Raw genomic sequence first — 144179 nt, 5'->3', positions numbered from 1 at the left:
AAAAACAATAACAGTACAGAGTAAAGTGTCACAGCTACAGAGAAAGTGCAGTGCAATAAGGTGCAAGGTCACAACAAGGTAGATCATGAGGTCATAGTCCATCTCATCGTATAAGGGAACTGTTCAATATTCTTATCACAGTGGGTAGAAGTTGTCCTTAAGTCTGGTGGTACATGCCCTCGGGCTCCTGTATCTTCTACCTGATGGAAGAGGAGAGAAGAGAGAATGACCAGGGTGGGTGGGGGTCTTTGATTATGCTGGCTGCTTCACCAAGACAGTGAGAGGTAAAGACAGAGTCCAAGGAGGGGAGGCTGGTTTCCATGATGCACTGGGCTGTGTCCACAACTCTCTGCAGTTTCTTGCAGTCCTGGGCAGAGCAGTTGCCATACCAAGCTGTAATGCATCCAGATAGGATGCTTTCTATGGTGCATCAATAAAAGCTGGTGAATGCCAAAGGGGACAAACTGAATTTCTTTGGCCTCCTGAGGAAGTAGAGGTGCTGGTGAGCTTTCTTGGCCGTGGCATCTACGTGATTTGACCAGGACAGGCTGCTGGTGATGTGGACAGGCTGAGAGGTTTATCGCATCTTGATCTTGTAAGGGATGCAGTGCTGCATTTGGGAGACCAAAAAGGCTCTCTGTACACAGAGAGCCAGTCTCATCACATCCCATATCCTCAGAAACAAGCAGATAGAGTGACCAGGAGGGAAAGCTTGGATTGCAGGCTCTGCACCATTTGTGGTGTTATGGACTGCACTCACGTCACCTCAGATCTCTATCTACTATCTACATGAAAAATCTCCCTCAATGTCCAGCTAGCATGTGACCAGAGTTTGCTGGTGGTATTGGTAATCCCTTCATTCTGTGGCAGTTCTTTCTGTCATTGTACTTGACACACCACAGCCTGATGACACTGGACACTGCGTTACAGTACTCATTCTATTGTTTACTGGACATGGCTCCTGAATCCAGTAGGGAACCACATCATAGATTCATAGCGATCTACAGTGAGAGCAGTGGAGATGTACAAGGAATGCAATAGAGCACTCTGTTGCTATCCTGAAGCAATGTTGCACCTGCCTAGACAGCTCATGAAGAGCTTTGCGGTATGAAGCAAAGTAGGCACCCTGACCTGTGGTAGTACATAACATGTTCCATCACTTAACCTTTGGCAAGGGAACAGCCTTTGCCCTCAACAAAAGCCACGACTAGGAAAGGCAAGTAGGAGGAGACAAGTGAAATCTGAAATACTAGAACAGGAGAGAGAGAAAATCTTGAGTGCTGCAAATACCTTTCCTTTTTCACTCGGCTGTACGACCCTACCACCACCACTTGCGTCACTCAATCTCTCCTGATTTCCAGCCTATCACAAGCTATCCCTTTGTTCCCCACTCCCCTAAACTTCCTCTACAACTTTAAACTTGTTTGATTTCTAATTTTTCCTGGTTTTAATGAAAGACCATCATCTCAAAACTTTATCTCTCTTTCTCCACAGCAGCTGCCTGACCTACTGAGCATCTGCAGAATGGGTCTGTTTTATATTTCAGTTTTCCAGCAATTTTGCTTTAAGTGAGGGTAAAAATGGCTTCGGGCAAGAATATAGCAGACTGGCCATTTCCATTGCATTGAACAGTCTTTAGCACTCACCATGAGTAACTCCCCTCCTAATAATTGTGATTCTTTTAGAACTAGATGAGAAGAATGAATGAACAAGACACTGCAGATGCTGGAACGTGGAGCAAACAAAAAAACAACTGGTGGAAGTCAAATGGGTCAGGCAGAATCTGTGCAGGCAAAGGGCTGGTCACATTTTGGGTCGAGAGCCTGCATCAGGACTCAGTGTAGCAGAAGAGTAAGCTGGCTGGAGGGACAGCAGAGGAGAAATGGAAGGAATTTCTATAGGAAATAAGGAAATTGCAGGATAGATATATTCCAAGAAAAAAGGTTTTGAATGGAAAAAAGGCACAAATGTGGATAACGAGAGAGGTGAAGGCTAAAATAAAAGCAAAAGGGGCGGCGTACAAAGAAGCAAAAATTAGTGGGGAAACAGAAGACTGGGAAGCTTTTAAAAACCTGCAGTGGAGGCCAGATCAGTGGGGGCGTTCAAGGAGGAGATAGATAGATATCTAAATAGTCAGGATATCAAGGGATATGGGGATAAGGCCGGAAATTGGGATTAGAATAGTTTTTTTTTCTTCCCCCATTCCCCATTTCTCATTTCTATTTCCCTTTCCTTGGAGCAGACTCGATGGGCCGAATGGCCTGCTTCTGCTCCCTTGTCTTGTGATCTTGTGAAGAGAGATGTCCAGTATGAAGAGGTGAAATGGAGGGGCGAAGCAGGGGTTGGTAAGTGAGGTGTGGGGGATGATGGGTAGATGGAGCTGGGTGGGGGAGGTGGAGGGGTAAGTTTTGAGATGGGTGGAAACAGATGAGGATAAAAATGTCGGGCAGCTGGAGCCGGGTGTGGCGAGGGGAGGGGGAAGGTGATAAGTGGGACCAGATAAGGGAAGGATGTCGCAGATTTAACCTGGTTCCATCCGTCCATCACCCTCCTTTATCTGGGTCCACTTATCACCTTCCAGCCTCTATCTCTGCCTTCTCCATCCCCTCCCCACACCTGCTTCCAGCTCCCTTTCTCCTTCCTTATCTGCTTCTACCTAACACCCACCAGCCTCTGTTTCAAAACCCTTCCCCCCCACCCCTCCCCTCCCGTCCCCCACCTGGCTCCATCTGTCCATCATCACCCACCCCACCCAGTTCTACCCATCACCCACCAACCCCTGCCTCACCCCTCCCCCTCACCTCTTTATGTGCTGCGTATCTTCCCCCCCACAGTCCTGATGCAGGGTCTTGACCTGAAACATGGACCGTCCCTTTGACTCCACAGATGCTGCTCGACCCGCTGTGTTCTTCCAGCAGTTTGAGAATGACCAACGTTGTTAACACAAGCCAACGAGGAGAATGAAGGTTACATGACCTGACACACAGATCCACTACTCTTAACTACGGAGAAGAAACTGTTAAATAATATTAAATATATTCTGTTACATAATTACTCTCATCATAGTTTAGAACATAGAATAGAGAACATAGAACACTGCAGCACAGAACAGGCCCTTCGGCCCACAATGTTGTGCCAACATAGCTAATCCCTCCTACCTACAGAATGCCCATATCCCTCTATTTTCCTCTCATTCATGTGCTCATCCAAGCCCCTCTTTAAAGCCCCCAATGAATTTGCCTCCATCACCCTATCAGGCAACGCATTCCAGGCATCCACCACTCTTTGAGTAAAAAACTTACTCCTCACGTCTGTTCTGAACCTACCTCCTCTCGCCTTAAATACATGCCCTCTGGTATTGGATCGCTCAATAATGGGAAAAAGATATTGCTTGTCCACCCTATCTATGCCCCTCATAATTTTATACACTTCCAACAGATCACCCCTCAGCCTCTGCTGCTCCAGAGAAAAGAGCCCAAGTTTGTCCAGCCTCTCCTGATAGCACATGCCCTCTAATCCAGGCAGCATCCTAGTAAACCTCCTCTGCACCCTCTCTAAAGCCTCACCATCCCTCCGATATTGAGGTGACCAGTTTATTGATCATGTATTTTTAAAAAAAAGCATGCTAATTAACCCAATGCTGACAGTCTCCTTATAGACAAAACTCAGGGACAAACTTCTCTGTCCATTGGGTCCCTGCTTTTGCTTATACTCCATGTAGGATTCTTCTTAACCTGCTTTATCTCACCCTATATGTATTTTCTGTTTCTAAAACAGAAACTGTAAATGCTGAAAACACTCAACAGTTCAGGCAGCGTCTGCGGAGTCACAGGGATTTCTGCAGATGCTGGAACCTGGAGCAATATGCAAAAAGTGCTGGAGGGACTCAGCAGGTCAGGCAGCATCTATGGAGGGAAATAAACAGTCGACGTTTCGGGCCGAGACCCTTCATCAGGACTGGAAAGGAAGAGGGCAGAAGCCAGAATAAGAAGGTGGGGGGAGGGGGAGGAGCACACGCAGGCAAGTGATAGATGAGTCCAGGTGAGAAGGGGAAGGTGGGTAGGTGGGGGAAGGGGGGAACGATGTAATAAACTGAGAGGTGCTAGGTAGAAGAGACAAAGGCAGGGCTGAAGATGTTTTGGGTTGAAGAATCATTGTCAGAAATGAAAGAGAATTAGGTTTAAGTAGCAGAGAAGGTGGTGGGGAGTTGGACAGGTACGATAATGCCAAAGTCTCTGATAAGTTGAGGCAGGATTAATTGTGGGGGTGAGTTGTTACTGGGGCTGCTCAAGGGTGATGAAGAAGTGTGGTGTGTTGCAAATAGCATGTCACATTGCATTAATAGAGAGGAAAAAGCTCCAAAGAAAAGAAACTAAGCCAACTTCACAGACAGATGACACACTGGTCTGATATAGACAGAGAAAGCAAGGTAGAAGAAGTAGCAGAGTCTGATATTGAGGCTGCAATGTTCCCACTCGGAAAATGAGGTGATGTTCCTCAAGCTTTTGTTGGACCTCATTGGAAAGTGCAGGAGGCCACAGACAGGTAGACGAGAGGAAGAGAAGAGAGGACAGGAGAATTAAAGTGGCAGACAGCAGGAAGTAGAATTTTCTTTCCTATTTTCCCTGATCTTACCGAATATCTCCACGCCTTACATCCATTTTAATGAATGCTTCAAAAAAAAAGCAGATTGCTTATGACAATCTAAATGAAACCGTGAAATTCAATTTTTAACCAAACTTGTTTATTATTTGCCCTAGAACTGAGATGTTATCCAATCTCTGACAATTTCTGCCGCTTTTGAACTCCTGGCTAGGACAACCGGTTTTGCCACATAGCACAGATACTTGGGATGGAGTTCTCTCCCTCCCTTTATCTTTTGACTATAGGTGTGGTTTCTCATCTACAGAAAGCACTGCCAGTTCCTGGAAGAGGAGCACAAACCCTGGATCTTCTCAGTAGGGATTAAGAACAAAGTTCCAGAGATGTTCCACAGATCAGGCATCTGTGGAGAGAGAAATAGACAATGTTTCTGATCAAAGACCCTTCATCAGAAAGGGAAAAGTGGGAAAACAAACATGTCTGATGTTGTAGAGAGGGGCAGGGGTGGAGAGAACAGAGGGAATCTCAGTGATAGAGAGACCAAGGTTTTCCAGGTGACACAATTGTTTTTGATGCCACGTGGTGAATCACATCTGATCTGCCTGGAGGAGTGTAAACAGAGGGAAATAAATGAGGGCAGTTAAAGAGAGAGGAAAAAATGCAGCTGAGATGCAAATTAAGCAGTTGCTGGAATAGAAGAGAGTGTTGGTAATACCCAGCAGACCAGGTATCATCTGAGGAGAGAGAAAAAACTGAGTTAATATGACAAGTGGATAACCAGAACATGCCAGTTCTGACACAAACAGGAAAGGCTGGTTATCTGAAATTGATAAATTCAATATTACTTCCCGATGGCTGCAGTTTGCCCAGACAGAAGATGAGGTGCTGTTCCTTAAGCTTCTTTGGGACAGTGAAGAAGGCCAAAGACAGAGAAGTCAGGATGGGAGTGGGACGAAGATTCAAAGTGACAGGTGACTGGAAGCTCAGAGTCACTCTCGTGGTCGACACAACAGTGTTCTGCAAACTAGTCACCCACTCTGCTTTTAGTTTCTCAAAAGGAGAGCATATTATGAACACTGGAGCTTTCGAAGAGGTGCAAGTGAATTGCTGCTTCACCTGCAAGGACCTGAATGGAGAGAACAGGTGGATTGGTGTTGTCTTTACTCTGATCAGGGTTATCTTTGAATGGATGAAGAATGGCAGGCATTCCTCACTCAGATCCTGGAAGCTTTCCATAAGTCTTCCCCTTCTCCTACAACATACAGAATAATATAGCTCATAAGTTGGTCATTAAACTTTGCCTGCCTGTCCCTTCTCATTGAAAAAGCTATTCAATAAGTCCTCCCACCCCCTGCTCTTTCACCATAACCCTTCAATTTGGGCTTGCAGTGGATTTATCCAGTCCCTTTTTGCATGTTTCTGCTTTCACCATCCATTCAAACAATGCTTTACAGATAATTGTAACTCATGTAAAAAAAAATTCTTCTGATCTCTCCTCTGTCTCTAATGCCAATTATCTCAGATCTAAGTTCAATGCCATTGATCCTCCTGCTTGTGGAAATAGCTTTTAAAAAGCTGAATATGGTGACACCATAAGATATAGGAGCAGAATGAGGCCATTCAGCCCATCAAGTCAGCTCCACCATTCAATCATGGCTGATTTTTTTCAGCCCCATTGTCCTGTCTTCTCCCTCCTTGATCTTTACCCCCCTCACCAATCAAGAACCTATCAATCCCTGCCTTAAATACACCCAATGACTTGGCCTCCACAGCCGTCTGTGGCAACGAATTCCACAGATTCACCACCTGGTGGCTGAAAAAATTCCTCCTCATCTCAGTTTTAAAGGGACGTCCCTTTATTCTGAGGCTGTGTCTTCGGATCCTAGACTCTCCTACTGATGAAAACATCCTCTCTACGTCCACTCTATCCAGGCCTTTCAGCGTCCGGTAGGTTTCAATGAGATCCCCCTTCAGCCTTCTGAACTTCTTCAAGTACAGGCCCAGAGACATCAAATGCTCCTCGTGTATTAAGCCTTTCATTCCTGGCAACGTTCTTGTGAACCTCCTCTGGGCCCTCTCCTGGGCCAGCACATGCTTCCTCAGATTCAGGGTCCAAAATTGCTCTCAATACTCCAATGCGGTCTGACCAATGCCTCAGCAGTACATCCTTGCTTTTACATTCTAGTCCTCTTGAAATGAATGCTGACATTGCATTTGCGTTCTTTACTATTGACTCAGCCTGTAAGTTAACCTTAAGGGAATCCTGAGTTACAACTCCCAAGTCCATTTGCACTTCTGATTTCTGCGTTTTCCCCTATTTAAAAAATAATCTACACCTTTATTCTTCCTACCGAAGTGCAGAACCCCACACCTCCCCACGATGTATTCTGTCTGCCATTCCTTTGCCCACTCTCCTAACCTGTCTAAGTCCTTCTGCAGATTCCCTGCCTCTGCGACGCTACCTGTTCCTCTACCTATCTTGGTATCATCTGCAAACTTGGCCACAATGCCGTCAGTTCCTTCATCCAGATCATTAATGTATTAAGTGAAAAGTTGCATTCCCAACACTGACCCCCGCAGAACTCCACTAGTCACCAGCAGCCATCCTGGAAAGGACCCCTTACTCCCCACTCTCTGACTTCTTCCAGTCAGCCAATCTTCCATCCATGCTAGTACCTTTCCTCTAACACCATGGGCTCTTATCTTGTTTAGCAGCCTCGCATGCAGCATCTTGCCAAAGGCCTTTTGAAAATCCAAGTAAATAATGTCCATCGACTCTCCTTTGTCTAACCTGCTTGTTACCTCTTCAAAGAATTCTAACAGACTCGTCAGGCAAGATCTCCCCTTAACAAAGCTGTGTTGTTTTTGTCCTATTTTATCATTTACTTCCAAGTACTCAGAAATTTCATCCTTAATAATGGACTCTAAAATCTTACCAACCACCGAGGTCAGGCAAACCGGCCTAGAATTTTCTGACTTCTGTCCCCCTCCCTTCTTATACAGTGGTGTCACATTTGTGATTCTTGAAAGATCACCACTAATGCATCCACAATCTCTTCAGCTGCCTCTTTCAGAACCCTGTGGTGTAGTCCATCTAGTCCAGGTAGTTTATCCACCTTCAGGCCTTTCAGCTTCCCCCAGCACCTTCTCCTTAGTAATGGCCACCACACTTACCTCTGACCCCTGACTCTCTTGAATTTCTGGCATGTTACAGGTGTCTTCCACCGTGAAGACTGCGCAAGATACTTATTTAGCTCCTCTGCCATTTCCCTGTTTCCCATTACTACTTCTCCAGCATCATTTTCAAGTGGCCCAATCTCCACTTTTGCCTCCCTTTTACCCTTTATGTACCTAAAAACAAACTTCCAGAATCTTCTTTTATATTATTGGCTAGTTTACCCTCATATTTCATCTTCTCCTCCCTTATGGCTTTTTTAGTTGCCCTCTGTTGGCTTTTAAAGGCTTCCCAATCCTCTGGCTTCCCACTAATCTTTGCCATATTGTTTACCTTCTCTTTTGCTTTTATGCTGTCCCTGACTTCCCTTGTGGGTGCCTCGTGCTCCCCTTAGTGTGCTGCTTCTTTTTTGGGATGAAATTCTGCTCTCCTGAATTACTCCCAGAAACTCCTGCTCCACCGTCTTCCCTGCGAAGATCCCCTTCCAATCAACTCTGGCCAGCTCCTTCCTCATGCCTCCTGAGTTACCTTTACTCAATGGTAACACAGTTACATTGGATTTCAGCTTCTCTCTCTGTAACTACAGGGTGAATTCTATCATATTATGGTCACTGCTTCCAAAGGGTTCCTTCACCTTAAGCTCCTTCACTTCAGTCTGCCTCATTACTAAACATCAAATCCAGAATTGCCTGTTCTCTGGTAGGGTCTACCACGAGCTGCTCTAAAAAGCCATCTTGTTGACATTCCACAAATTCCTTTTCTTGAGGTCCACTACTAACCTGATTTTTCCAGTCTACCCGCATATTGAAGTTCCCCATCGTCATGGTAACATTGTCTTTCTTAATGCCTTCTGTTTCTCCTTAACACCTTGCCACTCATCTTGATTTGTCAAACGCAACATGATATCTCAGCAACTGATCTACATAAAGCCAAGGGTGCTTTAGTGTGGTATTATTAAACAAAATATGAAAATACTATTGCAATGAGCTTGGCCTCTTTCCCTCACTACAGTAGTGAGGGAGGACTGTACTTCAACCGGTGCTGTATTAGATGTTAACCTGTGCTCTCAAGTGATTCTAAAACACAAGAAATAGAAGCAGGAACAGGCCATCTGTACCCTCACACATGTTCTGGCATTCAATAAGAGGCTGACTGATCTTTTACCCTGGTGTCACATTTCTGCACTAACTGCATCTCCCCTGATTTCCCCAATATACAAAGTATATGGTAGTGCAGCAGTTACTGTACTGCTATTACAGCACCAGCGGCCTGAGTTTAATTCCCACAGTCGTCTGTGAGAGTTTGTACGTTCTCCCCGTGTCTGTGTGGGTTTCCTCCAGGTGCTCCGGTTTCCTCCCACATTCCAAAGATGTACAGGTTAGGAGCTGTGGGCATGCTATGTTGGTGCCGGAAGAGTGGCGACGCTTGTGGGCTGCCCCCAGCATGTTCTCAGTAACACAAAAGGTGCATTCCATTGTGTGTTTCGATGTACATGTGACTAATAAATAAATATCATATATATCTTATCTTAAATCTATCAATCTCTGTCTTGAATTTACTGAGTGACAGAATCTCCACAGACCTCTTGGGAGTTCCAAAGATTGACTGTCCTCTGAGTGACAATGTTTTTTCTCATCTTAGTCCTGTGTGAACAATGCCATTTTATGGAGACTGTGACCTCCAGTTCAAAACATCATCTCTTCATCCTGCCAAGCCTTGTAAGAATTTTGTGTTTCAATAAAATCCCCTCTCATTCTTCTAAACTCTCCTTGTACAACAAATAATCCACTCCAGGAATCAATCTTTGCTGCACTTCCTCTATTGCAAATATGTCCTTCTCTAGGTTGGGAGACCAGACCTGAACACAATATTACAGGTGCAGTTTCACCAGGGATCCATATAATCGTGTTAAGATAAATTTCTTGTACTCAATTCCTCTTGGGATGAAGATTGACATACCATCTGCTTTCCTTAATTGCTTGCTGTACCTAAATGTTAACTTTCAATGACGCATGTACAAGGACCCAATGCCTCTGAACAGTAATACCTTTGAATCTCCCATGAATTAAACTATATACTGTTTTTCTATTTTTTTCTGCCAAAGTGGATGTTTATTATTTTCACATTGTATATCATCTGTTGTGCTGCATCCCATTTACTCAACTAGATCCCTCTGAAGCCTCTCTGCATCCTCCTTATAACCCACACTACCACCGAGCCTTGTATTATCAAGCCTACCTTTCCCAGTGAACATGAATTCTTCAACAAATTCCCTACCACTGATGCTAGGCTCACCAGCCTATGGTTTCCAGGCTTATCCCTACTCCCCTTTTTGTACAAGGGAACAACATTAGCTAACCTCCAGTCTTCTGGTCTCTCAACAGTGGCTAATGAAGATGAAAAAATCTCCGTCAGAACCCCAGCAATCTCCTCTCTTGTTTCCCTTAGCATCCTGGGATAGATCCTGTCAGGCTCTGGGGATTTATCCACCCTAATATTTTCCAATATAGCTACATTTCCTCCTTCCTTCTCCTGGGTAAATACTGATGAGAAGTATTCATTGAGGATCTTGCTCATATCCTCTGGTGCCATGCATAGATTACCCCTCCAGGCTCTGAGGGGACCTATTCCTACCTTCTTGCTTCTAATATGCTTAGAAAATGGTTTTGGATTCTTCTTAATCCTACTTGCCAAGGTAAGTTCATGGCTCCTTTTTTGCCCTTCTAATTTCTTTCTTAAGTTCTCTCCAAGAAGTGAAAGAGGCGTGACAAGCAGGCAGAGTGGTAAAGAAGGCTTTTGGCACACTGGCCTTCATCAGTCAGGGCACTGAGTATAGAAGTTGGGATGTTATGGTGCAGTTGTACAAGATGTTGGTACAGCCGCATTTGGAATATTGTGTTCAGTTTTGGCCATTAAAATGGGAAGAGTGCAGAGGAGATTTACGGGGATGTTGCCGGGACTTAAGGAGCTGAGTTATGGAGAGTGGTTGAGCGGGCTGGGACTTTATTCATTGGAGCGTAGGAGAATGAGGGGCATAGATAGGGTGAATGTGCACAGTCTTTTTCCCAGGGTTAGGGAATCAAGGACACAGGTTTAGGGTGAGAGGGGAGAGATTCAATAGGAATCTGAGGGGCAACTTTTTTCACCCAGAGAGTGGTCAGTATATGGAATGAATGGCCAGAGGATGTGGCTGAGGCAGGTACATTAAAATTATTTAAAAGGCACTTGGGCAGGTACTGTACATGGGTAGGAAAGGTTGACAAGGATATGGGTCAAATGCTGGCAAATGGGACAAGTTTAGATAGGAATCTTGGTCAGCATGGACCAGTTGGGTTGAAGGGCCTTGTTTCCATGCTGTATGAGTCTAGGACTCTGTAAATCTCCTACAGACCTTAAGTGACTGATTGAATACCGATTTCCCATACCTAACATTGCAATAAAGTCATTGAAGTTAAATTCTACCCAGTAGCCTGTGCCCAGTTGAGGGAACATGAAAGTTCTTTGGCATCCCAGGAGGTACATCTTCACAATCAAAATCTAGTCCATCTTTTGTGCTGAGTTAGAAACAATCCTCCTATGTATTTTGCTCATATTACAACTGAGCTTGTAAGTAGACCTTACTAAACTACACAGAGACTCAATCCGAAGAGCATGTGCAATAGTCCATATATCTTGAGTTGCCAACATTGCATTCCAACAATATGGGATGGGATGTGGGTGGGGCTTCTGGACAGGGTTTGTGAGTACAAAGGTCGAGATCCAGGACTGGTTGAGCCCTGAGGATCTGAGCCTGGCATCGGGTGGTCCCTGGGGTCGGCAGATTGGAAGTTCTTCCTTTGAGTATTCAGCCACAGCCACCACAGCTCTCCTCTCCGTCACCAAGTGATGTCGGGCTTTAGTGATGATATCCCTGGTCACTCTTCTAAGGAGTTTTGGCTGTCTGGGGGATTCTGTCCCACCTACACAGTCTCTGCTGCCTTAATAAGAATGCTATATCACTCTCACACCGGACAGGTAAGTATCCATCTGGAATCAGGAAGCTCGACATTATTCTGTGGCTGTTGCTCACCCTAAGTGTAACCCTGTCAGTTCACTGAAGCAGATAGTTGGCTCAAATATCCATATGACATAAGTGTAGCAATCTCTCAGTCAGAGCTTTCAGGAGGAGCCCTGAGATGTATTGAGTAATGCTGCTCCCTCAACCACCTAAGCTGTTTCCATTATTTCAGATTTCCAGTAGTTCCTGTGTTCTGTACCTCACAGTTCCAGTTTTAACTGCTCCCCCCGTCTCTTTACTCACTCCTCCTGATTTACACAGTTCCTCCAATACCCACCACAGCTCCCGTCACCCTTTCTTTCCCCTCGTCCACTAACTCCATCACCCAAACACTCCTTCCACAGGTTCCCCTCCTCCTCTGTCCCCATCTGCCCTCCCCACGTCCCTGATGTGATTCCATACTCCTCCTTCCTCTCGATTAGATTCCATTATCCAGAGCCCTTTGTCGCCTCCACCTATCACCTCCCAGCCTCTCTCCCACTCTCCCATCTTGCCATCTAGCCGTCACCCCTCCTCACCCAGATCCACCTATCACTCGCCAGCTCTTGCTCCACCCCTTCCCCTCACCTCTTTGTACTGGTTACCTCCCCTCGTTCTTTCAGTCAGATGAAGGGTCTCGACCTGAAACATTGACCGTCCATTTCCCTCCATAGATGCTGCTCGACCTGTTGAGTTCCTCCAGCGCCTTGTTTGTTGCTCTGGACTCCAATATCTGCAGTCTCTTGTGCCTCCGGTGTTTTTCTGTTTGTTTTGCTCTCTTTCAATTGACACCAAGCTGAGTCATCCACTTCTTCTCGTCTCCACCCTGCCACAGACATTCCCCTTTGTCCTCTCCACCCTTCTGTTTCTTTCCAACTTAATACACGCTTGTCCTCCCAGTTCTGATGGAAGATCATCGATCTGAAGCACCAACTCTGTTTCTCCCTCCACAAATGCTGCCTGACCTGCTGAGTGTTCCCAGCATTTCTAACGGTTGATATTCATGTGTGTCAGTGTTTGTGTTATTGTATGAACAACACATAACAATTGTTCATGAACAATAACGATTGTTCCTGATTTGCCCCCCCCCCCCTTTGCCCCCAGGATTTTCTGACATCCCTTCTGCCATTCCATGTTTCAATGTCCACGTGCGCAAGTCTTAACTGAGGTGGACATTTCCAACAAAAGGTCAATTTCAAGTCAGCGACAAACTAAACTTGAGAGAGACACAAGAGACTGCAGATGCTGGAATCTGGAGCAAAAAAAAACTGCTGGAGGGACTCAGCGGGTCCCACAGCATCTGTGGAGGGTAATGGACAGTCAGCATTTCGGGTTGAGACCCTTTGAGACAAACTAAACTCATATGCACAATGTCTTGTCACCTTATTTCTTCCATAATATACATTTAACTTCAAGGTTAATTACATCTGTTTGCAGGAGAAATTTTTAAATTCAAAATTAAACTTCATTAAAAAAACAAAAGAATAAACACAGTGCAAGAATTGTTACATGGGTATTTTTGGATAGCACATGATTTATTGCCCCATCTACAGTTGCTAAGACTTTCCCTGAGTTATTTAAGGTCAATCACATTACTGTGGGTTTGGAGTCACATATGGACTGGACAGTGAGGCCTGCTTCTCGGCATCCTCAGGGATGCCTGTAGTCTTCTAGAAGTACATACCTCTGTTGGAGCTTGGATTACACATCTATTCAGGAATCTCCTATCTGATCCTTTGAGCTGTATTTAAATAAAAGTCATTTAGCAAGTTAAATATAGCACGAGCAGATTGGGAGGAGGGAATTATGATTTATCGCCTGTCACACCCTTTTAATTTCTTGGTAGCAATGTTATATACAGACTGTTCAGTAAACAGCCAAGTACATTGGTGTGTTCGATCCTGGCGAGTAGGAAATCGAGCTGCCTCTCCGGACGTTCGGACCACGAGAGAGTGGGGACGAGTTTTGCAGACAGCTCAGGTGAACTGTAAGGAGCCTCGATCTTTCCCTGAACGCGGGGTGTGGTCTGGGAGAAGTGTTTAAAGAGCCAAACGCGAGAGGGCTGCAGCTGTTGGTTTGGACAGTGGAAAGGATGGCCGAGGAGCCCAAAATCGAGCTGTTCATTAAGGTAAGGTTGACAGTGCTTGCAGCTTACTTCAGCGGCGCGATTATTAACCTGCATTAACTCCAGTTCAGACAGGTCTGTGATAACATTGAGAAACATTTGTAAAAAAAAATTATCAAACTCCGAACTACTTCTGGCCCTGGATTTCATTTTAACCCCTCAAAGAGCAATTTACTTCACCTTGAATTTTACATTTCGAGTCGATGAGAAGAGCCGAACATTCACAGACACCTCCCTGTCCCAATCTCTGGCTCTCGGTAACAGGCGTGTTCAGTTTGACTCTTTCTCATTTACGCCTTTATTTTCTGTCCCACCCTGGATTAAAATAATTTATGTTTGTTTAAACTATCCAAGACAGTAGTCAGCTCGACAAATGTATAGCCCTTAACTTTATTCTTCTTAAACGATCCCCGTGGGGTTCTGTCAATTTTTACACAAACCCCTTTTGGATTTGCATTTAGTTTGTTGCTGAGTCTTTTGCCTCGATGGGTGCGTGGTGTAGCAGAAACTGAATGTTGAAATTGATGCATTTGGAACTGTTCCCAAGTCCTCTACTAAATCTGTCCAATCAATTCTCCTTATTTATAGTGCACATTTACTCTTTATAGTATTTATTTATTTATATGACTTAATTGGGCGTATTTCTGCCATTCTAATGCCAGACTTTTCCTCAGCCAGACCCTGTACACCTTTGTTTTAAAGGTTTGCCCAATTTGTCAAACTTCTGTCTCATTTTGACATCCAGAGGGGTACAGGTAAATTATGTATAACTACAGGTTTGTGGACCTCAGGTGATTTTTGTATGTAACTGATAGATACTAGGATTGAGATTCAAAAGGGCAGCATCAGTGGAGAGAAACTGCATAAAAGATTCCTGATCATTCACCTGAAATGTCAAATCTTTTGATCCCATCACAGATGCTGCCAGACCTGCTGAGTTTTTCCAGCATTTTCCCTATCAGCAACTGCAGTATTATTCTTCTCTTTTAGATAGCATCATTCTAGCTCAAGAATGACTAGAATTAAAATGGATGATTTAGATGTGGATAACAGAGGTATGGGTGTGTGTTACTGAAGAATGTTTAACAAAGTGTTTGCACAACTGAAAAGGAAGCTTCTGTGGTTATGGTATTGATCTGCCTTGCATGGATAGTGAATTACATGGGCCATTGACTTTGACTTTATGAATGATATTTAGGAAGAGCATCATCTGTTTGGCCAGTGACTATCAGTATGCTCCCTGCCATCACGCTTGCTGTTATTTGCTCTGAAAAATTAATGTTGTCATTATTATAAGTTTATTAAGAGACATTTAGTGATGCATGAGAAACTCTATGGGCTCTGTGGCTCACAATATGGACATTACACTCCTCAATGTCTCTTGTTGCCAGTGAAAAGCAACAGAGTACAACCTCACTCCTGTGTATCGGTGGTACAATTGCAAAGACAACAGGCAACAGAGGTGAAGGGAAGGCAAATTTACCTTTCACAAATGTGATCAGAAAATATATAATAGAACAAGATAGCATAAATGCAGAATAACAATTTGTAATTTTAAATAGAGTTATCTGAAATAGAATAATAACAGGAGATAATGATGCAGGAAGCATGTGTTCTCCATTGATTCTAAGCGGCTGACTCACTGCGCTATTCCAGCCTTCTGTTTTTGTCCATGAGTGAATGCTACTGACTGGCACAATCCAGGGCGCAGGAGTAGGTGCTGAGGGACACACCGAAGCTCAGTGCACCCACTGCAAGGGCTCTTGGGGGAAGGACCACAGTTTAGGGTCCTGCTGCCACTGGACACTGAGGGGCTGGGTCCCGTGTAACAGCTTCTCAAACACTTCATAGAGGTATTGTTTAAAGAGGAAACGTGAGTGGTGTTGACACATTGTAAGAGAATGTATTGAGTTGCTGGTAAAATGAATATAAAGGAAGATACGTCCTGATTTGTATTTATTGTGTGTGTTTTTTTTAAACAAAAGCTCTGAAGCTGTGATCTGAGTCTACACTTGGAATTGGTCCCAAAGGAAAAGGAGGTGATGCAGGGCCAATCTCTGGGCTGGTTTCATCTTTCACTCATCCTCCAAGGCTGCAACTTGCAGCCTTCATCACTGCCTGGTACAAGAGTAGCGGCCAAGGGAGTGACTTGCTCAGGAGAATGGGCCCAGTGGTCAACGTGGCAGCTGTTGGCAGGAGCAGAGGCCATGTCTGCTTAAGCAACCAGCACCTGCACCTCCGACCTATTTCACCAAAGTTCAGCATGCACGCGCATGCAGAAATACGCATACAGAGAAACACGTGCACTGTAGAAACATCAGCAGACATGCGGACACATAGACAAGACCATAAGACGTAGGAGCAGAATTAGACCATTCGGGCCATCGAGTCTGCTCCACCATTCGATCATGGCTGATTTATTTTTCCCTCTCAACCCCATTCTCCTGCCTTCTCCCCGTAACCTTTGATGCCCTGACTAATCAAGAACCTATCAACCTCCGCTTTAAATATACCCAATGACATGGCCTAGTCCTTGACCACACACATACATACAAACACACACGAGCACACTGAAACGTACAATTGTATATCCACACACACACACACACACACACACACAGAAATGCACACACTTAAATATACACACAAACACTGAAATCTATATAAAAAAATGCACTGAATGGAACATACACACCGATGCATGCAGTGAAAATGTGTATACACACACACACACACACACACACACACACACACACACACACAAAACAAATTTTATCCATGCTTTCATCACTTTAACCAAACACCTCCTGACAATAAATTTGAAGGGTGCCAGATCAAAACCCTTAATATTTAGACAATCCTGATATCATCAGAACATCCGGTTATTCTAGCTTACATCTCTGGTTTTGATTTCAATTCTTTTAGTAACCCATTCCTTCTCTATGAATGCTGTTCTACCTGTCAACTTTGAATCATTCCTTAACTTTTGGTCTATTGACGTTCTCCTGTGATCAATCATCAGCGGATGGTACTTTCTTTCACTAATCATATATCGAGGCCAGGCTGTGAAAATCGGATTCCTAATGACTTCAGATACTGTGATCATGCCACAAATCTTCTTATGTTTCTAATCATACTTAATTTCATCTGGGGCTGTTGCAAAGAGACATCATTTGACCTGTTGCCATACCCAGTTTGCCCTTGAGTGACCTTTTATTTAACTATCTGTTTCTATAGAACCTTGGAACTATTTCAAGATCGTGAGAATTGATAATTACAGCTTCCAAATTCAGGTTTTGTTTGAAACTTCGTTAAGTGTTAATTTTGTAAATGTAACGCAAAGGAAGTTTAATTTTAATGATGTACTTTCTTGCCAAAGTTTCGCACTGACACTAAAACAGAAATATATATATATATCTTTTTAAAAAAGCAAGTGGGTTTCTGGAGGGTTTTTGGAGAGATTCACCATGAAACCAGCAGATAGATTTGGAAGTCCAGTTCCACCATCAACATTTTCTAGGTTTCACTTAAGATAAATGGAAAGATAATACCTGTAGTGACAACAGATGCCATTTATTGCTAGTTTTTTTAGCCCTACACCCTTCAGCAGATCTTTCAGGTCTGCTGAATCTCAATGAATCTGTGACTTTTAGAAGCAAAAGAGTACTTTCGAGACTTCACTATGTAGATGAGCAATAGCAGATAGTACTGAGGGGACATCCCGTCGTGAATTACTGCGGTGAGATTGCTCTAGGATGTTCCATACAATTTTATGAGGTAGGATATTGCAGTGTGATCACCGTCGAGAGTTCTTATTGAGACTTCTCTGTTGAAACCAAAAGGAGTAGAGATGAAGCCTTGTTAGATGTGGGTAGGGGATAAGCCAAACTATCTGGGACAATAATTAATTAACATCATTTCTCAGTATGCCTTTGTATGGTTTGATTTCAGTAATAGTGATACTTAAAGTCATCTGCGGAATAGGAGCTGATGTACCAACAGTCATACAATCCTCTCGGTCAGTGCTGGTGGCATTTTGGGTAGATTGTTGTTTATTTGAGTTTGGGCTATGCTTATGCTTGATAGTAATTTTTTTAAAAACCTGCAAATGATTCCATTTTTAACACTATCCTGAGGGCCGTAACTCGATGCCTCTTTGTGTTGTGAATTCTTGGCATTGAGCTCAACTGATCTATGCCTGTGCTAAAGCTGTTTTCCTACCCATGTAAACCTGCCATTGTATGTCTCTAGTCATGTGTTCTTCATCGTGCTTCTCAAAAGTTCCATTTAAATGCATTGTTGCTCCTTGCCTTCACCATGTCTTGAGATAACTTGCACATGTTCTCGCCAGACAACATTTTTCGGTCAATGACTTATGAAGTTTGAGGTTTCCTGCTCTTTAGGGCCCAGATACATCCATTCATCAACTTCTTAGGAGTGTCCTCCAACTGTATACAATCCTCCAACTGTGCTTCTTCAGAGTAGACAAGGGTAGCTGGTTAACCAGCTCTGTTGCAGTGACATCTACCAACTTTGCAAGGTGCAGCTGACGCCAAAGTAATTCCTCCGCTCTTGTAATTACTGATTTGGATGCTTTCAAATATATGCATTTATATTTGCTCGAAGCTACTCGATATTTTCTATTTATTTGAATGAATTTTTCTGGCATATGTATAAATGAAAGGATGCAAAACATCCTGGAGCACAGGTTGCATGCCTGAAGTGGCCTGTAAATGAGATGTAACTTAAATATTAAAGAAGTGTGCAAGTGTGAACTGGATTCATTAAAGAACTCTTGGTATTGTTTGTTGAATGCATTTTCTGGGCTCTGATATTTGCAGATTTGTGACAATTTTAAGATCAGGTATGTTGTAGTGAGATTGGGGGAGAATAAAAAGGTCGAATCCAACTTGATATCATCAAAGTGTCTGCTATGTGGATGCATTTTTGGTTCTAACTTTAAGCTGTGTCAGTTTAATAACTAAGCAAACAGACCCTTGTGTATTTTAATACAGAAAAAACCTACTTTCCAGAGCTATCACCTAATGATTCATACAAGTACCTTCCCTCCTGCCTAAAATGGATAATGTGCCATTTTACTTTGTTGTGTAAGTTATGTATAATTTATGTTAAGTTTATGTTATCTTATTTTTGCAATGAACTGTGCTGCCACAGTAAAAAGCTAATTTTCATGGCATTTATACCCCGTGTATGTATGCCTAAACTGAACTTGAACTCAACTAGGGCAAACACTAGCAGTTGGGAAACAGTCATTGCTGAGGAATGGTTCATCAGTAGTTCTGATATAGCAGGACCACTGTCCTGAAGAAGGGTCCTGACCCGAAACGTTGACCACCTGCTTTTCTCCACAGATGCTGCCTGGCCCGCTGAGTTCCTCCAGCATCATCGGGTTTTTCATCTAGATTCCAGCATCTGCAGTCCTTTGTTCTCTAGGAGCACATCCCTGCCTTTTTTTTAACCTACATTCAAAACAATCAAGGGTTTTTTGTTGGAAAACAAACATACATAAATGAAAAATAAATACTTATAGGAAAAATCTGCAAACTCATCTAGATTAAGACGTGCATAGAAACTGAAGTCTGTCACTTTTGGTGCAGCGTATCTTTCTAACACTATTCTCATCTGCTGGGGGAAAGTATGTGAAATTGGATTAAAATCCATGCAATCAGTATTGCTGTGGCACTTAGCACACATTCATACTTGGAAATGGGACTTTAGCTGTGTGTTGCTTCAGCTGTCTTAATTTGTTTGCAGCTTAATTTGCAGATAAACAGGGCATAGGTGGGTCTGATTTCTAGTAAATGTTTTCCCAAAACTAGAAATGTTAGTGCTGGGAAACTGATAACCAAAATCGTTATTAGATAGATAGTTTCAGTTCACATATGAGCCTCCATTTAATCTGCCTCACCTGTGCAACTTGGTCGTCCCAAATCCTTGATCTGGAAATCTTGACATTGGTTCACAGCTGTTCATTTTTCTTCAGTGACATCTCATTCCCTGAGGATTGTGACCTTTTCCATTTCTGCAAGGGAACCATAAAGTAAAATACTGAATGTTGATTTCCACTCCAACCCACCCCTCTCCCAACAACTCCAGTCCCAGTCTGGGCAGAGACTCTGTACCTTCCTGGGGTCTCACTCAGTCCGAGGCCCCTCGCCCGACAGCATCCGATGCTGCTGAGATTTTTCAGTGAGTAATCAACTCTGCTGGCCTGGACATCTTCCACCTTGAAGAGATGGGAGTTCCCAACAGTTTATAGTCAATAAAAGCACATACAAAGTCCAACAAGCTGGTACCTATGCCTCACCTAAAATTGATTGACATTCCTCTGTTTGGCTCCAGTTTACTTCCTTCTTATATTAAATATGGGGGTGCAAGGATTATATTTCTCATTGAGAAATACTCTTGGATCACTGGCTGTAGCTGGAATGTTTAAACCTAGTGACCTCGAGCAGTAGAGTCTACCTTTACCAGCCATAGGCTTCTCACTGCCTTGGTAAAGCAACCAACACAATCAAAGAACCGTCCCATCCCAGTTATTCTCTTTTCTCCTCCTCCCATGGGCAGAAAATACAAAATCTTGAAAGCACAGACCACCAGGCTGAAGAACAGCTGCTATCCTGCTGTTATAAGACTATGAATGGTCCCATTGTACAATAAGATGAACTCTTGACTTCACAGTCTACCTCATCGTGGTCTTGCACCTTATTGTCTGCCTGCACTACAGTTTCTCTGTAACTGTAACACTTCATTCTGCATTCTGTTATTGCTTTTCCCTTGTACTACCTCAATGAAGTGATCTGTATGGATGGCATGCAAAACAGTTTTTCAGTGTACCTTGGTACGTGTGACAATAATAAATCAATTACCATATCATACTATATACAGGATGTAAACATTGAAACCATATAGTGAGATTAGTCCAGCAAAAGCTACAAGATGACAAAGATTTGGTTTTAGAGAGGAGCAGCTAAGAAAATGAGTATGGGGCAGGATTTTCCATAGCTTACCTTCAACAGAGGAGAATTTGGACCAGACCCTACTATATCTTTTGGGTATCTTTTCGATGGATTTGAACCCATGTCCCCAGAGACCGATATTTAGGAATCAATCCACTGCAACTTTCTTGGTCTACCTCTTCCATCTTTTCCAATGGCCCTTCTCATTTGTCTGTGGAATCTAAGGTTGTCCAGGAATAGGTAATATGTTAACTTTTATCAAAGTGAGCAGTGTCTGTTTGTGAGCTGAGCTCCCTGTTTATTTTGGAATCAAGGATTTTTTTAAAAACTGAATTAAAGTAAGACCATTTGCAAATTAATTGAAAGGTTTCTGTTATGAATGCAGTTTAAATAAGGTTGTATATTGTGTATTTGTAAAGTGTTAATGATGAAGGTTAACACAGATTAACACATGGCAAAATCATAAAACACCGAGTTTTAATTCATATGTCACTTGTGTTGTATTCCTACATTAAAAATGTGACCACGCTTCTGAAGTAATTCATTGGCTGTAAAGCAATGTGGAATATTTGGAGAATGTGAAAGGTGATGAACAAATACACGTTCTTCTGTTAAAGCAACTTGAAACAAACGTATTTCCGGTTCATTGTGAGATGTTTGTGGATAATGACTGTTGCATTACTTTTATTCTGCTTCATGCATCTATTATCTATCTGTCGTGCTCTCACAGCTCCTGCAACATGAGGAATTTATTTTGTTACACAATTGCCCCTTGCACAGCACATCTGGTATTTATTCAAATGACAAATCATCATGGTATTCTTGGTGATTAAGATCATAGCTTGGTTCAACACCCACTTAAAGGGCTAGTGTATCTGACAGAGGGAGGAATAATCAGTTGATTTTGTTTTTGGAAATGATCAGATTTTGCCAGTAATGGGTATAGTGATGAAGAATCTGCCCCCTGACCAGGCATTCTTTGCCTCCAACTTTTCCCCTCCCATCACCCCCATCCTTGACCCCGCTGGAAAGCCAGACAAGTTGTCTGCTTTGCCTGAAAGGTGCCGAGCTTCTTGAGAGCTGCATTCATCCCGGCAAGTGGAGAGTATTCCAGCACACTCCGGACGTGCTTTGTAGATGATGGAAAGCAGGTGAATCATTTGCCACAGGACACACAGCTTCTGATCTACGAGGCTGGTCCAGCTGAGCCACTGCCAGTCAAGGAGTCTTCAGCCAGCTCTATTCTGTTGTCACCCCATCCAATGACTGCATATCTCCCCACCTTTAAAACCTACCTCTCTATTTTTGTGTGTAGACTGCACTCCTATAATAATGCCAGAAGTTGTAAAACAGAACTATCTGAGAGTTGCATCTTTTGAAGAGATGCAGCATCAAATAGTATCAGTATTTTACAATATCTAAATGAACAACCACACTGGTAAACTTTAAACCTATTTCTTGTGTACAGGCCAGCGATGACGGTGAGAGCATAGGAAACTGCCCCTTCTCCCAGCGTCTGTTCATGATCCTCTGGTTAAAGAGAGTCAACTTCACCATCAACACAGTAGACATGAAGAGGTGAGTGCTGTCTAAGGGAACTCAGCGTTGGCCCAAGAGAGCGGGGCATGTACAGAGCCATGGCCACAAGCCGTTTTGTTGATGATAATCATGTGTCTTTTTTTTTGTCCCATTTCCTGGGTGTCACTAACTAACGCAGCATTTATTGCCTCTCCCTAATTTGCCTTGAGAAGGAGGTGGAGAAGAACTTTCTTGAAGAGCTACAGTCCTTCTGGTGAAGGTGATGTTGGAGAGGGACTTCCAGAATTTAGACCCAGTGATGATAAATGACCCAGTGATAGTGAGGATGATGAGTGATTTGGGGAACCTGCTGATGGTGTTGTGCCTATTGACCTTGTTGCTCCTGGCGGTAGAGGTCACAGATTTGGGAAGTGTTGTTGGTTACCCAGGTGAGTAACTGCAACACTTTTTCGAGATGGTACACACTGCAGCCACTGTGCACTGGTGTGCAGGGAATGAATACTTGGGGTGGTTGATGGGGTGCCAGTCAAGTGGGCTGCTTTCAGCAACAAGCAATCCGCAGGAGGAACTCAGGGGGTTGAGCAGCATCTGTGGGAGGGAAGGAATTGTTGGCAGAAACCGATGCAAGGTTTCGACCCAAAAAGTCGACAATTCCTCACCTCCCACAGATGCTGCTCAACCTGCTGAGTTCCTCCAGCAAATTGTTGCTCCATATTCCGGCATCTGCAGTCTCTTGTGTCTCCCAAGTGGGCTGCTTTGTCCTGAATGGTGCTATGCTCTTGAGAGTTGTTGGTCCTTCACTCATCCAGGCACGTAAGGAGTGCTCCATTCTGCTCCTGGTGTGCCTTGCCGATAATGGAAAGGCATTGAGGTGTCAAGAAGCGCGTCACTTGCTGCAGAACACCCAGCGTCTCTCCTGCTTTTGTAGCCACGGTATCTGTGTACATAGAACATAATGTAGAGCATAGGACATAACATAGAACATAGAACAGTACAGCACAGAACAGGCCCTTCGGCCCACAATGTTGTGCTGACATAGCTATTCCCTCCTACCTACAGAATGCCCATATCCCTCTATTTTCTTCTCATTCATGTGCCCATCCAAGCCCCTCTTAAAAGCCCCAAATGAATTTGCTTCCACCAACCTCTCAGGCAACGCATTCCAGGCATCCACCACTCTCTGAGTAAAAAACTTACCCCTCACCTTTGTTCTGAACCTACCCCCCTGTCACTTAAATGCATGCCCTCTGGTATTGGATCGCTTAATAATGGGAAAAAGATATTGCTTGTCCACCTATGCCCCTGATAATTTTATACATTTCCAACAGATCACCCCTCAGCCTCCACCGCTCCAGAGAAAAGAGTCCAAGTTTGTCCAGCCTCTCCTGTTAGCAGATGCCCTCTAATCCAGGCAGCATCCTAGTAACCCTCCTCTGCACCCTCTCTAAAGCCTCAACATCCTTCCTATAGTGAGGTGACCAGAATTGCACGCAATACTCTAAATGTGGCCTAACCAGAGTTCTACAGAGAAGTATCATAACAACTTGTTGCTGGTCTAGTTGAATGTCTGCTGAATGGTGATTCCCCAGGATGTTGCCAATGAGAGACTTAGCAATGGTAATGCCATTGGGCATCAAGGGTAGGTGGTTAGACTTTCTCTTGTTGGAGATGCTCATTGCCTGGCACTTTTGTGTTGAGAGTTCCACTTGACGCTTAATGTTGTCTAGGTATTGGAGACGCAAGATGCTAGAATCTGGAATGACAAACAATCTGCTGGGAGATCTGCTCAACCGGCTGAGTTCCTCCAGCTGATTTCTTGTTATCTAGTAATTGCTGTATGTAGGCATGGCTGCTTTGCTTGCTGAGGAGTTATGGACTGAATTGAACATTATGCAGTTATCATCAAACTTCAACCTTCTAATAAAAGGATGAAGCAGATAAAGATGGTTGAGTCTAGGACACTGTGGTGTCCTGGACTGGGATAATTGACCTCCAAAAACTACAAATTCCTTTGTTTAAGATCCAATAGTGTTGTTTTCCCTTGATACCCATTGACTTCAGTTTTACCAAGGCTCCTTGATGCTGCAGCAGGTTAAGTCAATGGACTCACATCCTCGCCCTGTCCCTGGAGTTCAACTCTTGGTCCAGAATTGATTCAAGACTGTGATGAACTCTGGAGCCAAGCAGTCCTGGCAAAATCTAAACGGAGCAGGTTACTGGGGAGGAAGTGCCACCTGATAGCACCGTTGATAATGTTCTCCATCCCTTTGCTGCTGATCGAGATTCAACTGATTGGGCAGTAATTAGCTGGACTAGAATTGACCTGCTTTGTGTGAACAGGGCGTAGTTGGGTAATCTTCCACATTGTCGGGATATGCCAGTACAGTATTTGTAGCTAAATAACTCGTCGAGAGGCACAGCCAATTCTGAAGCTCAGGTTTTCAGTATTTCAGCTGGATGTTGTCTGGACCCAGAATTTCTGCATTATCCAGTGCTTTCAGCTGCTTCTTGATATCATATGGAGTGAATCCAATGAGCTGAAGGGCTTGACAGTCTGGTGAAAGCCTATGCTGCATCCATAACTGGTATTTCTAATTCTCTGGGGCAAGTCTCACTTGTTGCTCCCAATACAGGATCTGCTGACACTTCCAATAGTCAAGGATTCTCTGACTCCTCATGCCTAGCCCAAGGAGAGAGCTCTGAGCTAAATATCAATTACAACTTCCATGTCCCTACAACCGTGACCATACAACTTCCAAGATGAGAGGGGAAAGATTTAAAGGGGATCTGAGGGGCAAGTTTTTCCACACAGAGGGTAGTGAATGTATGGAATGAGGTGGTAGAGGCAGGTACCATTACAACATTTAAAAGACATTTGGACAGGTACATGTATAGGAAAGATTTAAAGGAATATGATCCAAATGCAGGAAAATGGGATGAAGTGTCCTGACCAGAAAAGTCGACTGTCCATTTCCCTCCATAGATGTTGCCTGACCCGCTGAGTTCCTCCAGCACTTTGTATGTTGCTTCAGATTTCCAGCATCTGCAGTGTCTTGTATCTACTACTTAGTACAGATCTCAGTCAGTATGGATGAGTTGGACCAAAGGACCTGTATCCATCCTGTATAACTCTATGGATCTATGAAGCATTGCCTCTGTCGCCATCACAATACTTGCACAAGGTCAGGATACCAGATCCCAACTCTCGAAATCCATCATAGCATTCTAGTCCCTAAGTATTTTCCCTACACCTCTTCTTGTGTTACTAGGCAGCACACGTGTCACCCACTCCCTTCCTAGCCTTAACCCTGTCATGGTAGTGTGAAGGGCAGGCACGGTAGCATAGCAGTTAGCGTAGCACTATTACAGCGCCAGTGACCCAGGTTCAATTCCGGCCGCTGTCTGTAAGGAGTTTGTACGTTCTCCCCGTGTCTGCGTGGGTTTCCTCCGGGTGCTCCGGTTTCCTCCCACGTTCCAAAAGATGTACGGGTTAGGAAGATGCGGGCATGCTATGTTGGCGCAGGAAGTGTGGCGACACTTGCGGGCTGCCCCCAGAACACTCTACGCAAATGATGTATTTCACCGTGTGTTTCGATGTATGTGTGACTAAGAAAGGTATCCTATCCTGTCTTGGCTGCACACCACACCTGCTGATCCAAACCACCCTTCTCAATGTCATCACTCCCCATTGCCTTTGCTGCTCTGCATTAAACATGGGGAAGAGAAACAGTGGAAACAGGCCCTTTGACCGACCATGATGCCACATTAAACTAATCCCATCTGCCTTCACATAGTCTGTATCCCTCTTCCCAGCCTGTTTTTAAATCTGTCTAAATGCCTCTCAAGCATGTTAAAAAGCTTAAATATTGTTGTGGTTGAAGGGTTTGGAATGGTACATTATCAAGCCTTTATTCAATCACTCTTGGTGGGGCCAATTATCTTAACTTTAAAATGTCCGATGGTTTTAATGCATGGCCCATTGACCTATTGTTTCCCTCTATCCATGCCTGTTCCCACCCATCTGGTACATTTTACACCTCTCTGCAGTACATTGTGTGTACAACCATGGTGATTGGTTTCCAGACCACTTGTGTGGAGGGGCTGTCTGCTGTGTTGCAGGGCAGCTGCTGATTTAATCCAGACAGTCTTTGTTTACACAACTGTTCCTTGTGACTTCAAGTAAGCATCAATATACTCAGTGGAAATAGTCTGAAGGCTGGCCCTTGCTGATATCGATGGCTTCTATGTTAACTATAAAACCTCTGGGGGAAAAAAATTCGAGATGGGGTCTGGTGCCAATGTTGCAAGTACACCAATCCGCAGACAACAAGGACTGACTGTACAAAGGTAATTGGAAGTAAATACTGGAAGAAAGACAATTTTCAAGTATTCCATCATGATTAACAAAATATATATATGGATGGTTGTGTACATTTCCAATATCTTGTAAATGTTTTTCTTCTGAGATATATCTTTAGAAGATAAATATATTCCTCATTGTTATCCAAATCCTAAAGGGATTATCTCTGAGCTTTGTGTCATTTTGCTGGCTTTAAAACTGAAGTATTTTGACAAAACTCCAGACCAACCAACCACACCCCCTCCACCTGCACAAGGAGTCTGGAAGGGCTTGACAGTCTGGTGAAAGCCTATGCTGTATCCATAACTGGTATTTCTAATTCTCTGGGGCAAGTCTCACTTGTCGCTCCCAATGCATGATCTGCTGACACTTCCAATGGTCAAGGATTCTCTGACTCCTCATGCCTAGCCCAAGGAGAGAGCTCTGAGCTAAATATCAATTACAACTTCCATGTCCCTACAACCATGACCATACAACTTCCAAGATGAGAGGGGAAAGATTTAAAGGGGATCTGAGGGGCAAATTTTTCCACCAGAGTGTATGGAATGAGCTGGCAGAGGAGGTGGTAGAGGCAGGTACCATTACAACGTTTAAAAGAGATTTGGAAAAGGAGTGATGAAGTTGATGATTTGGATCGCCTGTGAAAAGGAACTTTAACAACCTTATTTCCGTTCCTTCTGGCAATGAGGAGCAGTGCAGAACAAACAGCGCAAATGACCACTGGGCTGTAAATCTAAGAAGCTATAACACTTTGTGTGAGAATTCACATGCCACTCAACTGTGGGAAGGGTGCAGCTCTGAAGTTGAGGTTGACACTTGCGCTTAGAACAGGATGGGGCAGTTTATTCTGCATTGGTGATGCTTTTCGTCAGTAGCTGGAAAATACCCCTTTCCCACCGAGTGCATGTGTATTAAACAAGTAAGTGAAAAAGAAAGGTGTACCTTTTTGGAAAAGCTTTCATAAATCAAATTTTCTTTGTCCTCTTCATATTTGCTTTCATTGAAACCTCCCCTTAACTCTCCATAGCTTGGGATTCCGATTGGGAGAGCTCTTTTAGACATTAGAGTCAAATTTGACTTTAATGTCTAAAAGGGCCACAGAGCTTCTGTTTAAAAGAAAAACACAGAGCTTTTGTTTAAAAAAAATTAAATCGTAGCTGACCGTTTTCCTGTGAGTGAACATTATGTAAGGTGGCAGGAGGTGGAGGCCACGTAACTGCCAAATGGCACCCAGCAGACAATGTGGTTCACCTCATGCGCAGGAGGGGTGATAAACAATGATGCTGGTTGGGAGGCAACGGCCAACAAGTAACTTCCAAACATCTTAAATAAAATGTGTCAGTTAATTTGAGACTGTGGTGGCAGTTTATGTGAGAATTCACCTGACACACAAACATTGTAGGAGTGTTTCTCTGAGGTTGAAATGAACACCTCAGGGTGGAGCAGGTTATTCTACATTGGGAGTGCTTGAAGTGGATCGAGTCATACAGCTCAGAAGCAGACTCTTCAGCTCACCATGTCCATGCTAACCATCCATTACCCCTCTACCTTAATCCCATTTACCAGCACCTGGTCCATAACCTTCTGTGCCTTGGTAATTTGAGTGCTAATCTAGACACTTCTTAAATATTGCAAGAATACCTGCCTCTGTCATCCTGTCAGGTACTACGTTCCACATTCCAACCACCCTCTGGATGAGCAGACCCTTCCTCTGAACCCTTGGGTCACTGTGCTGTCCTATTATTCTATGCTGGTACTCTCTGATGAAGGGTCTCCAACCTGAACTATTGACTCTGTTTCTCTTCCCTCAGGGGCAGCCTGACCTACTGAGTACTTCCAGCATTTTCTGTTTTTTTGTTTTTGAGATTGTGAATGAGTTTGAAAGACTAGATATGGACAGAGCAAACCTAGGGGTTGCAAACATAAAATGGTCAGCAATAAATTGAGGAGAGACATTGCCGCCGCAAGAGTGGTTAGGACAAGGAACTTATTGCAAAGAGTGGGTAAGGGGAATAGCGTGGGCGCATTAAAGGGAAAACTAGTTAAGTATGTAAAGGAGAAAGGAATACTGGGCTGTGTTGATGGGGCTGAGAGGAAGGTTTTAAGGTAGGAACTGAAGTCCCATGATGGGTTTCATCACAACCTCTGAATATATAAAATCTCCCAAATTGGGAACAGGAGTGAGTCATGTAACACAGGCCCATATGTGACTCTACACTGACCTGCATAAGTGCAAGACGCCACATACTCAACCATCACCTCTTTTTTTTAGTTTGCTCTTTTGTTTGCTGTCACTGAGTTATCTTACTCAGGCCTTGAGCTGACTTTAATTATAATGTATACCTCTTTTCATTAAGGAACCCAGATGTATTAAGAGAGATTGCCCCAGGGAGTCAGCTGCCCTTTCTTATCTACAATGGTGAACTCAAGACGGATAATAACAAAATTGAGGAATTTCTAGAGGAGGTTCTTGCTCCTCCCAAGTAAGTAAGACCACGTTTGATCTGTTTGTTCTGCAGTCTTCATTACTTGTAGTGTACAATGATATCTGACCAATATTGCTAATAGCTGTCTCATCTTGTGCTGTGTTCTGCTCTTTCTGGGCATCATCCATCTCCTCAATACTCACACCCTTGATCTTTCCATCATTTCAAGTCTCCCATCTCTAACCTTCCCTTCATTTCAAATCCATTAACAGGTTGTACCATTCCTAATTTGAATTTATTGTACTTGGAACTCTTTGTATGGAACTGTCTGCAGGTTACCGAAACAGAGTCTCTCCTGATACCATAAAGTCATACAGCATGGAAACAGGCCCTTTGGCCCACCAGGTCTGTATCGACCATCAAGCACCCATTCACACTAATCCCACATTGATCTGGTTTTATTTTCCTCATTTCCCCATCAACCCCCCAGATTCTACCACACTTAACACTAAACCATTGAGTTGGATTTTGGGTCTTGCATCCTTACTTAATAGAACTATCACAGCCAATGAAGGAAATTGGAACTGAGTGAACAAAGAAAATATTTGAGAGTATGAGAAAATGTATGGCTTTTGGATTAAAAAGGGAGATAATCACTCAAATGTAAACTTATAAACATAAAATGATGCAGCATGAGGCAAGGCAATTTGGCCCATCAACCCTATGCCAGCTCTCTGGAAGAACAATCAATTTGCTCCCCAATTCTTTCCTCTGTAGTCTTGCAAACTCTTCCTTTTCAAATGTGCATTCATTTTACTTTTGGAAATTGTTATTTAATCTGATTCCACTTTTGGGGAGTGTAATCTGCATCTGAGCAACTTGCTGAGTGTAAAGTTTATGTGCCCTGTTGATTCTTAACCATAAATGAGGCCCATTACAGAACATACAGATTGTTGCATGTGAGACATATGGAGCTGAAACAAAGTGAGTGTAACTGTATTCTTCACAGACAGTTTCGAGAACTTCCTATCTACATGATTGCACTCAGGGTAGTTGGTCACGGACGTTGGCCTTAAAGTAACAAATACTGTTCACAACCCATATCACAGCCCACACTGGGTCAAAGAAATCCGTCATTTTCCCTCAGGTTCTTTTTGGCTTTTTGGCATCTCAGCCCTCTGGTTACTGAACCTCCTGTGCACAAACAGTTTCTCTTTATCCACTCACTCTCATCCCCAAACAGTTTTCAACATTTCTATTTAAATTCTCTTCTATTTAATCTACCTTTAAGTTCTTTTTGATTTGATGGCAATTCTAATTCTCCGTGACTTTTTTTTCTTTTTAGTTTACCCTTTTCTGGTATAAAAGGGTTCCATTATGTCTTAACTTGTAGTTCAACAGGTTGCACAGCCTGAGGCAAAATTGTTACATTGCAATAAGTACTTTCATTGTTGAATGATTCTCTACTTTAAAATAGTTCTCTGTACCTTTGACAGTGAGAGCACTTGTTGAAATTTGGGTGTTGACATCAGTGAAACACTATTCAACATTACGCTGGCCAATTTCAAATTCTCATCAGGCAACCGAAACCAAACCACACAGCTGTCTTTTCTGATGCTGAAGTTATGCAGGTGTTCCACTTGCCTCTGACACTGAGGCAAATGTAACCCCACTCTTCTGGAAAAGGAGACAGAAAAAAGGGGACGACAGGCCAGTTAGTTTAACGTCGGTTATCATAAAAATGCTGGAATCCATTGTTAAGGAAATGATGATTTTGAGAAGCATATCATGACTAGGGAGAGTCAATGTGGCTTACTGAAAGGGAATCGTATCTTACAAATTTATTAGAGTTTGTTCAGGATGGTAGCAGAGTGGAGTGGTTAAAGGGGAGAAATAAGATACTGCAGCAAAAAATGAGCTACTGAAGGAACTCAGTAGGTCAGGCAGCGTTGTAGACGGAAATGGACAGGAGCCAGTAGATGTAGTATATTGGGATTTGAAAGGGAGTTTAGTAAGTTGCTTCAAAAAGGTGGCTGCACAAGACCAAGGCTTGTGTTGGGAGCAATGTAATTCACAAGGAAAGAAGATTAGTTAACTTACAGAAGGCAGAGAATGGGAATAAACTGAGCATTTTCACATCCGCATGCATAATGAATAGGGTGCCCTAAGGAATCAGTGCTGGAGCCTTGTTTATTTCCAAACTACATCAATGAATTAGATAAATGGACCATTTAATAATGTCCGAATTTGCTCATGATACAAAGATTGGTGAAAAACTAAGTTGTAAGGACACAAAGAGTGTGCAATGGGATATAGACAACTTAAGTGAGTGGCGAAAAGATAGAAAAATGGAGTATAAAGAGGGGATGTGAGGTTATTTGCTTTTGTAGGAAGAATTGAAGAGCAGAGCAAGTGTATGAGAATATTAAATGTTGTTCTTAAACATCTGGGTAAGCTTCCACAAGGAAAACAAAGAGTTATCATGCTGCTACAACAACTAATTAGGAAGGCAAATGGAAGGTTGGCCTTTACTGCAATGAGAGATGGAATGCAAGGGTAAGAAAGTCTTGCTACAACGGTACCGAGCTTTGCTGAGATCACACCTGGAGAATGCACCTGGACTATTGTTTTGGTCTCCTTATTTTTGCAATAAAGATTCATTAGTTTCTTTCTGGGATGAGTATTACAAGGAAAGATTGAAGAGATTGCGCTGGCACTCTCTGCAGTTTAGTGGAATGATATGTAATCTCATTGAAATCTATAGGATGCTGAGGGGATGTGGTAAGGTAGAGGTGATGGAACGGGAAGTGTAAAATTGAGGGGCACGGTGTCGGGGTAAGAGATTAACCACTTAGGATCCAGATGATGAAGAATTCCTTCTCCGAAGAGTCATGAATCTTTAGAATACTTTACCACAGAAAATTATGTATGGTGAGTCTCAAGGCTGAGATAGACCATTGTAGAGGAGTCAAGAGTTATGAGGAATAGGGAAATAAAAAAGTAGACAAAACCAGACAGCGAATTATCTTATTGAAAAGTGCAATGGGCTTGGACCGCCATGTGACCTCTGCCAGCTCCTAGTCCTTGTGTGGTCCTCCTATTCAATAAGGGAACTCTTGATGTAAAGAACAGGATAAAAGTGTAAGAGGGCTTTTTACGGAGATATTTTTCCTTGCCCTAATCAGTTCATATCATTCGGAAACGCTGAGTCTGGCAGCCACGTTATATATGGATCTTTATTTACCTCAGGTATCCTAAACTGGATGTCAGATACAAGGAGTCCAGGACTGCTGGCGATAACATCTTCCAGAGATTCTCAGCTTACATTAAGAATCCACTTCTTGAAAAGCACGAAAGTGAGTTTAACCACATGATCACTTGAGGAGATGATGTGAGATTGACGGTGTACTAACTAAAGCCCAGTTTTTGAACTGTATCTCCTTATAACAACATAGAAAGAATGCATTTGGTCCATGAGGAGAATGTCAGCTCCCAGTGGAGAATATCTGTATGGATAAAAATCAGCATTTACCCAAATCTGATTTGAGAGCAAGGATTATTGGTGAGAGAATTTTAAAGACTTTAACGGAAGCAGGCAGTAGCAACTCATTTGCAATAATGTATAACTCAAGCACAGATGCAGTATCCCCCCCTTCAGGTCAGACACCTGGGCTGACATTCTTGGTTTTGAACTCTTCCAGTAGCCAGGGGTGGAAGTAACTCTGTTTTCTTACTGGTACGATCATGTACATTTCATGATGGTGCAGTAGCAGCGCAACATAGCTTTGGCCACTTTCTTACTACACAGCCCTGGTCTGCACCAGTTTGCGTTCATCACGAGCTGCAACTAGTATGGGTCCACCCTCTACAATCTCCTACACCCACTAGACTGGGGACAATAGACCAATATTTTTGCACCTTGATGGTAGCACAAACCATGCAGGTGCTGAACCACAGTTCCTGTAGATGGTGAAACGAATCAAAAAGTGGTCTGCTCCTAAACCACCCAATGGATTCCTGATATCTACCCACAGTGTCCCATCAAAATCGTTTGTAGCTGCCAATAGATCTATTGGACCCATGCATCAGATCCTCTGACCCTCCCTTTGTCTCTGCCAACTTGGGCACTCAAATCATTTCTTCTCAGTCTTTGTTGGTTTGTATTGACATTTTATTCTTCTCAAGGTACCAGCCCTTCCCTTTCTTTGTGTAGCTAACAATATATTTTTTCCAATCTGCTGATTGAATATGTGAGCATTTCCAATCAATTTCTTTAAGTTTCTGCTATTGTTTTCTCTTGTTCTACCTCAATGCACTGTTGTAATGAATTGATCTGTACAGACGGCATGCAAAACAAGTTTTTCACTGTATTTTGGTACATGTGACAATAATAAACCATTTTACCAGTTTACCAATCTGCAAGATTTTAGCTAGCATATACATTCTTGCCAAATGTTAGGCTTATTTCCCAGTGGGAAGAATCTACCCCATTGCCTTTGGTTTAACTAAGATTAACTAGTGTTTGGTCAGAGTCCCAGCCAGCTTGACCTGTGGCAATTGGCAAGGGGTTCTAAACATTGCATTGATAGCTTTCTGTGTTTAGCTTTGGAGAAGTTGTTCCTGAAAGCACTTTTGGAGCTGGAACAATATCTGAACACACCTCTGCCAGATGAGGATAGCTCTCGCCCTTCAGAGAGATTATTCCTGGATGGAAATGAGCTGACATTGGCAGACTGCAACCTCCTACCTAAACTCTACATTGTTAAGGTGAGTGAGATTTTAGACTTGGACCTTATTGTTGGGTATCTTTTTCTATGGGATGGATACTTACCATCCAAATATTTCTTGGGTCGGGTTAGAGGTCTTTGTTCTGGACTGAGACTCCTGTGGCAACCATTAACAGCACCGCCTATTTTATTGGCCTGGAATCTGCAGTCATTACTATGTTGCCCATGCTTGCCTCTAATCTTCGCACTTCCCTTGCCTGGATACCTCTGGAAGGAACTTGTACAGCAGAAACCAGCTGCAACAGTTATGGGGAAACACTGCACAGAGATAGGATGACATATGATGTCAGTTTGGTGAAGGGTCGGGAGAAAGGATGACCCCCACCCACAAATCATCGAGTCATAAGTCATACAGCAAAAGAACAATCCCTTCAGTCCATTGTGTCTATACTGGCCATCAACCATCCATTTTCACTAACCCCATTTTATTCTTCCCACATTCCCATCAATTCCCCCACAATTCAGCCGCTCGCCCTACGCTCTGGGGTCAATTTACAGTCGTCAATTAACCCATCAACGTCTTGGGCTGTGGGAGGAAACCGGAGCACCCAAAGGAGATGCAGCCACGAGAGAAACGTGCAAACCCAACACAGGCAGCCCCCCGAGGTCAGGATTGAACCTGGGTCACTGGGGCTGTGAGGCAGCAGCTCTACAGCTGCACCACCGTGCTGCCACTTTATCAGTTATACCAGTTGGTTAAACCACACCGCTCGTTACCAGTTGGTTAAACCACACCACTTGTTCTGCTGGCTGAATTCACTGTCAAAAACTAAATGTTTCTGACATTCAGACACATTCAAACCATTAAAATTATAGTTTTATGTTTTTCATGTAATTAAAATAAATCCAAACAATTAAAATATCATCTATAAGTATCTGTTAGTCCCTTGCAGCCATTGTCCTCAGTTGTACAGCACAGAAACAGGCCCTTCAGCCCATCACGTCCATGCCGACCCTTTTTGCCCATCTGCATTTGCCTGCATTAGGACCGTATCCTTCTATGCCTTGCCTATTTAAGTGCCTAAATACCTTTTTAAAGTAATAACTGCATCTGATTCCACCACCTCCTCTGGCAGCAAGTTCCAGATATCAACCACTCTGTGCAAGAAAACTTACCCAACTGATCCCCTTCAAAACTCTTTCCTTTCATGTGAAACCTATGCCTTCTTATTACCCCTACCAAGGGAAAGAGATTTTGACTATCTATGTCTTTCATAATCTTATAAACTTCTATCTTCACCACTCAACTTCCTCCCCTCCGGGGAAAATAAGCTCAGCCTATCTCATCTCCCCCCATAAATAAAGTCCTCCAGTCTGGCAACAGCCTGGTGAATCTCCGCTGCACTCTCTCCAGCACAATCACTGGAGAAGGACCTGTACTTTATCTGTCTGATGGGATCCCCCTGCTAGGTACCAAGGAATCCTTGCAAACTTATACTCCTATTTGAGACTGAGGAGTCCAACATAAGGGTGCAGCTGAAGGAGTACCATCAGCCAACAAGTTTAGAACTCTGACACTCATGCATGCACATGTAGAAATCCTGAATGTGCTGACATTTCCCTATGAAATCTGAGCCAATATTGTGTGATGGTTTCCATAGACTGGGCTTGTATATTGAGTATTATTAAAGGGTGTTTTACTTCAGGTGTTAAAAGGGTTTGATACTACATTAGCTGGAGATGAACACTGTTAGAGATTTGAAAAGCACAGTCTGGAACTGATGTCACGTGAAGAGAAGCTGATTTAGTCCTGTGAATTTGTAAAACTACTGCTATTTTCATAAATAAACCTCTTTGGGCTTGTGTGTATGGTGTTCTGCTTGTTTATCCATTTAGTTATGAGTTATTTGAGTGTGAAGTTGATCTTGGGCTGTGTGCTAGGAGAGGGTGTGACTACCTGCCTATTGTTCACATGGTATGGATAGTCATACTGATGACGCCACTAATTATCTGATTTCTTAACAGGTTGTATGCAAGCATTATCGGAACTTTACTATCCCGAAGCAACTTGCAGGCCTGTGTAGGTATCTGAAAAATGCAGAAAAACATGAAGAGTTTGTGAATACCTGCCCCAATGAGGAGGAGATTAAACTGGCATACAGAAATGTTGTTAAAACATTAGTATAGATTTGGTTTCTAGAGGTGGATTGGAGATCATGGGTCTGTTTTATGCTGATAATTAGACTACCAAGCTTTAAAGCAATGCAGCATTCTTGCATACAAATCTCACTGTTCATATTGGATGTTGTGTTTCCGAAGCTTCCATTCTTAAAGGGGCACTGGGGCCTATTGAAAATCCAGATCCCCAAAATACAGAGGAGACATTTTGTTAGAATGACTAGTTCCTGTAGGTCTATCATTCGTGAGATTGCTAGAGTATGGGAATTGTAAAATACATAATTCATCCCACTCCACGCAGTAAAGATTTCATGGAATTTTTGGCAAAATTTTCTTTAGATCTTTGGTGTGCTCTTAAAATGAAGCTTCAAATGATCTGAAATTAACTTTATAGACAGGCAAAGCATAAGTGAAATCTCCTTAGCTTAATTGATACTAAGTTGTACCTTCCGACAAAGTAAAGCTATGATTTATTTTTAATAAATCTGTATTTGGTGGGAGAATTACAGGCCTGAAGGATGTGACTAAGGAAAGCGGCAATACTAATTAAGATGATACAATAAGTTTGTGGAAAGCTATCCATTCTTGGAGAACCCTGAAAACAGTTTTAAAGTTCTTGTAGTTCCAATACTACAAAAGATTGATAGAAGTGAAACAAAATTAGATAAATTAGACTCACTAGAGGTTGAGAGATATAAAAGAAGTATACTCTGATATCAAATTTAAATAACATTTACCTTTTGCTTTTGGTGAAATCCTAATTGTACTCACTGGAGAGCAATGATACAGACAAACTAACAGCTGATTACACCAGTACAGACCCATCAAAGAAAATCAAGCATTGCATTTAGAGTGTTGATCAAGCACATATTCTGCAATATGGTTAATCAATAATTAAATTCATAATTAAAATCTGCCTCAGTACTTTATATCAGATTTCATACTCCTTGTGTCTGTGTATGTTTAAACACATTTAAGTACAATTTAAATTAGGTTGTGGTGAAACATAATTATAACTAATTGCTAGCAGACAAAATTCTTAGCATTTCTGTCACAGATTGAGATTTGGGTACTGCTTAATTCTCTTTTCTGTTGAGTTTTATCAATTCCGGGAGAGCAATGTGTTCTCAGTGATTGACTCATATGAAGGATATCACTACTGTTTTATATAATCTGTTTATAAACATCACACGTCAAATATTGGCTATGCAGTTGTCAGTGAAGAAGAAAGCTTTAGACCTCAGGAGGATGTTGATGGCCTTTTCAGAAAAGTGGCAAATGAAGTTTAATGGAGAAATGTAAGGTGATGGATTGTAGAGGTGCAACAAGGCAAGGTAATGTACGGTACATGGATGATATTGAGTAGGAACTGAGGGACTTTGAAATGCATGTGCACAGATCCTTAACAGAAACAAGACATGGTTGATATGGTGGTTAAAATGTGGATGGGATGCTTACCATTATGAGCCGAAGCAAAAAATATAAGCAAAGGGTAGGGATTATGTGAGGGATATATGCAATCCTTGCTAGACCACAGCTTGCAAACTGTGCACAGTTCTGGTCACCTCATTACAGGAAAAATGTGATTCCACTGCAGAGGAAGCAAAGGGGTACCATGAGGACGTTGCCAAGACTGGAAAACTGTAAACACGAGAGAATGCAGGTGCTGGAATATGAAGTAACAAACAATCTGCTGGAGGAATTCAACGGGTTGAGAAGCATCTGTGGGGGTGGGAAGGGGGGAGTGCAGGAGGGAAGAGGAATCGTCAATATTTCGAGTCGAAACCCTGCATCAGGGATCCTGTTCCTCCAGCAGATTGCTTCTTGCTCTGGAAAGTTGTAGCTCTGAGGGAAAAAAAAATGAAAAGACTGGGTTTGCTTTCTTTGGAACGGAGGAGGTTGAGGGAGATTTATTTAACGTGTGTAAAAATAATGGTGGGCTGAGGTAGAATAGAATTTCCCCTTACATAGGGGTCAAAACCAGAGAGCATAGACTTAAAGTAAGTAGTCTAAGGGTTAGAGAGGATACTATTTGAAGGTCAGGAGGGTGATTCGACAGTCCTGCTATGTCAAACGTTGCTTGGTGGAAATATTGGAACATGTAAACTGGTTTTGATATTGTGGGAAATTTGTGATGCACTGAACACCAATGTAAACAGATTAGCAACCAGCACCATTAAACTGAGCATGATCTTATAGTTACGAATAGAGTCATAGACTTGCAGTACAAAAACAGGCTCTTCAGCCCACCCCATCCATGCCAAGCATCAAGTACCCATCCATACTCATCCCATATACCAGCACTTACATGCTGCTAATAGAAATCTGACTGTCTTTTTATATTGGAAATTTACTACCCAGTTAGATTAACCCTCTCTGCTTCGTGTTTGCTATTACTGCTCTCTGAGTTAATGCATCTTATTTATCATAAGTGGTTTTGTCAAAAATAAGCTATTTCCATCATTAAAATGATCCCTATTGTTCAATGTACAAGTAGTGCTTCTATTTGTAATGCTGGTGAATCTTAGACCAGTTTCTTTCACTGCATCTATGGGGGATCTCCATCAATATTGAGAAGTTGCATTGGTTGTCTGATTCCCAGTGTTGAGTTATTTTCCTGGGTCCATGATGACTATGCAGCTATAATCCCTGGCCTATTTTACAGTGGCTGATCTCAACCAAGCCAGTGGTGGAAACCCTTTGTTGTCAATGACCTAGATCCAGGGAAGAGTGTTGCCTTTTGAGAGGTTGTAAGTCCAGGGCAGGATCATCTGTATGACCTTGGTCAGATTGAATGGTACACTTCCTTAAACTCCTTGACTGCACCTCTCAAACCTCCAACCGCCATCTGGATGGACATTTGGCAACAATCACATGGGAACACCACCAGCTCCAAGTTCCACTCCCTGTCATACTTTCTCCCCGTGATATAACTCATTGGGCCAAAGTTTGACAGAGTCAAAATTCTGAAATACCCTACCTAGCAGTGCTGTGGGATTGTCTTCACCACAAATACTGAATCAATAAAAGATTCAGTCACACCAACTCTAGGGCAGTTAGTGTGGGCCAATAATAGGTGTACGAAGAATTCCCTTCTCTTTAATTATAAATTGTGCTCATATTGCTTTGCATCCAATGATATTCTCTTGGTAACTAAATCTGGAATATCTTGTATTTTAGTTGCTTTGCGCTGTATCTAATGGACTAATGATTTGTAAAAGTATTACTGATGTAGTTGAATTGCTTGCTTGTAAATAATGTTATGAATAAAACTCCTGAGTAAATTCCAGGTTTTCCTTTGAATTTGTCACTGCTGTTCATTAATTGCATGTTCAAGACAGTTTGGAGTTGGCTGACGGCCTTTCTTTCAATGTGACACCAACCCTATAGGATATCCTGGTAAGGTTCAGTTTTACCACACTGTATATCAACAATATAAAGCACCGTGTTTTGGATTTCAGCCACCACCCTTCTATGAATGGAATGCTTTGCTAAACATTTAGTGTGCCAAGAATTGTTCGCTGGTGAATGAGGTTTATTTGTTGTTGGATGTGCCCAGCAGTATAGTCATCATAGTCTTCACTGCAACTCTGGTATTTTAAAGAAGGATTTAATAAAAACAGTGAATGAACTGACGACTCTTGGCACATGCACAGAAGTTGGGAAGTACTGCAGTTTCAACAGCTGGATCGAAGCAGACAAGTTTTTTGCCACCTTGTAAAATCTCCCACTTCATCCTCACAAGTGAGCCTTGCCTTTGGCTTGGTAGCATATTGAGTTACTGGAAGAGTATCTGAAGGCTTGGGTGATTGATCTGGCAAAGACGTACAAATCTGGATCTTGGGGATTCAAATTCAGATAATTTAGTTAAACCCAGAATGGAAAGCTGGTGTTTGTAATGGTGCAGCGAGTAGAGTCAGAGACCTTGGATCAATCCTGACCTTGGGTATAATCTGTGCGGAGTTTACAAGTTCTCCCTGTGGCAGTGTGGGTTTCCTCTCACATCCCAAAAATGTGCAGGATGGTCGATTAATTGACCACTGTAAATTGCCCCTAGTGAGTGGTAGAATCTCTGGGTGTCGATTCGAAAGTGGGGAGAATATATACAGTATATAAAAAAAATAGGATTAATGTAGGATTTGTGTAGGGTTCTTGATATCTGGTATGGACTTAGTGGGCTGAAGGGCTGGTTTCCATGCTGTATATCTCTGTGACTGATGGTGAAACTACCTGATGGTTGAAAATCTCCCTTGTGGAAGGAAATTACTCCAGGCCCACAAAGACTTAAATAAAATGGTCCAACGAGCCTCTCATTTTGGTGAGTACAAGGCGAGGACCCGAATTGCTGGCCTTGTGCCCTGAGCAAATATAGAAAACACACTGAACAAGAAATCAAATAACTTGCAGATGATTGAAACCTGAAACAAATGCTGGGAACACCAAACAGGTCAGTAACATCTCTCAAAAGAGAAACATATTTAATGTCTTGAGACGTTGCCACATGGTGCAAAATGAATTGCTTGTCTGGGAATGTTGACCTGGATTTAAAAAGGTACGTGGTTACATTACATTTTTTTAATGTTATTTTTAAGTTTCTAACAGTTTAAGGCATGTTTAAGTTTTTTTTTACTAATTTTTTAACTTTTAGTTTTTGATAATTTACATCTATTCATACTGTTTTTAAATGTCTGTAACTATCAGAGGCATTTGAAAACACTTTATTTTGTCAAGGCATAAGGATGCTGTATATGGTCCATTGGTTATTACTCCCTGATGTCTTATATGGGTGACATTAAATTATGAAGGGCATAGATAGGGTGAATGCACACAGTCATTTTCCCAGGGTAAAGGAATCAAAAACTAGAGGGCATAGCTTTTAAGGTGAGAGGGGAAAGATTTAAAAGGGATCTGAGGAGTAACTTCACACAGAGGGTGGGCAGTATATGGATCAAGCTGCCAGAGGAAGTGGTTGAGGCAGGTATAATAACATTTAAAGGACAGTTGGAAGGTTTTTTTTATAAGATCTTTATTAGTCACATGTACATCGAAACACACAGTGAAATACATCTTCTGCATAGAGCGTTTTGGGGGGCAGCCCGCAAGTGTCGCCATGCTTCCAGCGCCAACATAGCATGCTCACAACTTCCTAACCTGTACGTCTTTGGAATGTGGGAGGAAACCAGAGCACCCGGAGGAAACCCACGCAGACACGGGGAGAATGTTCCGTGAGGGGTATGGGCCAAACGCTGTTAAATGGGACTGGCTTAGATGGGCACCTTGGTCAGCATGGACCAGCTTGGGACAACGGGCATACTTCCATGCTGTAACACTCTCTGACACTGTCAGGTTAGAAATGTTGGATGGTCAACAGAAGGACATGTGGTGAGACAGAAGGAAGAAGAGTGAAAGTAGACCAAAGTGGCTTAGAATTTTGTAAGTATTGTGAAGGACAACAATGAGACGCTGATAAAGAATTGTCTTCTGAATGAATAGATCTGCTCAATGTGGAATGGAAAATTATTTCTACGAACAGTGCACAGTGAAGAGGAGACCAGAAGTCAATGGAATGTCCATGCAGGGGTAGAAGACAAGGTCAGATTCAGAACATAATGAACTTGGCAAAGGAGGTTAATGGTGCAGAAGGAACACCCTATCTTTTTTAACCAAGATGTTGGTGCAGGGACAACACTTGAGATTTGGAGCAGGAGCTTTAAAATTAGGTGAGTCTCTGTGTGTGTGCTTGGGAGTTTCACCTTGCAAGAGTCTAAAAGAGGCACATTTGCAAATCGTTACTAGTCGATTGGTTAGTTAACAGCAGTGAATAAAAGGAAGGTAGGTACAAGCAGAGCGGCCATTTTGGAGGTGGCCATTGTTGGAATGGAGAGGAAGCTAAGGTAAGTCTCTAGTAAGTTTCTTACTGTCTTTCTTTCTCTGATTTTTCCTTTATTGCCAGGCCAGAGTATGGCTCCAGGGTCAGTGGTGTGTTCATCTTGTGAGTGTGGGAGTTCTGGGAGACCTCCAGTCTCCTTGATAGCTACATCTGCATGAGATGCATCCAGCTGCAGCTCCTTACAGACTGTGTTAGGGAACTGGAACTGCAGCGGGATGACCTTCGGCTCCTACGGGAGAATGAGAAGTTCATATATAAGAGCCGCAGGGAGGCAATCACTCCTAAGTAGCTGGGTGACTGTCAGGAGAAGGAAGGAGAATAGGCAGGTAGTGCAGAGTACCCCTGTGGCCGTTCCCCTCAATAACAGATATACTGCTTTGGATACTGTTGGGGGGGATGGCCTACCAGGGGAAAGCCACAGTGACCAGGTCTCTGGCACTGAGCCTGGCTGTGTGGCACAGAAGGGAAGGGGGGAAGAAGAGGAGAGCGGTAGTGATAGGGGATTCGTTAGTAAAGGGGGCAGATAGGAGATTCTGTGGACGTGAAAGAGACTCCCGGATGGTATGTTGCATCCTGAGTAACAGGGTCAGGGACATCTCGGATCGGGTCCACAGCATTCTGAAGGGGGAGGGTGAACAGCCGGAGGCCGTGGTACATATTGGTACCAATGACGTAGGTAGGAAAAGAAATGAGGTCCTGAGGAGGAAATATAGGGAGCTAGGTAGGAAGCTGAAAAGCAGGACCTCAAGGATAGCAATCTCTGGATTGCTGTCTGTGCCACGTACCAGTGAGGGTGAGAATAGGTTGATTTGGCAGACGAATGCGTGGCTGAGGAGTTGGTGCAGGGGGCAGGGTTTCAGATATTTTGATCGTTGGGATCTCTTCTGGGGAAGGTACTACCTGTACAACAGAGACGGGTTACACCTGAATTGGAGGGGGACCAGTATTCTTGCAGGCAGGTTTGCTAGAGCTGTTGGCGAGGGTTTAAACTAGTCTGGCAGGGGGATGGGAACCCGAGTGATAGGTCGGAGGTTGGTGCATTTAGTGTACAAATAGATGCGTGTCGAAAGAAAGTCAGTTGGACGGGCTGAAGTGCGTCTACTTTAATGCGAGAAGTATCAGGAACAAGGGTGATGAACTTAGAGCATGGTTAAGTACTTGGAAATATGACATGGTGGCCATTACAGAGACTTGGCTGTCACAAGGGCTGGAATGGCTGCTGGATATTCTGGGGTTTAGATGTTTTAAAAGGGACAGGGACAGATGTAAAAGAGGTGGGGGAGCGGCTGTAGAAAAGGAGGATGTCCCGGAGGGATCGTCTACTGAGTCAATATGGAAGTCAGAAACAGGAAGGGAGCGATCACTCCATTGGGAGTGTTCTACAGACCCCTCAGTAGCAGCAGAGACACTGAGGAGCAGATCGGGAGGCAGATTTTGGAAAGGTGCAAAAATGAGAGGGTTGTTGTCATGGGTGATTTCAACTTCTCTAATATTGATTGGCACCTCCTTAGTGTAAAGGGGATAGTTGGGGCAGAGTTTGTTCGGTATGTCCAGGAAGGATTCCTGACACAGTATGTGGACAGGCCGACTAAAGGAGAGGCCATACTGGACCTGGTACTAGGCAATGAGCCTGATCAGGTTTCAGATCTCTCAGTGGGAGAGCATTTTGGAGACAGTGACCACAACTCCTTGACCTTTACCATAGCCTTGGAGAGGGATAGGAGCAGACAATATGGGAAAGTATTTAATTGGGGGAGGGGGAATTATGATGTTATTAGGCAGGAATTTAGGAGCGTAAATTGGGAACAGATGTTCTTGGGGAAGTGCACAGCGGAAATGTGGAGGTTGTTTAGGGAGTACTTGCATGGGGTTCTGGATAGGGTTATCCCATTGAGGCAGGGTAAGGATGGTAGAGTGAAAGGACCATGGTTGACAAGAGACATAGATTATCTTGTCAAGAGGAAGAAAGAAGCTTACCCGAGGTTTAGAAGGCAAGGATCAGACAGGGCTCTGGAGAGTTACAAGGTATCCAGGAGGGAGCTTAAAAATGGACTTAGGAGAGTTAGAAGGGGGGCATAAGAAGACCTTGGCGAGTAGCATTAAGGAAAACCCCAAGGTGTTCTACACGTATGTGAAGAATAGGAGGGTGACTAGAGTGAGGGTAGGACCAATCAGGGACAAAAGTGGAAACATGTGCCTGGAGTCGGAAGAGGTAGGGGAGGTCCTTAATGAATACTTTGCTTCAGTATTCACCAGAGAGAAAGACCTTGACATTTGTGAGGATGGTGTACGACAGGCTGATGTGCTAGAGTATGTCAACGTGAGGAAAGAGCATGTGCTGGAACTTCTGAAAAACATTAGATAGATAAGTCACCGGGGCAGGATGGGATATATCTAAGGTTATTACGGGAAGCGAGGGAAGAGATTGCTGCATCTTTGGCGATGATCTTTGCATCCTCACTGGCCACAGTAGTAGTGCCAGATGATTGGAGGGTGGCAAATATTGTTCCTTTGTTTAAGAAAGGGAGTAGGGATAACCCTGGGAATTACAGACCAGTGAGTCTTACTTCAGTGGTGGGCAAATTACTGGAGAAGATTCTTAGAGATAGGATTTATGGGCATTTGGTGAAGCATATGCTGATTAGGGACAGTCAGCATGGCTTTGTGAGGGGCAGGTCGTGCCTCACGAGCCTAATTGAATTCTTTGAGGATGTGACAAAGCACATTGATGAAGGTAGAGCAGTGGATATGGTGTACATGGATTTTAGTAAGGAGTTTGATAAGGTTCCTCATGGAAGGATCATTCAGAAAGTCAGGAGGCATGGGATCCAGGGAAACGTGGCTGTGTGGATTCAGAATTGGCTCACCCATGGAAGACAGAGGGTGGTTGTAGATGGACCATATTCCGACTGGAGGTCGGTGACCAGTGGTGTTCCACAGGGATCTGTTCTGGGACCCTTGCTCTTTGTGATTTTTATAAATGACTTGGATGAGGATGTGGAAGGGTGGGTTAGTAAGTTTGCAGATGACACGAAGGTTGGTGGTGTTTTGGATAGTGTAGAAGGTTGCTGTAGGTTACAAAAGGACATTGATAGGATACAGAGCTGGGCTGAGAAGCGGCAGATGGAGTTCAACCTGGAAAAGTGCGAAGTGATACACTTTGGAAGGTCGAATTTGAAGGCAGAATACAAGGTTAATGGCAGAACTTTTAGCAGTGTGGGGGAACAGAGGGATCTTGGGATCCACGTCCATAGGTCACTCACGGTTGCTGTGCAGGTTGATAGGGTTGTTAAGAAGGCATATGGTGTGTTGGCCTTCATTAGTCGTGGTATTGAGTTCAAGAGCCATGGAGTAATGTTGCAGCTCTATAAAACTCTGGTTAGTCCACACTTGGAGTATTGTGATTAGTTCTGGTCGCCTCATTATAGGAAGGATGTGGAAGCTTTAGAGAGGGTGCAGAGGAGATTTACCAGGATGCAGCCTGGATTGGAGAGCACGTCTTATGAGGACAGGTTGAGTGAGCGAGGGCTTTTCTCTTTGGAGCGAATGAGGATGAGAGGTACCTTGATAAAGGTGTACAAGATGATAAGTGGCATAGATCAAAGTAGACATTCAGAGACTTTTTCCCAGGGTGAAAATAGCTAACATGAGGGGGCGTAATTTTAAGGTGATTGGAAGAAGGTATAGGGGGGATGTCAGAGGTAAGTTTCTTACACAGAGAGTGGTGGGTGCGTGGAACGCACTGCCGGCAGAGGTGGTGGAGGCAGATACATTAGGGACGTTTAGGAGACTCTTAGATAGGCACATGAATGATAGAAAAATGGAGGGGCTATGTGAGAGGGAAGAGTTAAGTAGATCTTAGAGCAGGATAAAACAACGGCACAACGCCGTGGGCTGAAGGGCCTGCACTGTGTTGTCATGTTCTACATTCTAATTGGAAAAAATATCTAATGTCCTCCCAAAGCAAGCTGTGTGGTGATGTACAATACGTCAGCATGAAAGCCTGCCTTCAGAGAGATACTCTTTGAAAGTGGTAGACCAGGAGAATCAAGAGAGGTCATACAGATTTCACCATCGTTGATCTTAAAGAAATCTCAATCAATAACTGGAAGTAGTACAACGGAGGCTTCGAAATCCATCTGCAGTCATTTGTTCTACCTCCCACCCAGCTGCCAAACTGATATAGAGGTTACATCATTTAGTTCGGCACAACATCGTGGGCCGAAGGGCCTGTTCCTGTACTGTCCTGTTCTATGTGGTATAACGCATCCTGCAGCTGTTCAGTAACACCCCAGGAGCTGAGGTACAACTTCATCCATGCCAAACCCACTGAATATTTTGCTTCCTGTTTGAAAAGTGTGAGGTGAGTTCAGATGAACTGGTGTTGGTTTCTGCAGCTGTGTGAAGTAGTTTTGACTGACAACGTACACCATGGCAGGATTGTTTCAATGCAAGCAGTCACTTCAGCTGCACAACTGACAGATGTCACTTACAGAACAAGGAAACCAGAAGTCCAAAAATGTTCAGGAAGATAAATTGGGATGGCCAAAAGAAGCCAGTGATGTGACTGTCACAGAGGTGGTGTGGAGGGTTGCTTTTACGATTGAAAGCCTGTGACCAATGCGGGATACCAGAGGGATCGTTGCTGGGGCATTCATTGTTTGTTACGTATATTAATAATTTAGATATGAATGTAAGAGGTAAGATTGGAAAGTTTGCACGGACTCATGCAAGGAACGGTTGTCATGGACTCAGCAGGTCAAAGGGCCTATATGACTCCGTGACAATTCTAATTTGATGGTCAGGATGGACTTAATGGGCTGAAGGGCCTGGTCCTGTGCTGTATCTCTTGATGACTGTGTGGTGCAAGGTCAAGTATATGATCATTTGAACCCAGACTCCAAATGCACACATGACCAGTGTAGCACGAATCAGAGACTGGGTTGGAGTGGTTTCGGATTCCATCTTTAACTCCACACCCCAAACCAATGTGTCCAACCATTTACCTCAGGTGAGGTGTGAAGAGGTACTCTTATTATCTTGTGTTGTGTCCATGGTAACAGGTTTTGCAATCATCCTTGGAGGGTCAGCACACTGACTGTATCATTCAGAACAGTATCCCACTTTGTTCTCCAACTAACAGAAGACTGTTGCTACAACGGAGGCTTAGAAACCATCTGCAGTCATTTGTTCTACCTCCCACCCAGCTGCCAAACGTGATGTAGGACTTTACAATCATTTAGTTCAGCACAACATCGTGGGCTGAAGGGCCTGTTCCTGTACTGTCCTGTTCTATGTTGTATAACGCATCCTGCAGATGTTCAGCATCATCCCAAGAGCTGAGGTACAACTTCATCCATGCCTCGCCCACCGAATATTATGCTTCCTGTCTGAAAAGTATGAAGTGAGTTCAGATGAACTGGTGTTGGTTTCTGCAGCTGTGTGAAGCTGACTGTTATGTTTTAACTGCTTCATTGTGGCAGGAAGACAGAGAAATGTTCACGTCAACAATTTTCCTCAAATTATAACAAATTGCCATTTTTATTAACAGGCCGTGATGTACAATTCCAACCATTGCTCCTGGATATATTGCAAATATTGTGATTCCCTCAGCCAATTCATAACATTTAATTTAAGAAGTACAAAGAGGTTGAAATTGAGCAGCCAAATTTTAAAAGAATTTGCAAATACAGGGAAACTCTGATAGTCTGCTATTCCTTTGTTCAGAAATCCTAATGGATCAGCTCTGGCTGACTGAGCGCTGGTTCCTTGATAAAGATTTCTTATCAGTCACATGTACATCGAACACACAAGTGAAATGCATCTTCTGTGTAGAGCGTTCTGGGGCAGCCCACAAGTGTCGCCATGCTTCCGGTGCCAACATAGCATGCCCACAACTTCCTAACCCGTACGTCTTTGGAATGTGGGATGGAAACCGGAGCACCCGGAGGAAAGCCACGCAGAAACGGGGAGAACGTACAAACTCCTTACAGAGAGTGGCCGGAATTGAACCTGGGTCACTGGCGCTGTAAATAGCGTTATGCTAACCGCTATGGTACTGTGCCAACACACCGGGCACCTGGTTCTTGCACTCCCATTAAACTCCCAAGCTCCCTCCAACGTACTGGCCCCTGTTCCTGCACTCCCTCCTATCCCTTCCCCCCCCCCCCCCCCCTTTCTGTGCTCTCTCCAAAACACTGGACCCCATTCCTGTGTCCCCTCTACACACCAGGTACTTGGTTCCCGCACTCCCTTTATACTCACCTAGTTCTGTCTCCCATGCTTCCTTCAAATTTAGTGGATTTCGCTGGGAAATATATCATACTACTGTACTGTGTAACATCTTAAAGTACGTGAGTTAAAAGTGTGTTGGAATATTAATTGTTATAACGTCCAATTGTTGCAGCTGGTAGATCGGCTGCCTCACAGCGCCAGAGGCCCAGGTTCAATCCTGACCTCGGGTGCTGTCTGCGCGGAGTTTGCATGTTCTCCCTGTGACCGTGTGGGTTTCTCCAGATGCTCCAGTTTCTTCCCACATCCCAGAGATTGGTGGGTTGGTAGGTTAATTGGCCACTGTAAATTACCAGAAGGGTGTAGATGAGTGGTAGAATCTGGGGGGAGTTGAAGAGAATGTGGGAGAATAAAATGGGATTAACATAGGATTTAGTGAAATGGATGGTTGATGGTAGGTGCGGACTCAATGGGCCAAAGAACCTGCTTCTGTGCTATATCCCCTTACCACTCTATGTCCGATAAAGTCTGCCAGGCAGGCAACAGCAAAGTCCCAAATATGCTGGATTAATGGAGTTTTATGGAGTAAGGCCTGTCTTCAACAACTTGCATTGCTGTATGCCTTGAAATTCCAATGTATTGTAAATGCTGATTGTGAAATTCAGTTGGACGTTTCGTGTCATGGATACCCATTTGGTCTTTGTCCCATTAAAATGGATGTTGCCCACTTTCATACTCTTGGAGCAACTAAGCCATTGCCAGCAGTCCTGGATGCCAAGCAGCATTGTACTTGGGTCGGGAGGAGAGAGATTAGGCAGCTGGACTTCATGTGTGGGAGGATCAAGTGTTTGGGGAAGGGGCGCAGATAGATTGGGAACCAACTGTACAATCGAAGGGGTGTGTCAGGAAACCGCTGCACACTGGAGAGGGTTGGGGCAGGAGAGCTGTTGAACTTTGGATGGGGTGGGTGTCGGGAAACTGCTGTATGTTACACCAGATGGAGCTGTTCTTTGGAAGGGTTGCGACACCAGTTGCACATCAGAGAGGGTGGGGTTGGGAGGCCAGCTGCGTATCAGAAGGGCTGGTGTCAGGACTGTACAATGGAGGGATTGGGGGGAGGCACCAGGTTGGGGTGGGGAGGGTGCGAGTATGGACAGATGAAGTGAAGGGGTGAGGTCCCCAGGGATTTATGTTGACTTTACCTCCCTCCTACTTCCTAGGTGGCAATGAGAGTAGAGAACACGTTATCCAAGAGGTGCCAAAGGCAGGAACCCCTTGGTCATGTGACTCAACTGCAGCGAACACAGGGCTTTCCTTTCAACAATGAGATAAGTACCCAGTTTATGTCTTTTGCTGGGTTAGATAAAGGCTGGATTGATGGTGAGGCCATTGAAAGCATTGTTCTGTTCTTTAACTTGCTCCTTGAGATCTTTTACAGCTCCCTAAGTAGGCAGTTGGGGCCTCAGTCCTGTGGCTCGCTTGAAGTGTCATTTGTGTCATGACTGGGGTTAGATCGACCATCCCGTCTCCCTCCCACCACCCCCCCCCCCCACCTCTTGCTCTCCCACTCCCACTGCTCCACCAGCCCTGTCATCCAGTACCACCTATTTTTCGCTATTGACAAAACTTACCTCAAACCCCTGTGTGAATCTGTCTCCCATGCTTATAGAACAGAGCAACTGCATGCTGTGAAAAAATAATTTAAGCTTTCGACTGTTAATTTAAAATTCCTTATAAAATAGCCCATCATGTATTGTTAAACAAGCACAGGCAGTATTTCTCTTTAAGTCAAGATCATTGTATGAAATAATAAAAATAAGTTATGGTAGAGTACACTTAATAATAAATATCTCCATCCAATTCATTTTGAATCCAATTCATTTTGAACTCAGTGGGAGCTTCATTCATTCTCATCAAGGCTGTTGTCTTCAAAGCTCACTCCAGTGGGAGCTTTAGTCCTGAAGAAAAGAGAAGTGATGGTTTGCATCCATTACACAGAGAGTACAACACTGGATCTGCACAAAGCGTCAATGGACTTGCGTACTCGCAAGTGCACGGCCTGAAAGAAGCTAAAAAATGTCAGGGGGCAGGTAACATACATAAAGGGATGGTCCAGAAAGAGGCATGTATAGAAATCAGATCACAGAGCATCACTTGTTTGTATGTTACACAATCCAGTTTCAGCAAAAAGTAATTCATGAAATGAAGAATTTACATCATGCCTTCTCCCCCACCATACACCACTCACTGGCAGTCGACCCTTGCCTCTAAACCCAAGTAACAATCCACAAGCCAACTCTTCTGGCTCTCTCCCCTGCAACCTGCAACAGACTGAGATGCAGCCCTGGTCTTAACTGATTTCCCTAGTGTGCCGAGTACTGATACAGGGTGCAAAGGAAAGGCATCCTGTGCCAGTACAACAAATATCTACAATTGTACAGCACCTTTAAAAGCTAAATATTTGTAGCAGGACAAAAGAATGCTCGGCTTTCATGTCACCCCCTCCCTGTCTCTGTTATCTCCCACTGCCCTCCTTCAGTTTTAGTTGTGCTTCCCTTCCCTTGCTGCACCATTGGCCAGTGTTCCAGCTGCTGCCCAGACCCTGAGGTCGGGAATTCCCACTGTAAATGCCTCCAGCTCTCCACTGCACTCCCCTCCTTTTCAATGGTCTGGCGCCCAACTGGACAATCTTTCGTTCACCTGTCCTGGCTCCTCTTTAGCCAATTGACGATTGGCCTAAATGCTGGAGAGATCTGAGGAGCATAACTAATGGAGCTGGTCAGTTACCTCTTCCTGCCCGGATTTATCAGGGACTCTCCTACAAGTCTCTTCCTGGCCACTGGTGAAGATCCAGGTTCGTTGTTCTTCATCTTGGAATCAAATTCGGCTAAGGAGCAGAGAAGGAGATTATCAGAGCAGGAAGTGTGTGTGGGCGTGTGTGTGTGTGTGTGTGGGCGTGTGTGTGTGCGCGTGCGCGCATGTGTGTGCGCGTGCGTGTGTGTGAAGATGGTGTGAGTGTAGGGGGGTGGTAAATCTGTGTGTGGGAGGATGCAAGGGATGTGTGGGTGTGTGTGTTTGTGTGGTATCAAATGAGATGAATCTCTGGAATTCACTATCCCGGAGAACTGCAGATCATTGGAAGTATTTAATGAGGAGGTAGAAAATATTTGAAAAATCAGGGAATTAAGGGCGTATGGGGAACTGGCGCATTAAGAGGCGTTGAGGTCTGGGGAAGATCACCCATGATCACATTGAATGGTGGGGCAGGCTTGAGGGAACAGTTGGCCTACTCCTGCTCCTATTGCTTTTTGGTTGTGTGTGTGTGTTTGTGTGCATGGTAGGACTCTTGCAGTACTTCCAGTTGAGCATGTGACTGAGGGAGTGCTGTATTGTCATAGATGCTGCCAGTGGGATGTTAAATTGAGACCTGTAAACCCCATCAGATGAATGTAAAAGGTGCCAGGGCCTTATTCAAAGAGAAGCAGGGATGAGTTCTTGCGGGTATCCCCGTTAATATGGGCATTATTATATTACTGCTTTAATGGGATCTTGCTGTGCATAAATTGGCTACCAAGGTTGTAAAAAGCATAAGTAAAGGCCCCAACATCAGAATGGGCCTTCTGTGTTGGTTACCGCAGGACATTCTATCCGTGTGACTGTTCCTCACTGAACAGGCAATACCTCCACAGAGCAAGTGAGGAAATAATTTTTAAATCAGATGATATCAAATTGCCACAATGGTGGTGGTAAAGAAACCAGGGACCCCCCTCCAATCCTACTATACCATGCAAACCTCCTTCTACCTACTTACATTCAGCTTGTCAATCACTGAGCCTGTGTGGCTGAATTAAACAGGCAATGGTAAATGGGAAAGGTTCCAGGAGGTTCTCAGATGGAGCAGTATGGTGGCTCATCCGGTAATGCTGCCGCCTCATGGCTCCATCAACTGGGCATTTCAATCCTGACCCCTGGTGCTGTCTGTGCAGAGCGTGCATTTTGTTCCTGTGACTGTTTGAGTTCTCTCTCACCTCCCAAGGACGTGCTGGTTGGTAGGTTAATTGGCCGCTGTAAGTTCCCTTAATGTGGGCAGGTGGTAGGAGAAAAAGGGGGAGTGTTAATGAGCATCTGAAAGAGAATGGGCTGCAGGAAAATAAGCAGGAGAATGAGAAGGATGGGATCACTCTGAGAGTTGGGGGCAGACTTGATGGGCCAAGTGGCCTCTTCCCTTGCTGTAAAGAGAATAGGAAAGCAATCTGAAAATGCTCAAAATGCATGGCTTGATCAGGATCAGTGAAGATACTCCCACCATGACATCTCACCTGTTAGGAACATCCTTTGAGTTCTCTGCATCATCTTCCCCAGGTTTAAGGCAGTGCTTTCTTCAAATGCTGAAGGGAAAAAGTATAGTTTTGAAGTATCACCTTCAGTGTTCCTCAGGTCCCTTTCCCACAGTGTGATAGCAAGGAATGGCCTCCATTATTTGCACAGGAAAGAGTCATCACCAGGACCTCCAAGCAATTATGGTCACTCAAATCAGCAGGTAGAATGACTTAGCAACAGGGTTAAAATGACCAGCTCATTAGGAAGGAAAGTTAACCCATATTGTATTCTTGAAGTAGCTCTTAAAAAACTTTTATCAGGTTAGACCTGGTGCAGCTTCAGAGTCCATTCAATTCAATGAAGAGCAACAGTTGTGATGGCCAAGGGAATTTACATATTTTAATTAATTGACTTTGCTTAAACAAATGTTTTAATTGTTTAAAAGTTATTTTAAGTGTTTACTGTGTAACGATTTTTATTCTTTCATTTTTTTAATAATTATTTTTAATAATGTTTCTGACTATCAGGAACAGTCAGAAACATTCAAAGTCCTCATCAGATTTGACAGTGGGCTAAGTTGCAGCAGGATGGCTGAACCAGATCCTAATGTTCTTTGTTGCTGCTTCAAAGATGTGGGTTGTTCTGGCATTGCATTTGCACACATCCCTGTTGCCTTGTAGGGCCACACCATTTATGATTAGGATGGCCTTTGGAGGCACATTCACATTAATAGAACTGGGAAAGCCTGTACTTGCCATGTAAGTCAGCTGTGAGTGATGATGGTTCAATGCTGGCAGTAGATCCAGACCTTTAACTCTTTGCGAATTCGGATATCCCAAGACTATCAAAATACTTAAGAAATATAAGTCCTTCCTTCACGCTTGTTGCCACATGGCACAGCAGATTGGAGCAAGGAAAAAATTAGGGTCGTACTCCTCCAAACCTCCCCCTTGCTGTTAATAAAGATTAGGGACAGGATCTAGGAAACAATCCATCTCCTGACCTCTATGCAAAGTTCAAAGTGCAAGGAACATTAAAAGCCACAGCAAAGGTAACTACAGATAACGTTAGCAATTCAACGGAGAAACTTCATGCACCAGGACCATCACTATCACAATCATGGTTTATTAGGAAAATGTAGTTCAAAATGTAAGTGCATTTTCCATGCTGATATGAGTTTTTTTTTCTGTTCCAAAATACCAAGGGGCTGACCAACTGACCAAAACAATCGCCTCCACCTCCACCCCCCTCCCTCCAAATACAGGAGTGTTTATAGCCTTCTCCTTTTCCATCCCCTTCCCCACAACTACTGACCACCCATTTCCCACCCCACCACACCCCTGTACCTTTTACTTGCTTTTGCAGGTCATGCACTTGATCCACCAAATGGAACATCACAGACTGAAGCTCTGTTTTCGCCTCAGAAATGGGCAACTTGTAGAGGTCAAAGGTGAGGTCCTGGTCATCCTGGTTAAGTTTGAGTATGATTGTGTTGTCCAGGATGGTGAGGCTGACTGCAGCCTTCAGGAAAGCTTCTCTGTGGGAACGACGGGAAGAGTTAGTGTAATGGGATCTGTAACGTCCAACCCTTATCTTTCCAGGTCTGAAGGGTGATTCATTGTGATCACTTGCAACAGCACGCTTGGTTTTTCTCACTGATGTGACACGTATGGACCCAGCCTTTCAGTTCCCCACTGACTTTCTCCATAATTACAAGACCTTTCAAATACACTAAGTCCTGGTTAGTTCTAAGGGATAAGATAAGACAAGATAAGATCTTTATTAGTCACATGTACATTGAAACACACAGTGAAATGCATCTTTTGAGTAGAGTGTTCTGGGGGCAGCCCGCAAGTGTTGCCACGCTTCCGGTGATAGGGACACAGACTTCCCATGGATAACAAAAGAACACAGATACTTCTGGCAATGACACAAAGGCTGGAATGATGCCTTGCGGTCAACACCTCCACAGATATAACAACTTCCATGTAAGTTTCACTTGGAAGTTTCATCGTGTCGAAGCAAGTTGAAACATAGAGGCACCCTGGACCCTGACTCCAAGCACAAATGCACTCACATTCCTGACCCAATCCTGGGTTGTGGGCTGTGAAAATCTGGAACTCTTTCTCCCCCCCACCACCCCAGAAGGCTGTGGATGCTGGGAGAATTGGAGCTTTTGAGTTTGATAGATCTTTGTTTAAGTTTCAAGGAATGTAGAGTCAAGAGGTGCAGATCAAATGATCCAGCTAAATGGAAGGACAGGCACATCGGATGAAGGATCTACACCCTTTCCTAGATTGCCCTTGGATCTATCTGTTTCCTAAGGATCAATGGGTACACACCTGGTTTTTGTATGGTATTCTTCAACGGTTATTATCCCATGTGCAGACATCTGTAATAAAAAAGGAAACAAAAATTTTTTTTTTGGACCTTAATAACAGTACGACAGAGGAGTCAATAATCACACCATAGTGAAGATGAATTGAACATTGATTTGGGAGGCAGGCCACTGTTAGGTTGTCAAGGTAAGATGATAAAGCATGTCATAGGCATCATCCATCAGGTGTACTCTTAAAGCTACAGGATCAGATTAGCCACATTGCCCCCTCAGTCAACACCCATCACAGTTGAAGAGATATGTTGACTGAGAGAAACTCCTGTGGAGGGTAAACACCACTAAGCTAAGATAATAATATACTTATGGATAAAAGTGAGAGCCTCAACTGTCCATTGTATTAACTTGAACACTGGCCCGAGCTCACTTAATTACAGGTTGCCAAACTCTGCCTTATCACTAGAGGGAGAAACTGAGTAGAAGGCAGGCCCTGCTGAAAGGACGGTTGCAAGACATCCTGTATCAGGCCCACATTTGTTCACAGCTGGAGCATCCACCATCCACTCCTGCCCATTTGTTTCTGTTCTCTTCTGGGGCAAGCCCCAGGGCAGATTCTTTATTTGGTCCACAGAGTTTGCCTATGTGGGTAACAGTATAACACTGCAAGTGGGCAGGGGCCAGTTTTCAAACACAGGCACCCTACTGTTCTTTCACTTACTGTGCCATTGCCATCGATTGTGGTGAGTTGCTTTTAATGAAATTAGAATTAGTATCAGCAAAACTTAAATAATGCACGTCAAAAGGAGTGTTATAGGAAATGCGCATCATTTACAGGGTATTCATTCTGCATAAGACCATATAGGAGCAGAATGAGGCCATTCAGTCCATCGAGTCTGGTCTGCCATTCAATTATGGCTGATCTTTCCAACCCCATCTTCCCGCCTTCTCCCCGTAACCTTTAACCCCCTTACCAATCAAGAACCAATCAATCTAACTCCGCCTCCCACACTGTCACTGATATGTCAGTCCTCGGCCTCCTCCACTGCCAGGAGAATTCCAAGTGCAAACTGGAGGAAGAGCACCTCGTTTTCCATCATGGAACCTTGCAGCCTAATGGCATGAACATTGAATTCTCCCACTTTAGGTAATCCCCACCCCCTTCCCCAAAACCACCCCCCCCTCACTATGCTTCTCTTCTTCCCTTTCTTAGCCTCTTTTCCCTCTCTCTTCTTACCTTTTACAGATCCCCCAGTGGATCTGCTCTCCCCTCCTCCCCCGCACCTGCCTATCACTATCTCTTACCTGCATCTACCTATCACCACCTTGTGCCCACCCCACCACCCCTGTTTTGCCCGCCTATCACTGCTCTGCTTTTCCCTCCTCTATATTGGGCTTCCCCTTTTCCTATCTTCAGTCCTGAACAAGGGTCCTGACCCAAAACATTGACCGTCTTCTTTTCTCCACGGATGTTGCCTGGCCTGCTGAGTTCCTCCAGCATCATCATGTTTTTCATCTAGATTCCAGCATCTGCAGTCCTTTGTTTCTCCACCAATCCATCTTCGCCTTAAATATACCCAATGACTTGGCCTCCACAGCCCCCTGCGACAACAAATTCCACAGATTCACCACCCTCTGGCTGAAGAAATTCCTCCTGATCTCAGATTTAAAGGGACATCCCTTTATTCTGAGACTGTGCCCTCAGATCCCAGACTCTCCTATGAATGGAAACATCCCCTCCACGTCCACTCCATCCAGGACTACGTGTAAGATTATTGCTACGTCTAGTCCCATCCTGAAATGCATGGACCAAGTGGCTTGTTGGGAAGTTAGGCATCAGCAACATTACTTTGGGAGTGGAGTCACAGATAGGCTAGATTGTCCATTTTGTTCTTAAAGGACATGAGTGAGGCAAATAGGATTTAGTTTTTTCAACCATTTTATTCTAGATGTTTTGAATTAATTTAATTTAAATTCACCAGTAGTAGTGCAGCAGTGAGTGCTGGGGTGAGCAGTGAGACAGCACTGAAGGTCTGATCCTGACCTTCAGTGCTGTCTCTGTGAAGTTTGCATGTTCCCTCTGTGAGGTCGTGGGTTTCCTCCGGGTGCTCCAGTTCCCTTCTATGGCCCATAGACAAGCTGGTAGGCTGATTAGCCATTGTAAATGATCCCGTAGTAGAAAAATTAAGTGTCAACACAAAATCAAAGCAGTATGGATGGACGATAGTTGTAGGAGTACAGAAAAATATGGAGGAATGGGACTGATGGAGTTGCTTTGCTGGGACTTATGGACTGAATGGCCTCTTTTTGTGTGTAGTAAGACACAGTAGTGTAGTGGTTAGCGTAACGCTATTACAGCACCAGCGATCCGCGTTCAATTCCAGCCGCTGTTTGTAAAGAGTTTGTACGTTCTCCCCGTGACTGCACGGGTTTCCTCCGGGTGCTCCAGTTTCCTCCCACGTTCCAAAGACATACGGGTTAGGAAGCTGTGGGCATGCTATGTTGGCGCGGGAAATGTGGCAACACTTGCGGGCTGCCCCCTGAACACTCCACGCAAAAAGATGTATTTTATTGTGTGTTTCGATGTACATGTGACTAGTGAAAATAAAGATATCTTAAATTATCACTTTGGGAAGTCATCAGGTCTCTGGAACAAGCCTCTGGATTACTAGTCCAGTAACTGTACCTCATGATGCAATGTGAGCATCCCATCCGTAAATCTTTCAACATATCTGGATTCGAGCCAATATTACCTGCAGTCAATTGACCACGTTGTGTTTTTATTGGTGGTGAGACTTCACTGACCTGCTCCTCGGGCCATCTAGTGGACATAGGCTTGAACTACAGGGTGATAATTTACAGAGAACTCGAGGGCAACCTTGAGACAAAAGCAAATCCAAATAGTTTGACAACAGGTTGCTAGCAGGAACAGGGAATGATATTGTTAATGGTACACCATTACCAAATATATGGCTGGCAGTCAGTAGCAGATCAGCATCTACTTAAGCTTTCCTTCATAGCTCTCCAACATTAGAACGATTAGCCATTGCTACTTACATGCTCCTCCAGCTTTTGCTGGCTGAAAGCTGTGCTCCAAACATCCACAACATTGGTAACACTGAGAAGGAAAGGTGCACAGTTGTGTCAGTACTTGATATTACAGAGTCACGTATGTAAAAGTGAAATGAGACAACAGACTTGGAAGAAGTGTGGAGCACAGTAGAGTCCCTTCCACTCAGGGTTCTCATTTCGGGTCCAGATTAGAGTGTCAATCTTCAGTTGTGAAGAATCTCCTTCAAATACCATAAATATATCAACTTATATGAACAAATACATTTCTCAGTGGCTGTATGGAACTGAAGATGGGGAGGAGTCAACAGAGGGGAGGAAAGAGAGGGGGAATGGGAGTTTCAAGGAGCTGGCAGGGACTTGATGGCCTGAATGGCTTTCTTTTCCACCCATATTCAAACCCAATTTTCCTGCACAACCCTACTAAAGAAGGAGGTGGATGAAAGAGAGATTGAGAACCGGCACGGTAGTGTAGCGGTTAGCGTCACGCTATTACAGCGCCAGCGACCCGGGTTCAATTCCCGCCGCTGTCTGTAAAGAGTTTGTACGTTCTCCCCATGTCTGCGTGGGTTTCCTCCGGGTGCTCCGGTTTCCTCCCACATTCCAAAGACGTACGGGTTAGGAAGTTGTGGGCATGCTATGTTGGCGCCGGAAGCGTGGCGACACTTGCAGGCTGCCCCCAGAACACTCTACGCAAAAGATGTATTTCACTGTGTGTTTCGATGTACATGTGTCTCATAAAGATATCTTATAAAAGATGGGAGGGGAGGAAATATTAGAAGCAATCCAGAGCTTAGAAAGGAAAGTGATCCATGGGGATAGATATTGACCTCTCCAGCACGTTAGTAGTTAATATACATAGAAACCTGTTGATAGTTTACGGTTGTGAGAGTGGAATCAGGACCAATGAGGAGGCAGTGAAAGGACGGCCATTTGTCTAACATGGTCTTGTTGGTTTTAATTTTCCCTAATTCAGGGAAGGTTCCACGAGATTGGAAAATAGCGAATGTAACTCCTTTATTCGAAAAGGAAGGGCAACAGAAAACAGGGAACAACAGGCCAGTTAGCCTAACATCCACATAGCTATTATAAAAGACATTATAGTAAAGCAGTTAGAAAAATTCAAGGTAATCAGGCAGTCAGCATGGCTTGGGAAAGGAATAGCAACTCATTTATTGGCATTCATGAGCTGTCTGTGAAGGAGTATCAGTGGATGTACTAACATTTCCAAAAGGCACATGATAGCTAAGGTGCCACATCAAAGATTATTGTGGTCATTACAAGCTCATGGTGTAGAAGGTAACATTGACAGGGATAGAAGATTGGCTGGCGAACAGGAAACAGAGAGTGGGTTTAAATGGGTCCTTTTCAGGCTGGCGGGATGTAATGTGCCACTGGGATCAGCATTGGACCTTTAACTTTATACGTTTTGTTTAATGTGTGAGTGACTTGGATAAGACAGTGAAGGTATGGTCATTGAGTTTGCTGATGACATAAAGATAGGTTGGAAAGTAAGTTGAAAAGAGGGTTTAAGGACTATAGATAGGTTAAGAGACTGGCAGATGGAAATCGTCCAGTTTGGCAGGAGAAAGTGAAAAAGCATATTGACTAAATGTTGAGAGATTGTGGAGCTCTGAGGTACAGAGGGTGCTGGGTATCCTGGTGCATGATTCATAATGGGCTAGTATGTAGGTATTGCAGGTAATTAGGAAATCTACATAATGCTACTGATTATTGGAATAGGACTTGGATGCAAAAGTAGGGAGGTTATATAAGGCATTGGTGAGACCATATCTGGAGTACCAGTCACCTTATTTAATGTGTCAATGTGATGGAAGCAGTTCAGAGAAGGTTTGATTGACTAATGCCCGGAATGGGCAGGATGTTTTATGAGGAAAGGATGGTATCCAAGTCCAGGCTTGTATCTGCTGGAGGTGAGAAGGGTGAGAAGGGACAATTGAAATGTCCAAAATCCTGAGGGGTCTTGATAGGGTGGATGTGAAGATGATATTTCCTCTTGTGGGAGAATCTAGAACCAGGGAGTCAGTGTTTAAAAACCCTTTTAAGCTAGAGATGAGGTTTTTTTTTCCTCTCAGAGGGTGACGGGATTTTGGACTCTGTTCCTCCAAAGGCTGTGGAAGCAGATTCTTTGAATATTGTTAAGGTGGGTTAGAAAGATCATTGATAAGCAAGGGTATGAAAGGTGGCTGTGGGTACACAGGAATGCTTTGATTGGATCAGTCATGGTCTTATTAAGTGGCACAGCAGGCTTGAAGGGGCTGAGTGGCTTACTCCTGCTTCTAATTCATGTATAACTGACCCTTGGAGACCCTGATGTAAGCTTCCCTCTTATGTGGGAAACTGTTCACCACCACTGTCTGCTTTCTGTACCTTGGGCTACTGAGATTATGAGTACTGGATGTACTCAGGTTTATAATCACTGATGCTTCTTGTAAGTTGAGAATTAGTTAAGGTATTAGAGAGTTATTGGACTTTTACTTTTAAAACTGCTAATTATTACTAAGGTAAATATTAGAACCATAGTCTGGTTTTAAAAAAACATTAATCTTTTAACTTTATCAAAGTATCTGAAAATTCAAGAGGCAATCACAAGAACTAAATCTCACTTGAAACTAGAACAGAGTGACACAATGCGTGGGGTCTAACTCTTAAATCCTTAAATCTCACTTGAAACTGGAATAGAGTGACACAATGCATGGGGTCTAACTCACATCATGAGCGATACCGGAGTAGAAGCTGATTCTGAAGTTATACTGTGACTTCACAGTGATGAACTGCATTGTAGAATGTGTGAATGGTGGCTGGGCCCTAGAATCTGCAGCATTGCCAATTATTCCTTTGATTATAATAACCTTGTCTCTCATGGTCTTACCAGAGATTGAAGTTATGTGGGCCAGGGCAGGTATAACAAAGGTATCTCTGCTGACTCTGAGGGAGACTGTGGATGTGGAAGCATCTGACAGTAGGGAGGCACTCCTGATTAGCCATCTTCCAGCAACTGAGTTTACTGAAAAAACCCTGCAAACATGATAAAGCATGGTCAGGACAGTCATACTGAAACACTAACGCACAGTGGACCCTGCAATGCAATACAGATACTACTGTAACAACACTGAGCTCATGGTGGAATAAATAAATCCACAGTACTTGTTTATTTTTATTTCTTCATGTTCTGGGATGTGGGCACCTTTGGAAAGACCACCATTTATTGCCAATCACTAATTACCCCTGAGAAGATGGCAGTGAAGGAATGACAGTATATTTCCAAGTCAGGCTGGTGTAGGGTGTGGTGATACTCCCATGTACCTACTGTCCTTCTCCTTGGTGGTAGATGGTGCATATTTGCAAGAGACTCTCAGAGTCACCTAACGGAGTAACTGCAGTGCATTTTGAAAATGTTACACACTGCAGTCACTGTGTACGCCAGTGGCGGAGGGAATGATTTTTTCGGGTTGTGGGTGGGGTACCAATCAAACGGGGTGCTTTGTCCTGGATGATGTCAAACCTCTTGAGTTGCACTCATCCAGGAAAGTGGGGAGAATTCCATCACAGTCCTGGCTTGTGCCTTGTAGTTAGTGGAAGGGCTCTGGGGTGTCAGGAGATGAGTCAGTCATCATAGGATGCTCAGCCTCTGACCTGCTCTTGTAGCCACGGTGTTTATGAGACTGGTCCCGTGGAGTTTCTGGTTTGTAAAATGTTTTGATAGTGAAGGATCTCAGGAATGATAATGCCATTGGATATCAAGGGTAGGTCGTTAGACTCCCCCTTGTAGGAGATGGTCAGTTTTCTGATGTAAAAGTTAATTACCAATCATCAGCTCATGCCTGAATGTTGTCCAGGTCTTGGGTTGCATCATTTGCTGAGGAGTTCTGCATGGAATTGGACATTGTGCGATCATCAGTGAACGTCCCCACTTTTGACCTTCAGAAGGAAGGTCATTGATGAAGCAGCTGAGGACGGTTGGGTGTAGGACACTACCCTGACGAAATCCTGAAGGGTTCTTAGGCTTGGATGTTTGACCGCAAAGAGCCATAACCTTTGTGCAAGGAATGACTCCAACTATTAGAGTGTTTTCCCCTTATTGCCCATTGACTTCAGTTTTACTGAAGACCCTTGTTGCCATACTGGGTCAAATGCTGCCTTGATGTCAAGAGCAGTCGCTCTCACGTCATCTCTGAAATTGAGTAATATATGGTAAGTACTCACAGATAAAGCACGTTTTAATATTTAGTAAATACTAAAAGCATTGAAGCATTAAATTAAAAAGCATTAAATTATTAGCATAGTACATGCTGTAAAATGCAGTAAGTACTAAAATTTGTCTACTGTATTTGTGTGGTAAATACTAATAGTGGAATTGTTTTAAATATTAACAATGATAAGTGAAGTGTTCAGTAAATACTAATAAATAACACACTGGTATGAAGTGTGCATTGAATACTAACATATTATCTGTGGCAATCTGCATTCATTACTAACATAGCATATATATCAAGGTACGTTTCATTCCAGCACATTGTACACATTCTAATTATATTAATGGTAAAAGGGCAGATAATATTGGCAAGGCCAAAATTAATGCTTACTTGCTAAAGCATGGAACGATGAGGGACTGCCACTGACATTCGCTAGAGACAAATTGCACCTGACTAACTTGGTTAAAGTATTTGAGGATGTCGTGGAATGGGCTGACAGAAGTAGGTCAGTAACAGTGATAACAGGTGTCCGAGGGTGATGGTGGAGGGTTGCTTTAGTGACCTGGACCCTGTGACCAGAGGGATGGGTGTTGGGACCCTTAGTATTTCTTTATGTACATGAATACTTGGATGTGAATGTGGGAGGAATGATTAGTAAGTTTGAAGATGATGTGAAAACTGGCAGTGCTGTTGATAGTGAGGAGGGTAGTCGTAGGTTACAGAACAATTGCTGGTGAGCTGGATGGAGTATTGGCAGGTAGAACTGAGGCCAGACGTAGGTTGGAGAAACAACACCTCATATTCTGCCTTGGGAGTCTCCAACCTGATGGCCTCAACATCGATTTCTCTAACTTCCGGTAACCCCTCCCCTTCTTTTTCTCTCCCCCCCCCCCCCCCACTCCTTCCTCTTCCCTTATTCCTGTGGCTCCCTTTCCCCACCTTGATGACCTGCCCATCTCCTCTCCTCCCCTCCTTCACCCTTTATTCCACAGTCCACTGCCCTCTCCTACCGGATTGCTTCTTCTTCAGCTCTTTGGCTCTTCTACCTATCACCTCTCAGCTTATTACATCCCCCCCCCCCCCACCTACCTTCCCCCTCTCACCTGAACTCACCTATCACTTGATCTCCCCTATCCCCTGCCTGCGTGTGCTCCTCCCCCTCCCCCCCACCTTCTTTTTCTGGCTTCTGCCCTCTTCCTTTCCAGTCCTGATGAAGGATCTCAGCCCGAAACGTCGACTGTTTATTTCCCTCCATAGATGCTGCCTGGCCTGCTGAGTTCCTCCAGCACTTTGTGTGTTGCTCCAGATTCCAACATCTGCAGAATATCTTGTGTCTTAAGTGTGAGGTGGTGCACTTTGCAAGTTAAGATAAGGATAGGACATACATTATGAATGGTAGGGCTCCAGGGCATACTGAGGAGCAGAGGGAACTTGGTGCACAAGCCCAAAGATTCTTAAATGTGCCAGCACAAGTAGGGTTAGCGTAACACTGTCAAACTTTAGTTAGGCCACAGCTGGAGTACTGTGTACAGTTCTGGTCACCACACTATAGGAAGGTAGTGATTGCACCAGAGAGGGTGCAGAAGAGATGCACCTAGATGTTGCCTGTGATGGAACATTTCAATTATGAGGAGATACTAGGCAAGCTGGGTTTGTGTTCCCTGCAGTGCAGGAGGTTGAGGTGGACCCGAGAGAGGTGTACAGAATTATGGGGGTCAGAGATAAGGTAGGGAACTTACCCCATAATGGATGTGTATATAACCGGAGGGTATAGGTTTAAGGTGAAGAGGATTAGAGGGTATCTGAGGAAATTATTTTCACCCAGAGGGCGGCTGCAATCTGAAACGCTCTGCCTGTAAAGGCAGCTCCTCTCACAACATTTATCTGGACGAGCCCATGAATCACCATCGTCTTCTATGGACAAAATGCTGATGAATGAGATTAGTGTCGATGGTCAGCATGGACATGATGGGCTGAAGGGCCTGTTTTGGTGTAATATGGCTCAAGACGTTATGGATATTATTTACAAGTGCTTCCAACAGGTAGATGCTTGGTGCAGGAGAAGGAAGAGAAAATGTTACAACGACGTAATGCATCAATAACAAATGCAGTGGCACTCGGTAATAAACACAATAAGCAAACTCTGTAATAATTGCCTTAAATTTGATGGTGCAGCAAAACAGATTTACTCAACAAATGTAAGCACATTGAAGGGGTAGTGAGGCAGAGAGTGGAGGGGTGTGGGCAAATGGGACTAGCTTAGATGGGAATCTTGGTCAGCATGGACCAGTTGGGCCGAAGGGCCTGATTCCCTGCTGTGTGACTCTATGACTGGAGGTGGGTATGCGGGAGGGAGGTAGCGGGTCCCTCTGAAGTTGGTGTCGGGACCATTGCTTTTCCCGCTGTGTATAACGCTGGAAGTGAACATCTGGAGTATAATGTTCAAGCTTGGAGTTGATGCAAAAATTGGCAACACGGCACATATTGAAGATGTCAACAGGTTGCAGGCAGACTGTTGAAATGGGCGGACAAGGGGTAAATATTGTGAGTAATTACTGTAACCACAGTGTAAATAAATTCTATAGCAACTATTTATACAGCATCTTTAAAATTAGTGCAACCTCCCAAGGCACTTTGTCGGAGCATCATCAAACTAAATGTGCACACAGTGAGGCACATAACGCACAGTATCTAACACGCGGGTCAGAGAGGTAGGTTTAAAAGAGAGACGGGGCCGGGTTATAGATACCTGATGTGGAACTCACTGTCCGCAAAGGTGGCAGAAACGGGGTCAGTTCGGGTTTGCAAAGGCCAGCTGGATGGACGCTTGAAGAAACGCCAGGCTAACCCAAAGGATCATAACGGGGTTGAACGTGCGGATATTTCACAGTTGCCAATAACGGTGTGTTTGTGGTGAGTGGGAGAGGGGGCAGCGGGTTCCTGTGTCAGGATTATTGCCTTTCCCGCTGTATATAAAGTGGAGCATAATGTTCAATGCAAAGGTTGGCAACACGGTGAATCATGTAGAAAGTAACACCAGATGTCAGCAGGTTGCAGGTAGACCGCTGAAATGGGCGGACGCATGGTAAATATTATGGGTCGTTACTGTAAACACTATGATTAAATTCTACAGCTATTTATACAGTGAGTTGTCTCACTGCTCTGCTCCCAGCGGGACCTTGACTACCTCTTTGTTACTCACTGTATCAGCAGCCGGTGGCTCCGGGTCCCTGACGCCGCGGGGTCCTTGCGCCGGTAGTGGCAAATGCTGCTCCGCGTCCCCGTCACCGCGGGGTCCCTACGCCAGGCGCTGTGCCAGCAACCAGTGGGGCCGCTTTCAACGACCTGTCAGACTGCTCCTCATGAGTCAAGGAGGAAGTAAACTGAGGGAGGAGTTCTTCGCAGGAAAGTCCGAGCATTTTACTTTACAGCACCATCTACTGTATTGGGAGTAGTACAAACAGGGACGTTTTGTAATTCCTCTGATATAAACAGGAATGTGTGATGTTGGAACACAGATCTGGGCCTGCCAACAGTCCTGTGAAGTCTGTGTGTCGTTCTAGTCCAGCTAGTCCAATTCCAGAGGCTGCAGATGCTGGAATCTGGAGCAACAAACAATCTGCTGGAGGAACTCAGTGGGTCCAGCTGCCTCTGTGGGGGGGAAAGGAATTACATGGAACACTACAGCACAGTACAGGCCCTTCGGCCCACAATGTCGTGCCGACATTTTATCCTGCTCTAAGATCTATCTAACCCTTCCCTCCCACATAGCCCCCTATTTTTCTATCATTCATATGTCTATCTAAGAGTCTCTTAAATGTCCCTAATGTATCTGCCTCCACCACCTCTGTCGGCAATGCGTTCCACGCACCCACCACTTTCTGTATGAAAAACTTACCCCTGACATCCTCCTCATACCTTCCTCCAATCACCTTAAAATTATGTCCTCTCATGCTAGCCATTGTCGCACTGGGAAAAAGTCTTTGACTGTCCACTCGATCTATGCCTCTTACCACCTCGTACACCTTGTTTTGGGTCACAACCCTGCATTGAGTGGTGAATTTCTACAATTCTCTGCCCCTGAGGGTTGCGGAAGCCAGACCGTTAGAAATATTTAAGATGGAGATGGATAACATTTTAAAAGTTTGGGGAATTGGGACAGAGGAGGAGTTGAGGCCAGCAAGGATCAGCCATTATCATATTGAATGGCAGGCAGGTTTGAAAGGGCCTGGGTGGCCTACTCCTGCTCCTATTTTCTTTTGTTCTTGTGTGGCTGCACCTTCATTAGTTAGTGTGACTATCGTTTGTTAAAACAGAGGGTTAGAATCATAGCCTGAGCAGAGGTGTTGGATGAGAATGAAATATTTTTTTTAATAATGAGGCACCTCACCAATATAATGTGGGCCCCTGTGAAAGCCAATGTATTGCACTGAGCGCCCCTATCACATAGAACATGATAGCACAGTACAGGCCCTTCAGCCCACAATGTTGTGCCGACATTTTATCCTGCTCTAAGATCTAGGATAATATTAAAGCTATCTTTATTAGTCACATGTACATCGAAACACACAGTGAAATGCATCTTTTTTGCTTAGTGTTTTGGGGGCAGCTCGCAAGTGTCGCCACACTTGCGGCGCCAACATAGCATGCCCACAACTTCCTAACCCGTATGTCTTTGGAATGTGGGAGGAAACCAGAGCACCGGGAGGAAACCCACGCAGACACAGGGAGAACGTACAGACTCCTTACAGACAGTAGCCAGAATTGAACCGGGGTCGCTGGCACTGTAAAGCGTTACACTAACCGCTACACTACCCTTCCCTCCCACATAACCCTCCATTTTTCTGTCTTTCATGTGGCTATCTAAAAGTCTCTTAAATGTCCCTAATGTATCTGTAATCATTCAGTATATTTTCTTTGTTCTCTCCTTCCCTTCACTGCAACTTAAAATATGTTTGATTTCTAACTTCTTCCAGTTCTGATTAAAGGCCATTCATCACAATATTGGACCCTATATCTGTCTCTCCTTGCTGCCTGATCTGCTGAGTCTTTCCAGCATTTTTAATTTTAATTTCAGATTTCCAGCCTATGCAGTTTTTTGGTTTTAAATATGTTGCTCTGCATCCTTTTTCAGGAGACACAAGAGAATGCAGATACTGGAATCCGGAGCAACAAAGAAAGTGCGAGAGGAACTCAGCGGGTTGAGCAACTTCTGTGGGGGTGGGTGGGGGGAGGGAGGGAGAGGAACTGATGGAGGGTCTTGACCCGAAATGTCGACACTTCCTTTCCCCCCACAGATGCTGCTCGACCCGCTGGTTTCCTCCAGCCATTTGTTTTGTTGCTCCCTTTTGCGGGTATTGACCCTTTAGAATTTGCAGTTCGGAACCCCAATATCTACTTCAGGGAAGCCTTGGCATTGGATCACAAGACGCTAGGTGAGGTCAAAACAAAATCTGAAAACACGAAAGCACTCAGCAGGTCAGGCAGCACCCAGGGAGAGAGAAACAAAGTTGACACTTTAGGTCAATGATCATCAGAAGTGGGAAAACAAGCATGTTTTAAGTTACAGGAAGGGAGAGGAGTGGATGTAACAGAGGTGGTGGCTGTGACAGTCCGCAGGACAAATTGGTTAAAGTACAAGTCATCCCTGGGTTCCGAACACCTGATTTACGGACACCTGCACATATAAACGAGCTCCCATCGTATCGTTACATTAAAAAGTTCGACATATGTACATACGTTTATTCCTGTGAATGGCATAACTAGTTTCCACTCTATCTCCACTTTTAGTAATTGTTCTTTCTTTCCAGTCTTATGTGCTTTTGATGCCATTCATTACCACACTATGGAAGCAGGGTTACTAGATCGAGAGATTTTTGTGCATTTTCCGACTGAGTCGACAATAATGTATGTCTGTAAAAATGAAACCCATATGTTACCCAGAAACAGCCTGTAGCAATTACTTCTGACAGATGAAGACAGAATAGAAAAGAAACAAAGGAACACATTGAAGTGGAAATATCCAGCAACCAGATGGAGACAGAGAAAAAAATTGCCATTTACCTGAAATTGTTGAATTTAGCATTGAACTCTGAAGGCTGCAAGGTGCCCAGATGGAAGATGAGATGTTGTTCGTTGCGGTTAGCGCGACGCTATTACAGCGCCAGCGATTGGGGTTCGATTCCCGTCGCTGTCTGTAAGGAGTTTGTGCGTTCTCCCGCGTCTGCGTGGGTTTCCTCCGGGTGCTCCGGTTTCCTCCCACATTGCAAAGGCGTACGGGTAGGTTAATTTGGGTTTAAAATGGGCGGCGCGGCCTCGTTGGGCTGGAAGGGCCTGTTACCACGCTGTAAGTAAAATTTAAAAAAAATTTAAATTTTATATTTAAACTATGCTGGGCATGGTTGGAACAATGTAGGAGGCCAAAGAAAGGAGAGGTCAGAGTGAGAATGCGGTGGAGAATGAAAATGACAGGCAACTGGAAGCTTAGGGTCATCCCTGCAGACTGAATGGAGATGTTCCGCAAGGTGGAAAATCATCAACCATTTCAAAGGGCTGTTCCCTCTATGGTCCCCGTCCACTCTTCCATCTCCACCAACATTTCCTTTTGTCACTGCACTTCTCCATGCAACTGTGGAAGATGCAACACCTGCCCGTTTATCCCGTCCCACCATCCTGGGACCCAATCGCTCCTTCCAGGTGAAGCGGTGATTCACTCGCACCTCTTCCAGTCTAGTTTACTTCATCTGGTGCTCACAATGTGGTCTCCTCTGCATTGGGGAAACCATTGGTTAGGCCACAGCTGGAGTACTGTGTGCAGATCCAGTCACTGCACAATAGGAAGAATGCGATTGCACTGGAGAAGGTGCAGAGGAGATTCACCAGGATGTTGGAGACACAAAAGACTGCAGATGCTGGAATCTGGAGCAAAAACACTGAGCTGCTCGAGGAGATTAGGCAATGCTTGTGCAGGGAAATGGATGTTTGATGTTTCAAGTCGAGTTGAGTTTATTGTCATGTGCACAACTACGGTGAGGTACAGGTACAATGAAAAACTTGCTTGCAGCAGCATCACAGACACATAGATTCAGACAACAAAGAACATAAGTTGTACATAAACTATACAACAGTGAAAAAAAGATTGTGCAAAATAAGGCATTAATGCAAAAAAAACCCACAGAACCAAATCCATGGTAGTGCAAGAGGTGGTCTATTGTGTTCTGTTACTAACGCAGGATTAGGGTTGTGCAGGTTGGTTCAAGAGCCTGATCATTGTAGGAAAGTAGCTGTTCCTGAACCTGGTGGTGTGAGACTTCAGGCTGCTGTACCTCCTGTAGCAGTGAGAAGAAGGCATGACCCAGATGGTGGGGATCCTTGATGATAGATGCTGCCTTCTTGAGGTGGTGAGGGCCATGCCTGTGATGGACCAGACTGTGTCCACTACTCTCTGCAGCCTCTTGCATTCCTGTGCATTGGAATTGCTGTACCAGACCATGATGCAACCAGTCAGAATACTTTCAACAGTGCATCTGTAGAAGTTTGTCAGAGTATTTGGTGACATGCCAAATCATATGGATTGATAAAAGGCCTCGACCCGAAATGTCGACTGTCCATTTCCCTCTATGGATGCTGCCTGACCCACTGAGTTCCTTCAGCAGCTCGTTTTTGTTTACAGCAGGTTGTTGCCTGGATTGGAGCATTTCAGTTTGAAGGAAAGATTGGACAGGCTGGGGGTGTTTTCCCTGGAGCAGAGGAGGCTGAGGAATGGCCTGACAGAGATAGACAAAACTGAGGGTGTTGGGTAAGGTGAATAGTAAGAATCTTACTCTCCTGGTGGGGGTGTCTAAAACAAGATGGCATAGGTATAGCTGGAGAGGTAGGAAGTTTAGATGGGATCTGAAGGGGAATGTTTTCACCCAGAGGGTGGTTGGAGTCTGGACCACAATGCTGTGGAGGCAGTGGAGGCAGAGACTCTCGCATTGAGACAAGCACTTGAATAGCCAGGGTATAGGAGACTGGATCAAATGTGGGTAAGTGGGATCATTATAGTTAAATACAATGGTTAGCATGGGCGTAGTGTGCCAAAGTGCCCGGTTCTGTGCTGGTTGACTCTATGACTCTAAACAGGCCGCTTCTGTGGAGTGCGTGCGTTCAACCCACAGAGGGTCTCTGAGCCTATGTTTAAAATGCCGAATCCTGCCTGGAATGGAGGCCAAGGATGACGCATAATTGTGTGCGGTTCTGGTGGCCCCATCACAGCAAGGATGTGGAGCCTTTGGAGAACGTACAAAAGAGGTTTAGAGGGTATGAATTATGAGAGGTTGGACAAACTGGTGTTGTTCTCTCTGGTGCATTGAAGGCTGAGGGAGGTCCTAATATGTTTATAAAATTATGAGAGGCAGTCAGGATCTTTTTCCTCAAGGTCAAAATGTCTAATACTAGAGGGCGTGCCCTTAGGGTGAGAGGGGGAAAGTTGCGGGCAAGTTTTTTTACACAGTGACCCGAGTGCCTGGAATCGGCTGCCGGGGAGAGCGGTAGCAGCAGATGACATGGTGGCATTTGAGAGGTTGTTAGACACAAGAATATGCAAGGAATCAGAGGGATATGCATCATGTGCAGTCAGAAGAGATTTAGTTTAATTCATTCTCGGCGCAGACACTGTGGGCTGAAGTTGGATGTTCATAATTTTTTTAATTTCAGAATAAACTTTATTCATCATAAAAGACAAACCATATAAAACAATAAAACAGTGCAAACCTTTACATTCGTGTACGGATTAACCATTAGTGTTACCTCTTTATATATAAAAAAAAGCATCGATGCCACACCGTGTGGCTCCCTAGGGTGCTACCCCAATCCCATATTGTAAATATTTAAGGAGCTTCCTCGCCTGACCCCGCCCCTCCCTCTCCTGTGGCAGAAGAACCTTACTGCAATTGTACCAACATTTCCTCCTGGCTGAGATTTGGATCTCTCTGTGAACAGCCCAGAACCTGTCCCAAAGCAGCAGTTTCCCAGTTGCACCTGATTTAAGCGGGGGAAGGGGTTCCCCACCTCTTCTCCAGCTGCCCGAGGCTGATTGGACATTCAGGGACATCTTTCACTGTTGTCGGACACAAGGGGGTGGGTTCGACACGCACCGGTCACCGTCTGAGATACGAGCGGTGGTGCCGGCTGTCAGAGCTAGTGCTCGGTGACACGTCCGGATCCTGTCGCTTCAGTCCCGGGAGGTGTGAGCTCCAGGGAGAGAGTGTTCCCGGCATGTGGGAACACAGCGGTGCGGACGGGAGCGCCTGCTTCCCCCAGCTGCTGTCTGCGGACCGCAAGCAGGTGCGGCAGACGGTGCAGACCCTGGTTCTGGGGCTGCACCGGGACAAGGAGAAGCTGGTCCGATCTTTCCTGGGGTATCCGAGCAGCCGGCAGCTCCTGCTGACCCTCTGCGGCTTCCTGGGCTCGGGAGAGACGCGGTGAGTGTGCCTGTCCTCGAAACCTCTTCACCTCTGTCCTGGGGGTGTGGGGGGTGAGTGGGAGGTGGGGTGGGTAGGTGGGGTGGGGTGGGTGGGTGGGAGGGAGGGGGGTGTGGGGGGCTGGGGGATGGGTATGGGGTGGGTGGTAGGGGGTGTGGGGATGGTTATGGGGGTGGGTTGGGGTGGATGGGTATGGGGGGTGGGAGGGGGGTGGGGGGATGGGTATGGGGTGGGTGGGAGGGGGGTGGGGGGATGGGTATGGGGTGGGTGGGAGGGGGGTGTGGGGGGCTGGGGGATGGGTATGGGGTGGGTGGTAGGGGGTGTGGGGATGGTTATGGGGGTGGGTGGGGTGGGAGGGTGTGTGGGGGCATGGGTGTGGGGGTGGGGTGGGGGGATGCTACAGGACAGACTCAAGTGCAGCCGGAATAAGAGCAGTGTCCCAGGGTGAACTGCTTGGGGTAGAGAGACTGAGTTTGGGGGATCTGTAAGAAATTGAAGTAGCTGCAATGTTACAGGCGAACAGGCTTAAGGAGACCATAAAAGAGCAGGGAACTAGGAATCTAGGAACAGGAGTGTTAAAACATGGTTAATAATAAACCACCATTAATATGGTTCTGCAGTACCCTGCCCATTAATAAACCAGCAGCTGGGATCAGACACAATCTGGATTATCGAAGCGTTGGTGCACCTGCTGAGTATTCTTTCTCTCTTCTCCTGATCTACAGTTCTTCCTACACCCACCCCAGCCCCTCGTCACTCAATTCCTCTCCCCTCCTCCACCCAATCCATCTGCCCGTCACCCTCACACTCCTCCCACTGGGTCCCATCCGCCCTCTCCGCCTCCTTTATTTGGTTCCGTGCTCCATCTTCCTCTCCCACCAGATTTCACCATCTGCAGCCCTTTGTCTCCTCCACCCATCGCCTCCCAGCCTCTGTCACTGTCCCCACCCTCCCCTCCTCCATCTGCCTGTCACTCCTCCTCACCTGGATCCACCCATCACTTGACAACTCTTTCTCCACCCCTTCCCCTCACCTCTTTGTACCGGCCACCTCCCCTCTATCGTTCAGTCCGGGTGAAGGATCTCAACCCGAAATGTCGACTGTCCATTTCCCTCCACAGATGCCGCCCGACCCACTGAGTTCCTGCAGCAGTTCGTTTCTGCTCCAGTCTCTTCTGTCTGTAGAATTCACACTAGTGGGGATAACATATTCAAGGGAGGATGGTTGCATTTGTCGGAGACTACGAACAGACTGCAGAATAACGAGTGCTCATCTCTCAATAAGTTAGGAATAAAATCAGTGGATAAAGTGGAAAGACAATAAAAATCACTTGCAAAAATAGTGTAAAGCATCAACCACCAACTGACGGAAGAAAGGCAAAGGAAGAATTTGGGAAAGTGATTTAAAGTAATAATGAGGGGCTTGAATTTGTGTGAACGTGTGCCCAGGGATGAGGTATTGGAGGTGGGAGAATGGAGTTCCTTCAATGGGAACAGGATGCATTTCAAACTTGTATGCAGCAAGACACTCAGTACTCAGGATTCAGTGATGGGGAATGAACCAGAATAAACAGGAGATATAAAAGTTACGGAACACCTATGCATGGAGTTACTGTATACAGCAAGTCACAAAACAAATCTGCCCCAAGCAATCGTGATAATGCAGAGCCCAGTATAAATTCAGAATTTAGAGGCACAACGAACCAAGGGCGGGGTTACTGAGATTGCTCTGAGAGTCGGGATAGACTAAATGGGCCGAACGGCTCCTTATTTTATAACGTGAAGATATAGAAAATATTATATCAGAAGAAAAGGCTTCGAGTTGCTAAAAAGAGCAGTAAGTTGAGGATGACAAAGATTTCAGGTTGGAGCAAAGGAGGACAAAAAGGGGAAAGCAGACCATGAGGGTGAACATAAAAACAGACTGTAAAAGTTTTTAAATCTGTAACAAGGAAAAGATGAGTAATAGTTAATGTGGGCCCCTCACAGAGTGAGGCAGGAGAAATTATATTGGAGAATAAAGAAATAGAATAGAAATATTTTGTGCCTATCCTCACAGAAGATATTCCCAGGAATAGACAGAACAAGAGATCTAGAAAAATGAGGAGCTGCAAGCAATTAGCATTAGTAATGGAATATTTTCAGAGAAATTAATGGAATTAGAAGTTTTGTGTCTTGTGTCTGAAACTTTAGAAACTTTAAAATCTTGTGTTTCCATTGAGTATAGAAGTTGGGATGTAATGTTGATGTTAGTAGGGCTCCACTTGGAGCATTGTGTTCAGTTTTGGTCACCTTGCTATAGGAAAGGTGCCACAAAGCCGGAAAGAGTGCAGAAAGTATCTATGAGGATGTGACTAGGACTTGAGGAATTGGGTTATAGGGAGAGGCTGGACAGGCTAGGACTTCATCCCTTGGAGCATTGACGACTGAGGGGTGATCTTATAAAGGGGTGTATAAAATCCTGAGGGGCATAGATAGGGTGAATGCACGCAGTCTATTTCCCAGGGTTGGGGAATCAAGAAATTGAGGGTATAGGTTTAAGGTGAGAGGGGAAAGATTTAAAAGGAACCTGAGGGGCAACTTTTTCACACAGAGGGTGGTATGTACATGGAATGAGCTGCTAGAGGAAGTTGTTGAGGCAGGTATAATAACAACATTTAAAAGACATTTGGACAGGTACGTGGACAGGGAAGGTTTAGAGAGATATGGGTCAAATACAGGCAAGTGGGACTAGCTTAGATGTACATCTTGGTCAGCATGGACCAGCCTATTTTTGAAATAGTGAGATGTTTGAAAGTGTTGGTATTCAGAGGGATCTGTTTGTCCTTGTACATTAATCACTGAAAGGTAACATACAGGTGCAACAAGAAATTAAAGTGTGATCCTTATGTTGGCTTTTACTGTAAGGGGGGTTTGAGTACAAGACTAAAGATGTTTTATTGCAATTATATGAAGCCGTAGAATATTTTGTGCAGTTTTGGTCTTCTGACCGAAGAGAAAATATACTTATGATAGAGGGAGTGCAACCATAGTTCACTGGTTTGATTTTTGGGATGAGGGAGTGTCCAGTGAGGAGAGATTAAACAGAGTGACCCTATGCTTTTGAGAGTTAACAAGAATGATGGGCAATCTCACTGAAACATGCAAAATCCCCGAAGGGGTTGGCAGGATAGATGCGAGGCTGATGTTTACCTTGACTGACAGATCTAGAACCAGGGTCACAGTCTCAAACTCAGTCATTCAGGAAATTACTTTAGCTGGTGAATCTTTGGAATTCCCTTGCCAAGAGGGCCCGAGGTTCCTGCTCTCCCTTCCACCTGCTGGGGCTCTGGTTCCCACGTTCCCTTGGAACTTGCCTGGTTCTGTTTCCCAGGCTCCCTTGAAATTTAGCAGGTTCACTGGAAAATTTATAATTCTACTGCATAATATGCTTAAAATATTAAAACAGTAACATCTGACAGACTGGAAAATCTGCTTGTCCAGCACCACCACAGTCCTGAACATGCCAGAATAACATGCTGGTAAATTGGTTTATTATTGTCACATGTACCGAGGTACAGTGAAAAAATTGTCTTGCATATCATCCATACATATCATTTCATTACAACAGTGCATTGAGGTAGTACAAGGGAAAACAATAACAGAATGCAGAATAAAGTGTTACAGTTACAGAGAAAATGCAGTGCAGGCAGACATTAATGTGCAAGGTCACAATGAGATAGATTGTGAGGTCAAGAGTCCTTATCATACTAGGGAACTGTTCAATGGTTTTTTAACAGCGGGATAGAAGCTGTCCTTGAGCCTGGTGGTACGTGCTGTCAGGCTTTTGTATCTTCTGCCCGATGGGAGGGGGTTGAAGAGAGAATGTCCCGGGTGGGTGGGGTCTTTGATTATGCTGGCTGCTTTCCCAAGACAGTGAGAGGTATAGACAGAGTCCATGGAGGGGAAGCTGGTTTCTGTGATGTGCTGGGCTGTGTCCACAACTCTCTGCAGTTTCTTGCAGTCCCGGGCAGAGTAGTTGCTGAACCAAGCTGTGTTGCATCTGAATAGGATGCTTTCTGTGGTGCATCTATAAAAATTGGTGAGTGTCAAGGGGGACATGCCAAATTTCTTTAGCCTCCTGAGGAAGTAGAGGCACTGGTGAGCTTTCTTGGCCGTGGCATCTACTTGATTTGACCAGGACAGGCTATTGGTGATGTTCACTCCCAGGAACTTGAAGCTCTCAACCCTCTCGTCCTCGGCACTGTTGTAAACAGGAGTGTGCGCCCCGCCCCCTTTCCTGAAGTCAATGACCAGCTCTTCTGTTTTGCTGACATTGAGGGAAAGGTTGCTGTCATGACACCAGGTAAGGAAGGTGTACGGCATGCTTCAGTGGGTGGGGCATTGAGTATAGAAGTCAAAAAGTCAGAAAGTCATGTATAAAATTTTGGTTAGGTCACATATGGAGTATTGTGAGCAATTCTGGTCACTAAACTATAGGAAGGATGTGGAGGGTCTGGAGAAGGTGCAGAAGAGGTTCACCAGGATGCTGCCTGGATTATTGGTATTGTTGTAATAATAAAGAAATTGAATGTATCAATGGCTCTCAGGTCAAGCATCCCTGTGACTCGTGACCTGGAGCACTACTGCTGACTCTTAGCTTGCGTCAGAAACTGCCAAGGTTCTCCGTCAGTTAGTCCCGGTTGGATATTGATATAATTCTCATCTTGGCTGAGTCCTGGTGTGACAGTTTTTCAAACCAGATTCTGCTTCTGTAAGTTAGCAAGTCCGAGAGGATGCATTATCCTCCCGTGACATTTAATTCATGGTCTGATTAGCTGCTTTCATTCTGCACAAATAACTTCTCTGCATTTACTCCTTTCATCCACTCCGTGATATAAAATACACATAGTTTCCACCATTGCTGTTTTCATTTGAAGAAAAAACCTAGGTCTTTCAGTCTCTCTGCCTAATGAATTTGTTTATGGAACTGTGGGGTGGTGTGTATGAGAAATGAGCTGCCAGAGGAAGTGGTTGAAGCAGATACAATAACAACTTGCAAAAGACAGCGGGAGGTTTTTGTTGTGAATTGCTTTGTCGTTTTATGTTAAACCTTGGAGATGTAACCTTTTAATGATTTCGGGAACTGTGATGCTCTAGGAAGTAACAGGCCTTCGCCTCTTAAATATTGGTCTATGACTCTTGGCTGTGGTAAATATTGTGACGTTTGTTATTAACAGTTAGACACTTAAATTACTTAGTGACTCTCTGGAATAGATGTTGCTGTAGTACCTCATGTAATTGTGTATATTATTTTGCAATTGTACCTTTATTAAAACCAGCACTGGCAAAACTTAAAGCAGGTTTGATTGAAAGGTTTTTGCTAATGGTTAATTAAGGAGCAATGCCAGCACATTTTTTTGTGGTTTCTATGTTCTTCTTGATTGCACATGGCTACATATTTGTTGTATTGATCAGTTAGTGGGTGCCTGTCATTTAGAGCACATTGAAGGAATGTCCTCCTTGACCTGTTTGTGATGTGGATGGGTGATTTACTCAATGAGAAGTCCCAGGTAGTTTATAAGGTTCTGGAGGCACATGCATTGGGTGGCACAGCAGGTAGTGCTGCTACCTCACAGCTCCAATAGCCTGGCCTCGACCCTGACCTTGAGTGCTGTCTGTGTGGAGTTTGCATGTTCTCCCTGTGACTGCGTGGGGTTCCCCCGGGTGCTCTAGTTTCCTTCCATATTCCCAAAGGCATGCTGGTAGTTTGGCTAATTGCCTACTGTAAATTATCCCCAGTGTAGGTGGGTGGTGGGAAAATCAGAAGAGAATTAAGAGAGAGGCAAGTGAGAGGGAATAGGTTACAGGGAAATAATTGGGGATGGTCATCGGTGGGATTGCCTCATTCTATGTCATAATGAAGTATGAGAAAAATGTTACCATTGCCTGTCTTGGGCACATTTTTGGTCAACTCATTCCATCATTCCCAGTTTCACGGAAGCAGTTCTTGCAATGTTACCTTCTGCAAGCTCACATGTTCCTTCTAAATGTTTCTTTCTAAAAAGAGTTATCTGCACTCTAGATTTGGTTCATTTAATTTATTTTGGTGCAATTTTAAGAAAATCCATTTTAAAAATTGGGGCACGATACTTTGTGATTGTCAGGGTAAGTTTGTTGGTACTGGCTAACAAACGTTGAACTTGTCAGGCTTCAAGTGTCAGCAGTAAGCACTTTTAGTTCAGATTTTTTCACCACAGCACGTGTATCTGTGATAATGTTGTTCCAGCATTGCATCCAAGGGGCCAGACTTGGCTCAATGGTTTCAACCATTCCAGAAACTTGATTAGCTGAGGTACCATTTGCCCTTATGTGCAATATCCTATGCCTCAATTTTTAGATAAGCAGAGGAGTTTTCACTAGTATCTTAACCAAACAATGTTGTTAAAATAGATTACCCTGCCAATTTCTCATTACCGACTGAGGGGCCATGCTCTTCACAGTGTGGCTGCCCCCTTTCTTGCATTACTTTTTTTTAAAAGCGCTGTCATTGTTTTATCTCATTGGCTGCAAAGTACTAGGGAATGTTCTGGGCCATCAGTCCATTGTTCATTTCCTCTTTGTTACGCTTCTGGTTTTTCATAGAAAGGAAAATCAGGGAAATCATTGCTAATTTGGACATGGATATAAACTCCAGAACGATATGTAATAGTTAGATTGGGAATCATGTATTTAATTTCCAGTAACAGCTTTGAACTTTAGGAAAACATGTAAGTATTTTCATTCCTTATTCTGCTTTTATACCAAGCTGCAATTTGTGCATTCCATCATTAGTCAGAGGTTTTGCCATTGCTTCTTTAAACATCCTTCTGTCTCCTTAGTCATTTTGTTGGGCCCAGTCCATTTCACTAATTAATAACTTTCTGTAGAAAGTGCGCATGCATAACCTATTTTATCACACATGAATGATGAAATCCCATAGTCAGTTTAGTGAAACATTATTGGGATCAGAGATTTAATATTAAAATAATGAACAAATTATACTCTGAAAATCACCCAGATTTCTGAAGTAGGGTAATCTAAACTCGTACTACAATACTGTATTGCACTTCACTGACTTATGATGTCAAGGTTTAGTGCTGTCACTGGTGGTCTCCCAGTAGAAGTGTAGCCTCTTTATGTTCAACTATTTAATGAACATTGGCACATTTCAGCTTTCTTAAACTCTCTGTTTAGGTGGAGAGCTTCTTGTTGCTAACACTAGTCATTTGTCTGCGAAGCTCTTTAGAATCAAAGTCTTAGGGAAAGATGCAGTATAGAAAGAGGCCACTTAGCTCATTGTATTTGTACTGGATCTTTGAAAAGACATGTCCTTCTACTGCTATCCCCTGCATTTTCCTCTCAGCCCTGCACAATCCCCCTCTTAATGTATTTATCCTGTTCCCCTTTGAAAGTTAATGATAAATCAACTTGCTCCATCCTTTCAACTGGTTTCCAAATTATAAACTCGCAGAGTGAAAAGTTCTCTCCTCATCCCAGTCCCTGGTCCTTTAACTTGAACAAGATTTATAATTGAGCAAGAGCTGAGGAATTTGCAGACATAACTTAAGGAAGAAATACTGGTGAATTTTTAAAAGATGAACATACAAAACTATTTTGTAACCTTCAATTAGACCTCGGCTACTTTCCCATACACGAGTTGCACAGTTTTGTCGCAGCAAGCAGCCAAACTCTGGGTCTGATTTCCACCATTGTGTAGTGATGTGGGGACAGGTCAACGTTTGTGTAGTGACATGTAACCACGCTTATGTCTGCCAATGCACCGTGATAAACTCCACTTTAAAACAATTCTTGCAATTGAATGGCTGGATCCAAGTTCAAAGTCTTCCGGGCTTAGCAATTGCACTTTGCATTTACACAAGCTAATTCATTGTAAACCAGGCCAAGTAAATCCACTTGATATGAAAGAAAAAACAATCCATATTTGACCAAAACGCAGTTGATCCGTTAAATATTCAGGGTTGATTTCATCATTTGTAATTGTTAGCTTTTGCCACTGATTCCTGAATACATCACTCTGTTTGCAGTTTTGTCTGGATATAGATACCTTTGTCCTGTTTGTTATGGCGTACGGTGTTTGTATTGAATCACGCTTTGTGTGGACTTCCCTCTGACCTTTCCTAGATGGTTAAGTTGACATCAATGAAAGAGCGTGCTTTTAGAAGGTGACAGAGATTTCCTTTGTTAAATTTTTCAACAAAACTCTTAAGGCTGGCTCCCACACAATATATCGTTGAACAATTTAAGAAAAGTTTATCTGAAGCTGGGAGTCTTTAACTTTGGTTTGTTAAGATTGAAGGACATGGGTTTGCTTTGATTTGACAAAAAAAACAGTAATTCCAAATAATATAATTAAATATTTAATAATATAAATTGAAAGATCCATTTGAAACAAACAACAAACTCAGCTGAAACACTGAACATGTGGAACTAAAACTGTGCATTTACAGGAGGCCAGCAAGAGTTACATATATGAGAATGAACTTATTCACAGAAGGTTTATATCTTTGTTCGTCTATCAGGGCCAACAGGGGACAATGGTGCATGGTTCTAAACTCTTCCAAATTCTCTGCATTCTCTATCCCAAGAGGACCGTGGATGCTCATTTGCTGAGCGGATTTTTGTATGTTAAGGGACATAAGGGGTATGGAGTTACTGCAGGAAAATGGCACTGAGCTCAAAGGTCAGCATAATCTCTTTGAAGCTGAAGCTGACACAAGAGGCTAAATGGCTTACCCTTGCTTCTATTTCTTATGTCCTTATAAGCACATAGAGAGCAAAGTCATAGACCATGTCCACAATGTTTAGTGTTGAAGAGCATTGAATCAACACTGCAATTTGTATCTGAGGAGGAGTAGGGAGTAGAACACGTTGTTACGTATTAACATCTTTGAGCTGTATCAACTGGAAATTAAATTTTATTTACAGCGTGGTAACAGGCCCTTCCGGCCCAACGAGTCTGCGCCACCCATTTTAATACCAAATTACCCGTATGTCTTTGCAATGTGGGAGGAAACCAGGAAACCCCGATCGCTGGTGCTGTAATAGCGTCTTTTTAAATTGCTTTTTTAATTGACTCTGCCACCTCTACACATTTCCGACTATGCACCTAAGGGATCCTTTGTCCTTGCAGTCCCTTCAAATTAGTGGTACTTTGATTATGCCACTACTCCATATTGTTTTTCCAAAGTGTCTGTTTTCAACTTTCTTCAAGTCCACTTTCCTGACCTATTGAAATAACCCTTGATTCCCTTGCCAATTAAGAATCTATTTCAGTTTTGAATATATTCAAGGATTCAGCCTCCACTGCTTCCTGGGACAAGAAATTACAAAGGCTCACCATTCTTTGAGAGCTGAACTTCTTCCTGATCTCAGTCTTAAATGGGTACCTCCTTATTCTGAAATTATTCCCTCTGGTCCTAGATTCATCCATGAGAGGAAACCTCTTTCCAGCATTTATCCTATTAAGTCCCCTGGAATCTTATATGTTTCGATAAGATCACCTTGCATTTTTCTAAATTCCAGTGAGCAAAGGCCCAAACTGTTCAATCCTACCTCAGAAAGCAATCCTTCCACACCCAGTATCATCCCAGTGAACCTGCTTTGAACTGCCTCTGATGATAATATCTTTCTTCAAATGAAGGAATCAAAGCTGTTCACAATTCTCTAGATGAGGCCTCACTGCTGCCTTGTTCAATTATAACAAAACTTGCTTATTTTTATAATCCAACCCCCTTGGAATAAAAGCCAACATGCTATTGGCCTTCCTGATTACCTCTTGCACCTGCATGGCAGTTTTCTATGCTTCATGTAAGAGGACTCTCAAATCACTTGGTTTCTTACTCCATATAAGTAATAATTTTTATTATTCTTCCACCCAAAGGGAACACATTTTCCCACATTATACTCCAGTTTTCGACTTCTTGCTCACTCATCGAAATCCACCTTTATCTCGGCCATATGTCTTACTCTTTCATAATCTGTCCTTGTCATCTGGAAACTTGCTGTTATTTTGTTTACTTTTTACTACGTTGCCAAGTCTGTGTTATCTGCAGACTTTGGAAATCGTACCCAAACTACACAGGTCCAGATCATTTATGTACAATAAAACTCCAATAATCTTCGGTTGTAGACTCAGCCAGCTCCATTGGGGGCACAACCCTCCCCACCATCAAGGACATCTTCAAGAGGCGGTGCCTCAAGAATCCATCATTAAGGACTCTCACTATCCAGGATATGCCCTCTTCTCATTACTACCATCAGGGAGAAAGGTACAGGAGCCTGAAGACCCACACTCAATGTTTCAGGAACAGCTTCTACCCTTCCGCCATCAGACTTCTGAACAGTACATGAAAACTACCTTGTTATTCCTCTTTTGCAGCATTTACTTATTTATTTTTGGGTAACTTATAGTAAATTTTATGTCTTACACTGTACTACTGCCATAAAACAACAAATTTCGCCACATATGGCAGTGTTAATAAACCTGATTCTGAGTTCTGACTTTGGTGCTAGACTGGCAGATTTTCCAGACCATTGGATATTACTCCTAATAAAAATCCAACATTCTTCTAATTCACCTTTTTTCTAAGATGTTACGCAGTAGCATAATAAATTTTCCAGTGAACCAGGTGAGTTTAAAGGGAACGTGAGAATGGGGTACCAGTGCTTTCGAAGGAAGAGTGGGAATGATGAGCCAGATGGTAAGGCAGCAGGATTTCCGAACAATGGGAAAGCAGATAATTGGAGTTTTACTGAATAAGTCCCAGTGCTGACTCCTGAACTCAAGTGCAAGCCTTTCTCCAGTCAGGAAAGCCAACACTCGTTGTCTCTCAGGTTAAGAACAATCTTAGTCATTGTCTATTGGACTTATTTTTTAATTCATCAAGCTATCCCCAGCAACAGCAAGATATTAGCCCATTGGCCCAGTTTAAAGATACGCAATAAGATATATCACCGCCAGATCTAATTATTGAAACCGGTTGTGGAAACAAGCCTGCATCTGCCCCAATTATAGTATGGGTGCAGATTTGTCTTTGGGCAGCAGTGTGAAAGGTGTGTGAGAGCATTGCTTGTGGGGAGGACTCGTCTCCCAGCACATGGTCAATGGCAGTGAGTTTCAGAGGGAGAGTACAACCAGCCACTCTACTCAGTCCTCCCAACCAAAGACAGATTACCGTTCCCATGTGCTTTTTGAATGATCTCTGCCTGAATATAGTTAGACTTGGGTTGAAGAGGAAGGACAGGGTGGAGGCAACTGGGAGCAATATGCCAACAGAGGCTTAAATGTGAAAATGGAAGCTTGGAGGTGAAAGGGCTATTCCAGAGTCTGGTTCCTTGATAGTCACTGGAACCCCTGTTTCTTTAAGGGAGAGGTTTTAATAATGTTTTCAGCTTGTTCCTTGCTTTTCTTCAAGAATTTATTAGTATTTTCTCTTGCTGAGCTTTAAAATGAATATGAGAAGGAGGTGAGAGGAAATGGGGTGGGGGGGCACATGGGAATGAGTCTGTCTGGAACAAAAGCTGATATATGTGCAAAAGTAATACGGGGGGGGGGGGGGGGGGGGCTTGCTGAGTGTAGCAGCTACCCTACAATCTACAATTGGAGCCAATATCTTGCAGTGCTGCTCTCAGTACTTTGCAGAGCGAAACATTTGGTATTGTTTTATAATTGTCACTTGTACCGAGGTACAGTGAAAAACTTGTCTTGCATACCGATCATACAGGTCAATTCATTACACAGTGCAGTCCTTTCGAAATTAGCATTTCCAATGTAACTGGTAATTAGTGGAGACATGTAGAATTCTCTTAGTGGCTGATTTGTCCATTATGAATACTGTGGATTGTTTCATGCTATTACTATTGAAGGAAAATTTGGCCCAAGAAGCATAATATCTATTTTAGTGATATTGATAGGGGCGTGGATATTGTCTGGGACTCCGGGAGAACTCATCTCTCTTCTGAATAGTGCCCTGGGATCTTTTATTTTCACCTGAGAAGATAGGGTAGATGGAATCGTGGCTTAATGCCTCACTTGGAGTGCTCATGACTAATGACCATCGATCCCTTACTTGTGTTGTTACATATGGAGAACATTGTGTTATCTTCTAATGTGAGGCAAACCAGTGGAGGCAGTGCTTCTATCGTAGAGTCACAGAGTAATTCACCATGGAAATAGGCCCTTCAGCACAACTCATCCATGCTGACCAAGTTCCGCATCTAAGCTGGTCCCATATGCCTGCGTTTGGCCTATATCCCTCTAAACCTTTTCTATCCATGTACCTGTCCATGTCATCATGTCTGCTCTGTAGTTAAATAAAACACCTCAAATGAAAGAAAAAGTGAATTTATTTAATACCAAAAAACTGCAAGATCCAAGTTGATGAAAAGGAAAATTACAGTCAAAGAGCTTGGTGAGATATCCATGTGCCTCCTTGCAGAGGGCATGGTGTCCAGTGTCATAGGCAGTTTTCTCTACTGCTGTGGACTGTGGGAGATGCAGCATGATAAGCTGTTTATTGAATGAATTCAAATCCAAGCTCCCGACAGCCTTCACTGTGCAGATTCCATGCCAGATTCACTACTTTCTACCCATGGCCTGGATAGTTTAATAGGATTATCAGAAGTCAGATCATAGTTATCTAGAACATTCTGGAGGTGAAGTGGGAGGGCAGGGGAAGGGAAGAAGCTGGGAATGGAGTAGTAAAACTAGTTTTTCATTCAATGGTTAGTAATATTTCCCCTAACCACTGTAAATAGGAATTCAACAACATATTAAGTTTAATAATTCATTGTCCAGTTTGTACCAGTTGTATCTTGCCTGGGTGGTCTCAAATTCTGCACTTGTCTGTGAGGTGAATGGAAGGTGCATGTTTTCAGTTGGTGTTGGAGAACCTTTCACAATGCAATTGATGATATTGTTGGCATGGTGAAATATTTCTTTACTGCAGCTACTCCAAGAGATGGAGTCTGTTTGGACATGCAATGTTCAGTCATCAGTGTTAAGGTGACCCTTGCCTACTACCAATGTGCTTACTTACATAACAATAGTAATTGCACTTCAAAGGCAACTGTTGGTTGTAAAACACCTGAGGCATCCTGAAGATGTGCATAAATTCAAGTTCCCTGCATTACTCATGTTTAACAGTAGTACGTAAATAAACAATTTATAAACTGTTCAGTCAATTAAAAATATGATAATTGGATTGTCTGAAACAAAATGCAATTGGTCTCTCAGTTGAGAATTCTAAGGATAGAAAAGAAGCAAAATATGGCAGATGGTAGCAAGTTGCAACAGAAAAATGCTGCCTGACCTGCCGAGTATATCCATTGCTTTGTGTTTTTACCTCAATGGGATAGAAGTTTTGTGGGGTTAATGATTCCATGTGGTGTTTACACTTCTTTTGCTTAGCCTCCATTTCCACTGAACCTGGGCTTCTCAAGAGGGCTCCACTGCCCCTGTGAAGTTGCTTAGTGACTTAAAACTGTGTTGGTGTATTAATGGAAATAACAAACAAAAATCTGGAAAAATATGCCAGTCTGGCACCACCACTGTCCGAAGAAAGCTGGATTATTGGAATTTTAGTGCATTCTGCTGACACTGACACAGTGTCTAAACTGGCAAGTGAATTTATTAGATCTGTTGAGCTGCCAATCAGAATCAGGTTTATTATGAATATCTGCAGAGTAAAATGTCAGAATCTGGTTTATTATCACTGACATAGATGAGGTGAAATTTGTTGTTTTGTAGCAGTGGAACAGTGCAAAGACATAAAAAAATTATAAATTACAAAATAAATAGTAATTTATAGTTTTCATCTGTTGGTGCTGGCCAGATACTACAGTCATATTAATAAACAGGTACCACAAGTTTTCACACTGATTACAGCAGTTCAATCAAGCAGCAGCTAATCGTGCAACAGAATCCTTGTGTCAATTTTCCTGAATTAATTAGCTTATATGTAGGATGTATTTTTTGAGAGGCAAGTTGATGTGTCACACTTAAGTAACCCTTTTCTACAAATAAGCAAATAGTGAAGTGTCCTGTCCCTGCATGGCAAATTGTAATCTGGTAATTACCATGGAGACAAGCCTTTGTGACTTTCATGAAGTTCATATTTTGAGTCAGTGCTCCTTGGGACTATAAGTTCTTCTCAAGTCAATGATCTCTTTGTTACAACATTTCATTCACTGAAGAGTGTTCCCTCATTAGTACTTTTCTAGATGAAATACCCCACTATTAAAAGCAAACTTTTTTGCAGCCTTTAATTTGAAGATTATAGTATAGATGTCATATTTTTTATGGAGGTAAATTGTTTAGAAATTCCCTTCCACAATTATACTGTTAAACAAAGCAAGCTGACGTCTTTGTGAAAAATACTTAACTTTATATTGTGCACCGATGTGGCCTAGTTACCACAGCTAGATTGATGATATTTTGTTCAAAATATATGTCGTAAACATTTTTATGAAATAACCAACTTCAATAAAGCAGGGACTGGAGAATATTTTTGGAAAATATTCAACTTGCATTAACAGATCGAAAAAGTAGATGTAAAAAAAATCTTATGGTCGTATCATGCACTTTATTCTCTCTGGATATCCTGAAGTGCTTTTGAAGAAACACTTTTGAAGTTTTGTCACAGTCGGTTGTGCTGATTGTCAATCATTCATTTGTCCCATTTTTTATTCTCCCCACATTGCCACCATCTCTGCGCTCCCCTCCCACCCCCTTCAGATTCTACCACTCACCTACAAACTGGAGACAACTTACAGTGGCCAATTAACCTACAAACTAGCACACCTTTGGGATATAGGTGGAAACCAGAGCACCCGGGAATAGGAAGAATGTGCAAACTCCAGGATCGGAGGTCAGGATTTAACCCGGGTCTCTGGACTTAAGCTCTACAAGTAGCACCACTGTGAGGGAAGCTGTAACTGGTCAGACACAGCTCTAAATTGGATGATGGCTGGTGTGCTGTCAACAGTTAGGTAGAAGTACCTAAACCACTATGCTTTAGGTTGAAAATCACTCAGGGTTGCTGTGTATTGTACTGCTGTAGTTTGCTCATTGCCACTGGATGGATCACTCACAGATTCATAGTCGTACCCCATGGAAACAGGCCATTCAACCCACTACGTCCATGCTGACCAGTGGGCACCCGTCTGTATTAATCCCATCTTCCAGCACTTAACCCATAGCCTTCAGTGCTGAAGCAATTCAAGTGCTCGTCTAGGCATCTCTTAACTGCTGTCGGTGACACTGCTTCCACCACTGTCTCAGGTAGTGTATTCCAGGTATTCGCCACTCTCTGGGGAAAAACGATCCAACTCTAATCCCCCTAAATCTATATCTTCCAGTTTTATTTCCCTCTGATATGGGGAAAAGTTTCCTGCAGTCTCCCCTATCTGTATCCCTTATATTTTTATATATCTCAATCATGTCCTCTCTTAACCTCCTCCGCTCCATGGAGAACAGACCAAACTTCTCCAGTCTCTTCTCATAACCAAAATGCTCCATCCCAGGCAACATCCTGGTGGAATTTCCTCTGCACCCTCTCTACCGCTATCTCATCCTTCCTATAGTGTGCTGACCAGAACTGCAAGACATACTCCAGCTGAGGTCTGATAAACATTTTATAAAGTTGGAGCATAACCTCCCTGATTTTGTACTCATTACCCCAGCCAGTAAAGGCCAGTATCCCATATGCCTTCTTAACCAAGTACTGCCACCTTCAAGGATCTTTGGGCTTGTATACCAAAGACCCCTCTTCCTCAATAGGACCCTACTATTCATGATGTATGTCTTAGTACTTCCAAAGTGTATCAGATCACATTTATCAGGATTAAATTCCATTTGCCATTTCTCAGCCCATTTTACCAACACTTCGATATCACCCTGTAGTCTAAGACCACCCTCCACACTGACAACAATTTCATCACTGTTCGTGTTGTCTACAAACTGATCATGCCTCCTATATCCACATAAGTTGGTAAATTTAAATTAGTAAATTGGTTTATTTTTGTCACATGTACTGCGGTACAGTGAAAAACTTTGTTTAGCGTGCCATCCATACAGATCATTTCATCACATCAGTGCATTGAAATAGTACAAAGGCAAACAATAACAGAAGGCAGAATAAAGTTCTACAGTTACAGGGAAAGTGCAGTGCAGGCAGACAATAAGGTGCAAGGGCATAGTCATTCATGTATATTACAAACAGCAAGGGTCCCAGCACCGAACCCTGTGGACCACCACTCGTCACAGGCATCCAATCATGAACACAGCGCTCTACCCTCACCCTCTGCCTCCTATTGCCAAGCCAATTTTGGATCCAATTTACCAACTTGCTCTGGATCCCATGGGCCTGAACCTTTTGGAGCAGTTTCCCATGTGAGACCTTGTCGAAGGCTTCACTGAAGTACATGTAAACCACATCTACTCATCAATGTATGTTGTTACCTCCTCAAAAAATTCAGATTGGTCAAACAGGATCTGCCTTTGACAAATCCATGCTGGCTATCTTTGACTAGTCCCTGCCTTTCCAATTGATCCTTGTTACTGATGTGTGGCTCATAGGTGTGTAATTGTCAATCTCCTCCCTGCTGTTCTTGAAAAAGGGGGACCACATTTGCTGTCCTCCAGTCGTCTGACAACTCACCTGTGTCCAGTGAAGATTTAAAAATCTCAGCCAGAGCCCCTCCCCCTTCCCCATCATCACCCTGTGGAAATCTGGGATAAATATCCATAAATACTTAAACTAAGGTACTCAACTAATACACTGTACTGTTTCCATACACTACATTGAAATTCTTAAAATGAATGTCTCAAAACCAATTGAGAAGCAGTGGAAAGTCAGCTATTATTGTTGTGTAGCGGTTGCTACCATGAAATAAAACAAAACGCTAGTCGAAGGATTGTCAAACAAGAACTTTTTTTTCCCACCTTGCGCGGGCCTTTTAAGGGAGACTGTTCCCGCCCAATGCAACCGGCAATGACGTAAGTACTACGTCATCAAGTCCTTCCCGCGCACAGGTTCTCCCCGTCGCTTGGGAAAGACGAGGCCCGCTGCCATCTTGGGCCTCGTCGTTCCGACGTCGCGCCACCCGACTGCCGAGCCGGTTCGCCTGACCGGACGGTGAGTCGCTGCAGTTGGTTATTTTCTCTGAGTTCTAGTAACAGACAAAATCCAAGATAAGCACACCCTTATGAATTCAGTATATGTTTTTCTTCATTAAATTGTTTTAAATTCATTTGACTGTAACCTAAGCTTCACGGCAAGATATTCTGGACCTGTGGAAGTATACATGGTGCATCACGTAATGTCTTCATGAATGCACTGTTATACAATGGAGGTTTATTTATGAGACAGCACACAAACTAAGACTCTTAGTCTGCTGCAGTAAGCTCCTGTGAAGTTGCTGCCTTGTTCGAAGCAGTCACACCACATAGCGCTATTGTCTAAAATGATCACAGAATGATATACAGAGAGAATAGCATGTCCCATGCTTAAAGATGCATTACAGATCTTATCCATTTAGAATTGTACATTTTGATCTCAACCTCACAGTAGGGTAATACATAAAGACTCCTGAATGTGGCTGTGTGATTTGTAGAGTCTTTTATCAGAGAAGATTTGGGTCCAAGTTCTTGACCAGGTTTGCCAACAGTGCTTGAACACCTGGCCCGAAACGTCGACAATTCCTCTCCTCCCATTGAATGGGATGCTGCTCGACCCGCTGAGTTCCTCCAGCAGATTCATTGTGGCTCCCCATTCCAGCATCTGCAATCTCTTGTGTCCTCACCCCTGCTCTTGCCATTGGTTACCTGACGTGCCCATCGTCACTGCCAATTGGTCAATGAACAGACATCATTAACCCAATTGGCTGATAGTGAAAAATTGTCCAATCAAATTTTTGCTATTGACAACATTTTCCATAATAAAAAGTGTAAAATGAGAAGGAATAATTTTTAAATACACTTTGATTTTTCACACTGGTTGTCAACCCCATGCTTAGTTTTTCATTGCAGGAATATGTCCAAGCAAAGTTGACAAACTTATTGTGGCATAGCCTTTTAAACATAGGACTAAAGCTTTCTCTCTTAAAAGCTTTGACAAGTCACATGTTTAACATAAGGAAACTCAGACTTGGCCTTGGTGTGTTTTACAGATATGAGCATGTCAGGTAACCAATGGCAAGAGCATGGGGTGATTGGGAGGCCGAAGCTCGGGTGATGAGGACACAAGAGATTGCAGATGTTGGAAAGGGGAGCAACAGAGAATCTGCTGGAGTGAACCCAAGTACAGCTGAATGAAACCTACTGCACTCTGCAGGGCTGGCAGCTCTCCTCTGTAGCTCTGACTGAATCTAAGCCTATGGCCTGTCACCTGATGATGGTTCATCCTGACCAGTCACTTTGTGTTGCATAGCCAGGCAGTTTTGTCTCGCGTTCGGCTTGAACCATCTCTGCTTTGGAAGGAAGGGGAGCTTCATTAGTAAATGTAGCACGATCAGGCTGGAGCTACATGTGAGGGTAACGTATGGTGCTCTGGACTCCACGTTATAAAGAAGGATATCAAGGGATTGGATGACATTGTTAGGATAAGCTGACCAATTGTGGTTTCATTCCCTGCAACACAGGATCGAACCCTGCCTCATGGTCCCAGGGGCAGGGTTCGATCCTGACCTTGAATGTGTCTGACCCTGTCTTTGTGGAGTTCGCACGTTCTCCCTGTGGCTGCGTAGGTTTCCCCTGGGTGCTCCAGCTTCCTAACACACCCCAAGAAATTGCTAGTGGGTTAATTAATGAATTACCCCTTAGTGTAGGTAAATGCAAAAAAGAAACAAAGGGGTGTTGATGGTGTGTGCGAGAGAATAAATTGCATAGACCCAGTGGCTGAGTGGCTTCCTTCTGTGTCACAGTAAGCAAGATGGTTGTAAGGGACACTTGAATTTTTTAATACTATGAAGGTAACCAAAGTGAAGATGTTTTAGCTTATTTAGGTACAGCAAAGGTTTGCCCAAAGGGAAGCTAGATAAATGGAGAAAGGACGAGGTCTGATGTAGGGGGAACTGAAGTCAGTGAGAGAGGACTTGTATGAAGGAAAATCAGAGATCAGAAGGAGCTGACATTGTGCTATAAATCCTACGTAATCTCCAGGGTGACTGTAAGTTAATGGGCCAGATTGTCCTGGATCCAACACGCTGCTTGTGGTTCCTGCCCACACTAATCTGACCCACGTGGGCGGGGCCTGCCAAGTTGAACGTTCAAACCGAGAGTCGTCCTGCAAGGTGGAGTGGGGTGCAGTTTGAGCGGGCTTCAGGTGTTGGATCTTGGCGCCTCACTGCTGGGGTAGCACAGTAGGTAGAGCCGCTGCCTCACAGCTCCAGCGTCCCAGGTTCAATCCTGACCCCTGATGCTGTCTGTGTGGAGTTTGCACGTTCTCCCTGTGACCGTGTGGGTTTCCTCCTGGTGCTCAGGTTTCTTCCCAGAACCCAAAGCCATGTGTATTGGCAGGTTAATTGGCCACTGTAAATTGCCTCCAGTGTGTAAGTGAGTGATTGAATCTGAGGGCTATTAATGAGAATGTGGAGAGAATAAAATGGGACTAGTATAATACCGGTTGATGGTCAGTATAGACTCGGTGGGCCGAAGGGCTTGTTTCTGCACTACGTGACTCTATGGCCTCAGAATCACCCTGAGAGTCTTTGTTTTAAATCTCTTTCATGATCAGAAGCAATTAAAAGGTGTTCAAATAAATTTAATTATAAAAACATTTTAAAGTAAAATAATAAATTTAATTAAAAATACCTCAAAATTATAGCGAAGTATTAAAAGCAGTAAAATAAAAATACTTCCTTTCACGTACATTTATTCACTGCGTCCTCCCTGGGATGCAATGCATCTGGCTGCTCTCAACACATCTGTGCTGTGCCACTGGACTGAATGTCGAATCCAGTGGTGTAGGAGGCCAGATGTAGCAGCATCTGTCCTCCAGTTTTTCTCCGACTTGTGCACTTCGTCCCACAGGCACAAGAGTTGGAGATGAGCTGACCTGCACACAGGAGTCGCCACAAAGGAATGCAAGGTGGCTTGATGTTTTACTCTTTAGACTTGCCAACTCTCAAAGCTATTTGTCCAGCACTAATTTTATTTTGGGTGCTTTTTTTATATCTCTCAAAAATGCAATATTTGCCTTGAGTACAAGTGTATCTTTTTTTTTCTTTATTAATTTCTTGGGATTATAGTGTTGTAGGCAAGGCCAGCATTTATTACTCATCCTTAACCGTCCCAGACATGAAAGAGTTACGTCCACACAAACACTGACTCCAAGGGTTCTTTCTGAAACTAAAATTGGTGTGCTTTGTTATGATGACAAACGAGCTTAGGTAGAGTGTACCCACTGAGGCCTCCCTCTGTAGAATAGATGTGTTGGGAGTTTGTTGACTTGGTAACTGTGGTAACCCAGGTCCTTTGGTCTGAACTGGGCCTGGTCAATAAGTTTGTGCAGGCAAGGTTCTAGCGTGTTTGCAAAACTGTGCAAATAGAAACCAGCCCTTCATGTCAGAATCCTCTGTGTATTTTCATCACTAACTAGAAGTGGGATGAGTTTGAAAACTGAATCTATCTTTTGCTTCCAGTATGAATATTGGTCACAGTCAGCATTAAGACTGGCAGCACAGTGAGGGGTTCAGTACTGACTTAGTCTGAATCTAATAATGATTTTCTCGAAGCGATTGGTTTTATTACAAAATGTGTATAAGGAAGGGACACTCACTTTCATCGTGTTAATGACTTCATGCAAAGAACGGCTGGTGTTTGTGTTTAATGGGGCTGCTTTTTAAGGAGATTCTTTGCAGGAATTGAAGGGCATGAGGAAAATTTGTTTCGATATTTCTTGTTTATTTAAATCTTTGTCCCTTGTTTTAATGGTCTAATCAAGCTAAAGTGATATTTTTTGGTCTGTATGATCTGTGCTAATGAAAGCTTCATAACCTGTGGCCATCCTTAACCTCTGCACAAGAATGTAAAGCTTCACCTACTCTTAACTTGTCCAACATCTAACCCCTTTCTTAATTGGTTTCTGTGTTTTACTGTTACTCCTCTTATGAACTAGAGTACAGGCAGTCCCCAGGTTGTGGCATTGTCCTGAGAATTGTTCATAACCCGAACAGTCGGAAACAATGTGTGGGAGAGGATCACAGTGCGATCACAGCTGTGGTGGGAGAACGAGCAGGCATGGGAAGAGTGGCCGCCAGCCGGCCTCACTGACTCCGTGAGTGAATGAGGGAGTCTGTTCGGTGCTCCCAGCTCTGCTCGGCTCAACCCAGCCCCTGGTTGTTGTGGCTCGATGGGGGAGGTGGTTGGCGAGAGAAAACACACGGAAGTGCCCCATTCTCATCCAGCAGAAGTTGCCTTCAGTCCTACAGCGTCTGGCAAATTCATTCCCATCCATCCTGCTGGTCTCCCAAATGCTTGCTTGTATGTACAGGGTGTCGATAAGCCGGTGTTTGTAACCTGGGGAGACCCGTATCGCATGGTGCAAGTGAGGTCTAGTGTGTGACTTCCATTTATACATTCTGCTCTCCTATGTAAGGGCACAACAGATTGCCTTATGAATTATTCTGCAGATGACCTTGACAATGATCAAGATTAAGATCTTTATTAGTCACGTGTACATCGAAACACACAGTGAGATGCATCTTTTGCGTAGAGTGTTCTGGGGGGGGGGCAGCCCGCAAGTGTTGCCACGCTTCCGGCGCCAACAACCTCCTAACCCGTACGTCTTTGGAATGTGGGAGGAAACTGGAGCACCCGGAGGAAACCCATGGGGACACAGGGAGAAAATACAAACTCCTTACAGACAGTGGCTGGAATTGAACCCGGGTCACTGGTGCTGTAATAGCGTTACGCTAACCGCTACACGGGTTTACTGTCACTCCCATTCAAAACCTCCTGACACACTCTATCCTTTCTTATTAATAAATGTATTTTGCTTATTTTTCTAACATAATATAGCAACATAATAAATGTATGCTTATTACTTTTTTTTCCAGTATCAGAGAGTCAAACAGCATAAAGGAGACCATTCAGTCCATTGTGCTGATGCTAGCCCTCAGGAAGAGGCCCTCTCCAAATATTAGTCGCCCATTAAATATTCATTCCTTGGAGCCCAGAAAAGGTTTTCCTTTGGTGAGATATTGTGGGCCAGAAAATCTTTGGTGGCTGGATTGGCACGGTGATGGGGCTCCATGCCAGTCTTCTATGATGGTGAGGGGCAGCAAGATTCAAGATATTCTTTGCAGTGGAGCGGTCTCAAAAATGTTGTTCCTCCACTATCACTGTATTGTGAAAATAGTGAAGTCAATTCTCAAGCACGTCATGGGGGCAGTGGATAGCTGGTGCAGGGTAAGGGAGAGAAACGAGGGGAGGGAGATGGGGAGATGCTGGTAGGTGGAAATTACTGGCCTGAGATTCTAGGGATGGGGAGAAGGTCCACTGAGCGATGGAGGGGGAGAAGCACACTGGGCAGTGGAGATATTGGACATGTACTTGGACAGTGGGGAGAGAAGGAGCTTGGATGTGTGAAGAGGCCAGGGTCTGGCAGTTGGCAGCTTGACATTCACCAGGGAAGGGATGGTGAATGTTGGCTGGCCATTGGCATGGGAGCCTTGTGCACATCAGAAATGAGAGCAAACAATAGGAAAGTACTTTCAAGGAGGTTGATATCATGGACCCCAGAGCAGCAGGCTGAGGTGTTTGCTTCCTTTTAACCAACATAGGTGTCTGCTGTGGTATGAGTACCAGCTGTTTGTGGCCTCACTTATAGAAATGAATCTTGTACAAATAAAATTAAAGCATTCTCTTAACATTGTTAGTCCTCAATGAGCATGGTTTTAGTGCATGTGATCATCATACACATGAAGGGCATGTGTTGCATATCTGTAAGTCACCAATAGTTGCACAAAGAAGGGACTGGACCTTGAATAAATTTCACCCTCATGTCCAAGACATTTTGCTACATGATAGATTTTCTGGCCCAATATTTCATCTACTTTCAGGCCACTAATCCCAGATTATAACAATTTGTTGAGTGAAAAGTAAATCTTATCGGATAGATTTCCTCCAGCATGTGAATAATTGAAAAGATGACAATGGTATATGTACCATGCTTAGGAGGAATGATTGATCTTAGAATTGTGGATAGTGAATGTTTGCACAATAATGCATTTTCTTCATTTCTTGTCTCGGTGTTGCTAACTAACTGTTGGGGAATTTACTGCCACATTTAGTTTTGTAATCCATTATCATTTTACCTTGTGACATTCAGGAGAAATTACCATGGAAAGTTCATAGAGGCATACAGTACAGAAAGGGGCCTTTCTGCCCTCTGTGTCTATTTAGGTGAAGAGAAACCGGATGGGCTTTTTTGTGCCTCATGTTCTCCATCCCAACAGAACTTCCCACTTAACAGTGGACAAAAATTCAATATGGATCACATTTAGCTTTTAAGAGTATTTATGCAGAAAAAGACCAAAAATATTTCAACTATTGACTCCGTTAGAGTTTTCTTCATAACCCTTCCCCAGACTGACCTGACACTGCTCCTAAATACAGATAATATTGGGTATGATCAATCCAGGAGAAAAACAGTGGCTGAGAAGTGGGGGTTAAAATAATGCTGCAGAGGGCTATTGAGACAGTTCTGTGCAAAATCACTAGGCCTATATATTCTATACCACACTAGGTCGAAGGCATCATATGCTGTAGAGATGGCCTTTTACAATGGAGCTCACACAAAGACCTTTCACAGATTCAGAAAGACCTTTCACAGATACAGCACAGAAACAGGCCCTTTGGCCCAACTTATCCGTGCCAATCAAGGTGCCTTCCTGAGCTGGTCCCATATGCCTGCATTTGGCCCATATCCCTCTAAACCTTTCCGACCCATAAACCTGTATAAATATTTTTTTTCAATGTTGTTTTCCTACACCGTCTCTGGAGGTGAGATTCTATGAAAATCTGAACTGCAGAAAGAACAATAAAGCCTTGCATTTATATAGCAGTCTTTCCAACTATGGCTCATTCCAGTGTATTACAGCCAATTAAATACAGTTTGACATGTAATCACCATGGTAATAGATCCTCAAACTTGAGTCAGCTGTAGGATTACTCAGGGGCCACAAGGTGATCTGTTTCCAGTCTGGGAAGAAATGTCAGTCTGTATGCAGGCTTGTTTTGTTTACTTATTTGCTCATTATTCTACACACTAATGAATGTTCTTTGCAATGGTAACACCTTTTAAAACTCTATGACTAGCTGACACTCAGTATTTGTGGTGAGGCTCTTACACAGAAAACTCTGCTCCAGACACTTGTTTGGCCCAACACACTGTGGGATGTCGGTACTTAACCAAAGGGTATCCCAGCAGTAAGAAATATGTGATTGCAAGCATTCAGTATTCACACCATAACAGGCCTAATAACTACATCTCTCTCTGTCTGTCTCTCTGTCTCTCTCTCTGTGCAGATCCATCACAGAGTAAGTGACATTCCCCTTGATGGATTGGTAACCCATTCTGTTAGCCATCACTTGGGATAACTTGGAGTGCGACCAGGATTACAAATGGAAACAGGGCTGAACCATTTGAACTGGCAGTAATGCTCACTGATGTAAAATGCCTCGCTCTGAGAGTAATGATGATGGAAGTGGTCACAGACTTTGGATGTTGGCCAATTTAGCATTCTAACATGTGGTTAGCAATTAATAGAGTATTAAAAGAATGACAGAGTGGCTACTGAGAGTGACAATGAGTTTATACTCATATTGCAACAGAATGAACTTAACCCTTGCGCCCTAGTGAGAACAATATTATTGGGTTTCCTCAAATTTCTTTGATTTTTGAGTGGACACCTCAAAGTGAAGGTTCAGGGCTCATTAGCACCAGTGGATATTAACTGGTGCTCATGGTATCATACAGCTTGGAATCAAGGCCTTCGAACCACTTAGTTACGTTGACCATTGAATATCCACTTACACTGTCCAACGGTCACTCTGTGTATCCCTCCACTGGGCACTGTCACTCGTGTATCCCCACACCTGGGCACTGTCACTCTGTGTATCCCTCCACTGGGTTACTGTCACTCTGTGTATGCCCACACCTGGGCACTGTCACTCTGTGTATGCCCACACCGGGTTACTGTCACTCTGTGTATGCCCACACCGGGTTACTGTCACTCTGTGTATCCCCACACCTGGGCACTGTCACTCTGTGTATGCCCACACCGGGTTACTGTCACTCTGTGTATCCCCACACCTGGGCACTGTCACTCTGTGTATGCCCACACCGGGTTACTGTCACTCTGTGTATCCCCACACCTGGGCACTGTCACTCTGTGTATCCTTGCACTTGGGTACTCCCCACAGAAGAGGAGTTGAGGCCAGCTTGTAATGGTGGGGAAGGCTTGAGGAACCTGGTGGCCTACTCAGGCTCCTATTTTCTTGTGTGTTCTCCCCACACCCAGGCAGCTGGGATGCCATTGGTGTGGAAAGTGGTGAAGGTATACAACCGAGTGAACCTTTAGGGACAGGATGAAAAACAATCAATGCAATTATGTGGGCAAAATGAGAAACGACAGGGAAAGGTCAAGCAAGGGAGTGGGTCACAAAGGCTGGCAAATTGAATCAAAACCTTGCAAATATTCTTGAGCAGGAGAAGATCTAGCGATGTATAGGAAACCAACCAACACTCAATCCTTCAAACATTTTGTCATTGAGTAACACAGCACCACCTATCAAGACTCCCTCCCAACACTAATCCCATTTTATCCTCTCCACATTCCAATTAACTTGCCCCAGATTCTACCACTTGCCAATACACTAAGAGCAATCCACAGTGGCTAATTTGCCTACTGACCCGCATGTCTTTGGGATGTGGGAAGAAGCTGGAGCACCTGGGAGGAGTCCATGTGGTACAAACTCCACATGGACAGCACCGGTCAGGATTGAATCTGGGTCATTGGAGATGTGAGGCAGCAGCTCTACCAGCTGCACCACTGATCCATAACTGTAAGAGTTGTACTTTATTCAGAACATAAGAAAATAAGAGCAGGAGAAGGCCATTTGGCCCCTCAAGCCTAACCTGTCATTCAATATGATCACGCTTATTTGCCCCAGACCTCGTCTCCTCTTCCCATCAATTTCCCATTGCCCTCAATCCTCTGTTCTTTCAGAAAATTATCTACTTTTAAATTCTCCCAGTAATCTATCTTCCACAACTTTCCAAGGTAGGGAATTCCAGAGATTCACCACCCTCTGCAAAAAGTAGTTCCAATGCACCTCGGTTTGAAATGACTGCTGCCTAATCTTGTGACTCTAACCCCTCGTTTGAGATTCTCCCATTGGAGGAATCAACTACGCTGTCTTGCCCCCTCAGGGCTGTGTATGTTTCAATCAGGTCACCCTTCGTTCTTCTAAGCTCCAAAGAACATACTGTAGATCTAATTACTTCAGCTGCCAGTGATAGGACAACCCATTTACTGCAGGAATTAGTCTAGTGAACGTCTTTTGGACTTCCTCCAATGCCAGTTGTAACAATACTTCCTTGTTTCTACACTCCAACCCTCTTGTAATAAAAGCCAACATGCCATTTGTCATCCTAACCACTTGCTAACTTTTTATGATCCACGCACAAGAACACCCTGGATCCATCTGTACTTTCCTCATCTTTCTCCTTCTCCATTAAGATAATTCCCTTTGATTCCTCTTAGCAACGTGCATGACCTCCTCCTTTCCCACATTAAACTCCATTGCTTGCCCACTCACCCAACCTATCCATATCCTGTTGCAAAGTCCTAATATCCTCATCACAACGTTCACTCTCACCAACTTTAATGCCATTGGCTTTCATTTTTGTCCTCATTTTCCTTGTGTACTGTAAGATGGAATGTCGCCTTGGCTGACGACAAGTTCATGTCTCACTGAGCAACTGTAAATCTCACAAGTGAGATGTGAGGCTATTAAGTTTTACTTTTCACAATACCAAACAATTTTTTTTAATTTATACAGCACGGTAACAGGCCCTTCCGGCCCGACGAGCCCAACTACACCCATGACTAGTTAACTTACTAACCCGTACGTCTTTGGAATGTGGGAGGAAACTGGAGAACCCAGAGGAAACCCGCACAGACATGGGGAGACAGTGGCCAAAATTGAATCCTGATCGTTGGCGCTGTAATAGCGTTACGCTAACCGCTATGCTACCGTGCCAGCCAATTGTTGAATGTCTTTCCAAAACTCTAATAAATGTACTGAAATATGATGTAACATACATTTTTATATTGAGTACATCACCTTGAAGCTGTGTGGACTAAATCATTATTTAAGACTATTTTTCACTGGGAAACTATTTTGAGTGAGTTGTCAACTTTTCTTGAGTTGAGAAGGTATCACTCAGACTTTGTGATGGAGTCCATAGTGGCACCTCTAACAGGGGAACGTTGCAAGGAACAAGTGAGGTCAGACAAGATAAAAATGACACTAAGCTTAAGATCTGAGCAAAAGCTTGATCAAATTTACAGATATTATGGAATGTTTGTGATGTCTGGGTGGAGAAGGGTCAGGTTTCTGGAGCCAGTTTGTTTTTCAGATCACTTTCTCCTGTCTTTACTCCTCTCTGCTGAACATGGAACCACTGTTCTTTCCTCTGGGAATGACTGTTGCACTCTAAGGTTCAAGAGTGGAATTGGCAGAGGTAGGCTACATCCAAACTGCCTGTTAGTGCACTGCCTGTGACTTCTGGGCCTGACATACCTTATAACACCTCCTAGAAATAGTGAGGGAGTTGAGGTGAGAATATGAGCCTGGAACAGTTAAGCAAACATTGCCTGCCACTTGGAGATGGCTATGCTGCAAACAAATGTGATTTATTTTCCCGTTGCCAGTCACTTCAACGGCCCTCCCACGCTATCACTGATATGTCAGTCCTCGGCCTCCTCCACGGCCAGAAGAAGTTCAAGCGCAAACTGAAGGAACAGCACCTCATTTTCCATCTTGGAACCTTGCAGCCTAACGGCATGAACATTGAATTCTCCCACTTTAGGTAATCCCCACCCCGCTTCCCCACAAACCACCCTCCCCACCCCCCCCCCCCCCCACCATGCTTCTCCTCTTCTTCCCTTTGCCAGCCCTTCTTTCCCTCTCTCTTCTTATCTTTGACTCATCCCCCAGTGGATCTGCTCTCCCCTCCTCCCCCTCACCTGCCCATCACTATCTCTTACCTGTATCTACCTATCACCACCTTGTGCCCACCCCACCTCCCCTCTGTTGTCCACCTATCACTGCTCTGCTTTTCCCTCCTACATATCGGGCTTCCCCTTTCCCTATCTTCAGTCCTGAAGAAGGGTCCTGACCCGAAACGTTGACCGCCTGCTTTTCTCCACGGATGCTGCCTGGCCTGCTGAGTTCCTCCAACATCGTCGTGTTTTTCATCTAGATTCCAGCATCTGCAGTCCTTTGTTTCTCTGATTTATATTGGAGTATGAATAGCTGGTATTAGTGTGAAGTTAACAATTTTAATGTTCTAGGAATTGATTTTTATTTCATATCTAATGAACTGCCCTCTGTGTTATTAGTTAATTAATTGTTGATGTATTAATCATTTGAATCATCCTAATTTGCAGCCTGTGCAGTGATGTGGCGTATATACTGGGCACCATTGCAGAGAATGAGGTTGGTGCACAACGTTTGGTGATGGTGGCTCAGAACCAGCCACAGGAGTCTGGCAACCTGCTGGGCAACCTGAATGCCATGTTAAAGTGGACGGATGATGAAGCCGTGATGAACGCTGCAGGTGCACTCAGCACCATGGTAAGTTTAACTTCGGTAAAACTAAAGAACTGATTGTTGACTTCAGGAAGGGGAAGGAGGACGAACATGGGGCAGCCTACACTGGGGGAATCGGCCGTGGAGAAGGTCAGCAGCTTTAAGTTCCAAGGTGTTAGCATATTGGGCCCTACACATAGATGCAAACATAAGGAAAACACGCTTTCTTAGTAGGTCAAGGAGGTTTGGCTTGTCACCAAACATTCCAACAAACTTAAACAGATGTACTGTAGAAAGTATCCTGACTGGTTGCTTCATGGCCTGGTATAGCAATTCAAATGCGCAGGAACATAAAAAGCTGCAGAGTAGTGAACTCAACCCAATATATCACAGGCACATCCCTCCCCACCATCAGTAGTATCCACATGAGACATTGCCTCAAGAAGACAACATCTATCATCAAAGCTCCCCACCGTCCGGGTCATGCCATTGTCTTGCAGCTACCATCAGGCAGGAGGTACAGAAGCCTGAAGTCCCACACCACCAGGTTCAAGAACAGTTACTTCCCTTCAACCATTCAGTTCTTGAGCCAACTGACACAACCCTAATCACTACCTCAATGTGGCAACATTAGACCACTTTGATCATTTTGCACTGAAATGAATTTTTTTTGTTCTAATTCTGTTCTTCCTTGTAAAATTTGTCTATAATTTATGTTTAATTTATGCTTTTCTTGTGAATGCTGCATATATTATGCTATGTGCCTGTGATACTGCTGCAAGTTTTTCATTGCACCTGTGTACACACGTACTTGTGCAGATGACAATAAACTCGACTTTGACTTTGAACCTTTACTTCACCATTACTTTGTGACTAGACCATGGGCAAAAGTTGGTGCTGATCTCTGTAAAGTGCTTTCAGACATCTGAAAGGGGATGTGAAAGACACAAACTAACTTAAATTGATTCTTTGAGAATATTCCCCAAATTGAGGCATTGGGGAGTCTACAGCCTAAGGGTTACTGTTAAGACTTCACAATTCAAATCGATATAATTTAATTAAAACAAACCTGAAAAAATATTAAGTGAAGACCACTGTTATCAGCATATGATAAAGTGAATGGAATCCTGCTGCTTATTTTGGAATCATGACGGCCCACTGTCCGAACAACCAATGGTCTGTTCCTCACCCAAAGGGTACTCCTTGTTAACGAGTTTGAGTATCCACGTACATGTGCACAGCCATCTTGGCATGTTCTTTAATTAAAGAATCATTTGGTTAGCATCATCAAATTCAGAAGAACATTTTTGACATTGTACAGAATCCTCGTTCGATCAATCCCCCTGTTTGAGCTTGGGCAGGATTGGTATTGGTATTGGTCTATTATTGGTATTGGTTTATTATTGTCCCTTGTACCGAGGTACAGTGAAAAACTTGTCTTGCATACCGTTCGTACAGATCAATTCACTACACAGTGCATTGAGGTAGTACAGGGTAAAAACAATAACAGAATACAGAGTAAAGAGTCACAGCTACAGGGAAGTTCAGTGCAGGTAGACGATAAAGTACAAGGTCATAACAAGGTAGATTGTGAGGTCAAGAGTTCATCTCATTGTATAAGGGAAACGTTCAATAGTCTTATCACAGTGGGATAGAAGCTGTCCTTGAGCCTGGTGTATGTGCCCTAAGGCTCCTGTATCTTCTGCCTGATGGGAGAGGGGAGAAGAGAGAATGACCCAGGTGGGTGAGATATTACTTGACCACCAGAGGAAATCGTTTCTTTCTAACATTCCTCTCAAATCCAATGATCACCTTGAGTAACTCAGTTAAATCACCCAAGAATCGATTTCAATACAATGGAATACATGGGAAGTCTTTGCAACCTGTCCTTGTCTATAAATCCTTTTATTCCTGGAAGGATTCAGGAGAATCATAGCTGTACCCCTCCCCCAAAACCAACTGTGGCTCCATCAACCCAACCCCCCTTTTGCCAACATCTCCTTCCTGAGGTGTGTTCACCAAAACCACCAAAACTCAGGTTCTTGATGTCGGGATATTGGAAATGTTACTTTGACGGGAACCCAGATTCATAGACCTTGTAATTCCCTATACAGGTCCTCCCCAGGTTGTGACAGGGCTCTGTTCCTGAGAACTGATCGTAACCAGAACAGTTCGCAAGTGTCCAGCTGGCAACACACTGAAATAAAAAAATCGGCCAACAAAGGAAAACGTGTAGTTAAACCAGGTGTTTAGATCAACCATTGTCACCCAGCAGAAGATGCTGCAGCCCTGCAGCAGCTGGAAAATCTATCCCGCCAGTCTCCCAAACACTTGTTCGTAGGGACAGGGTGTCCATAAGTTGAGCGTTCGTAACTTGTGGAGGACCTGTAACCATTAAGTGCTGCAAAAAAGTAAACGTGGAAATAAAATGCTAATGATATGCATGGTGCTCCTTTGTCTCAGGCTGAGACTGTTGAAGGCCGACAGTGGTTACTGAATGACCCCCAAATTGAGGAGATAGTGGGCAATGTGACGGCACTCCTGGACAGTGTAAATGGCTGGACAGCCAGCAATGCAGCTCTGGTGCTGGCGAGGATCACGATCTGCGAATCTGGCTGCAGGAAGCTCCTGGAGCACCCTCAGTGCTGGCACACACTCAGCAAGCTGATCGCATCTTTGGGTGTCGATGAGGCAGGTGAGCAGCTGTCTTTTTCATTTAAGACTGAAATGAGGAGAAATTTCTTCACACAGAAGATGGGGAACGTTTGGAATTCTCTGCCCCCAGTTGACTGTAGAAGCTCAGTCATTGAGCTCATTCCAAAAAGAGATCAATAGATTTCTAAGTAGTCAAGGGATGTGGAGTTAGTATAGGAAAATGTCACTGAGGTAGAGGGTCAGCTATGATATTGGGGAATGGTGAACCAAACCCAAAGGGCAAGACGGCCAACTCCTGCTCCTAGTCCTTATGTTATTATACTTTGTTTTCTGTCATTCTATATATTTAAGGCTGAGGGACGTGAACTTTTGGGAAGTAGAGGAGTTAAGTGCTGTGGGGAACAGGCCGGTTAGTGGAACTGAGCCTAAAGTGAGATTAACCATGATCTTATTGATTGCTGGAGCAGGTTTGAGGGATTATTTGATCAACTTCTAATCCTTTATGTTCCTAGGGGCAGGCACGGTAGTGTAGTGGTTAGCGTAACGCTATTACAGTGCCAGTGACCCGGGTTCAATTCCGGCCTCTGTCTGTAAGGAGTTTGTACGTTCGCCCCGTGTCTGCGTGGGTTTCCTCTGGGTGCTCTGGTTTCCTCCCACATTCTAAAGACATAAGAATTAGGAAGTTGTGGACATGCTATGTTGGCACCGGAAGCGTGGCAACACTTGCGGGCTGCCCCCCAGAACACTCTACACAAAGGTGCATTTCACTGTGTGTTTCGATGTATATGTGACTAATAAAGATATCTTAAATGCAGATTAATTATCTAAGATTACTGGAGGAAGCATTGTCTGCATAATGCAGCTCGACCTACTGAGGTTTAGATAACCATGATTCTGGTGTGTAGTCACTGTACACGGGACGGCTTTCTATTAGTTCTGAAGATTAGCTCCACTCCTGTGGGAAGTTTGTTGGAGGTGGTGCAAGGAAGATTGAGAAAAGTGTTAGGGCCTTGTCTGACTTCACCGATGTTGATTTATATCACAGCCTGCATGCCGTCAAGGAGCAAGCATAACGTGAGGTAAAATGATCTGTCAGTAAGATGCTTGCTGTTACTTGAGATATTAGCGCAATATGGTGTATCCACTATTCTTCCCAATGCTCTGTTCAAGGGCTGATGGCTTTCTGTGATCACCGTCTTTCTTCCAATTCCAATTGCTTCATGTTTGCAGCTGGGTTACAGCTCAGGAGACAACAAGGCCCTGCTGCAGGTAGGCCTAACATTGGGCATGAGGTAATACTATTCAAAGCTTTAATTACAACATCTCTTAATTAGATTCCAATTTCTAGCTCACTCCCAGCCAATTTCCAATACAGTGGTAAATGAGGAAATGAACTACAGGCTTCTTTCACCAATTCTTCATAGGATGGCTCGTCAACAAAAGACATACCCACATTGTTAGTTATTGCAAATGATTCAGTCAGGACAACCTTCAAAAGCTCTGTGATGCCTGACTCAGGAAATTCACTCTGCTCTGGAAAAGTGCGATAACGAGTATAATTAGCAAGGTCCCATTTTGTGCAAGACCATAAGACATAGTATCAGAATTAGGCCATTCGGCTCATCGAGTCTTGCAAGTAGACATTGCAAGTAGAGGTCCTTCAATAACGCATGGAACTAGCTGTGCATATGTTTGGATATGGACAATTTCTTATAAGTCGGGCTTCTATTCCAAGGGTTTTGGTTCAGTTTTGAGTGTTCTTTGGGGTTTTATTAGTGTTTGGCAAAATCACTTTAAATATAAAAAGGCCAGTCACGAGCTGTATCAACTTTTGGTCTCCTTTGGTCTCTGCTAGCACAAATAAGTCAAAACAATTTATTCTTCTTGCCATACAATGCATATTTACAGTTGGATCACCGGTGCTTTCATCAAGAATAATGTTTATTATTGTAATTGTTCAACAGCTTGAAATATGTCAAAAATTATTCACAAAAACCTCTGGCAAACACTTGCTGTAAAGTCGCCATGTGTAAGGCAGAGTTCACCCTACCTTTTGCAATATAACTCACAAAGGAGTTCATGCTTTATTCAGTGTGGTCCCCAACTGCATCACTGGCCACACAAGATACTCAGTGTTACTTTCCTTTCCTTTACGCTGTCATTTTATTTTAGTTGGACTTTCTGTCAGTGACATCTGTTCCACTCCAGGAGTACAGATTTGAATTTGTAATGTTATGTAAGGGGCACTATGGACATGCTCTGAAATGCGATGGGTAGTTTTCCCAGTAACCTCAGAAGGAAGAGCCCTGGAGCATTGACGGACCAGCTCACACTTTCCCTTAACTACTTATTCAGCAAAATCTTCATTTTCCTTCACAAAACAACGTTCATCACTCAATTTCTTCCCTAGCTTTAGTCTTTTGGCCTCTTTCACCACTCTCATGCCACAGCCCAGTGCATTCCTCCAACAGATGAGATTGGGAACAGACTGGATGCACAATTTGAAAGTTGCATGCAGGATTGTGAAAGCAGAATGCAAATTCCCCATGGTCGATATTTAATGCTGGCACAAAGTTCTATTGGCAGAAAAGAATTAATTTTCCATGTAGCCTTTGGGGAAATTTCTTTTCAGTTGCAGGCACGGTAGTGTAGCAGTTAGCGTAATGCTATTACGGCACCAGCGACCCGGGTTCAATTCTGGCCGCTGTCTGTAAGGAGTTTGTACATTCTCCCCGTGTCTGCGCGGGTTTCCTCCAGGTGCTCTGGTTTCCTCCCCCATTCAAAAAGACGTATGAGTTAGGAAGTTGTGGGCATGCTATGTTGGTGCCAGAAGCGTGGCAACACTTGTGGGCTGCCCCCAGAACACTCTATGCAAAAGATGCAAAAGATGTAAAAGATGTGTGTCTTGATGTACATGTGACTAATTAAGATATCTTATTTTTTTAACTGAACAGTTTAAACCCTACCTTTAACCAATCATTACAAGCACATGGTTTGGTGGTAGATGGTTTTCCAATCTACAAATTTGATGCTAAAAAGTCGATAGTGGCAAGAATCTCCCCACCTGAAATGGGGCACATCTATCGCAAGGTATTCAGGTGGATTTTATACTGGGTTAAAGGGAGTCATTTACATTCTGATGTGTAATCAAGTGTCCTAAAAACTAAAGGGCAAAGGTTTAAGGTAAAGGGTAAGAGATTTACAGGGGATTTGAGGAAGAATTTTTTTCATTAAATGACACATGAAATCTGGAACACACAGCTTGAAGTGTTGGTGGAAGCAGAGACTCTCACAACATTTAAGAAATATTTTGAATGGCACTTGAATTACCAAGGCATAGAAGGCAACAGGCCAAGTGCTGATAAGTAGCCTGGACAAGGTGGACTGAAGAGCTTGCTTCTCTGCTGTATGGCTCATTGGTTCTATAACTTTCAAGAAGCTCATGCCCATCCAGAAGCAAGCAATTTGATCAGCACCCCATCCATCACCCGAAACATTCAATCCCTCCAACACCCACAAATACCAGGTGCTCAGGGGTGAGGAGCAGCTTGTCGTCTAATTGAGGATTTGTATGGTTTATTTATGGATTAGTTGCTGTGTTGCAGACTGAAACCTAACAGAGGGCTTTGGATGGATTACACGTAGAATAGTGGATACCTGGGAGTGTTGCAGGCTGGAAATAAATTCCTACCCAGAATCTAAAGCATCCAAATGGATCAGATATTACAAAAAGATTACCTGGAAAGTATACAGTTAATGCTTTCAGATAACATAACCAACAGATTGCATTTAAAATACTTGGAAGCTACTATGTGAAACCCCAAATGTGACAAAACCTCAAATTACTCCAGAGTAAATCTGTTTTGTGGAATTTCTGGGGGCTCTGGCTCTGGCAAACTTTACTTCCTGAGGTTGTTTTTAACCCAGGGAATCTTTCTTCTGAACTGATGGAGCTCAGTTCACCCTGAATGAAGTAGGCCCTATTTATAACAGTTCTGTTCCCCTTCACAGTCCTTTCCCTTCTCGAGACAGGCCACCAGAAGAAGAGGAGAAAGCTAAGCATCCCAGTGCTTCCACATGCTGTGATTTGCAAAAGAGACCAGGTTTGTTGGTGGAGGTGATGCATCATCATCAAACGTTGGAGAAAACTCCAGGTTATCTTTTGACCCAGATGGCTGCCTAATTTGAATAACACTGATAGAGATTATGCAGCCTGTAGTAACATGACGAGCTTTGTTTACTCCTCCATTGCAATTACCACAGATGTGGTTGAGCTAATGGAAGATGTATTTTGTGTACAGTGAAACAATGTAGGGACACAGACCGCATACTGTACAAGAACAGATTGCCACTTCACACTTTTCACATGCTGAGTTCGTGATCTTAAATGGAATATTAATTAAGTGGGGCGATATGGTGAAAAACTATGGCTGGTATAGCTGTCTTGGGCTGACACATTCTCAGCTTCCAGTCGTCAGATATGGAGTAACATTACCATAGTCATAGGGATAGGTGTTCCTGTGTCCATGCTGGACATGAATTGGCAGGAGAATTGATAAACTTCTGTCGGAGAAAGGTGTGGAGTTTAGACACAGATCCGACTTATCTAACTGAACAACAAAAATCTTGAGGGGCTGGAAGACCGACTCCAGATCCAATCCACCCTGAACCTTAACAGGGGCAATCTTATAATGCAATGAAACACACAGTTGAAACACAACTATTAAAGGTCAAATTGCTAGAAGGGATATCTTGTACAAGTGTTGATGTAAAGTTACTGAAGGTGCGATTGAAAAGCATTAACAGTGCAGGAGGCCACAGACAGATAGGTCAGGGTGGGAATCGGATGGAGAACTAAAATGGCAGGCAACAGGACGTTCCAGGTGGCACTTGTGGACTTGAGCGCAGGTGCTCTGCAGAGCGATCACACAATTTGCATTTGGTTTCTCCAGAGGAGACTACGTTGTGTGATCACTTTGTCTGCCACCTCCTGCGCTGTTACAGTAAGGCCAAGCACAAGCTTGAGGAACAAAACCTCATCTTCCACATTGCAGCCTCCTGGACTCAGTTGAGCACAGGAGCTGGGACATCATATTGCAACTGTACAAGTCATTGGTGAGACCACACTTGGAGCATTGTGTGCAGTTCTGGTCACCCAGCTACAGGAAGGATGTCATTAAGCTGGAAAGGTTGCCGAAAGGATTCATGAGGATATCACCTGGACTGAAGGGTTGAGCTATAAGGAAAGACTGAATACATTTGGCTTTCTTTTTCATGGATTATAGGAGGGTGGAGTTTATGGAGGTTTATAAAATCATGAGGACATAGATAAGGTGGATGATTACAGTCTTTTTCCAAGGGAAGGAGAGCCTAAAACTAGATTTGAGGTGAAGGAGGAAAGATTTAAAGTGGACCTGAGAAGAAGCTTCTTCACACAGAGGGTGATGGGTATGTGGACCGAGTTGCCAGAGGAAGCTGCGGAGGTGGGTACAATTACAACGTTTATAAGTCATTTAGACAGGTACATGGAGAGAAAGAAGGGGCATGGGTGAAATGCAGGCTAATGGGACTTGGTCAGATAGATATTTTGGTTGGTGTAGAAGAGTTGGGCCAAAGGACTTCTTTACATGCTGTATGACTTTATGACTATCGGATTCTTCTACTTCAGGTAACTCGCTCTTCCTTTCAGTCTATCCAAACCAGCCATTTTTACCAATCGTCCATGATTTTGGCTCAGTTTTTGTCTCTCCATCAGAGCAGCCTGACCTGCTGGGCATGTTCCACAATCCTGACATTAACAACACATAACACGGACAAAAATGGACTACTGCCACGTTAACCTATCTGGTCTCACCCTATCAGAGATAATCCTTCTGTCCCATCCATCGCTCTGCCACCTTCTCTACAACTTTAAACTAACCTGTTTTCTGTCTTTCCCCAGATATGACGAAGGGTCTCAGATCTGAAATGTTTTCTGTTTCTCATTCCACAGATGCCGCCTGACCTGCTGAGTGTTTCCAGCATTTTCTATTTCCATTTCAGATTTCCTTCATCTGCACATTTTTAGATTTTTTTAACAACCAATGAACCTGTTTTGTCTTTGGTGAGATTTAGCCAAGACAGCATGCAAGCTCATTGAATTTCTTTCAGCAGTATGATAAAGGGAGACTGTTTCAGGGAACACATTCCAGAGATTAGCTCCTTGGTGGAGTGATTAAGAGCATTGGTGGTCAAGAGGCCAGTTTTGGAGAAGCAGAGTTATATCAGTGGAAGGGTGGAGGTAAAGTGGGACTATGTCGTGGAGGAAGAGGATTTTGAAATTGAGGCATTACTTAACTGGGTAGGTTAGTGAGCAGAGGGTGAAGGTTAAATGGAATGTGCATGACTTCAGGTTGCCAGGAGTATGTTACAGTACAATGTATTGGTTTATTATTGTCACGTGTACCAAGATACGGTGAAGAACTTAGTTTTGTAAGCCATCCATACAAATCATTTCAAAATATAAGTACCTTGAGGTAGTACAAGGGACAAGAAATAACAGAATGCAGAATATCGTGTTATAGTTACAGTTACAGAGAGCAGTGTGGGTTGACAATAAGGTGCGAGGCCATGATGAGGTAGATTGTGAGGACAAGAGTTCATCTTTAATGTACGAGAGGTCTGTTCAAGAGTCTTAATAACGGCGGCTGTCCTTGAGCCTGGCGGTCCACGTTTTCAAGCTTTTGTATCTTCTGCCTGACCGAAGGGGGTGGGAGAAGAGAAAATGTCGGGCGTGGGAAGGGTCTTTGATTATTCTGGCTGCACTTCCTAGGCAGTGAGAAGTGTAGACTGATTCCATGGAGGGGAGGCTGGCCGTGTCTGGTGTGGAAGTGGGTTTCGATAGAGGAAGAGCTGAGGCTAGAGGGGAGTGAGTGATTTCCCAGAGGTGGAACTAGATGCTCAGTATTGGGATGGATACATGATCCAAAGCTCATCATGGGGTCAATAGGACATCAAAGCTCTGTGAACCCGGTTTAGTCTCAGACAGTTGCTGGGAGCTGGATGAAATTGTGGCTGAGTTCCATGGGCTTATGGCAGGGACTAAGGACAATGTCTTTGATTTTTACCAATGGTAGAGATTATCTTCTGCTTCTTCTGTGACCAGAACGTCCCAGGGTGCCCAAGCATCCACGAATAAAACCAAAAGCATGGCCTGGAAGCCAAGCTTCTGCTCAGTCAAACTGCATGGGAGGCACAGTGATGTGAACAATGGAGCTTCACCTTGTGGGTTGCTGTGGTGTATGTCCTGGTTCCAACTGGGTCATTGACTCTGATGCACCATCAGAATCAATGACCCAGTTCGAACCGTTGCTGAGGTATCAAAGACTAACGGGAACGTTTTCAAAAGAAATTGTGATACCATGTTGTGCTGAAGTTTCGACAAAGTCAGGAAACTATTCACCAAAGGTTAAAGCTTAATAGCAGGCTTGCTGAACTGCAAACAGGAAAGTAGATGGAACAAGAAATCCCACAAATCTGAGTGAGAACAAAGCTTTAAAGGTTATTCATTATTCATAAATAAATTTCTAGAGAATGCCACTGAAGATAATTACATTTTGAGAGATTTTCAACCCAGTGCTTAAAGATGGATTATAATGACATGAGTCATTTTTTCTTATCAGACTTATGTGCTTTTGGTGCCATTCATTACAATACTGTGGAGGTACAGTTGCCATATTGAGTGAGTTTTGTGTATTTTCCAACTTATAGACAAAATTGACTTACGGATGTCTGTAAAACAGATTGGGGAATCAAGCACTTGGGGGGGGGGGGGGCAGACGTTTAAGGTGAGAGGGAGAGATTTAATAGGAACCTGAGGGGCAACGTTTTCACCCAGAGAGTGGTCAGTATATGGAATGAGCTGCCAGAGGAAGTGGTTGAGGCAGGTACGTTAACAACATTTAAAAGGTACTTGGACGGGTTCATGGACAGGAAAATATGGGCTAAATGGGACTAGCTTAGATAGGAATCTTGGTCAGGATGGACCAGCTGGGCCCATGGGCCTATTTCCATGCTGTATGACTCATGACTCCATAAGTGCATTTCTTTTCTTTTAAGAAAAGTTCTTTAAATATGGCCTTCATGAGGAATGCACTAGTCATTGGAAAAGTGGGGGTCCAATGTCATGCCTACTATATTTCATGCCTTATGTTATGTAGCACCCAAACTGCTTTGGAGTCGCTCTTAGCAAGATTTATGAATGTTTCAGCTTACATTTATTCCTCCAGATCATGACACAGAAGATGAGATGAGACCTGGGGCAGAGTAGCCACGATCATTCCTCTTGTGTTGTTAATGTACCTGCCTCAACCACTTCCTTGCTTTAGCAAGAGAGGTGAGGTCTTTACCAAGCAGGCTACATCACTGCCAGTGTGCCCCTACAGGGAGCAGAACTAGTCCATGGGCTGATGACCCAAGTAAGTGGTGCAGGCAGGGCGGCACCTGAGAGTCAGGTAGCGGTGGAGTGGTCTCAAGGTTCCATTTAGTTGTGGGGAATTTCTGTTCTTCAAGCAAGTGGTCTGACAACTCAGAGGGGTGGGAGAGGTGGTGGCAAAATGGAACTGGGTAGTGTTCACATACAGATGAAAACTGTGTTTGTGGGCAGTATAGCGCAGGGTCAATATGTATATGGCAATCAGGGGTGAACAGTGGACTAAGATTAATAAGAGAAATAGGTTTAATGTCTATTTGGCATTCGGTTGGTAAACATAAAGACCATTGTTCCCTGAGTCAACAGGACATATTTAGATAAGATAAGATATTTATTTATTAGTCACATGTACATTGAAACACACAGTGAACTGCATCTTTTTGCGTTACTGAGAATGTTCTGGGGGCAGCCCGCAAGTGTCACCACTCTTCCGGCGCTAACTTAGTATGCCTACAGCTCCTAACCCGTACGTCTTTGTAATCTTTTCCTTTAAGTGAAATGAATTTGTAATTACTTGAACATTCCAAAATCAGTCATTTTTAGGAGAAATTCAGAGACAAACAGAGAGAACATTTAGCTACAGGTATTAATGTTAAACAGAAAGTTAAGGAATAATGTTCTACTAATCCTTTTTCCTACCAGTCAGCTGTAATCTTTCAAATACAGATTTATTTTGCTCTCCTCTTACAGCTGTACGTTACATTGTGTAACCAAAAGAATTGTCAGCCTTCAGATCAGTCAGTACAATGAACAGTATGTTCAGCTTGTCTGTACATTCTGGCGGGAGGCCATAGTTGGACTGAGGGGGAGTACAGTGCTTGGGGTGGATGTGCCAATAGATCTGTCAAAAAGTGATAATAGATGGGATTCATGCAGGGTGCATTCAGAGTTCAAATGACCTAGCGATTGATTACCAATTTGTTTGAGCATGTGTGCCTATTAAAGAGACAGAAGTCGACATGCACGTATAATCCGAAGAGATATTGTCCAAAACTGCAAGGCTCTTGAGACGTCAGCGAGAAAAATCAATAAATCAGAATGTACTGAGCTAATGAGATGGTGTTTTGGTTTTAAAAGCTTCTGTTCTTGGCCCTGGCTTTCCAATTAGCCCTAGGCCCTGACTCCTGAACCCTTGATGTCCACACCAGCCACCCCCACTCAAGCCCCTACCCAAGGCACTGATCTGTGACTGACCACACTCCACAGTTTCAACCTCCTCCCACTCCTTCATAGGGGAATTCCACACTCCCCCCAAACACCAATCCCATAAAGGCCGAAAGGTAGAATTCCATCCCCACGGTCCTGATCCAATGACTGACATCTCACCCACCAGGTCATCAATCTCTGATAGATGAACCACCCACATGCAAGGCTAGCCCGTGCCCAGGACTCTGACAGCAAACCCCTCACCTCAAGCTCCATTCAGGATCTGGTCCTCTCTCCCCTCTCCGCACCCTCATACTCTCAACCCAGCCCCAATCCCAGATGGCCCAGACAGTGGACTGCACAAAGGAAACAGCATTTCAGAGATTCTGTAGCACCTGATGCTCTTCTGGAGTTCAGAGCAGAAGGCGCTCACCCAAAACCTTACAATGTCACAGAGGAGGCCATTTGATCCATCAAGTCCGTGATGGCTTCCTGGAGAGCAATCTCATTAGTCCCATTCCCCCTCCGCTGATTTCCCTGTGATCCTGCAAGTTATTCTCGTCCACACATGCACATCAACTCTCCTTTGATTCTTTTTGCCTTTAAACTACACTTGGGGTTAATTTACAGTAGCTAATTAATCTACTAGCATGTCTTTTGAGATGTGGGAGGAAACCAGAGTATCTGGGGGAGATCTACACGATCATGTGAAAACTCCACACAGTCAGTGTCGGAGGTCAGGATTGAACCCATGTTCTCGGAGCTGTGAGGCAGCAGCACTAAGGATTGTGCCACTGTGTCACCCCTGGTCGTTGGTCCTCCATACAATGACCAAATGGTGTCCCTGAAACAACACACTGCAGTTTGTAGGTTGTGTTTTTTGATTCACCACATTGGTTATAACTCTCTCTCATTCCCCATTACAGGCTGTGGAATGAGTGCAGCTTTTGCACTAGGACGCCTCTGTAATTTGGACATCGGTCGCAAACAAACGCTGGACATGGAAGAGGCCCCAGCTATGGTGAGTCAGACTGTGTCTGTAGCTTACAGTGATACCAACTGAAGTAGCTTCAGAAAACACTACCAGAGTTCAGAGGAGAGAAACAGAGCTGATGTTTCAGGTTGACGACCTTGTAACAGGAAATATAGGGGCAGGGAAAGAGGGTGTTTTGGGATGGGAGAAGCTCTGTAATAGGGTGGAAGACAAGAAGGATTAAACAAGAAAGGGGATAATGGGACAAGGCAAAGAACTTTGCTTTTGTTTTTGAAATGTTGATATGAAGTTCAAGGGTCTGCCATCAACCCCAGCCGGAATCTTTCAGGTCATTTGAACTTGTTTCCTGCCTTCATCCCAAGTCTGTGGACCCCTCCACTGGTGCAGGAGTCTGCTCCTTGAACAGTCAGCTCATCCAGTTTGAGAGAAAAAAAGCAAACAGTCCGAGTTCAACAAGGTGAAAATGGAAATGTACTCCATTTGAGGGTTAATATTGAAAGTGGAGATGGGTCTGGTCAAAAATGAGCACTGTTAAGATAAGATACCTTTATTAGTCACACGTACATCGAAACACACAGTGAAATCCATCTTTTGCGTGGAGTGTTCTGGGGGCAGCCCGCAAGTGTCGCCACGCTTCCGGCGCCAACGTAGCATGCCCACAACTTCCTAACCCATACGTCTTTGGAATATGGGAGGAAACCGGAGCACCCGGAGGAAACCCACGCAGACACGGGGGGAACGTACAAACTCCTTACAGACAGCGGCTGGAATTGAACCCGGATCACTGGCACTGTAATAGCGTTGCGCTAACTGCTACACTACTGTGCCTGCCCAAGGATTGCAAGGACATGATTATAAATACATGTGAAAAATTCAGTCAGAATGAGACAAAGTTTTTTGATTATTAAAAATTGCTATCTGGAACCGAAATATCTAAACTTAACAAACTGTTATGGTGGCATCTAACTAGCTGGGTGTTGTTTAACCAGCAGCACTTTGAATGCTCCCATGATGAGACTTTCCACTCCAGGACACCTGAAATGTCCAACTTCTTTTCTAACCGGGGCTTCCCCCGACTGTGGTTGAGAGAGCTCGCACCCGTATCTCTGCCATTTCCTGCACCTCTGCTCTCACCCCCACCCCTCCCAGACCCAACAGGGATAGGGTCCCCCTTGTCCTCACATTTCATCCCACCAGCCTGTGTATCCAACACATCACTCTCCGCCACTTCCACCATTTACAATGCTTCATGGTGGGGTCCCATATCTCCCCCTCCTTATCCCTTTCTGCCTTTCGCAGGGACCGCTCTCTCCGCGACTCCCTAGTTCACTACTCCTTCCCCCACCCCCCCCCCAACCCATCTTGCTCCCACCCCGGGAACTTTCCACTACCCCCACCACAGGTGCAACACCTGTCCCTACGCCACCTCCATCACCTCCATCCAGGGACCCAAACAGTCCCTTCAGATGAGACAGATTTACCTGCACTTGCCTTAATATCATCTACTGCACTCGGTGCTCCAAGTGTGGCCTTCCCTACATTGGTGAGACCAAATGCAGACTAGGTGACCATTTCGCAGAACACCTGCGATCTGTCCATAACTGCAGTCTGCTTCTCCACATTGCCAGTCACTTCAGCTCCCCCTCCCACACTATCACTGATATGACAGTTCTCAGCCTCCTCCACTGCCAGGAGAATTCCAAGCACAAACTGGAGAGGCAGCACCTCATTTTCCGTCTTGGAACCTTACAGCCTAATGGAATGAACATTGAATCCTCCCGCTTTAGGTAATCCTCAACACCAGCCCCCCCCCACCCACCCCCACCACACTTCTCCTCTTCTTCCCTTTCCTAGCCTCTTTTTTCTTCTCTCTCCATACCTTTGACCCATCTCCCGTTCCCCTCCTCCCCCGCACCTGCCTATCACTATATCTTACCTGCATCTACATATTACCACCTTGTGCCCACCCCATCTCCCCTCTTTTGTCCACTTATCACTGCTCTGCTTTTCCCTCCTACATATTGGGTTTCCCCTTTTTCCCTATCTTCAGTCCTGAAGAAGGGTCCTGACCCGAAACGTTGACCACCTGTTTTTCTCCACGGATGCTGCCTGGCCTGCTGAGTTCCTCCAGCATCATTGTGTTTTTCAGCACTTTGAAGAAGGTTATTTGCTCTCTTTATCATGTGTGTGGGACTGTGAGTAAGTGAGTCAGTAGTAGACAGGTCTGAGGAAGCTGAGCAATGAGATATAATGCCAGAAATTGATTGTATCATCCTTTAAGTTCAATTGACACAATAAAAACTAAGGAAGGCTGGTTTCAGTGTCCTATTTCAATTATTGAATTCCCTTTTGCGGTTGTTCTGAGTTGCTTTGTCAGAGTTCTCAGGTTGGCTGAATAACTCGTTGATTCTTTCCCCCTTGATGTCAGGGAGCAGGTAGAAGGACCTGTCAATATCACTGCCTGGCCTGGTCTAATTCCACTCACACTCACCACTGACATACTAGCCGACCGTGGACCTCGCTTTATTTGATCCTACAAGTGCTAGTGCGCTGGTCTGTTCCATCCTGACCCAAAGTAGCGAGGTGCTCCGCGATGTGCTGTTGTCATGTGGGTGGGCAGGACCAATCACCACCAACAGGGCAGCTGGGAGAAACTTCAATAGTGGGCAGAGCCATGTCCCCACACCTTGCTTGTTGTCAGAGCTGTCAAGGAATTTGAATGCTTCTGAACGTCCATGATATTTAGGAGAAATTTAGAGTTAATAAATATTAAGAATGCAAATTATTGCAAATTTTAAATAAATATTAATTGGATTAATTGGCCACTGTAAATCATCACTAGTAATAGAATCATCACTAGTAGTAAGTGAGTAGTAGAATCAGGTGAGTAGTGTCAGAGTGCGGATCGGAAAGGTTCAGAGGGATACGGGCCAAACGCGGGCAAATGAGACTAGCTCAGATGGGTATCTTGGTCGGCATGGTCAAGATGGGTCGAAGGTCCTGTTTCCATGCTGTATTATTCTATGACTCCATGGCTAATCTGGGGGAACTGCAGGGAATTTGGGAGAATAAAATGGGATTAGTTTAGGATTAGTATAAATGGGTACTTGATGATTGGTGTGGATTTAAGGGCCTGCATCATTCTATAAGTCAGTGACTGAAAACACTTTAAAAAAACTTTAAGCAACATCAAAGCAAATATAATTAGTTCTAAAAATGTAAATTACCCTTCTTCCTTGCAGCTGTTCTTCTTTCCAGGGGCTCTCTGCCACCTGGGTAGGTTTAATCTGACGCAGGCTCAGTGGGCAGATTTCCCAGTTTAACTGTCAGGGAATTCAACATGTTGTTGTCCACCTCTGGACTGCAGGTGCTGCCCAGTATTGGAGACTGGCTGGGAAATTGGCAGCAGGGCTGAGCCAACAGGTTTGGGACGTCTCCTATTCACCTCTGTCCCAAACCTTTCGACATTCGTACTGAATAAACTTTGGTAATTTGGTGTGGGAAGTGTTTGCGTTAGTGTTTTTCACCATTAAGTCACAGAAACGGATCCTTTGGTTCACTGAGTCCATGTCAACCATCAAGCACCCATTTAACTAATCCTATTCTAACCCAGATTCTACCACTCACCTGTACACTACCCAATTTACAGTGGCCAGCAAGTTCTGGCCAGATGTGTATTCATGGAAGCGTTATTGTACTTCAGTTTTTTGAAAGACTCTCATCCATATTCTATTTTCATGCCCTCTTCTCTTACTCAACATGCATTTACAATTCAGAAGCTGCAAAAAGAAAAGTTACAAAGAGTAAGGTACATTCTGTAAGAATTCTGAGCAGGTGAGATAAGAGCTGAAGATACTGGGACTACTCAGCAGGTCAGGCAGCATCAATGGAGGGAGAGACGAACTAAAGAACCAAATTGATACAGCCTGTCAACTGAGATCCCCACCTGTCTGCATCTGAGACTGGAGGCAGTGGACTGGACGAGCTCTGTCTCCATCCCCAGGAGTTGGCTCTCTCTCCATCCCCAGGGAGTGAGGTCTCAGTGGCGAATTGGCCTCCGGCAACCTGTTGCCGAGGGTCTGTCCTGACTGAAAAGCCCTGGCAGCCCCTGAAAGTAGGCAGAGCTTCACCTTCTGTCAAAGCTGTTCAGGCTTTGCAATGGTTTTTAGATGTCTTTCATATTCAGAGCAATTTAAAAACTATCAAAATAGTTTTAAATAGCTAAGAAATGAAGATTACTTTTTTGGAAAAAAAAGAAAATGCCTCAGAACATTACTAAATAGTTAAAAAAAATTGAGAGGAGTAAATAATTAAATAGTTGAACTTGTCTTACCATTCCTAATCTGAATGAAATGGGAATTCTGTTCTTGCACAAGATCTGGCCATATAAGATTTCAGAGGCAAATTCCCTGACGTTATCCTGGGGACTTTCAATAAGATTGGGTTCTTAATGGCGGGGAGTTTGTCTCTGCAAACTCGCGCCAGCCAGACCTTATGATGCAGTGCAGGGTAGTGACAGATGAATTGGCCTCTGTCACTCTGTTCATCCTGACTTAAAGTGGTCTGGCTAAGTCCTGGTGTGCTGAGCTGAGAGCAGTTGGATGCCTGCAGTCTGATCCACCTGCTTTGACCAGTTTGATTCAGCTCATGCCATCAGAACATGCATTCTTCTGTGAGGCCATCAGTCTCTTGTTTCTCTTTCCACAGATTTTTCCTGACCTGCTGAGTACTCCCAGCATATATTTCTGCATTTATTTCAAACTTTAAGAATCTGCAGCATTTTGGCTTTGAATCTGTAACTGCAAAGGTTCTGTTTGACAATAGAATGTGGCAGGATAAGTCTTAGGTTTGGGGAAGTCTCTTTGACGGATTCGATATTCACACTGGTTGTAAGCCATGTCTCTGATCTGCAGTACTGTCCTGTTTAGATTACAGCGCTGGAGAAGATGATGTCACACGAGGACACTGGAGGAAGCAAAAACGCCTGCTTTGCATTGAGCTGCCTGGCTGCAGATAAGGATGGACACGCCCATATCCTGCAGAATCCCGTCTTCCCACAAATATTAAATACTTTGTGCATTTTACTGGAATCACAAGAGCAGGAGTCAGCCTGGTTTGCTGCCATGTACGTAAGTGCAAACAATGTGCGAGCGAATTGCTCATTGGAAGATAAATCATAGAGTCATCAAGCACAGAAACAGGCCCTTCGGCCCACCCAGTCCATGCTGACCATCATTCATCAATTTCTTGTGTCTCTGTGGTTAGAGTCATAGAGCTACGCCAGCACGGGAACGGGCCCTTCGGCCCAACTCGTTCAATCCATCCAAACGATATAGGCCACCCTGACCACAGTGGGTAGCTGAGACCTGCCTTGTGCCACTGTCTGGAGACAAGCCTAACCTAAGTAGGGCTGAAGATGCTGCTCACAACACCTGTGAGGGCATCTCACACAATGTTGGTCATCATGCCTTTTCAGGTGCAGAAGAATTTTTATGCCTCGGCCTTGTGTGTTATTTAAAATGACGCACCTCATATTCCACATCAGACAGCAGAAGATTTTATGTTTAATGGACATTGAAGACAGTTCCCTAACAGATTGTTGTAATCAGAGAAAGAAAATATGTGGGGCCTTGAGTAATTTTTTCTGTGCCCAAAGAGAGTAATGTAAATATCACTTTAAGTATTATGTTACTTATTAGCAACCCAAATGGGTTTGGAATTTTTGTTCACTTTCATATCTGCCGACTGCGAGCTTTCGATAAATTAGAATGGAAGATCTCCTTAATTAATCTCCTTGGTGGGAGATCAACACAATCAGAAGATAATCAGGCAAGGGGGTTCAAGGCTGGGCAAACCCCATTACACCAGCCCCCTTCTATGTGTTCTGTGCTGGAATTGTGGATTGTGACAGGAGTCTCTATGACTCATTGCCTGCAGATTACACTTATCTTCCACTAAAGTTACAACGGGAGGTGAAGTCCACACTCATAAACATTCAGGACCGATGATGTGGTCGTCATACTTCTACTTCATTGACAATATATTGCTATTCATAAAGCAAACAAGCATTCTGTATTGATTCACCAAGAACCACTCTGTATCTGACTGTTTTGTGATCGATGATGTTTCTGGTTTCTGTATTCACAGGACGTTAAGAGTGTTGGGCAGCCATCCAAAAGGGGTTATCAAGCTGAGAGAGCACCCGAAAATCTCAACACTGTTAAAGGTAGGTAATGATGCAGATTACTCAGTGATCAAGAATGAGAAAGTGAAAGCTTTTAATGATATAGTCAAGCAGCAAATGTCACCAAACTCCGAGACCTAGGGCTCAACATCTCCCTCTGTAACTGGATCCTTGACTTTCTAACAAACAAACCGCAATCAGTGAGGATAGGCAGCAATACCTCTGGCATGATTATTCTCAACACTGGTGCCCCACAAGGCTGCATCCTCAGCCCTCTACTCTACTCCCTATACACTCATGACTGTGTGGCCAGATTCTGCTCACTCCATCGACAAGTTTGCAGACGATACCACTGTTGTAGGCCGTATCTCAAACAGCGATGAGTCGGAGTACAGGAAGGAGATAGCGAGCTTAGTGGAATGGTGTCATGACAACAACCTCTCCTTCAATGTCAACAAAACAAAAGAGCTGGTCATTGACTTCAGGAAAGGGTGCGATGTACATGCACCTGTCTACATCGATGGTGCTGAGGTCGAGAAGGTTGACAGCTTCAAGTTCTTGAGAGTGAACATCACTAACAGCCTGTCCTGGACAAACCACGTAGATGCCATGGGCCAAGAAAGCACACCAGCACCTCTACTTCCTCAGGAGGCTAAAGAAATTTGGTTTGTCCCCTTTGACTCTCACCAACTTTTACCGATGCACCATAGAAAGCATCCTATCCTATCTAGATGTATCACGGCTTGGTATGGCAACTGCTCTGCCCAGGACCGCAAGAAACTGCAGAGAGTTGTGGACACAGCCCAGCGTGTCACGGACACCAGCCTCCCCTTCTTGGACTCTGTCTTTACCTCTCGTTGTCTTGGTGAAGCAGTCAGCATAATCAAAGACCCCACCCACCCAGGACATTCTGTCTTCTCTCTTCTTCCATCGGGTAGAAGATACAGGACCCTGAGGGCACGTGCCACCAGATTTAAGGACAGCTTCTACCCCACTGTGATAAGACTATTGAATGGTTCCCTTATACAATGAGATGGACTATGACCTCATGACCTATCTTGTTGTGACCTTGCACCTTATTGCACTGCACTTTCTCTGTAGCTGTGACATTTTACTCTACTGTTATTGTTTTTACCTGTACTACATCAATGCACTTTGTACTAACTCAATGTATCTGCACTGTGTAATGAATTGACCTGTACAATCGTTTTGTAAGACAAGCTTTTCACTGTACCTCGGTACAAGTGACAATAATAAACCAATACCAATACCAGTTTAAAAGTTTTGCCTCACACCGATTTGGAAGAATTTCTAGCTCCCGTGATGGCTTCTTGAGCTCACTCAGAAGTGGTGAGATTGTGAAAATCAAAGATAAAAGATTTTGATTTGAAGCTTTGACTTTTGTTTCTCTCCCCATAAGCATTGTCTATCCTGCAGAGTATTTCCTGCATTTTCTGCTATAATTGCTGTGAAGATGTGTAAGGTTTGGAAATAAAGCAGAAAATGCTGGAAACTCATAGCAGGCCAGACAGCATCTTCAGAGAGAGAAAGAGTTAGTGTTTCAGGTTGATTACCTTGCATCAAAACTGAGTAAAGTTAGAAATCAAGCATGTTTGAATGCAGAGAAGAGTTAGGGTGGAGAGAGCAAAAGGAACGTCTCATAGCATAAAGAGTAGGAGACAATGGATGACTCAAGTGGTGCTGGCGCTGGCTGACAGAGGGTGCTGAAGGGTTGTTCATCTCAGCTGATCTGTCTATTGGTGGTGAAAGTAGAAAGAGATGAATGAGAACAGACAAGGAGGAAAATTTAGCAAAAAGAACAATACTGGAACTGTGAGACAGAAATCGAAAAAGCAAAATAAGCAAGGTGCTGAAAATCTGATATAACAGCCAGATCCTGTCTGTCCTGCTGAACGTTTCCACCATTATCCATTTTTGTTCAGCTTTCCAGCATCTATGTTTTGTTTTTGCTTTTGGATTATGAAAGTTCGGGATTTGATTTGTAGTCTGTGCAGAGTTGGTTCATTCAGCCTGAGTGCTGTACAAAGAGCTGTCACTTGCTTCTTTGTGCCTGAATTAGGGGAGAGGAACTTAGCTGCAGTCTTGCACTGACAACTATGCCGGGGTTGTGGGAATGTGGATAGGAACGTGCTTTTGTGGAGTTTGTGGAAAGCTTACTACCTGCCTGAACTCTGAGGTTCTCACTGCACGATAGTTAAAGGTTCTGTAATCCACTCACGCATCTAAATGTAGAATCACACCCGGTTAGTAATCAATGTTTTGCTAGAGAGAGAAAGATAACAAGAAAGAAGACTAAACAATTACAGGCCCCCTGTTGCAGGTTTGTACAGGTGAATGGACAGAAAATCTGCATCTTTCCTGAGAATCTAATTGCTTGTCTGGTGTCCCTCATGAAGAACAATCAACTCACTTCTCCTGTAGGCTTAATGACAATAGAAGGTCCATTGGCAACTGTGCAATTAGGCCTTAAACTGTGGAATTATGCCTCCAGTTCTTTGTGATAAAACCTATTTCTTCAACCTGTCCTAATGTTTCATGTGTCCCTAGTTTACACCTGATTTAAAGTCTTTTGAAGTGCCTTGGGATGCTTTGCTCCATTAAAGCTGCTGCATAAATGCTTATTTTTGTTTGTTATGGGATTAACTAGCACTCTGCCATATTTCCTTTATTCAGTTACGAGTGCCAACGTTGACTATTTCTGTGTATGCTCTTGAATTCCATGCATGTAACCATCTGAATCTAAGGCATCACATTATACAGCTTCCTCTATCTTGTCTCATAGAACATAGAACATTACTTATACTTACAGTGATGGAGAAGGATACTACTTGGCCCAACATGTCTATGCCAGCTCCCAGGGGAGCAATCCCATTATCCCCCTTCTTATTTCCCTGTACTACTACAGCTTATTCTCCCTCGCACACTCCAACCTACCTGTGTGTCTTTGAGACGTGGGAGGAAACTGGAGGACCTGGGGGAAACCCATATGGTCACTGAGAGAACAGGTAGACTCCACACAGATAGGTCCTTGAAGCTATGGGGCTGCGGCACTAGCTATGCACCACTGTACCTTTGGGGTGTGCTGGGATTTGGGTAAGAGGCTTTGGAGTGAGAAATGGGGTATGTTGGTGCTCTGGGGGGGGGGAATTGGAAGAAGCTATAAGATTTGTGGGAGTTGGCTATGCAGGGTGTTGATGCAGATTATGGGGGTATTTTAGGTGTGGGCAACAGTGGTATGTTACAGTTTGCCGTTGAAATGGGCTGTTGATGTTTGGGAATGGGCTGTGGGTGTGTTGTTTACAGGCTCTAGGTGTGTGTTAGACTGGGCTATTGGTGTGTGTTGGAATGGACGGTTGACATGTTGGAATGGGCAGTGGTTGTGTTAGAGTGGGCTATATGAGATTGAGTGTGTGGGGTGAGGGTGTTGGAATGGGTTACGGACTGTGGTCTGTGTTGGGGTGTGAGTAGTGACAGTGGGCCGTGGCGTAGTTGGAATGCGCGATGAGGCTGCAGCAGGGTGTGGGAGGAAGCTGTAGGGGTAATGTCAGATCGAACCACATGGTGGGGGGGCTGTGGGAGGATTGGTGCGGACTACAGGGTGGGGTGGAATGGCAGTGTGTGTATGGAGCAGACTGTGAGGTGGGGTTGTCAGTGGTTTATCGGGGGGGTATTGTGGATTCTTTGTGTGGATTCTTGGAAGGACATCAGTAAGTGGGGATGGGTCAGGGTGGTGAGGGAGATTCACCTGTCTTGCCGCCTTGTAGCTCCACAGATTATTATTTAGAAAAGACACCATTTCTGGAAACTTACCTCCCTCTGGCACTTGCAGGTCCTTGGAAGAACTCGGTGTGAAACAGACCCTCCTTCAGAAATGTTGGAATATGGATTCAGTAATGTGGTGATGTATTAGCAGCTGCATTGTGGTGCGGAGGTTACACGTTTTAAACTCTCTCAGATGAAATGATGTATCAATGAAGGTAGATGAGGGCAAAGTCAGAGGGGTCTCCTTTAACACTAGGCTACACTCAGTGATTCCTCAGAATGATTACGTGTGGGTAGGGACTAAGCCATAACAGGCGTGTAGCTGTGGAGAACTTAAGTAGGGCATGAATTAGAGGGGAGCGATTGTGTATGCAGATAGGAATGCTTCAATAATAAATACCAGTGGTATGAAAGGGCAGCATTCTATATGTGTCACTGTGCATACAGGATTCAATGACTGTAAAGTTGTGTTGTTATTAGATGTGGTGAAGTGAGCCATGTGTATATAGTGCTGACATAGTAAGAATCGACCAAAATGCATCCGCAGTAATAAAACTTGCATTAATGTTTGGTCTATTTCAAATGTACATCCGTCAATCTGCAAGGAGTAAAGTAACCCTGAAAGAATTTTGAGTCTTGCTTCTAATTCTGCCCAAATTGAACAGACTGTGGCCTGCTCTCCCACTGCCGGCAAGGATCTGCTGGAAGAAGTGGACTTCACCTTGAGAAAACTGCAGCCTCTCTCCAAGCCTCCTCCTCCTCGTGTAGACATTCTGAGTGCAAATTCAATCCGAATCAGTTGGAATAAGCTTGTTCTTGACAGCGGACTGGAGGTGATATACAGGTGAGAACACACTTTGTGGTTGACCTGTACGTCCAGAATTAGTTCAGGAGTGGTCCATACATTGTGACACATGAAAGAGGAGTGACCAGTTTATTGTTTATGTTTGTAATTCTAAAAATCCCAAAGAGATACAGGTCGGTAGGTTAATCGGCCACAGTAAATTGCCCCTGGTGTGTAGGTGGGTGGTAAAATGTGTGTGTGTGTGTGTGTGTGTGTGTGTGTGTGTGTGTGTTGGGGAGGTGGTTGATGAAAGTGTAGAGAGAAAAAAATGGGATTAATTTAGGATGAATGTAAATGGGTAGTTACTGGTTGGTACAGACTTGGTGGGCCAAAGGGCCTTCTGCTGCGCAGCATGACTCTATGACTTTAAACCAATTCTCATAATCCCAGCTGCTGAAGCTGAAGCTTACTATGCTGCTCAATTTATGCATAATGATTAAATGAGTATAAAATTGTGATATTGTAACGGCTAGCTACACACTATGAAATGAAGACACAGAGTCGCTGGTTTCGAAATCAGAGGTCGAATGCCGACAGGGGCACGGTGCGCCTTTAATATCCAAAAACTTCCAGCGCTACAGTTCCCGCACTGACGTCACGCGTGGGTCACCTGACCTTCCTGCGTGCGGGCCTTCCCAGCCCAACGCTGGGGAAGGAGGAGGGCCCCGTGCCATCTTGGATCGGGGCCTCCGATGACATCGCGGTGTCGGGAACCGGTTTGATGCCGGTGCAGTGAGTCGCTACGATATATGTCTAACGGATTGGAAGCTCTACGATTCTTTGGGAGAAGCGTGAAAGAAAAGTTCTTGCACTTTCGTGTGCGAGTTATGTCATTCCAATTGTAATTGATGGATTAACTTTAGATCTGACTACTAGTTGCTGTGGTAACTCAGTGCTCATTACAACTCTATTATAATTTTCCCTAAAAATTAAACTGCCCCACATGATGCTTGACTAGAATCTTGAAATCATGTAACCAGTCGAATTTTGTGCAACATCCAGCTTCTTATTAACATATCAGTATCAGGAAAAAAGAGTCAAGAGGAATTTAGATTTAATACCTATTGTGGTTTTATAACCTCTCAAAAGTGCTATACAGCCAGTGCAGTACTTCTGACGACCCACTCTTATGGCATGTGAAATGCACTGTCATTTGAACAGCTGTAGAAGGTGAGGAGAGATGCACAATTGGAATTGGTTTATTACTGAGGCTTGTGCTGAGGTACAGTGAAAAACTTGTCTTGCATACCGTTAATACAGATCAATTCATTACACAGGTAGTACAAGGTAAAACAATACAGGATGCAGAATGAAGTGTCACAGCTGCCGGAAAAGTACAGTGCAGGTAGACAATAAGGTGCAAGGTCATAACAAGGCAGATTGTGAGGTCAAGAGTCCATTTTATCATACTAGGGAACTGTTCAGTAGTCTTATAACAGCGGGATACAAGCTGTCCTTGAGCCAGTTGAGCCTACCAGTGGAAAATGTAGGCTTCGAGAGCCCAGGTAAAGCTGAGAAAGAAAGTGTAAAGGGAAAATGGTTCTGTAGGGAGTTGTGGAGGGCATAACCCAGACAGCTGAAAACCATGCTGCCTCAGGGAGGTTGTTGGAAGATTTTTGGCATCAATGGACTTGTTGTTATGGAGATTGTTAAACTTGTTTAAGAAGTCCTTCCCCAAGGTCTAATGAATTAACTGTTGCAAATTCAGTCTTTTCACTATCTTAATAAAAATAGTAACTATGGAGAGTAATCCAGTAAGGCCTGCTTTCACAGTTATCTGTTCCAAATGCTGAAGTGCTTTCTTTTATTAATGGTGATTCTTAGTTGCAACTACCTTCCTTCCTGGGAACAACTGATAGGTGGTATTTAGCATCCGTCTGCATATAGATTGAGTCGGCTCATCTATTTGAGTTTCCTGCATTTGACAATGCAATTGCAAAACTGCACAGATCTGTCCTAAAAAGTCGGTGTCATTCAAAAGCTTTTCAGACATGTTATTTTTTAATCAAATCATTTGCCTTATATGATTGGACATCATTTATGAAATTTAAGAAGATGACTCTTATCTCAAGATCATAGTATCTACTGCATTCAGAGTTCCCTCCTCAGAGGCAGTGAAGATGTTGAACCAACTAAGTCTTTAAGACACTCAGGTATTCTGGTGTGCCGAGTTATGAATGTTCCATCAATCTGGGCATTTTTTCATTAATTAACTTGAGCAATTCCTTTTGTTTTGCCTTCTGTTGAAGTAACTGTGGGTGTGGCAAATGTTTAAGGAAAAATTCTCTTAAACCAAATAGAATCTCCCCGTTGATGTGTGAAACAGCAAGTTAACATTGGCATTTAGTGGCCTGGTCAGTGGGACCTCTTCATTTGCTCCTAGTGAATTGTGTTCACTTCTGTATGATGTTGTTTAGGGTTCCGGTGTGCAGGTCTTCCATTATGGAAGTCAATAACATTAATTCAGAGATAAGAAAATTAACAGATGGAGCACATGAGGCGGGAAACCAAGATACTCTATCTCTTAATTCATTTGACCAAGAGAAACTGAGGTTATTTGCAGTACCCCTGCTGGTGAAGCAGCAGAAGGCCAACAAACTAAGCACCAGCGATAGACCCTGAGGATGGCATGATTGAGTGGATGTTATTGGGAGCATAAAACCTGATGAAGATAGTTCCTCCAGAATTATGATACAATCTTGTTGACATTCTGATTTAATGCTAGAAGTTGAATATAATGTTAATGTTGTAAAATTAATTGATTTTGATTTGTTTTGCTGTGATTTCAGTTTGTTCGATGGAGATAGGTTACTGTATAAAGGCTCAGATTGCAGCTTCGTCCTAACAGAAGTAAAAGTGAGTAAAGAATATGCCTTCAAGCTGCACGTTTCCACCGAGGGAGACGATGGATTGTGCAGTGACGTTGCCACGGCGACTTTGGAAGGGTCTGTACCAAGTTGCCCGTTGAACTTTCGGGTGATTGGCTGCACTCCAACACAGCTGAAGCTGGCGTGGTCTCCCCCAGCAGAGCCTAATGGTGTCATCAAGTGTTACATTGTGTACAGAGGTGACACAGTGATTGAATCAACTTCAGAGCGGAGGTGCATAGTGAGTGGACTCACGCCTTCCAAATCCTATGAGTTTCATGTGTGTGCCTGCACAAGCAAAGGAAAGGGTGAGAGGTCCTCTCTCGCCGCAAGTACCGCTGATCCCGGTGACCATGCCCCTGGGAAACTGACCCTCAACGTCCTGGGGCGCAATGAGATGTTCATCACCTGGAACGTGCCAGAGGTGCCACTGGGACGCCTGTTCAATTTTGAACTCTGCATGAACGGGAAGGTGGTGTATCTGGGAGCAGACCGCTGCTTCACCGCCAGGCGCCTGACAGCGAACACGGAATACGCCTGCACCGTCAGTGCCATCACCAGTGAAGGGAAATGTGAGAGCAAGCCAGTAATAAAGAGGACAGCCAAGGATGAGTATATAAATACAACCAGGTACATTGCCTTTTATTGCACTTGGAACAAAATAGCTGAATTGCCAGTCAGAATGTTCTCTTCAATGACAACCTGACTGCTTCTGAATGTAAAAGAAACAACTGACAAAGAACAGCTTATTGGTATTGGTGTATTATTGTCATTGTACCGAGGTACAGTGAAAAGCCTGTCTTACAAACCGATTGTACAGGTCAATTCATTACACAGTGCAGTTACATTGAGTTATACAAAGTGCATTTATGTAGTACAGGTAAAAACAGTAACAGTACAGAGTAAAGTGTCACAGCTACAGAGAAAGTGCAGTGCAATAAGGTGTAAGGTCACAACAAGGTAGATTGTGAGGTCATAGTCCATCTTATCGTATAAGGGAACCATTCAATAGTCTTATCACAGTGGGGTAGAAGCTGTCCTTAAGTCTGGTGGTATGTGCCCTCAGGCACCTGTACCTTCTACCCGATGGAAGAGGAGAGAAGAGAGAATGACCCGGGTGAGTGGGGTCTTTGATTATGCTGGCTGCTTCACCAAGACAACGAGAGGTAAAGACAGAGTCCAAGGAGGGGAGGCTGGTGTCCGTGACGTGCTGGGCTGTGTCCACAACTCTCTGCAGTTTCTTGAGGTCCTGGGCAGAGCAGTTGCTGTACCAAGCCGTGATACATATAGATAGGATGCTTTCTATGGTGCATCGGTAAAAGTTGGTGAGAGTCAAAGGGGACAAACCAAATTTCTTTAGCCTCCTGAGGAAGTAGAGGAGCTGGTGAGCTTTCTTGCTGAGTTTTCCACCTCTGCAACATCTCTCCACACTCTATCATTTCATCTAAAGATAGGGAATGTTGGAGATAGTCAGCAGGCCAGGCAGCATCTGCAGAGAGAGACAGTTGGTCACCTTTCCCCGGAACGGGCTTTCACTGTCCACAGATGCAGCCTGATCCAGTGAGTATTTCCAGCATTTTTGTTTTCATTTCAGATTTCCAGCTTCTGCATTTATTTTTGCTTTTTCACTGATCTCCTGCTTTCAACTCTGAGGAAACCGATGAATATTCAGAACTCCATTGTGTCCTAATTCTCTGACTGTCTTAGCTCCAAGCACCCAATTTTAAAATGATCATCCCATTCTTTCAAATCCCTCCGTGGCTTGATCACTCCCTTTCACTGTAGTCCCTCCCTGTCTTTCAAGACCTTGAGATAATTGTGCTCCTTCAATTCTTGACACGAGTGTCCGTGACTGTAATCACTATATCATCGCTAGCTGTGTCTTTGGTTGCTTAGCCTCTTCTCCTCTTTAAAACATCTTAAAACTTACCTAGACTAGGATAGTATTCCCATAAGTAGTTCGGTGTTAAATTTTCCATATTTCCTTATAACACAGGGGCCCTTTGGCCCATCGAGTCTATGCCAGCTCACAGAACAATCCCATTCCCCCACTACTTTTCCCTGTTATCTCTTCTTTCTACATCCCTATCAACCACCACCACCCTCCCAAATTCTACTGCTCACCTATTCACTGGGGGAAATTTGGAGAGGTCAATTACCCACCCATCTGCAAGTCTTTAGGGTGCGGAGAGGAACCAGAAGGTTTTCAACTAATTTGGCAGGGAGTGGGAAGCCTAGTAGCAGTACAGTAAGTGGGGAGAAAAATGTAGAGGATCAGATTGGGGTTAAACTATAGGCCTCCCAATAGTCAGTGAGAATTAGAGGAACAGATATGTAAGTAAATCTTAGAAAGGTGTAAGAGCAATTGGGTTATAGTAATGGGGGCTTTTAACTTTCCTGACTGGGTTTGCCTTAGTACAGGGGGCTGAGAAGGCAGAGAATTTGTTAAGTGTGTCCAAGAAAGTTTTTTGACACACTGTATGTAGGTAGTCCTACTAGCAACAGGGCAACACTCAAACTTATCCTAGGAAATGAAACTAGACAGGTGGTGGAAATGTCAGTGGGGGAGCACTTTGAGAACAGTGACCATAATTCTGTAAGTTTCGAGGTAGTTATGGAACGTGATAAGGTTGCTCCTCATGTTAAGGTCTTGAATTGGGTATTGAAGTTTTGATTTGGTCGGGATAAAAAAATCATGTGGTAAGTAAAGGCAACTAGTCGACTGAGCCTCTTGAGGTGTATAGAGAATGTTGGAGAGAAGAAAGATATTAGGAGGGCAAAAATGGACCATGAAATATCCTTGGAAAGTAAGAATATGGAGAATACCAAGACATTCTGTATTGGGAGCAAAACGGTAGCCAGGGAAAGAGTGGGTCTCCTTAGGGACCAAAGGGATAATCTATGTGTGGAGCCGGGCGATGTGGGCAAACTCCTAAGTGAATACTTCTCATCTGTATTCACCAAGGAGAAGGGCATGGAAGCTCATGAGTTCAGGGAGGGGTATGTTGATAATCTGCAGCATGTCAGTATTAAGAAGGAGGAGGTATTAGATATCATGGGATGTGTAAAGGTTGATAAATCTCCAGGGCTGGACGAGATCTATCCCATCTTGCTATGGGAAGCAAGGGAGGAGATTGCTGGGGCCCTGATGGAGATTTTTGCATCTTTGTTAGCCACAGGTGTGGTGCCAGAAGGCTGGTAGGGGTAGAGAAAACAAGAGTGAATAGGTTTAAGGTGAAAGGAGCAATACACACAAAATGCTGGAGGAACTCAGTAGGTCAGGCAGTATCTATGGAGGGCAATGAACAGTCAACGTTTCAGGTCGAGACGAAATGTGAATATTTATTTCCCTCCATAGATGCTGTCTGACCTGCTGAGTTCCTCCAACATTTTGTGTGTGTTGCTACAGACTCCAGCATCTGCAGAATCTCTTGTGTCTAAGGTGAGAGGAAAGAATTTTAAAGGGGATTTGACAGGAAAGTTTTTAAACACAGAGAGTGGTTGATATCTGGAATTCGCTGCCAAAGAACGTGGTGGAACTGAAAACAATCACTGTTTAATAGACAGACACTTAAATAGTTAAGGTATAGAAGATTGTGAACCTAATGCGGGCAAAAAAGTTTGGCATGGACGTGATGGGCTGAAGAGCTTGTTTTTGTGCTGTACAAGTCTATGGCTCTGTGACTATGTGGATACATGGCAAGTTTGCTCTTGACCCATGTGTTCTAAAGTCTCAACAGCAAGGTCTTCCCATTGCTAGGTTTGTTGGGAGAGATACAACTGTCACCCACAGAGCTGCTGGAAATAATCCGATGGGTTAAGCCATTTCAGACCTGTCAAACCTCTTACAAACATCATGGGTGTTTCTGAATGCCCCTGACATTCAAACTCATCACAAAACTATTAAAAATATTAACAAAACCATTTAAAAATTAAGACATTTATAAATGATTACACACTTAAATACAATTAAATAATTTAACGAAGGTCCAATAATCCACAGAATATAAATTTTTGGCACTCCCTTATTTTTTACCTGTGAATTAAATGGCAATTAGCCCACAATTCCTGTTGTTAATTGTGTGATTCATCGTCATTGAATTTGTTGATTGCTCAATTGGGGGAGACGAGGAAGGTCAACTGGAGAGAGGGAAAAACATGCTAGGACTGTGAAATTCAGCACACAGCAATTGATGGAACTCTGAAGTAAAAGTGATTGTTGGAAATACTCAGCAGATCAGGTGGAGAGAGAAAAAACATGTTCCACGCCCTCCCTGGGTTACAAACGCTCGATTTATGAACACCACTACATACGAATGAGCTCCCATAAATATTATTAAATTCAAACAAGAACTAGTCTTGAAAAAATTCCTCATAAAATGCTAGAGGAATTCAGCAGGTCTGGCAGTATCTGTGGAGGGAAATAAACAGTTGACGTTTCCGGTCTTGACTCGAAACATCGACTGTTTATTTCCCTCCATAGATGCTGCCTGACCTGCTGAGTTCCTCCAGCATTTTGTGTGTGTTGCTCCAGATTCCAGCAGATTTTCTTGAGTCTCCTTGAAAAAAATTCTGTCTACATGTAATCTCCCTGCAGTAATCAGACACCATTGTCTTTTAAGAACACAGGCTGCCACTTTCATTGCAGGAGGCCACTTAAGAGAGTTGCTTTGGAAATTGACAAGTCATCACTTCTATTGATCCTTGTGCATCGATACTCTATTAAACAATGTAACATACATGAATACTTCAAACCCATTGAAACCAGCCATCGAGCGTGGGACATTTCTGATTCTGTAACACAGTAAATAAATGTTCATGTTAATTGGCCTTCATCACAACCATCAATCATAACACTGTGGAGGTGTGTTTAACATATCGAGTGATTTTGCGTATTTTCCGACCTATGGACAAATTCGACTTATGGATGTTTGTAAAAGTGGAACCTGTTCGTAAACTGGGGACATCCTGTAATGCTGGTGACTTCACATCAGAACTGGCCAGTTCTGACACAAACAGGAATGGCTGGTTATCTGAAATTGTTAAATTCAGAAGCAGGACATTCCTCTATGTTTGGTAGGGAGACTAGACCAGTTTATGATATTCCAACTGTAGTCTCAAGAAGGCCTTATATAATTGTAGTTGGTATAGTCTTGGTATTGATTGGACGTATAATGACTTGCATGGATTTTGTATTCATTTTCTCTGTTTAGGAGTGATGGTCAACAGCATAGGTATGGTGGTGCGGGAACTCTGTCACTACAGGCTTTTAGCTTTTTCCTCCTCCATCATTCTCCATGGGTGGTAGACTTCACTGGGAGGCCAGCATGACATGATCATTTCTCTCATAATTCCTCAGGATACAGAAGAGGCCATTAAGCCCACTGAACCTATATCAACTTTCAAACCATTTCCTGCAATAAATCTTCTCACACACAACCAATAACAACTCTCTGATTCCTCCACCATCCAACTGCGCTAGGGGTAATTTACTGATTAACCTACCAACTATTCTGCATTCTGTTATTGCTTTACCTTGTACTACCTCAATGCACCGTTATAATGAATTGATTTGTGTGAACCATATGCAAGACAAGTTTTTCATTGCACCTTGGTACACACGACAATAATAAACCAATTTACCATGTCTAGAGTGAACCAGAGCACCCAGAGGAAGCCCACATAATCACAGAGAGAATGTGCAAACTCAACATATACAGCACCCAAGGTCAGGATTGAGCCCTGGTCTCTGTGAGGCTTTACCACTACATACTACTGCTCTGTGCCATCACAGAGCAGCAGCTGGTGGACGGAGCCCTGGCTATTTTTTTTTGTTGGTGAGCAGCTCTGCAAAACGTCCAGTCATTTAGCTGGAAGGCCACGAGTCTGAGCAAACGCCCGTGCCCTTGAACAGGGTCACCCAGACGTCTTCCCTCTGGCTCCTAAAAGCCGTTGGGCATGGTGGTGGTTTAAGGAGCTCCTTCATTCCAATATGATTGGCATGCACCTAGCATTGCCTCTGCGAGTGATCCAGACTCCAGGTTCCGGGCCACAGTGCGCATCTCTACATACAGAGTAGCAGCAGTTGATCTGAATCTCCACCTACGTCAGTTTGCCGATGTCATTGTTGTCACTGACTTTGAAAATCTTTTTCTCAGGTTACGTTACTCCTCGGACTCATGTGCATGGGAGCTGTGCTCCTGATGGAAAGGGCTTCCTGGCCAAACCCTTCTCCACCTCCTCTTTCAGCTGTAAATGTGGGCCCTCTCCTCTTGGTCATGGAAGAGGTCCAGTGTGACCATTAGAGTGCCCCCTTTGGTCACCAATATGGCAGCACACCTCAGCAATCAGAGTGAAATGGAGTTTCCGGCCAATTCAGCGCAATGGAACTCTCCATCAATTCCATCCCCATTTCTGCCACTTCCCGCACCTCCGCTCTCACCCTCACCCCTCCCAGACCCAACAGAGATGGGATCACCCTTGTCCTCACATTTCATCCCACCAGCCTACGTATCCAACACATCATTCTCAACCACTTCCGCCATCTCCAACGGGACCCCATCACCAAGCATATCTTCCCCTTTCTGCCTTTCGCAGGGACTGCTCTCTCTGCGACTCCCTCGTTCACTCCTTTGCCCCTCCCACCCCCCCCCCCCCCCCCCCCCCCCACCCATCCCGCTCCCACCCTAGGAACTTTCCACTGCCCCCGCCATAGGTGCAACACCTGCCCCTGCACCACCTCCATCCAGGGACCCAAACAGTCCTTTCAGGTGAGACAGTGATTCACCTGCACCTCCCTTAGTATCATCTACTGCATTCGGTTCTTCAAGTGTGGCCTCCTCTACATTGGTGAGACCAAGCACAGACTAGGTGACCGTTTCGCAGAACACCTGCGCTCTGTCCGTTACTGCGACCTTCTGCAGTCCTTTGTTTCTCCATCACCAATAAGCTTCCAGGTAATTGGTGATCGCTTTAAATATACCAGCTGCAATGCTTCTTCCTACTGTTCAGAGCTAATTTGCCATGTATGCTCACACTCTGAATGCAGCCCAGTCCATCACAGAAACCAGTCTCCCCTCCGTTGACTCTGTCTACACTTCCCACTGCCTCAGGAAAGCAGCCAACATAATTAAGGACCCCACCCACCCTGGTCCCAGAGGACCTCCCAAATGCTCGTGGCTCAAGGACCGCTTCTATCCTGCTGTTGTCAGACTCTTGAATGGACCTCTCAAATGCTAAGGATGAACTCTTGAACACTGATCTCCCACTCTACCTTGTCGTGGCCCTTGCACTTTATTTGTTAACCTGCACTGCACTTTCTCTGTAATTGTAACACTATATTCTGCATTCTGCTTTCCTTTTTACTACCTCAGTGTACTTACATATGGAATGATCTGTCAGGATGGCACACAGTCAAAAACGTTTCACGATATCTCAATGCATGTGGCAATACAGTCATAGATAATAAACCAATACCAATAAACAGTCCAATGTGACAAGACAGGCGTGAATTCAGTATCACACTAGGATTGACAACATCCCTGTGTCCGGCATACACTTGTGTGTAGTGCTCACTAAGTGGGCTCACTCAAGATGTGGGTGATGTGAGGTGTGATTTAGCATTGCAATTCTTGGTCACAACTGCATACAAACAAGGAATTGTGCCTCACAAAAATCTGTACCGTGCAATGTACTTTCAAGACTTATGATTCAACAAACACAGTTCCTAAGGGTTTAGATGGAATATGTAACTACTTTGAACACCCAGCTGCATTTTCATTTCCATTTCTTTCTGTGTTGCTTTGTTTACAGATGCCTTTACTCTCCATCCCGCAGAACCCAATCGGTTGCTTCACCTTCAGCCAGAGAAGGATCCGACTTATCCGAACGACTCCGAAAGTCCAGAACCCAACCTAGAACTCATAAAGAACAGTTCCCTGGCAAAACGCCCAAAGCTCACCATGTCCCCAGTAAAGGGAGTCTAAAAGGAACTCATAAGCTATACAACACAGAAGTTATAGCCAAAACTGTCACACGGCACAAGCCTCAGTTTTAACAATTGTGTAAATAACTTCCAGGAGCCACACAGATTTATTTTGTACAGCAGCTGCAATTGTGTAGTTAGAGTAGCAATTGACACCAGAAGCAGATTGGTATTTTCAGCTCTTAGAAGTGTCCTTTGTAGCTTGTGTTTTTTGTCTTTTTATAAATGCAATGGAAAAGCAGGTTCCAGCTCTTTATGCAAAAGTGAGCTCGGTTGTGACAAACAGATCACAATCTTAGATTAACAGATGGGTTTTTGCATAGGAACCAACTCTCCTATCAGCTCTTTCTCTCCGATTTAAAGGATTAATGTATCACCCTGGTGATCAAGAAGTATGGACTCCCAGCTTTCAATAAGATTACCTCATGTCTTGTCCAACTGCTTACCCAGTGGAACATCAGTCCTGGTGGGACATCAACAGAGTCTTGTGCATAAACTCCTGTTCCATCCTCCACGACCAGGCTTTTTCCACTCAAAGAAGAATCTAAAACCTGGGGTCATTGTGTGGGGGGAGAAAAAAAAACAGGTCACCGTCACCCACTTGAGGTAGAGGTGACATGAAATTTCTTCTCCCAGAATGTTGTCAGTCTTTGGATCTTTCTTCCTCAATGGGCAGTGGAAGCTGAGTCTTTGAATATTTTTAGAGCAGAGGTAGATATGGATTGATAAGAAAGGGGTGAAAGGTTACCACGGATTGACAGGAATATGGTGTCAAGATTACAATCAGATCTGCTGTGATCTTACTAAATGGTGGAGCAGGCTTGAGGAACCGAGGGGGCTTATCCTGCTCCTATTTGTTGGCCAGCCTTGCTAAAGTGGGAAATGGCCAACCTTACTCTTGGTGGGGTGGTGGGGGGTGGGGGGAGTGGGGGGCAGGAGAAAGTGGAAGTATCACACATTTGAGATTGTCAATAAAATTTAAAAGTAATAGATTAGCAGGGACTTGGGGAAGGAATATTCACCCAAAGAGTGCAGGGGACCTGGAACTCATTGTCTGAAATGCTGTTGGCAGCAGAAGCCCTCACCACAGATGAACACTTGAAAACCCATCACCACAAGGCTATGAGAGCTTGGAAGAAGAATTAGACTAATGGTTCTACTTTGAGCAGAACAGCTGCCTTTGCTGAAACTTTTTCTGATATTATGAAATAGCAAACCTGCTGAGTTTGACAAGTATCACCCTTTTCATTTCACTACAGTGCTTTATTAAATAAAATCCATTGCCAAGAGTTCAAAGATTAGCAGCTTTTGGTAAAATTAAGAACTATGTACAAAAATATCATGAAATTAATCCAAATCAGATGGAATATTCTCTGTCCATTTATTTTGTCATCTGCCCTGACTTGAGGGAGAAGGGTTGATGAGAGGGTATTGATGAGAGGAAGTGGGTTGCAGTGGGGGATGTCCTATCCCTCTTAGATCAACATAGAAATGACAACCAGATTTCAGGAACTACACCTACCAGTCACCGGGACTGAGAACCTCAATGAACCTCTCTGGAGTGATCTTACTCACAAGCAAAAGGAACAAATAAGCAACATTTTGAACTGAGTTCCCAAGAAAGTTCTGAAAAATTCTGATTGATGATTGACAGTTCTCTTTTCATGGTTCAGGCAAGTGCAAGACTGGAAACCATTTTTAATATTTTATGGAGATTATTTTTTCCTGTCATTTGGCACAGACAATGCTTAAAAGTTTACATTGACAAAAAGTTTTTAATTTAAACAAACGCCTTCAATGCCTTGTGATATTCTTTACAGTTGTGATTTAAAGTGGCGACAAAGGACACAGCAAGACTGCCAGAGTTTAGTTGCTGTCTTTAGAGATGGCTGTGATGTGGGATTGCACTTCCTGTTCCTTGGCTGGCAAATGTTCTTATTTGACCGGATTTTCAGGAGGAAGCGTTGGTCTTGAAGGAAGCAGTTTTCCCAAGGGATGAGAAAGAAAAGAGAAGATTAAACAGAGAAATCACAGATTTTCTGTGACTGACTCAGGATTTGGATTGTCCTAAAGCTGAAAATATATTTCCTAACTACCTTACTGATAGGGGATTGGTGAGTGTAGAAGGAATGACAAAACAGCAATTTGGAGTGTGATTAATTAGAAAAGTTTCATGCCAAGACTAAGGTTGAAGTTTGTTTTAACTTTAATGTAGAAAGGCTTCAGTAAGGTTTTTGATTTCCTTGAGTGATATGCACCTTGTTTGTATTGAGTCCCTCACATCACCTGAGCTTTACAATAAAGAAAATCTTGGACTACTTGTTTCCAATGTCAGATGTTTCTGTTAAAATTGGAAAAAGAGTGAGTCCCAAAGATTGGTATTGTTCACCTAAAACACATTTCTTGTTCCGCTGCCCAGGGTGTGCACAATTTGTGACAAAAACGATCAATGGACATTAGCTTCACTAGTTCTCTTGGTCTTCCCCTGCATGTAACTCCTTTTCCATTCAACCAGCCCTGGTTTGGCTGGTAACCAGTTTGTCTCTATGCCAGAAGGTTTGAATTTAGGTCCCAAAAGCTTTGGGATGCTCACCACAATGAGCTGTAAATAGAATGACATATGTGCACAGAGCTCCCACAAAAATGAGCCACGAACAGAGAGAGATACTCAACGGAATGAACTACAAGCAAGGAGGTGCCCACTAGGATAGTCCATAAGCAGGTAGATGTCCAATGGAATGATATATTGGATGCAGATAACCAATGGAATGAGGCACGTGCATGGAGATTCTCAATGGAATGGCCCACAAATGGAGAGCTTTCCATAGAATGAGATATGCGTAGGGGGATTCCCAGAAATCTAGACTGACAGAAATGAATGGATGTTGCACAGCTGAATGTTCTATACTTTGGATAAGATACTAAACTGAGACTCTTCTCTCATCCGAAGTTAAAAATTACCCAACAACACTGTTTTGAAGAGCAGATAAGTTATCCCTGGTGCCTTGGCCAATATTTATCTCTCAATATCATTGGAAGTGATGGTATGATTATTGTCATATTGCAGTGTGTGTAAACGCATTGTCTGCTGACTGACTGCTGTATTCCCTACATTAAGATAGTAAGTACACATGAAAGATTACATCCATGGCTGTAAAATGCTTTGGGATGCAGTGAAAGGTGAATCTTTCCTTTACAGCCTCTCCCTCCATGTAGCCTATTATATGGCACATCAACCTCCATGTAACATTCTATTGGGAAGCTCCTTGATAAAGCTCATTCAAGTAGGCCGTTCCCTGTTTGTAGATCAGTCCATAGGGCATCACCCTGCTTAAAAACCATCCTATTGCATATTTCTTTGTACGCAGTTCATTCTATTGGACATCTACATGTATAGCTACCTTCTATTGGATATCTCCCTGCATGTATCTCATTCTGTTAGGCATCTCTTTGCTTTAACATCCTATTAGGCTTCTTCCATGTAATTCATTCTACTGGGCATCTAGTTCTGTTGTAATATCCTCAATAAAGAGCCTAAATAACTTATCTGGTAGCTTATTGGTGGCATATCAGGCTTCTAATCTGGCCTCCATGTGTGTGCCATAAGTTTTCTCTGAGCCCATGTAGCTCATTTCAATGGACATCCCCACATATATAGACATTCTGTTAGCTGTTTGTCCATTCACAACTCACTCTTTTGGGCATCTCCTTTGTAGCTCATTAAGTTGGTCATCTCGCTGCATGTACATCTCCTTTTCCATTGAGAATCTCCACACACATAGCTCATTCTGTTGGGGATCTATTTCATCAGACATTACCGTACTTACAGTGGGCACCTCCCTGCTTGTAACTCATTCTATTGGACATTCCCTCCAAATAGCTCATTCTGTTGGATATCCCCCTGCACAATCTAATTCTGTTAAGCATCTCTCTGCATATACTTCATTCTGTTGGGGAACATCCATGCAGGTGGCTCATTCTAATGGAACTCTGCATACAGCTCATCCTGGTTTGCAGCTCATAATCTTAGGCATCTCCCTCCAATTAACTATTGGTCATCTCTTTCTACATGGCTCATTGGGCATCTCCGTGCATGTGGCTCAGTCTACTGGGAATCCCCATGCACATGCATCATTCCATTGGATCTATTCTGTACTATCTCCCTGCATGGACCTCATGCAGTTGGTCATCACTTCATTCAAGGTTCATTCTATGGGCATCTCTCTGCAGAGGGATCATTTCACCAGTCATCACTCTGCTCATGGTTCTTTCTGTTGGGCACCTCCCTGTACCTAGCTCATATTGTTATTCATTTCTCTCACAAAGCTCATTCCATTGGGTGTCTTCTTCCATGTAATTTATTCTATTGGGTGTTCGATTCTGTTGCTGATATTCTTTCATGTTGAGCTCAAATATCTGGTACATTTTGGTGGTGTTTTAAACTTCTAATTTTAGGGTTCAAGTTCCTGCTCTAGTGCAGACATAATTGGTTGAATGGCTTCCTTGTGTGTCATAAACTTTCCATGATTCTATGTACTTGATTCTACTGGGCCTCTCCCTATAGGCAGCTTATGCATTTGGGCATCTCCACGTGCGTGTTTCTCATTGTATGGGCAACTGCCTGCACACAGCTCATACTGAGCATCCCCTTACCCATTACTCATTCTATTAGGCACCTCCTCGCTTGTAGACCAATCCATTAGGCATCTCCCTCTGCATAATTTGTTCTATTCAAGATGTATCTGTTCATGATTCACGTCACAAACACATTGTCCTGGGAATCCCCTTGCTTGTATTGTATTCTGCAGACTGCTCTTTGTTCACAACTTACTTCACAGACATCTCTTTGCTTGTACTTCATTCTGCATGCTTCTTAATTAACAAATATAAATTGATACTTATGTCAGACTTCTTTACATTTTTAAGACTCATAACATTTTAAATGAATATTGCATTGACTTCAAAGAAACCAATTGTGAATAAAGCCAGCAGCTGATACCCCCACATGTATTTAGCATTGGTGACCAAATCTGAATAGTTCTCCTATCATGGTTCGGCTGGACAGTTTACAATGCATTTCAGAATTTATCCCAATAGAATTCAAAGATCAGCAACTTACTTATACTGGGTTAATCTGTTTTAGTGATTTTGGTTCAGCGAAAATTTCTGAAGACTCAGGTTTAGATTAGTATCCCATTCAAAATACCACCAACTATGCAATACCCCCTCAATTTAGCATCAATATGCCAGTTTAGATGTTATGCTCAAATCATTGAAGGGAGAACTTCAACTGACAACATAAGTGAATCGGAAGCAAGAGTGCTTGTACTAAACCAAGGCTGACATTTTAATTAAAGGACTTCTAAAATTTAAAGAGACCAAGTTGTTTTTCCAAGTCTTGAGCTTCTTTTAGTTGCTACAGATAACAGCACAAAACTTTGCACGAATGACGTTGCTGTAGATATGGGATTGATGAGGTTATTAGGATATTATTCACTTCAGATGAAATGGGAAGCTTTAAATGTCCATAGATTTCTTTTGTGCTCCAATCTCTAAATTAGGGGTTGACTGTCAAATATGTAATCCAGGAATAGGGTTTCTAGCATTGAGCCAAAGCCAACTGCTTAAAACTTGTTGAAGGTTGTTTAATAATTTCAGAAGGAGATTGAGGAAGAATCGCCACAGTCGAACATTTTCCCTCAACTTTAACTGCTCAAGATGTGATGCAATGGTATATAAAGAATGTGCTTAGCTTCTAAAATTTAGTTGTAGTGGCTTAAAATAATGGCAACTAGGAGATCCGAGGAAGTCCATGGTAATCTGGATGAGTAGGCTGTGGATGAATATGCTATGTCACTTGTCAACTGCAGTAAGTGTACAGTGGGGAGAGGAGTAGGTATGCTGGAACTGGGATCAGTTGAGCACTGCCTGGCTCCTCCTCCTTTCTCATTATTGGCTGAAAGGCTGGGCACACTGTTACACACTGTCGACTCCCTTGTTCCCAGTGAATGTACAAAGTCCAAAGATGCTCCTTTGGGCATTTGGAAGGGAAATGGTCAGTTGGGCATTCATAAGAATTTCAAATTTATGATCTGGGAACTGGTTATATTTGGCACAGGTGAAGAGAGGTAGGGATGGTAATGGGCTTGATTACACCCACTTGTTTGATGCTAAGCACAACATTTGGGTTCCAAAATGACATCAGTAACATGTTTGACACTTCTGAATGACCTCAGTAGCTAGAGCAGCTATTCTGCGCCAACCTTTTGAGAGGTTCAGACTACTTAAAGAAGGTGGCATATCAGCCCTTCTCTGTTGTGTGCATCAATAAGCAGCAGTCATTATAATAAGCAGGCTTCTGCATTACAATGAATGAAGGAAGAGTCGTTAAACCCCAAAATTCCCACAGACTGTGGGAGCTCTATCACAAAGATTGCAGCAATTGGAGATAGCAGCTCACCATTACATTCCAACGCACTGGTGCAGAAATCCCTGATATATCTTCTGATCCTGGAGCTGTTGCTCAAAGACTGCTTGTGTGCTGTTAAATGCTGCCATGCAGAAATGGCTGGGACCTTGAGCACCCTCCACCATAATAGCCACCAGGCCCACATTGCCCCATCTGCTATTTACAGCAATTCCAACACTGTCCACGAGATTAAAAGAAAGGGTAATATCAACCTTCCTGAGCACAAAGACTTGATGAAAGCACCACAATGTTATTTTAAAACACACTGGCCAGTAGAAGAAACAGCAACAGACATCTGTACAGGAGGAGAATCACGAAACAGCTCAGAAGCAGACTCTTCGGCTCAACTTCTCAATGCTGACCAAGGTGCCCACCTAAGCTGGCCCCATTTGCCTGTGTTTGGCCATGTCCCTCTAAACCTTTCCTATCCATGTACCTGTCCAAACATCTTACTGACCTGGTGATCCATGCGCCTTAACTAATAACTGGAGAAAAAAAATGCAGAAAATGCTGTAAATACTCAAGAGAAAAACAGAGCAAACTTTCAAAGTTGAAGTTCGTTTATTGTCATAGGCATACATACCCAGGCCATGAAAATTAGACTTTTGCAGTAGCAGCACAGTACATGACAAATATGACATACATTAGTTAACACAAACTTACATTGACATACATTTTATACACAACGTACACAACAAAATGAACATAATTACTTTAGTTCATTGGGCAGTTGTGTTGAAAGGTTATTGGCCTGAAATGTTAACCCTGTAATACTGTTTCTCTTTCCATTGATGCTGCTTGACTTTCCAAGTATTTCCAGTATTTTCTGTTTTTATTTTAGATTTCAATCATTTTCAGTTTGCTTTATATATAAACTAGAGTCATGAGTTCAAATCCTACCTCAGCAGCCGGAGAATTTAAATTATTTTTCTTTAATAACCTATGACATGTTAAAATATGTCACCCCAGTAATCCTGACTATAAAATGACCAAATTGCAGTAAAAACCTGCCTGGTTTTAAACTGGAGTGACCTGGTCTGGTCAATGTGTGACTGGTAATGGTTGCAATGTATGGGAAAACTGTGGCACTCATATATGATCCTTGGTTAACCGTCATTTCATGGTAAGTCAATACTACAGAAATCCTTTGGGAAAGGGAACATCAAGTGATCATTTTGTCCCTGCCTACCCACCTCATTGAGTATTGCGTGTGTCTCTGCTTTCATTTTACAACGTGCTACACATAGCCTGGCAACGTTAGGACCATTGCAAGGGTTCATGAATTTGCATCTGGCCTCCCTACCTTAATCACATTCTCCCTCCCTCTCTGTGGCTGCTATATGTGTATGTCGACCCATCTGGAGTTGGGCTCAGCTGGAAAAGATGGCCACCTCTGATGGCTGGCCCAGTTTGGCTTGTGGTTTTATGTTGCCGTATGGATTTGTTCCTGGAAATTACCTCTAGAAATAGCAAAGTCATGTTTACTTCCACGTCGATCACATTGCTGCATTGGAGAAAAGATTTATTCACTAACTGCTCTGTCTCGGGTTAAGGTGAAGGCATTCAGGCTTGGTGCTTCACTGATTTTTTTGGTCAAGTTGCAACAGGTTTGGTTTGTAGATAGAGTCAAGAAGTCATTCTATTACAGAAACAGGCACTTGGCTCCACCATGTTCATGCAGACCATCTGTTCTAATCCCATTTATCAGCACTTGGTTCATAGCCTTCTGTGCCTTGGTAGGTTCAAGTACTTGTCCAGATACTTCTGAAGTGCTGTGAATACCTGCTTTCCTTACTCACTCAGGCAGTGTGTCCCAGATTCCAACTACCCTCTGGGTAAAGCAAATTTTTCTTTAGACTGCCTCTAAACCTCTTCCCCTTTATCCTAAACCTCAGCCTGCTAATTCTACATACCTCTGCTATGGGGATAAACTTTCCAACTATCTACATGATAAATGTCCCTCACAATCTTGCATGCCTCTATCTGGTGCCCTTTCAGCCTCCTCTGCTCCAAATGAATTGTCATTGCTCTTTAGAAATTATTGATTGTGGTAAGTTAGTTGGCTCAGCTATGGCATGGCCTTCAACAAAATTAAAACTAAACTTGAATTGTATATACAGTATGGATACATGTGTGGACATTGGTCTGAGTTTACTCCTGCAACATTAGTCTCATCCCTGATCAAAAATGATTTTTACTGCACAATTTCTTTGGTTATAGTACATAAATTGTCCTTAACATGTGTGGCT

The 144179-nt window shown here is 43.8% G+C and overlaps 3 protein-coding genes across 3 annotated transcripts; 2 read left to right on the top strand and 1 right to left on the bottom strand.

Annotated features, from left to right (window-relative positions):
* Positions 1–13690: 13690 nt before the first annotated feature.
* On the top strand, positions 13691–39415 carry LOC127582032 (chloride intracellular channel protein 4-like). The gene is made up of 6 exons (XM_052036967.1): positions 13691–13941; positions 22387–22496; positions 29175–29300; positions 32493–32599; positions 33847–34010; positions 35996–39415. The coding sequence occupies exons 1-6, from the start codon at positions 13906–13908 to the stop codon at positions 36155–36157; spliced, it is 705 nt and encodes a 234-aa protein (XP_051892927.1). The 5' UTR covers positions 13691–13905; the 3' UTR covers positions 36158–39415.
* A 10397-nt stretch (positions 39416–49812) lies between these two features.
* paxx (PAXX non-homologous end joining factor) lies at positions 49813–65560 on the bottom strand. Its single transcript, XM_052037149.1, has 8 exons — positions 65410–65560; positions 60884–61029; positions 57979–58039; positions 54932–54981; positions 53936–54126; positions 52589–52657; positions 51057–51156; positions 49813–50227 (listed from the first exon to the last, which is right to left on the bottom strand). Exons 2-8 carry the CDS (start codon positions 60997–60999, stop codon positions 50170–50172), a joined length of 645 nt encoding a protein of 214 aa, XP_051893109.1. The 5' UTR covers positions 61000–61029; positions 65410–65560; the 3' UTR covers positions 49813–50169.
* Positions 65561–71287: 5727 nt separating this feature from the next.
* LOC127582160 (titin-like) lies at positions 71288–136289 on the top strand. The gene is made up of 9 exons (XM_052037220.1): positions 71288–71671; positions 100393–100579; positions 102998–103229; positions 113732–113826; positions 118728–118924; positions 119947–120025; positions 124432–124610; positions 127400–128107; positions 135290–136289. The coding sequence occupies exons 1-9, from the start codon at positions 71466–71468 to the stop codon at positions 135531–135533; spliced, it is 2127 nt and encodes a 708-aa protein (XP_051893180.1). The 5' UTR covers positions 71288–71465; the 3' UTR covers positions 135534–136289.
* Positions 136290–144179: the final 7890 nt, after the last annotated feature.

Source organism: Pristis pectinata, chromosome 23 (genome assembly GCF_009764475.1).
Source record: "Pristis pectinata isolate sPriPec2 chromosome 23, sPriPec2.1.pri, whole genome shotgun sequence".
Taxonomy (NCBI): Eukaryota; Metazoa; Chordata; class Chondrichthyes; order Rhinopristiformes; family Pristidae; genus Pristis; species Pristis pectinata.
This window is presented reverse-complemented; position numbering and strand designations above follow the sequence as displayed.

Coding starts and splice junctions, on each gene's coding strand:
- LOC127582032 (XM_052036967.1), top strand. CDS start 13,906: ATGGCCGAGGAGCCCAAAATCGAGCTGTTCATTAAG. Junction 13,942..22,386: donor AAATCGAGCTGTTCATTAAG/GTAAGGTTGACA, acceptor TCTTGTGTACAG/GCCAGCGATGACGGTGAGAG. Junction 29,301..32,492: donor GAGGTTCTTGCTCCTCCCAA/GTAAGTAAGACC, acceptor TATTTACCTCAG/GTATCCTAAACTGGATGTCA.
- LOC127582160 (XM_052037220.1), top strand. CDS start 71,466: ATGTGGGAACACAGCGGTGCGGACGGGAGCGCCTGCTTCCCCCAGCTG. Junction 113,827..118,727: donor TGGAAGAGGCCCCAGCTATG/GTGAGTCAGACT, acceptor TGTCCTGTTTAG/ATTACAGCGCTGGAGAAGAT. Junction 128,108..135,289: donor GAGTATATAAATACAACCAG/GTACATTGCCTT, acceptor CTTTGTTTACAG/ATGCCTTTACTCTCCATCCC.
- paxx (XM_052037149.1), bottom strand. CDS start 60,999: ATGGCTAATCAGGAGTGCCTCCCTACTGTCAGATGCTTCCACATCCAC. Junction 52,658..53,935: donor CCTGCAAAAGCAAGTAAAAG/GTACAGGGGTGT, acceptor TTTTCCCTTCAG/CATTTGAAGAAAGCACTGCC. Junction 50,228..51,056: donor ATAAATCCGGGCAGGAAGAG/GTAACTGACCAG, acceptor TCTTTTCTTCAG/GACTAAAGCTCCCACTGGAG.